Below are 144179 nucleotides of genomic sequence, written 5' to 3' on the forward strand. Positions count from 1 at the left end.
GCAGTCCCCTGCTAGCGGTGTCTACCCTTCCCGTCTCTGGGTGCCTCCTTAGCAGGCCAGATACTGAGAGGGTACCTGTGTACACGCACTCCTGAGCCAGATTGTGTGTTTCCATAGATGCACACAGCTCCAGCAAGCCATACCCCACTCCCTCCTCACATGAGTTTGACTGACAGCTGTGGGATCCTATGTGTCTCCTGTGAAACCAGGAAGTTAGAGAAGTGGGACAACACTGGAGGGAGGCAAGGATGGTGGGGTGGTTGGGGAATGAGAGGTGTTGGGGGAGAACAGGTAGTGGAGCTTTTTTTACCTTAATGCCGGAATAAATCAAGATTTAAAAAACTATTTGTCTTTAGAACCACTGTAACAGCCTTGCTATCCAGCCAAATTTGACATTTCTCATATATAGGTTAAAGAGGAAGTAAACTCTCCCACTCTGATACTTCTTTTCATTTAGTCCATTATAATAAGTAATTTTCAAACTATAGCCACTGCAATCCAGCCCAAATTGCATATTGCTTACTGTTTAAAGAAACTTTAAAACACTTGTTTCCAGGGGTTAGGCAGCGCCATCTTAAGTATTGTTTTCTGAGTCCACAGTAGAGTGTATTTCCACCCTTACATTGAGCACTTCCTGTACTGTTAACCAAGCCTCCTTCTCAATCCAACGTTTCTATGGCAACCCTGCTTCCCTGTTCATAGCTGACTTGTTTTATTTCATAGTATTTACTTGTGCTGATTATCTAGTGTTTGCCTTTGTGAGTCCTATCAGCTTCAGCTGATAAAACTGCAGTAATGCTGTCCCATGCCCTGCTTTACACTGCATGTGATGTTACATGGTCACATGGTGTGTAGGAGGAAGCTCTGAATGATTCTGCAGCCTCCTGGGAGTTCAGTGTTGTGTGCCATAGGAAGTCCTGATAACAGATAGATAAGCACATAGAGAGTGTGCCGTAAATCAGGGGAGATCTGGGCATGCTCAGTGTCGTCATTCTAAAGAACAAAAAGGATTACAACAATACTAAGCAAGTAGGGAGATATCTACAAGAAGTGTTCATTAGGGTTTTTTATGCTGATTTACATGGGACAAAGTTGTGGGGGAGAGTTTACAACCACTTTAAGAGCCAGCCACATTTTTTTTGCTAGAAAATGAACCCCCAAATATTATATATTTTCTGAAAGCAGAGGCCTGGAGAATAAAACAGTGGCTGTTACAATTTTTTATGTCACACATCTGTAGCCATTTACCAAATGCACATTTTCAGAAAAAAAACAATCACTCAAATAAATTTTAGTGCAAACACAGTATAATACCCAATTTTTTGTAAAATATAAAAAATGATGTTGCGTCAAGTAAATAGATACCAAACATGTCAAGATATAAAATTGTGCATGGCTGTGAAATGATGGCAAACTATTGTACCTACAATTGTCCATAGGCAACTCTTTAACAGCTTTTACCTTTTCAGTTTAGCATTAAATGTGAGCTCCGGCGCTAGAATTATTTTTCTCACTCTGAGGTTTGCAGTGATATTCCACATACATATGCATGCTAGGCTTATGTATGCGTTTTGTTTTATAAGCATAAGCATGAGGGGACGGGGGGTTTTAAAATTATTCTTTTACGTTTATGTTTACATTTTTTTAAACTTTTATTTTTTTCCCATTTAGCTTTATTGCTATCACAAGGGGTCAACAAGCTCTGGGCAGTGACAGGTACTCTTTATAGAGACATCAGGGATTTATTAGACTTGATATCTTCCCTGGCCTTCAAAGCATCCAATCAAATCCAAATTGTGTTTGATCAGTTACTGTCTATAATGGCCAGGGAAAGACAGCTCTGAACCCGGAAGTGCAAAATCCCTGTGACCTCATTTATCACAGAAGAAATGGGGGAATAGATGTTTTTGCATCTCTTCTGTGGGCAGCCAATTTGGCCGCTGACAGTGAACCCGGGGTCCCTGGTGGTATAGAAAAGCCGGGGAACAGTGGCGGGAGGGGTGGGAGGCTCTGTAGCTCTGTAAAAGTGAGTTGATCACTTTTATATCACTGGCACTTAGAAACGGTACCAGGACTAGCTGCAGCCATGAACCTGATATAACCAACTTACTGTCCGGGAAATGTATTTTGTAATAATTTCTGTTTATTAGTGTTCAGAACAAGACATAGAGAATGCACATACTACAAATGTGTAGCAGAATTCCCTTCACTTGCTGTCCTGACATTCTGTACTCAGGAGGTTCTAGTTCAGGGGGGTGAGGGGGGCACAGAACTTGGGGGTCAGGAGGGTGTACCACTGGCTACCAACTGGCCCTTATATAAATAAAAGCTGACCATTTCCTGCACTGCGCTAAAAACGTACTGCCTTTGCAATCTGTTGTGGGTGCCAATATATTCTGTAGGACACCCCTGAAATGCAGATTGCAAGCATTTGCCTGCACCAAATCATATGGTACTGCAATACCATATGATTTTGTGTGGCGTGTTTTTTAAAAGTAGTGCATGTATTACTCTTTGTGAGGTCTGGTGTGATTTGAATGGGGCTCCGGCTGTCCTCCTAGCTCAAGTCACTGCTAGAGGTGATAAGGCGGAAAGTGGGAGGAGCTCTGAGTCCCGACCAAACAATGTACTAGATGTCACCTTCTAAACCAGAGCGCCTATTTTTCGCCTGGTTGGTGCCTTTCTGATCTGCACCTAGTGCTCTCATTACTCCCCGGTTGGCGCCTATTTACCGCTCACCTTACGCCTGCCCTGCACCTACTTGATGCCCGCATATTCAGTGCCCATCTTACGTCTGGTATGCACCTACTTAGTGCCCACCCCAATGCCTGGTCTACGCCTATTAAAATGGTTGTAAACTCTCCCGACATGTTTCGCTGAAATGCTTCTTCAGGGGATGTGCGAACCATCAATTGTATAACAGGATAAACTGCATATACTTAAAATATGAAATAAGAGAGGGAAAAATACATATTATGAGAAACATAAATAACATTCATAAATTGACACATTAATGGGTAAATGTAGCAAACATGGGACTTCACACAAAGCCCATTAATGTCAATTTATAAATGTTATTTATGTTTCTCATAATATGTATTTTCCCTCTCTTATTTTATATTTTATGTATATTTCAGCGAAACATGTCAGGGCTAATGTGCAACAATATGTTCTCAAATGTATCAGATTTTTCAGACCACCATACTTGTGAACCACTGCAATTATTCTTAGTGTATAACTGCTTTTTAACTCTGAAACTTAATAAAAATGACTAAAACGACTTATTGTTTATCTTTGGTTAATATTATTGGTACGCACCATCAAACTCTAGATCAGACTAAACCTATGTTGCTGAAAAGAGTTTACTACCACTGTAATGGCACCCACACACGTCTAACAAGGGCAACGCATTTCCACATGGTTTGCGAAATGCAGATGGAAACCCAACTTTCCCACATCCCTTTCTGGACCCTTATAGCAGAATTCTAATAATAATCACGAGGCTTCCACACAGTCCTCCGCCCGAACTCCTCCTGTGTGAGGAGTAGATAGAGTGTTGCTATAAAATCTGATCACACAATCATTGTGCTGAGTCCAGGCTGGGCTCTCATTCTGGTGTACTGTAGGAAGCAAATTTTACCTTATGACATAGGTAAAGAAGATGGCGGATGTGGATCTGGTGTGCAGTGACCTCTGCTGCAGAGCATACTGCTTTGGGCTGCCATGGTACTCCAGTTACATACAGAATACTTTATTAATCCCAAAGGAAAACTGGGAAATTGTTACATTTCCCTATACATGACCCTATACCTATTCAATAGGTTCATTGACTTTTTCTTTATGGGGGAGGGAAGGGGGATATTTTTGCCTTGGGGGGAGGGGAGGATTGCTATATCATTGCTCTCCTCTTGGTGCCCGAGGCAGCTCTAGGAAGTAAAATTAAAAAACCTGGTCTGCATTCTCATTTAGAATCCACGGCTTGAAAAGTACTGAACATCTACATCAACATTACAGCCGGGCAAATTTGCATTTTCAGAAGAAGAGGTTAGCTATGGCAGCCTTTATATTCTCCCACTATAGGATTCTTTTAGTTTGAAGATCACATAATACATCGATGATCACAGGCCAGTGATGTTATCTTATATGCATGGTAACAACATAAGTGTCCGTTATATATTGAATAATAAACAGCAAAATCAACATTATAAAAATCACCTTTATTACAATTTATTGTCAGATCAAGCACATGATGATTCTTCTAGACAATTTCATACACTTTACAATACAATCTTTGGTTGTTTTTCAACTATTGTCTTTGATTTAAAAGATGACAATTAAACAATTATACAAAAAAATGTTAATATTGAACCAGCAAAGTCAATGTAATCAATATAGTATATAATCAATGTAAAATATGAGCAAAGTATGTCACTCACTGTTCTCTCAACTGGCCTATAACAAAGTACTTATATAGACGTCTCTGCTTTAAAAACACTCCTTAGCTTGTTCCAACTTCACACCTACATAGTCTGGTCTTTTGGTTTCATGTCCTGCATTCAATAATCCCAAAGTGAACTCTATTATGCCCCAAACCTGCTCAATAAACAAATCATTATTATTATTATTATACACGATTTATATAGCGCCAACAGTTTACGCAGCGCTTTACAATGTATAAGGGGGACAAATACTTTTTTATATCCACTGACACTATGGGAAAACCCTGCTGCCTTGGAGGTCTGAAATTGGAAGCCCCCCCTGGGAGAGGAGATTAGTATAAAGAAAAGGTTAGATGAAAACAGTTGTCCCCAAACTGTGGCGCTTTGCTAGCCTTTATTCAGCATTTGGGGCACTATTTCTCCCATTGACACCAACAGTGGGGTAAAATTAATGCCACTGACACCAATGATAGGGCACTATTCTTTCCACTGACACCAATGAGTGGGGACTCTTTCTCCTCCCAATGACCACAGGTACTATGTCATTTATTTACTCCCAATGATCACTAAGCCTGGGACATTGCTTATTCCCATTGAATCTGGGACATTTTCTACCCCCACTGGCCACAATCTGGACCCCCTAAAGTCTGAGGCTCAGTTCACTATGAACCGCATGTGAATTGCACAGGAACCGCTCCGTATTCCTGTTCAATTCACGTGCAGTTCAGTGCGGTGCGATTTGAGCCCCAAAGATGTGCATGTAGCAATTTTGGAACTGTACTGCGACTGGATCGCATGGTTGTTTTGTACCATGCAATACGGTGCCGGCAAATGCACTGTGTTTGGGGTGCAGTTGAGATTGCACTGACACCCGCTGTGGATTTCAAGGGCAGGGTGATTTGAATGCATGTTGATAATGTGCATGAATCACAATGTTTTCCAGATCGCATTAGTGTGAACCTAGCCTAAAGGTCAGTAAAGTGGCCGTTTGTTTAGAAAGCTAGAAGGCCCCAAAAATAAAGGAGATCTCCCCTGAAAAACATGGAGATATAAATGCTGACTTCTCATTCTGAAAATGCCAGTTGCCTGGCTTTGGCATTTAGAGCCATTGACCCAGAGGGAGTAAGCAGGTAAGGACTTTACACAGAATATCTTGAGCTAATTACTTTCTCTGGGTAAGTGATTCAGAACATGTTGAAGCCAGGGGATCAATATAATAATTTCACTTAGCAAAGGTTTATGTTATCCTCCATCTAAAACCTATAGTCAGTTGGATGTTCTCCTCATTCTTCCATAGTGTAAAAAGTAATTCTAATTGGCTTCTACAAGCAAATCTATTGGCACAATTTTCCTTTAGGCGCTTTTATAAAAAACGCCCTCAGCTTACTTATTGCTAAAATCAAATATTTTATTGGGTTCTCAATGACTTTACTAAATATGAGAACATTCTTTTCAATTCCATTCCCTTTAATGGGTGTAAGTGGTTTAAGTTCTGGACTATCCCAGCTTATTGGTGCCCTCCTCCCAAAACACCAACTCCATTTATTGAACATTTTACTATCTATGTGGGATGTAGGGGGGTTCTATTTCAAAGATGTATGGAGTACCAGTTTTGCCATCATAAACTATTATATTGTGCGGTATCATGATGCCAAAGCCTCAGTAAATGGAAATTCTTTTTCACTGTGTACCAGATTTGTGATGGTCTCAGTAAGGACCCAATCACACAATGCATGCTTTGTGATAACTCATACGCCACAATTCACTTTATCATGCCTTACTGTGCTGCAATACCATAGACCAGTGGTCTCCAAACTGCGGCTCTTTGCTTACCTTTATCCGGCCCTTGAGACATTATTCCTGCCATTGACACCAACAAAAGGCCATCATTCCTGCCACTGACACCAACAATAGGGCACTATTCCTTCCACTGATGCCAATGATGGGACATTATTCCTTCCACTGACACCAATAATGGAGCACTATTCCTTTCACTGACACCAACAATGGGGCACTATTCCTTCCACTCATACCGATTGGGTATAATTCCTTCCACTGAGAACAAAATTGGGCACTATTCCTCCCACTGATACCAACTATTTCTCCCCCTAATACCACAGATCGGGCATTGTTTACTCCCATTGGGCACAGTCCGGCCCCCCTAAAGTCTGAAGGACAGTAAACTGGTCCTTTCTTTAGAAAGTTTGGAGACCCCTGCCATAGAACATGTCTTTTCAATGGCCCCTAGCACAAGAGAAGTCACTCCTGCTAATTTTTTCACCTTTTTTACATTATGGTGTGCTGCAGTGTGCGGTGTAAGTGTGCTGAGGTGCCATTCAACATCTATAGCAAGGCACATACACAAAACATTGTAGTTCACTGTGGTAAAGCATACAGTACTGACCACAATACCAATCACTATATGTGATAGGGCCCCTAAGAACAACTACAAAATAATTTAGTTATTCATACAAATTTGATAAACATCATTATGATATGTAACAATATTTAATACTAAGGAACCTTTAACAGCATGAAACTTTTTTTATTTTAACATGTAACTAAAATACCCCCCCCCCACCAAAAAAATATAATATATTGCAGTTTAACAGTCCTTAGATGTGGTGGTTGCATTTATTTTATTTTTTTAGGCTTCTTGTCCCCTTTTCTTTCACCTGTGATCTGACCATTAAGTCTATAATTTTTCAGCTTTCTTTAACAGACCAAGCTGTCTGGCAAAAAGGGCAGTTAGAGGGGTGAGGCAAACCATTTAACACTTACAGGGGTACTTACAGTGGTCAGTTTTTTTTAATTTTTTTATTTTTATTAGTTTTGTGTAAAACCTTTATCACAAAAGAAAAAAAAAATGTTTATATAACTGTTAAAAACGCAGTAGGTGCAGTTAGGCTTTAATTTGTTAATCACTTAGGAAATGTCTATCTACATCTACTTTTCCATCTAACACTACCCTCGTCTCAGGTTGACAATGCCACCGTCTAGGGGGGCAATGTTTTTCCTCTGTACATACCATGGAGGACTGAACGTAGCCACCCTAAGACATGAAGCGTGTTACTGGCTGGGTCACCAGAAGAAAACAAAGGATAAAAAACACAGAACAAGAAATCTAATGCAGCCATCACATCTATGGATTGGCCAGCTGCAATATATAGTTGGGACATACCAGCCCACAAATAGTCAGCAATGCACCAGCCTGTTCTGCCAAATGCCAGACCTGTCAGACAACCAGACTGGGCTTGGGCTTAATCTATGGCAGCATATGATTAGATGCTACAATTTCATTGTTTTCTTTTTTTTTTTTTTTTCTTTTTTTTTTTTTTACTGCAGATGCATTTACCCAGTTTGCCAAATAAGAAGCCAGCAATTTATTTTCTGTATGCAGTAAGTTGCTGCTGTCTATTCAAGGCCTAGAAATCCTACCAAAAGCTATTACAGAAAGCAGTTATGACACTATCACCATGGCAACAAGATACCTGCAAAGTTATCCATATCCTTGAAACCCATCTCTCGTAAGTAGATAGTAGCATAGACAGAATAAGAATTTAGAACGATGTACCGTATACATTCCATAGAGGCATTTAAAATGTCTTTAATGTACTGTTTATGGTTTCAGAAAATATATCTGCCGCTGAGAACAAAGATCAGCATGGAAAGCACAGAAAGTCAAACATAAGACGCAGATTGGATAAAAACACCACAGAACCAGTGAGGTCCTCTTCTTAGTTACAGCTTCTGGGCCAGCCAGTAGCAAGAATTCAGTCCTATTTACAGTACTCCTTGCGTAGCTCTGTAGAAAGAAAAGCATAATGTTACCTGCCTCTGTTACTGAACAAAAATCCTTTCCATAGCTGTAAAGAATTCTTTCCAAAGAGATATAATAAAGTACAACTGCATTGTATTCCACAGGGGAATGTAGTCCATCGCAAGTCTGCCCACATCAGAACGGCAATGACTCTTGTGAATCAGTGTTTGTTGTACTTAAAGTGGTTGTATAGTCATAAAAATGTCTTTTACCTACACGAAAACCTATAATAAGGCTTACCTGTAGGTAAAAAAAAAATCCCCTCGCAATGCGCTGCTGACTGCAATCTCCCACGCGCATGTACGGGAGTGACGATATCACGGCTCTGGCCACTCACAGCGCTGGAGCCGTGATACCTGGAAGAAACGCAGAGGGAGCTGACATGTTCAGTGGATCAGGATCGGATCGGGCGAGATGGATCGGGATCCCTGGATAGGGCGAGATGTCGGGGCCTCGTTCTAAGGTAAGTATTTCATAATTAGCTAGTATGTGGTGCATACTAGCTCATTATGCCTTTTCCTTTGCAGGTCAGAAAAAAAAAAACTTCAGCGGGTATACAATCGCTTTAAAGTGGAACTGAACCCATCGATTTAACTAGGTTGTATTTCCCAATGGGTTACATTCAAGGCATGCATAGGATGATAACTGTTCTGGTTGCTTGTGCTCTCAACTGAACGGTCAAGACATCAAGTGACTGGACTAATCACATATGCACCATGGTATCTGCAAATCAAATTGATGCTAAAATGGCAGCTTCTGTGGCTGTAAAGGATAAGAGGGTTTAGTTCCACTTTAAGGCTCACTTTAAAAGATCACTTTTCAAGCTGCAGAATTCCATGCCTATCCCAATGAGGCTCATTTCACTGATCTGTAGCCACACTCCTCCCCTTTGCCAAGCCGGTCCCCAGAGACTGAGGTTTTCATAACGTCTCAGCTAACGATTACATCTCCTTGCTGCGTGTACAGTGCATACTTTGAACTGTTTTCTGCTCTGGGTCTCTCTTGATGATGTAGATGAATATTGCCTGTTATAAGAACCAGTCTCAACCAAAGCTACCAATTAGTGGTCAGAATAAGAGAGCATGAGGTTTACTTACCGAGGTCTAAGTCAATGTTCTTTGGCGTGAAGGGTCTGTCCATAGCAGCACGCTCCTTCAAAATGTTATTTTTATAATCTGGGTAGCAAAAATATTTTAGGTTTTATTTTTTAAAACTTGTTTAAAAGCATAAAAATACATTTGCAGACTATTTTGGGTACATTTTGCTGACACCAAGAATATTTTTGTTTCTTCAGTTTTCCCAATGGAAACTTCAATAGTTTGGGGCCAGTTGCATTTTACTTTTCAAGTTAATACATTTTTAACAGACTTTTTTTATACTATTTATATAAATTGTATTCCGAGTTTGCACCTATCATAGAAAATTAGGATTTTTCTTAAAGCGAATCTTTACCCATAACAATAATATTCTTTAACAATAACAAAATAATATTCGGCATTAATAATTATGCTACCAAAATTAGTGTATACTGTAATTTGCCACCAGCATTGCTCCTGTTTCTGCTTGCTGAAGGCTGCCATATTGTTTTTGTCCAGAGTAGTAATTTACTTATTGAGAACTCTCCCCCTCTCCTCAATCTCAAAAACTATATGTCACTTCCTGTAAATAAATTGTGTGCATTTCCAGCCTTGATTGTATGTCTTGGTTCAGATAGAGAGGAAGGCTGAGAGAGGCTTTGTGCTAAAGTTCACAGGGTGCCACAGGGAGAAGGGAAAGACTATTGGGGAGATAACATAAGATATTCTTGTCATTTTAACTCTTCGTGTCTCTCTTTCTCCCAGAAATCTTTGTCTGTGAACATTTCCCATGCAGTGTGCACATCTAGCGCATTCCCTCTATCTGTAAAATGCAGAAAATACAGCTGGGATGTTGTAACGTCAGCCTGCAAATGTAGCACTTACAGCATCAGTGAACCCAGTGATGGAAGACACTGGAGACAGAAGACGTGGCAGAAAAGATGATGGAAGTGTATGAAGCAGAAAGGGATTAAAATTTTATAGGGAGCCATCTTTCAGGTAGGCAGTGGAAGAGGAAAAACATCCAAGCTTGAGCTATTGGCCTCAGTAACCAGATGTCTGTGGTCAGCATTGCAGGTTAGGGTAGACTGATAAACATATTTGAAGATTCACTTTGTGTGTAAGTGCTTGTAGCGGCCCAACTTCAGCTCTATTTTTTGGGTCTTTTACAATCATAGCACATATATTTCATGCCCTATGTGGCAGCACGCAGGTAAAATCACCTGGTTGTATCCAGGATGGGAAATATGTGTGTCCTAGATTCAGGCTCTATGCAGACTTTTACAATTAGAGGGGAAGAGTTAATGAGCCCAGCTGAAGTAAGTGGGCTCATTAAGACCTCTACAAAAAACCCCAGCATGCATAGGGAGATGCTCCATCCTGGAACCAGTTTTGTGTGTATAGACTGGGGAGTCTGAGATCTGTTCTGTGCGGTGAGTTAACGCCTGTGTGGCAAACCCCTACAATAGAGACAGGGACTGGGGCAGCACAAGGCTGCACCCAGTTGTTAGACAGGGAGTCTACGTGTGTAGTTAGAGGTCAAGCTGACCAGGATTTATTTTCTTGTTTTATTTTGTTTGGCTGTTATATGTATCACTGCATGTAGCATAAATAAACCGGATCTTTTTGTTTTTTGAACCTACACTGCTGTCTGCTGTGCCTGACTTTGTGTTGTGAACCCATCCAGGGGGTCACACACACCCGCTACCGAGCAAACCCCTCACAGTTGGTGGAGAATGCGGGCATGGACACATTCTGGGAGGTCATCTGGGGACAGAGAAAACCAGAGAGAGGGTATTGCAGAGATTCTATTGGCCTGGGGTCATGAAGGAAATAGAAAAGTATTGTTCCTCCTGCCCTGTGTGTCAGAAGACGGCACCTATGCCACATTTCCGTAACCCGCTGGTACCTCTTCCTATCATTGAGGTCCCCTTTGAAAGGATCGCAGTGGATTTGGTAGGTCCGATAATGAAGTCCGCCAGGGGGCATCAGTACATTTTGGTTATATTGGACTATGCCACCCGTTATCCGGAAGCAATTCCTCTCCGAAATACCTCGGCCAAAACCATAGCCAAAGAGCTATCTCTTGTTTTTAGCCGCGTGGGTATTTGTAAGGAACTGCTTACGGACCAAGGTACACCCTTTATGTCCCGGGTTATGAAAGAATTATGCAAGTTGTACAAAGTGAAGCAATTGCGTACATCTGTGTATCACCCCCAAACAGATGGGTTGGTTGAAAGATTCAACAAAACCCTAAAACAAATGTTAAAGAAGGTGGTGGATAGAGATGGAAAGAATTGGGATTGTCTAATACCCTATCTGATGTTTGCCATTAGGGAGGTACCCCAATCCTCTACGGGTTTCTCACCCTTCGAGTTGCTCTATGGGAGACACCCAAGAGGGCTGCTGGATATCGCCAAGGAAACTTGGGAAAATGAGAGTTCTCCTCACAGGAGTGTGATTGAGCATGTCGCCCTGATGCAAGATAGAATTGCACAGGTAATGCCAATTGTAAAGGAACATTTAACCCAAGCGCAGTTAGCACAGCAGAGAGTGTACAACCGTGGGGCCAAGACCCGTACTTTTTCCCCGGGGGATAGGGTCTTGGTGCTAGTCCCTACGGTTGAAAGCAAATTTCTGGCCAAATGGCAAGGTCCATATGAAGTAATTGAAAAAATTAGTGAGGTGAACTACAGGGTTAGGCAGCCAGGAAGGCGAAAGCCGGAGCAGATCTATCACGTCAATCTGCTGAAAGCCTGGAGGGATAGGGAATCCCTAGTCGCGGAGACTTTGTCACAAGCACAGCCTGTTTGCTTAGTTCCTGAGGTTGGAATAGCAGACACCTTATCGAAACCCCAACAACAGGAGGTTAAAGAGTTTGTACTTCGTAACAAAGAGATTTTCTCTGAGCTGCCGGGACAAACATCTGGCGTAGAGCATGACATTATCACCCCGCCAGGAGAAAGGGTAAAACTAAAACCTTATAGAATACCAGAGGCCCGACGGGAGGCAATACGTGGGGAGGTTCAAAGGATGCTGGAATTGGGTGTGATAGAGGAGTCCCAGAGTGACTGGTCCAGTCCTATCGTACTAGTGCCCAAACCTGATGGGAGCTGGCGATTTTGTAACGATTTTAGACAATTAAATAAAGTTACAAAATTTGACACCTACCCCATGCCACGTATAGATGAGTTGATTGACCGGCTGGGAACAGCCCGATATATGACAACTCTTGATCTCACCAAAGGGTATTGGCAAATTCCCCTGGCCGAGTCGGCCAAGGAGAAAACTGCGTTTGTAACCCCAGATGGGGCATTCCAATATAAGAGAATGCCGTTTGGGTTACAGAATGCACCGGCAACATTCCAGCGGAAAATAGATAAGATTCTGAGGCCCCATCAGAAATATGCTGCAGCTTACCTGGATGATGTGATTATCCATAGCACAGACTGGGTCTCACATTTTCCAAAAGTACAAGCAGTCCTAGACTCTATCCGGGAAGCTGGGTTTACGGCCAATCCAAAGAAGTGTACCATTGGACAGGAGGAGGCCAAATATCTTGGGTACACTATTGGGAGGGGGGTGATAAAACCCCAAGTCAATAAAGTCGAGGCCATACAGAGTTGGCCACGTCCCAACAGCAAGAAACAGGTACGAGCCTTTCTGGGAATCGCTGGCTATTATCGACGATTCATTCCCCATTTTGCTTCTCAGGCTGTGCCCCTCACCAACCTGACAAAAGGGAAAGAGTCGGTCATGGTTAAATGGTCCCCAGAGGCTGAAGAAGCATTTCAGTCCTTAAAAACAGCCTTATGTAGCCAGCCAGTGTTGTACTCACCAGACTTCTCTAAGGACTTTGTGGTACAAACTGATGCATCAGACGTTGGGTTAGGAGCAGTGTTATCCCAGGTCTGGAACGGGGAAGAGCACCCAGTCATTTACCTCAGCAGGAAGTTGAAGTCCCATGAGGTAAATTACTCCACGATTGAGAAGGAATGTTTAGCAGTGAAGTGGGCTCTAGATTCCCTTCGGTACTATCTGCTAGGTAGGCACTTTGACCTGGTGACTGATCACGCTCCTTTAAAGTGGATGGCTCAGAACAAGGAGACCAATAGAAGGGTAAATAGGTGGTTCCTGGCCCTACAGGAATTTAACTTTACAATTAAGCATCGCCCTGGTGTTAAAATGGGGAATGTGGATGCTTTGTCTCGGATACATGCGTGTCTGGCTGCTTGTGTTACAACCCCAAGGTTGAAACAAGAGGGGGGGGTATGTGGCAGCACGCAGGTAAAATCACCTGGTTGTATCCAGGATGGGAAATATGTGTGTCCTAGATTCAGGCTCTATGCAGACTTTTACAATTAGAGGGGAAGAGTTAATGAGCCCAGCTGAAGTAAGTGGGCTCATTAAGACCTCTACAAAAAAACCCAGCATGCATAGGGAGATGCTCCATCCTGGAACCAGTTTTGTGTGTATAGACTGGGGAGTCTGAGATCTGTTCTGTGCGGGGAGTTAACGCCTGTGTGGCAAACCCCTACAATAGAGACAGGGACTGGGGCAGCACAAGGCTGCACCCAGTTGTTAGACAGGGAGTCTATGTGTGTAGTTAGAGGTCAAGCTGACCAGGATTTATTTTCTTGTTTTATTTTGTTTGGCTGTTATATGTATCACTGCATGTAGCATAAATAAACAGGATCTTTTTGTTTTTTGAACCTACACCGCTGTCTGCTGTGCCTGACTTTGTGTTGTGAACCCATCCAGGGGGTCACACACACCCGCTACCGAGCAAACCCCTCACACCTGGTAAAAGCTTGAGGAGTACTACCTTGATAGCACCTACATTTTGATGGAGCACTTTACCTCAATTGTCACCAGACCCCTAGAGATAACTAGTATACATAGAGCCCCCTCCAAAAGGAATGCTCATTCCTTATTTGGTAACTGGGGCTACATGCAGTACAAATATATACAGCAAGTTCATGTACTCTTATCTATTCTTTTGTTTTTTACCTTATGCCAAGATGTGTACTCTTGTATGACTGAAGTTTATGTATTGTAAGGGATCTTCCCGGGGTAGGGTGAGTTTGGACACAGTTCACAGCAGACTTGGAATTTATAAAGCAGACCTTGGCGTTTATTCGTGGTACAAACAGTCCAACAAACAAAAATATACGGCAACACCGTGCTTTTTAAGTACAACAGAAAAAAAATAAAAAAAAACAACCTAGCCCGGCTGGGCGCTTACTAACAGGTTCTTCTCACCTATCTGACACTTATAAACACAGCGTCTTTCGCCTGGATATCGCAGGGTGGGTTTTAGCTCCAGCAGTGGCTGCGCTCGCAGCTTCCTCCAACACACAGACTGTTCATTTCCCTGTCTGAGAGCGAACACCTGCAGGCCCCGCAGAGCCTTTACCTTCCCAGGCTAATTAGGATCAAAGCTCACCTGATCCAAAACCCAGAACTGGATCGGGGGGTGTGTGGAATGACAGGTCCCTCTACCAAACCTACCTGCCATTCCATATAAACCCAGGCCCGGCAAGATTAAATAACCACTCAGCAGCATATTGCTGCTGAGAAACTGATCCATCCTGGACTTACCATCTCACACTGTGTAGCAACCTAAGTGAGATGTACACCCCCTTGACCACTTCTCCAGTGACATGTCTACATATCCCCCCCCTCTTTTTCAGACCGGAGGGCTGAGCCTTTTGTCCCCACAGACAACTTACCCTCGACAATGCGTCAGCATTTGCCTGTAATTTCCCTGGCCTGTGTTCCACAGTGAAATTAAAGTTTTGTAAGGACAGAAACCATCTAGTCACTCTTGCATTTCTCTCCTTGTTTAACTTCATCCATGTTAGGGGGGCATGGTCTGTCACCAACTTGAATTTCCTGCCTAGCAAGTAATACTTTAAAGATTCTAGGGCCCACTTCACTGCCAAACATTCTCGCTCCACAATGGCATAATTTTTCTCGGCCGGGGTTAGTTTTCTACTCAAGTACGTCACCGGATGCTCCTCACCATTCACTACTTGTGAGAGTACTGCACCTAAGCCTGTGTTAGAGGCATCTGTCTGGACCAGAAATTCTCGCCTGAAATTGGGGGTAACTAACACAGGTGGTTGGCACAAGGCAGACTTAAGGCTTTGGAAAGCCTTCTCGGCCTCTGGGGTCCACGTGACCATTGCTGTCTTTCCGCCCTTTGTCAAGTCAGTTAGTGGAGCAGCAACTGAGGCAAAGTTCGGCACAAATCTACGGTAATAACCCGTAATACCCAGGAAAGCTCTAACCTGTTTCCTTGTCAGGGGTCTAGGCCAATTCTGTATTGCCTCAATTTTATTTAGCTGTGGCTTAATCAATCCTCTCCCAACAATGTAGCCCAGATATTTGGCCTCTGCTAGGGCTAGAGCACACTTCTCGGCATTTATGGTCAACCCTGCATCACTTATGGTATCCAACACGGCCTGTACCTTACAGAGGTGACTTTCCCAATCAGGGCTAAAAATGACCACATCATCGAGGTAGGCGGCTGAGTAATCCCGATGTGGTCGCAGAATCAAGTCCATCAACCTCTGGAAAGTTGCAGGCGCTCCATGTAACCCGAATGGCATCACTACATACTGGAATAGCCCATCAGGGGTGGAGAATGCAGTTTTCTCTTTAGCCTCACCAGAAAGTGGAATCTGCCAGTAGCCCTTTGTGAGATCGAGGGTGGTTATGTACCTGGCGTTACCTAACTTCTCAATCAACTCATCTACCCTGGGCATAGGATAAGCATCGAACTTGGAGATCTCATTCAACTTTCTGAAATCGTTACAGAACCTCCAAGTTCCATTGGGCTTTGGGATTAGCACAATCGGGCTGGACCATTCACTCTGTGACACCTCAATTACCCCCAGATCAAGCATACGTTTTACCTCGGCAGATACGGCTTTCCTACGTGCCTCCGGTATCCTATAGGGCTTTAGGTTTACTCTGCTTCTAGGCTCAGTTTCAATGTGATGATGGATGAGGTGGGTACGCCCTGGGAGGTCAGAGAACTTGTTTTTGTTTTTCTGTAAAAATTCCTGAGCCTCCTGTTTCTGTGACACTGATAGAGTATCACCTACCTTGACTGGAGGGATTGGTGGTGACAAATTATTAACAGTATTTGTCGCCACCAAGGATTCCCTGTCTTTCCAGGGCTTGATCAAGTTTATGTGATAAACTTGGAAAGGCTTCCTTCTACCTGGTTGGTGCACCTTGTAGTTCACCTCACTGATCTTTTCAACAATTTCATAAGGACCTTGCCACTTCGCCAAGAATTTACTCTCAACAGTGGGGACTAGTATAAGGACCCTATCGCCTGGGTTGAATGTCCTGATTCTTGCGGACCGGTTGTAAATTCTACTTTGGGCCTCTTGAGCTCTCTGGAGGTGTTCCCTTACCAGGGGCATTACAGTGGCTATACGGTCCTGCATTTGTGCTACATGCTCAATAACACTCTTGTATGGGGTGGACTCATTCTCCCATGTCTCTTTTGCAATGTCCAGTAGACCCCTAGGGTGACGACCATAGACCAACTCGAATGGTGAGAACCCTGTGGACGCTTGGGGCACTTCCCTAATAGCAAACATGAGGTAGGGTAATAAATGATCCCAGTCACGACCATCTTTTCCCACCACTTTCTTCAACATATGTTTCAAAGTTTTATTAAATCTCTCCACCAATCCGTCCGTCTGGGGGTGGTATACAGAGGTACGGATGTGTGAGACTTTAAATAGTTTGCATAATTCCTTCATCAGTTTTGACATAAATGGCGTACCTTGGTCAGTTAGGATTTCTTTGGGGATCCCAGTCCTAGAGAACATATAAAACAACTCACGTGCAATTGTTTTAGATGCAGTGTTTCTTAAGGGTACAGCCTCAGGATAGCGGGTCGCATAATCTATGACTACCAAAATATACTGGTGTCCTCTAGCTGACTTTACAACGGGACCCACTAAATCCATGGCAATACGCTCAAAAGGCACCTCTATAATAGGGAGCGAAACCAAAGGACTGCGAAAATGTGACACTGGGGCACTAACCTGACATGTGGGGCACGACTCGCAGTATTTTTTAATGTCATCATATATCGCCGGCCAAAAAAACCTCTGGAGAACTCTCTCTCGCGTTTTGTCAGTCCCCAAGTGTCCCCCAAGAACATGGTTATGTGCCATGTCAAGCACCTGACGCCGGTACGGCTTAGGTACCAGAAGCTGTTCCACAATCTCATCCTTAATCTTATTGACTCTATAGAAAAGATCATTAGTCACCGAAAAATGTGGAAATCTTTTTTCAGCATCTGGTTCCTGAGGTACCCCATTCATAACAGCAACCTGCTCTCTCGCATTTTTGAGAGTGGGGTCCTGTAATTGTGCAGCGCCAAAATTATCCCTAGACACCTCTAAGTCTAGTATATTTTGCTCAGTGGGAGGAGCCTCCTCCTCCCCAGCCAGGACCTGCAAAGGAGAACAATCATTTTCATCCTGCACACTTCTATCATTCACAGGGGACAAGGCAACCCCCTTAGAGGTATCCTCACTCCTTTTGGGGATTTTTCTTTTTTCCCAGAGAGCCCAGAATAATGGAAAATCGCGCCCCAATATTACATTATGCATGAGGTTTTTAACCACACCCACTTCATATTGTACGGTGCCTTGTTCAGTCCCGACTTTAGCCAGCACTATAGGGTACACTTTTGTATCACCATGTATGCACACAACACTCATATGCTTTTTAGACTCTAAGTCCCCAGCCACCAGGCTAGCATGCACCAAGGTTACGAGGCTTCCCGAGTCCATTAACGCCTTAACGGGAAGGTCATTGATTGTAATATTGCAGATTTGCGGTTCAGTCTCTAGTCCAGGAACTGCAGCACAAGATGGTTCCGCAAATAGCGACTGACGCCGGCTAGCGTCACACTCCATGGGTTCAGTGGTAAGAGGGCAATGGGCAGACACGTGTCCCGCCTCATGGCATCTCCAACACTGGATAGGGCCTGGTCTCTTTGGCAAGGAGTCCTTTTTAGAGCCCCTTAGCCACCCGGGACCATCACCAGTCTTTTGTCCCTGAGACACCACTTGAGCCCTTTTCCCTCCATCAGCACCCCTCCACACTCCCCCAATAGATGGAAGTCTCTTACCAGCTGACGGCACAGATCTGGCGCTCCGGGGAGGTGAAGATGCTGCAGGAACATCACGGAGGTAGTCCTCAGTCACCTGGAACCTCTCCACAAGGTTGACAAGTTCGTTTGCATTCTTAGGATCACCTTGTCCCACCCAGCGTTGCAGGTCAGTAGGAAGCGCTCGGAGGTAGCGATCCATCACGACCTTCTCTAGGATTTGTGCAGGAGTAGAAGTGTCTGGCTCCAACCACTTCCTTGCCAAATGGATTAGGTCATACATCTGGGACCTCGCTGATTTGTCCAGACTGTAGCTCCAGTTGCGTACCCTCCGGGCACGGACTGCAGTAGTAACTCCTAGTCGGGCAAGTACCTCCTCTTTTAGCCGAGTATAGTCCTTAACCTCTTGCTCACTGAGGTCATAGTAGGCCTTTTGAGGTTCACCTGTTAAATAGGGCGCAATTACCTCTGCCCACTCAGCAGCTGGTAACTTCTCTCGCTCAGCCACGCGCTCAAATACTGTTAGATAGGCCTCAACATCGTCCTCAGCAGTCATCTTTTGCAGCGCTTGCTGCACAGTCCTTCTCCCAAAAAAAATCTCTGGAGCGGCTCCCTCCACTGTGGGTGGATTAGCAACCACAGGCGCCTCTCGATTTACTATCAGGTGCTCGATAAGTTGTTGTTGGCTTTGGCGCAAAGCTTGCAACTCTTCCTTATGCATCTGCTGTTGTGCAGCCATGGACTGTTCATGTCGTCTATTGGCCTCTGTCTGAGCCTGCTGTTGTTGCAAACTCACTTGCATAAACTGCTTCAGCATCTCCTCCATGTTGCTGGACTGTTCTTGGAGTGTAGTTGCAGCTTTCACCCAGGACATAAGCAGCTGTAGCCAAGTCTGTCCACACCGTTGCCCCTAGCAACCGTGTTGCCCGCTTTCTCCACCAATTGTAAGGGATCTTCCCGGGGTAGGGTGAGTTTGGACACAGTTCACAGCAGACTTGGAATTTATAAAGCAGACCTTGGCGTTTATTCGTGGTACAAACAGTCCAACAAACAAAAATATACGGCAACACCGTGCTTTTTAAGTACAACAGAAAAAAAAAAAAAAAAAACAACCTAGCCCGGCTGGGCGCTTACTAACAGGTTCTTCTCACCTATCTGACACTTATAAACACAGCGTCTTTCGCCTGGATATCGCAGGGTGGGTTTTAGCTCCAGCAGTGGCTGCGCTCGCAGCTTCCTCCAACACACAGACTGTTCATTTCCCTGTCTGAGAGCGAACACCTGCAGGCCCCGCAGAGCCTTTACCTTCCCAGGCTAATTAGGATCAAAGCTCACCTGATCCAAAACCCAGAACTGGATCGGGGGGTGTGTGGAATGACAGGTCCCTCTACCAAACCTACCTGCCATTCCATATAAACCCAGGCCCGGCAAGATTAATTAACCACTCAGCAGCATATTGCTGCTGATAAACTGATCCATCCTGGACTTACCATCTCACACTGTGTAGCAACCTAAGTGAGATGTACACCCCCTCGACCACTTCTCCAGTGACATGTCTACAGTATGTATTTGTACTCAGGTTATATGAAACTTGTTCAATAAAAAAAAAAGTAAACAGAAAAAGAGAGTAGAGGAGACTGAGAATAATAACTATTCACTTGCACTTACAATTTATATTTGCTTGGCTAAAAATTATTTTTAAAAGTCCTGACCATAATCAATAAAGCAAAATCCCATGTATAAAACCAATAAAAAAATCCATTAAGGTGCTCATTTTTTGTAAGATGGGCTACAAGATTGAACAATGAACTAACAGGAGCACAAAAACCCAGGCTTTGATGCTTTAAGTATAGAGATTTAGCATTGGATGTGAAGGGCATACTCATTGCTGTACATACCCATTTATTACAGCAACATTTGTTTATGGGTAGACGCCAATAAGTGATTTTCAAAACAACTCTAAAAGTAGAACAGACCTCTGAATATATTCTATATTTACATATAAGGCCAATAAATTAAACAGCCAATAAGCTTTCCTAAGTGGAAAATTTACTCCCAGATAAGTGCAAAATACGTGGTGAACCATTAAGTGTAGCAATACATTGCCCCCCTGGGATAATCTAGGCTTTCACTGATTTATTCTGTGTTAAAATGCCTTTTTGGAGAGGCAAATCTATTATTATATTACAGAAGAAAATGCCTACAGTATCTTGGTAGTACCCATAGTTCCCTGCTATTGGAGTCTTCGGCCCCTTTCACACAGGGTGCATTCGCTCGGCGGACTCTGCTAGCTCAGCAGGGGATCGCTCCGTTGATCCCCGCTGAGCAGGCGGATGACAGGTCTGTCTCTGCTCACTGTGCTGAGATAGACCTGTCAGTGCCCTGTTCTCCTCTATGGGGAGATCGGATGAAAATGGACAGCATGATCCGATCCGCTGGATGGATGGCGAAGGTATCACCATCTGTCTGTTTTGACCAGATCTTGTCGGATTGGATGGCAGACGGGTGTCAGCTGACACATCTCCGCTGACATCTGCCTGACCATACAACTCAATAGGTGGCCCGCTCGGATCCACCTGAAAAACAGACAGGTGGATTTGAGCGGGCTGATCGTTTGAAAGGGGCTTTACAACAGTAATAGCACCAAAAACACCAACTTTTATTTGTTTATTATTTCCTAGTTAGCCTTATAAGCCTGGAAGGTGAAAATCTGCTTTAAAGTGACACTAAATTTTGGCTTAAAGAAAATCTATTAGTATGTATTCTAAACTCAGAAATGCACCTTCTATTGTTGTCAGTCCCCTCCAAATCTCCAAATTCCATTTTTGCTGCTGTGATCCGGCTTCCTGTTAGAGGGTACTACATTCTTTCTCCATGGTCCCATTGAATGTGGGAACAGCCACCCTCTCTTACTTGCTCCCAAGATGGACCAAGGACTATGGGATTTGTAGTGTACATACATCAGTGTACATGAAAGCAACAAACAGGTTTAGGAACTCACAGAGAACAAGTATGAAACAATTTCATGAAAAATAGATTACAGGGCCATTAAGTAGTGGATGTGTATTGATTAGATTTGGATAATAGGGAAATAATTTAGCATTACTTTAAATGCATCTTATTTTTATGCATGCTTCTCATACAAAACATTTAAAAAGTAAATTTTGTTGTGCACCTAGTGAAAACAAATTGATATAGCAACAGGGTGGATATTTAATTACCAATGTGGAGATCCTCCTTTTTATACTGAATCAGGTCTGGGGGTCTCAAGCAAATTTCTTTCATGTTGACCTCCTTCCTGTAGAGAAAGAACTGAAGTAGTGATAATCTCATATATTATATCAATTAATCGCTCTGCACATCATTCCATTCACTTCTACAGCCTATTGATTGGCGACATCTCTTAAAACCCTTCCCTCCCACCTACCTATTATGTGGCCTGATTCTCTTATTATCCAGGATCCTAAAAGCAAAGAATACATTATACAATTTTCTTTCCTTTAGACACAGGTTGAAGGAAAGATAATTGCTCAATTTCCCCAACAACACAGTCAGTATTGATGGGGGAATCCCTCCTGCAGCACTATTGTGTTCTGACAGCGGGGAGGTTTTTCGGCTGTCAAAATACAATGATCACTGTATGCGGCTATAGCCGCTGGCAGTATTCATAAGAAAAAACAAAAAAAACAGCCTGCCCATACATGGATCACAATTCTGCCAGCCTAAGTAACATGCTGCCTTAGGCTTAAAAGCTCACTCGTTCACACACTTTTTTTTGAAAAACACGGTACACTACAAAGCATGGTAATAAGTTACCATGTGTTGTGGAGTACTGCAATGCACATATGTTGGTAGGGTGGTGTTAAGAATGAATGGCACAGCACTGCACCTGCAACAAAAAAGCACGTTTTCGTGAGCTGTCAGAACGCACGCACCATCACATGGGTTAGTATAGGTCACAGATGTGACTGGAGCCTGAAATGAGGAGTGGGTTTTGCAAGGTTGAAGCTGTATGTAGGAAGGCCCATACACCAGGGTAGGGTAAGGGTATTCAAAAAATCTGTGGATTCCTGAAGTGTATAAAGTTATACTTAACGTGGGCCTACCCACAAAAAGATCATGTGCCTAAGCATGTACCCTAAAAAATGTACTTTTTGTTCTAAATTTCTCTTTAGGCCTCATGTACATTAGATCTTCCTGGCAGGAACTGAAATTCATGCATTTATGCGCACTTACAGGCGTATGCCATTTAGAAGAGTAAGCATGTAAACTCATGTTATTGGCTAGAATATTAATCTATTCTAGTAACGAGAATGCATTTATATGTTTACTCGCGTATGTGCGCAAATATATACCAGTTAACTCCTCTCTAAATGCAGGTTTGGGACATTATTTTATGCCCCTGAACACTGCTCTAAAATATAATATATGAACCTAGATGACAGATTGACTTAAAGCACCGTGCCTGCAGCCTGAGCACATACTGTACATACACAGATTGTCTGCCTTGGTATAACATAAATTCACCGAAGTCAGCTGTTAGCAGTTTTAATTAAGGTGATACATATGATTTACCGTATATACTCGAGTATAGGCCGACCCGAATATAAGCCGAGGCCCCCAATTTACCCCCAAAAAACTGGAAAACTTATTGACTCGTGTATAAGCCGAGGGTGAGACATGGCTGTCCATCCCTGTGTGTGTGTCCGTCCATCCCTGTGTGTCCATCCATCCCTGTGTGTGTATCCATCCATCCATCCATCCATCCCTGTGTGTGTGTGTGTGTGTGTGTGTATTCATCCATCCATCCATCCCTGTGTGTGTGTGTGTGTGTGTGTGTGTGTATCCATCCATCCATCCATCCCTGTGTGTGTGTGTGTGTGTGTGTGTGTGTGTGTGTGTGTGTGTGTGTGTGTGTGTGTATCCATCCATCCATCCATCCCTGTGTGTGTGTGTGTGTATCCATCCATCCATCCATCCCTGTGTGTGTGTGTGTGTGTGTGTGTGTGTGTGTCCGTGCAGCCGTGTGTGTGTGTGTGTGTGTGTGTGTGTGTGTGTGTGTGTGTGTGTGTGTGTGTGTGTGTGTGTGTGTCCGTGCAGCCTTGTGTGTGTGTCCAGCCTACCTGTGTCCCAAGCCTCCGTCCCGAGCCGCCGTCGTCCCGAGCCTCCTCCGACCCGTGCCGTGCCTCCTCCGTCCCGTGCCTCCTCCGTCCCGTGCCGTGCCTCCTCCTTCCCGTGCCTCCTCCGTCCCGTGCCGTGCCTCCTCCGTCCCGTGCCTCCTCCGTCCCGTGCCGTGCCGATGGATCGCCGCTCTTCTCGGCGGCCATTCTACAATTCAAAATTCCGCCTCCGCCTGTGATAGGCGGAACACTCAATTTCCCAGCAGCCTGTGTTCCGCCTATCACGGACATCCTCTCATACTCGTCCGTAGTATGAGAATGAGCGGATGTCCGTGATAGGTGGAACACTGACTGCTGGGAAATTCAGTGTTCCGCCTATCACAGGCGGAGGCGGAGAAGGAGGCGCGGCTTTTAAATTTTAATGTCCGCCGTCTGTCTGCTCGATACGCTGATCGAGCAGTCAGACAGCGGTGACTCGAGTATAAGCCGAGGGGGCACTTTCAGCCTCAAAAAAGAGGCTGAAAATCTCGGCTTATACTCGAGTATATACGGTAATACTATCTTAATTCATTACCATTTGGTGTCTTGGTGTAGTTTAATCCGCACTTTGCATTTCTGTGAATTGTCTTTTTTTTTTCCTTTCGATGCGGATTGTACTTCTGGATTTGATATAAAGTGGGGAAAATAATTATTTGATCCCCTACAGAGTTTGTAAGTTTATCCACTGTATTTTAAATGATAGAGATTGAATATCAACCAAACATCCAGAAAATTGAGTTGCAGTTCAGTGACTAAAATAAGTATTTAATCCCCAAGCAAAACACTTGGTGGAGAAACCCTTGTTGGCAAGCACAGAGGTAAGATGTTTCTTGTTGTTGGTTACCAGGTTTGTACACATCTCAGGAGGGATTTTGGTTCACTCTTTACAGATCTTTTACAAATCATTAAGGTTTCTTAGGGTTGGTTGTCACTTGGAAACTTGAAGATTCAGCTCCCTTCAGAAATTTTCTATAGGTCTGGAGACTGGCTAGGCCATGCCATGACCTTAATGTGCTTCTTCTTAAACCAATCCTTTGTTGCTTGGCAGTATGTTTTGAGTCATTGTCATGCTAAAAGACCCATCTTCAGTGTTCTAGCTGAGGGAAGAAGGTCCTCAATGCAGCAAAATCGGTCTGTACCATTACCAGAGAAACAGCCCCAAAACATGTTTCCACCTCCATGCTTGACTGTAGGGATGGTGTTCTTAGGGTCATAGTCAGCATTTTTCTTCCTCCAAACACGGTGAGTCAAGTTAATTGCCAAAGAGCTAAATTTTGGTCTCATCTGACCACAGCACTTTCTCGCATTCCTTTTCTGAATCATTTAGATGTTCATTAGCAAATTAGACAGACCTGTACACGTACTTCATATTCCCATCGTATACGTTCCTGGATGCACTCTCGGATTTGGGTGCTGCAGCAACAACCTGCTGGATACTGGTTCAAGTCACAGTGAAGATATTTGCCAGCACACCATGGAACGATGCAAATAGTGTCCAAACGGGTGATTTATTGCATGATAACAACACAAGGATAGTGCAAGGATAGTGCAAGGTTAGTGCATGGTTAGTTGCACTATCCTTGTGTTGTGATCATGCAATAAATCACCAGTGTGGACGCTATTTGTCTCGTTCCATGGTGTGCTGGCAAATATCTTCACTGAGACCTGTAAATATGCCTTCTTGAGGAGTGGGACCATGCGGGCGCTGCAAGATTTCAATCCATGGCGGCGTATTGTGTTACTAATGGTTTGTTTGGTGACTGTGGTCCCAACTGCCTTGAGATAATTTACAAGATCCTCCTGTGTAGTTCTGGGCTGATCCCTCCTTTTCTCATGATCATCCTTACCCCATGAGGTGGAATCTTGCATGAAGCTCCAGATCGAGGGCGATTAATGGTTATTTTGTATTTCTTCCATTTGTGAATAATCACTCCAACAGTTGTCTCCTTCTCACCTTCTTGCTGATGGTCTTGTAGCCCATTCCAGACTTGTGCAGGTCTACAATCTTGTGTGTTTTTCTGGATTTTTGGTTTATATTCTGTCTCTATCATTTAAAATACACCTATGATCACAATTATAGACCATTCTTTGTAAGTGGGCAAACTTAGAAAATGTTCAAGGGATCAAATCATTATTTTCCCCACTGTACAAACCTTTTATATGCTGTAATTTGACTCTGTTTCGAAGTCTGTACATCTTTTTTCAGATACACTAATAAAATATATATTTGACTATAAAGTGATACATATGGAATCAAATGTTACTTACGGTTGAGGTTTGCCCATGTGATAACCATAACCTGTGAAGTAGAAACAAGGGATTCAAACACTTGGACTAATGATGATAGAAAACTATCAATAGGACCATCTTTGTTGCCCTTGAGTCCAGACAATAATCCCCCTTTTGAATTTTTGAAGATGTCTAATTTAACCACTTACGGACCACCGCATGCCGATATACGTCCTAACTTTGAAGAGAAATATCATTGTTATGGCAGCAGCTAGCTGCCATAACCTCGGTATCCTCTTCTTCTGCCGGCAGTCTGCTTTCCGATAATAGTGGTCTGTGGCAGATTCGGCGCAAGATCACTTTTATCGGCGACGGGAGAGGGCACGGTCGTGCTCCGGTGCCCTCCGCAGCTTACCAGAGCAGTCGGCAGTGGTAGAGGCGATCGGATCTACTCCCTTGCTGGGTATGGAGACGAGTGAAGGGAAGATGGCCCCCACCTGTCTCCATACCATTGCAGGGTGGAAGAAACGTCAAAACGTCACTTCCACCCATATCTCTTAAAGGGCCATTTAAGAAAAAAACATTTTAATGACAAATTTTTTACTTTTTTTATTGCATTTTAGCTTAAATATGAGATCCGAGGTATTTTTGACCCCAGATCTCATATTTAAGAGGTTTTGTCATGCTTTTTTTCTATTACAAGGTATGTTTGCAGCGAATTTTTGTGAGCTGATAACATCCTGTGATCTCTGCCTGTGAGGCCACATTCACAACTAAGCTTTCCAGAGATGCACAAAACTGTGGCAAATTATAAATCACGCTTGTGGTGCCATTATATCTTAATGGCACCCCAAACGCAGGTAGCAGTCCCACTTTTTGTTGCGCAACAAAACATGCGAAAAAGGGCAACAAAATGTGCAACACAAATAAAAAAAAAAAAAAAAGGTACAATTGTGGCATTTGTGAATTCACACTTTGTGAATCTAATTGTACAATCTCTGTACAATTTTCATTTAGATTTACCAATCCTATGGAGTAGGAAGACCCACCTATCTATACATATACTCTGTATCCAATCAGGCAGGCCCTTGCACTACATCAGGAGTGTCCAATCCGCGGCCCATGGGCCTTATATAGCCCCAGAGTTTAGCATGCGGCCTGGGCCCATCTGGAGAGGCACTGGGGAAACATAGCAACTGTGGCAACCTACGTTGACAAACCAGGCAAATGCACGCCTGGAAGCGATGCAGTGCAAACATAGTTGGGTGCAGGGTGTGTGCTAATAAGGTCAGCTGGTGAACTACTTCCTGTCTCTTTCTGGTTTTCATGTCCCAAATCTACATACCAGGAAGTCATAAACTTCTCTATGGAACACACCAGGAGCCTAAGGTAAGGCTTTGTGCTCAAAAGAAAGCTTGTATTTTTCTGCAACAAACAAAGGGAGCTGGAATTTAGAAAAGAAAAAAAAAAGGTGAACTTGGCCTTTCAGCCAGCCATAGATGGAGCTAGTTTTTGTTTCCTGCAACCACATGTTGAGGGAAAGAAAAGCTCTCTATTCCCCCATAAACACAGCCACTATTGATGAGGGAATGCCTCCCATGGAGCTACTGTGTTCACCCAGCAAGAGGGGGATGCGGGGAGCTGTCCCTGCTGGAAGAACACAGCGATTATTGCTAGCGGCTGCAGCCGCTGGAAATAAACACATGGAAAATCTGACAGGCTAGTTGTGCCAAAGTACCTCTACTTACTCCACTACCTCTAGAACAAGGAACATTTAACCCACCCACTGCGAGGAATCATTTTTCTTTGCAATTCCGCTTTAAAAAAAAGAAAAAAAACACTCGTATTTAGCCTTCTGAATGACTTCAATGCATTGCCAATAATGGCTAAATTTCAGAAAAACGTCCTGCCAAAATGTACGGCAAACCAACAACTCCTGATTTTACTCATCCCTAACATTATGTGCTTGTCAAGATCTAAGTGGATGCCTCTGGAGTCCTACTATTATTTCACAAGAAATCATTTTTTAGGTCCTTTTTTTAATTGGTTGACAGCCAGCCAACACAGTAATCTAAATTGAATTTAACTGTTATTACATTAATACATTTTTCTTTGGGCCAATGCTTATATTTTTTACTTACTAGTCCCCTAGCCTGCTGTTATGCTTTAGGTAAACTGACATAGGCATGCGGTTGTATTCTTTGTTTTTACATGAAATTGCAGTTGACACACTTGCAGACGGTTGGCTAGCCTGGGGCTGCTCTTGTTGTGTTTGCTACGTGTCAGAGTCTGCGAGCTTCACTTACCTTTTCTGCAATGCTTGCGGGTGATGAGAATTACAGCTGTGAGTAGCAGAAGGAAGAGTAGAAGGGTTGCCAGGATGTATCCGAGCTGCTGGAAGAAATGCAGCCTGTTTTCCGGAATTATAACATTGATCACTTTGTTTTCCCGGATGATGGTGGAATCTGTGGGCATGAAAACAACCAAGTGGGGAAAATTTAACACAAAATTATGAAAAGAAAAATCCAGGCAACAAGTGAAACCAGTTAGTGAACTTCCAATACCATCCAGGAAACATCGCAACTGTGCTAAGGTCAGAAAGACCAATTAATTTACCTTAACCATGCAAATATAAAAAATACAAAACAATGCAGTTATTTAATTAAAAAAAAATCTATAATGCAGCTAGTGCAAGCACCTAAACTTAACTTGCATTCTCCCTGTACAGCAGCACTCAGACTGGTAGAGGGAGTGTCAGCACATGGGGTCAGTCACTTGTTTTGCATTCACATGTGCTGAAAAGGAAAATGCTGAAAGGAGGAAAGCGCAGAAAGATAACCCCATCAGTATGTTGATACTCCTTCATGCAATCACGGACTGGGGCAGTGAGGCAAACTTAAAGTGGAGCTCCAGCCCACCTCCTCCAAAAATTAAAAGTCAGCAGCTGCAAATAATGTAGCTGATGACTTTTACTATTAGGACACTTACCTGTCCAGGGATCCCATGATATCAGTACCCCAGATGATTTCCTGATCGGCTCTCGGGTGCTGCTGTCGCCATTCGTGGTAAGCCTTTCAGCTTCACGCCCGGTTCCCTACTGCACATGCACGAAGCGTGCTGCACTTTCTAACTGGACTGGTGGCAAAGAAAGGAGGAGGGGGGGGGGGCGCACTTTTGGGGGACTTTGCCGCAGCCTGTTGTGCTACTCCTTGTGATCGGTCCCTTAGTCTTCTGGGACCTGTGATATGTCCCTGAGGACTGCAAGTGAAGAAGGGGAGCGGGGTGAAACTTTTGGCTCAGATCGCTGCCGTGAATCTGACCGGAAGTGGGCTCGGTTACCTATCAGAACCTTACCATGGCTAGTAACATAGTTATCATATACAGTATGTAATTCAGTGGTGATAGGAGCACAGAGTGAAACTCAGTCACTATTCAGTTTTGCTTAGCAAGAAAGTTAGTCTTATACAATTTTCTTGTACAATTTTTGTTTTGTTTTACCAAAACCATATAATATGAGGTCATAGTAAATTGTTTCAATTCTTATGCAATCAGGCGGGCCTTTGCACAGGTAAATCTAAATGAAATTAAATAAGATAATTGTATAATGTAGGCCAGCAGTACTTTCTATATAGCTAACTATAGTTGTCTATCGCTGACTATGTTTACATATACTATATATCTAATAATGGCTTTATGTTGCATAGACATAGACATGGAGGGTTTGCAGCTGCCCTGAGCCAGTCTAGTCTTAACAAGTCACTGCACTTTTAAATTAAATCATGCCCAGACTATGCTAACTAAATTATTGAAATATTCCGAAAAAAATACTTTCAAGCCTTTGTTAACCCGTTGCTATAGGTATTGTGGAGAAGTTCATCTTCAAATTATATGGTAAGAAACAAAGACATCTTTGCTTATTTCTCATTACTTTCTACTGTATTAAAATTGTGGCAGGCTGCAAGCCCTCTAATGTAGGCACAGTAGGTGTTTCTATGCTGTTACAAATCAATTGAACCCTCATTTTAGAGTATTTTTGAGAATGAATTACTTCACAGTACAAGCAGCCAGAAAGGTTAGTGCAGGCTTTTTTTAAAGTTCCATTAATGCTTGTACGAAATATGTAAATGTTTTAATTTCCATAGTCTAGGCACAGGGGCACTTTAAGAAGAGATAGGGGCAACCTCCAGGTAGGGTTGATTAGCGTAGGGAACTCACTGTATAGAGGAGCTATGCTATGCTAGGCACCCATAATGATGACATCCTTTTGTACAAGCTCCCCCCCCCCTTGTGTCATGTGATTATTTTAATAAGACACAGTTCTAGAGTGGTCAATTAGAGGCACCATGTTATCTGCATTATATCCACATATACTGTATGTATAAATCACAAACAAGACAAAAGACAGATGGTTTCAAGCCCAACAGAAGTCTTGGCAGCGGGAAATGAGTTGCATTGTGGTACATAGAGGTGTGCAAAGTGTGAGGGTGGGTTCACACTAGCTGTGACCATGCCCCCCCCCCCCCCCCGAAGCTGTGTGAACCGGCTCCTTTGAGAGCTGGTATCCTGTCATGCGAATTGGATGAGGAGAAACCCGCATCCAATTCGCATAAGTGTGAACCTTGCCTAAAGATGGTTTACAAAGAAGTGCACCACTAAGCAACCAATCAGATTTCAGTTTAGTGACATCAGAGCTCAGAGCAGTTAATTTAAATTACAAACATTATCGACAAATATCTTTGAAAGCCAGGTTCAGAAACCACCAAGGCTTAGTTAAAACAACAGTAGTAAACCAACAGTGAGCTAAAAACATTAAAGAGGTGATTTTTGCTGATTATTAAATGTTAGTGAGCTGTTTACTGATACTTTACCTTTGGCTGGAGCTACTGAGGTCTCCTTGATGGTTTTCTTTGGTTCCTCTACCTTGGGAGGCTCTTTAGGAGGTTCTTTAGGAGGTTCTTTAGGTGGTTCTCTAGGTGGATCGTTAATTTTTAGATGAAAGATTCTACGTTCATGAAGTCCACAGTAATGATGGTGAAGATGGCAAGAGTAAGTTCCTTCATCTCCTTTTGTCAGATCCAATATACGAAGGGAAAAGTCTCCATTGGCAAATGCTTCACCTGTGATGTTCATCTTTCTCCTGATAAAGAGAGGACCATATGACCGCTGCTCTCCAGAAGCATACATGTCGATTAATCGATCGGCTCTGTCATGTGGGATTCCTGGGGCTTGCCGATCCCAATGTACCACTTGCTGGTCTGCTTCACGGTGGCGGTCGGTCCACATGTGATTCCAGTTCTCACAAGGCAATACCACATCAGTGCCAACCAAAGCCACAATAACGACTTTTTCTCCATCCCAGTACATCTTCACTTTACGTTCTAAAAGAGAAGAAGTATTTTCCATAATAAAAATGCTAAACTCCTAATGCTGTTTCTGATTAAGGATTCTAACAGCAAGTCCAAAGTAACTTTTTACAATGTATGTGTTTCTTAAATTAAGCTAAAATGGGATAGAAAATGAAGGCCTCATGCACACGAGACGCAGGTGAAAACTCTGCTCAAAAAAAGCTGAAACGTGTGTTTAGAAACGCGCTTTTAGCCGCGTTTGCATACCGCGTTTAGACGCGTTTAGCCGCATTGGCGTTTATAAGCGTTGATAAAGATATCATCATGTAGACCCTCCCCAAGCTCTCAAAGCATGTTTTTTTAACTATTTCTGCTATTTTGATCAGAGTGAGCAGCAGCAGCATAGAGAGCAGTTGTACACTTGCATTTGCCTCTCTTTCTGCGGTATATATTTTGAAATGGATCCCATATTGAATATATGTCAGGAAATGCTCCTGATGTTGCTCTTGATGAGACAGCAACGTCGTCGCAAATTTCGTGAGAGGTCCAGAGTCAGAGCTCATCGATATTGGACCCATCCGTTGATGGGACAGCGAACGTCCGTTGGATATTTCACAAACATGTATGTGCAGTGCGTACCTACCCCGACAAGTTTTTTAATTTTAGCCGGATGTCCATTGTCACATTTGATCTGCTCTTAGAAAAAGTACGACCTGGTCTGACATTCGTGGACACCAATATGAGAAACAGTGTGTCACCAGAGGAACGTCTGTTGGTAACGATCAGGTATGTGTATATATTTATAAAATATATTTATCTATAGATGTATTTAAAAAAAATAATGTCTATTTATAGCAAATTATCCAATTTTTTAAAATATCAAAAATTTTCTTGTGGCAATTGTTAACATGTTTTCATTACCGTATATACTCGAGTATAAGCCGAGATTTTCAGCCTCTTTTTTGAGGCTGAAAGTGCCCCCCTCGGCTTATACTCGAGTCATCGCTGTCTGCCCGCTCGATCAGCGTGTCGAGCAGACAGACAGCGGCCATTCTGATTCAAAAGCCGCGCCTCCGGCTCCGCCTTCGCCTGTGATAGGCGGAACACTGAATTTCCCAGCAGCCTGTGTTCCGCCTATCACGGACGTCGTATCATCCTCGTACTACGGACGAGGATGATACGACGTCTGTGATAGGCGGAACACAGGCTGCTGGGAAATTCAGTGTTCCGCCTATCACAGGCGAAGGAGGAGGCGCGGCTTTTGAATTTTACAATGGCCGCCGACGAAGAGGGCACGGGACGGAGGCAAGGCAAGGCACGGCACGGGACGGGACGGGACGGGACGGGACGAAGGCAAGGCACGACACGGGACGGAGGCTCGGGACAAAGGCTCGGGACACAGGTAGGCTGGACACACACACACACACACACACACACACACACACACACACACACACACACACACACACACACACGGATGGATGGATGGATACACACACACACACGGATGGATGGATGGATGGATACACACACACACAGGGATGGATGGATGGATGGAGACACACACACACAGGGATGGATGGATGGATGGATGGAGACACACACACACAGGGATGGATGGATGGATGGATGGAGACACACACACACAGGGATGGATGGATGGATGGACACACACAGGGATGGATGGACGGACACACAGGGATGGACGGACACACAGGGACGGACGGACACACAGGGATGGATGGACACACACACAGGGATGGACAGGCATGTCTCACCCTCGGCTTATACACGAGTCAATAAGTTTGCCCGTTTTTTTGGGGGTAAATTGGGGGCCTCGGCTTATATTCGGGTCGGCCTATACTCGAGTATATACGGTATTTCTAATATAAAACAATATTAAAATAGTTAATTATTTATTTTTTATTCTTAATATATGTTTTTATTCATTTTTTATAGTTTCAAGTTGTTTTATTTAAAAGCAAATCTATGTTAATTCGATTTTTTATAATTGTTTTAAATTTATTTGGCCAATTTTTTAATATATTTTTAACATGTTAAAAATTGCCACAAGAAAATTTTAGATATTTAAAAAAATTGGATAATTTGCTATAAATAGACATTATTTTTTTTTAAATAAAGGACAGAGAAAAAAATTCATCTGTACATCTATAGATAAATATATTTTATAAATATATACACATACCTGATCGTTACCAACAGCAGTTCCTCTGGTGACACACTGTTTCTCATATTGGTGTCCACGAATGTCAGACTAGGTCATACTTTTTCTAAGAGCAGATCAAATGTGACAATGGACATCCGGCTAAAATTAAAAAACTTGTTGGGGTAGGTACACAGCTGCACATACATGTTTTATATTTTTATTGTGAAATATGTATTGATTAATATATTTTAATTCTTTGCTGCTGTATATGGTAGTATAATATTTTTTAATGCCTTATTAAAATATCCAGAATCCTAACCCTAACCCCTAACACTAACCCTACCCCTAACAGCTAACCCTATCCCTTACACTAACCCTAAACAACCCTAACCCTAATCCAACCCTTAATCCTAAATAATAACCCTAACCTTAACGGATAACCACTTACCATAACACCCAACCCTAATGACCAAATTACATTGCCACAGATGGTCACAGTTGACTTTGAGGCCATGTATCTCTGATGCAGAAAAGTGCATGACATGACATTGGGGTTCCTGGCAATAATTGGCCCCTAAGATATGGGCCCCCAAAGTCGGGTCACAAAATGTCATTCTCTGATGCAGAAAAGTGCATGACATTTTGCGACCCGAATTTGGGGCCCCCTATCTCGGGGTCACTTGGTGATAGGAACTCCAAATTTGGATATGTTGTAGTGCTAGATCCACAGTGTCTGCATACCAAATTTGGGGTTCCTGGCAATAAGTGGCCCCAAGATATGGGCCCCCAAAGTCGGGTCACAAAATGTCATTCTCAGATCATATTTCTGAGTTTTCAGGTCCAAAAAATTAGGTTCCTTTAAAAGCACATATAAACGCAAACGCGGCTAAACGCGGGTGCCGCGTTTAGCCGCGCTTTGCCACGTTTTGCGTCTGAAACTTGGAAATTTTTGCGTCTGAACCCATTTTGTTGCTTCTGGAAAAACGAGGTCAAACGCAACTGCATAAAAACGGCAAAAAACTAGACTGTGTGCATGGACACATAGGATAACATTGAATGAGTTCAGGAGCAGTTGAAAAAAGTGTCCAACTGCATCTGAACATGCGTTTAACTGCGTCTCGTGTGCATGAGGCCTCAAACAGCAGGATCCAATTTGTTATTGTTAGCTGCAGCCTTGTGACTTGCTTTTTCTGCTTCCCTGTCTAAACCTACATAAACTTCCTCATCTAGCAGCAGAAGACATTCCCCAAGTTATAAATTAAATGCTGGTCTGTCACAGTTCACGCTGAAGCTGCTAAGTATTTTTTGCTACTGCTTAGCAGGTGTCCAAATCCTTACGAATTTTGAGGGAGATAAATTTGATTAAAGCCTAAAGCCTTGTACACACTATCAGAATACTGTCCGAATTTTCGTAATTTTTTTGTTGGATGCTAGTCTCAAATCGAAAGTGAACTGGGTACTCGCTATCAGAAAATTTCAGACGACAGAATTGAACGTCAGAAGATATGTCATGTGTTAAATTGTTTTGTAGGTGTTCTTTCATTTCTGAGCATGCCTAGTCTTGCTCTTGAATTTCTTTTTTTTGGCAGCAAACCGTACTAATGAAAAGAAAATCAGACGTTGTGGTCACATCAGACAAAAATTTTGGAGCCTGCACATTCAGTTTTTGTCTGACGAAAATTCGTAATTGGCTGTCAAAAGCAGCATACTAATGATCAGAAAATTGTCAGATGATTCATCGGGTGAAATTTAACTGCAGATCTTCTGACCGTGTGTACGGGCCTATAGTCTCTGGGATGTGTGTGGCTGTTGTGTGCATAGTGGGTGTGGGGGGCTAAAAGCAAATCTAAACCCAAGAACAAAAATTTTATGTAACACAGATTACCAGCCTTTGACCCCATACACACTATTAGATTTTCTGTACATTTTTGTCTTCAGATTTACATACTTGCCAATTGTCCCAAATTTCCCCGGGACATTCCCAGGACTTAGACTCCTTTCCCGATTTTATTGTGTCCCGGGAAATGCCCCAGGAAATCTGTTTTTTCCTGATGTTTTGCCACCGCCGCTAGAGGTCCACGGTCGGTTAAGGCAATATCTCTGCCAGCCTCCATTTTAAAAAAAAACAGAAGAGGAACACAGGTGGCTACAATAGAAATTAAGCTGCGGCGTCGGGTGGTGGCACCGCAGCTTCATTTCTATTGCAGCCACGTGGCCGGCTCCACTTCTATTTTGTTCCCCCTCAGGGAATGGGGAAACCGTAATGGCGGCGGAGACACCGCTATACCTGATGTAAGGGGGCTCAAATGGGGGGGGGGACTGATGTAAGGGGGCTCCAATGGGGGGAAGCCTGATGTAAGGGGGTTACAATTGGAGGACGCCTGATTGGGGGGCTCAAATGGGGGACACCTGATGTAAGGGGGCTCCAATGGGGGACACCTGATGTAAGGGGGGCTCCAATAGGGGTCGTCTGATTAAGGGGGGCTCCAATGGGGAGACACCTGATGTAAGGGGGGCTCCAATGGAGGGACATCTGTTGTAAGGAGGGACTTCTCTGGGGACGCCTGATGTAAGGAGGGACTCCGCTGGGGATGCCTGATGTAAGGAGGGACTCTGCTGGGAGCACCTAGTGTAAGGAAGGACTCTGCTGGGGTACCTGATGCAAGGATGGACTCTGCTGGGGGCACCTGATGTAAGGACGGACTCTGCTGGGAGCACCTGATGTAAGCACGGACTCTGCTGGGGGCACCTGATGTAAGGACGGACTCTGCTTGGGGCACCTGATGCAAAGACGGACTCTGCTGGGGCACCTGATGCAAGGACGGACTCTGCTGGGGGCACCTTATGCAAGGACAGACTCTGCTGGGGGCACCTGATGCAAGGATGGACTCTAATGGGGGCATCTGATGGCATCTGGTGGCAGGTGACCCGCTCAGGGGTCCCACTGATTATGCATTATAGTGACTTGAATGATTTAATTTTATATTACAATGTAATAATATAAATAATGTGCTTCAATCATCCTGACACCATAACAACCATGGTGCTGGGATGATTGAAGCACTAACACCAGGTGTTTGGAGCATCTTTATCTGCTGATTTGTTAAACTCTGGAATACACATTTCTATTGTGGTGTAGGATCTGGGCCTGCTGTCCCTCCATTCCTCTTTCCTTCCTTCTCTCGCCTTCTCTCCCTCTTTCTTTCTTTCTTTCCTTCTCTCTCCTTCCCTCCTTTCTTTCTTTCTCTCTCTCTCCCTCTTTCCCCCTTTCTTTCTCCCTCCATCCCTCATTTATCTCAGACTATAACCACACTCCCATTTGAGCCACGCCCATTTAAGCCACACACACAATTTCACGTAAACCATGCCCATTTTCCACATCGGCATGCCACATTTTTAGTTTTTCTATGCCACGCCCTCAAAGGCATGTCCCACCTCCTAATTATAATAAGACCCCGCCTACACCAAAAAAAGTGTCCCTATCATTTTTTTTACAATGTTGGCAACTATGGATTTACGAAAACCATATAATATGATGTCAAACCTTAAGAGTTTGAATTTGTATGCAATTGGACAGGCCCTTGAACTACAGTACATGGTTTTGGTAAATCTGAAGATACAAATCTGCAGAAAATGTAATAGTGTGTATGGGGTCTTTGTTGTAGCAGCTGCATTCCTTTTTTTTTTTTCAGGCAAGTTTTTCTTTATTTTTACCTGGTGATCTTGCCAGTAATACACTTCATTTCCCAGGGTGACAATGCTCACCCATTGAACTGTATCTCTTAAAAGAGCATTGTTGTCATGCTAGGCTGGTCTTCTGATTTAGATTACAAAGATCTCCCCCTCTCCTTATCTTTATAACAAGGGGGGGGCGGCATGTTCTGTAATCACAGAGAGAGCTGGTAAGGCAAATAACTGTGTTTGGGCTTTCAGTTCAGTGCAAAGGAATTTAAAAGGACACTGGATTTCTATCAGGATCTACAGGTATTGTTCTGCACTTGCAGAAAATGTTCTTAGCTTGAAAAAAGAAAATTAATGTAGTCACATCTGGGTACTTGTAAGCTGCAATATATTAAGTGCTTGTTGTAAAGCTTTGACATGTGGGCCAGGGGCAGTAAAAGCAAGCAGTTGAGCTGTGGTTTTACTGGCCCCTTAAGCCCTCCTGAACAAGCAGATGCAGCTTCTCAGGGCTGCACACAAGCCGCAGCCCCAATGCTTTGGAGCAGCAGCAAAATTTAATCAACAGTCAGCAGGAGGTACCACTACCAAAGGTGAGCCATTCAAGTGAACTCATCAGTGCCATTACAGCCCTGCAAGCGCCTGCAATGCACGCAGTTGCAGCGCAGTGGTTCAGCATTTTCAGGCTGAAAACAAACAGTGAGGAGGCGACATATTAATGTATCACATGCATGAATGAGCCTTAGGAGTCCTTGCGCACTGGCAGCTGAGCCAGTTCACATATGAATAAACCTAAAGGGTCCTTGCGCACGGGCAGCTGTGCTCAATCAACATAAATGCCAGTATAATTTTCCTGCCTGGGCAGCCCAAGTGCAGCATACAGCCTCCCAAATAAAACTGAAATGATTCCACACAGTGGCTCTTTTTGATCCCTATGGGAACTGCTGCCTAGGACAACTACCAAAGTAGAGTCTTGGATTGAAAATTAAAAATAGTGTATGGCAGGACCCAGATCCACGTTTTTCTATATTAACTCTTTCTCCTTCCACCTTTAAATTATCAGCCCAATTTTTCAGCATTCAATAGCATTGGAATCCGCAAATCCGGGACGCTATGCGCTACACCATCCTGTCAGGAAGTGGCACAATGACGATTGAAGCTCCGCCCTACGCGTTTCATCAGTACAACGTCATCAGGAGAGGAAGGAGAAAGAGCTATATATAAAAATGTGGATCTGGGTCCTGCCAGCGGTGTATGCTGTGAAAGGATAGCTCTCTGGTGAGTGCAGTAGCATTAGGGGACCATGAACTAAAGCACCAGCATGAGCATGAATTTGTGCTATGCATGGTCCTTTTAAAGAGCACCTGGACTGATTGTTTTATTTTTAACCATACATGGACTGATTATATCAATCAAGGATTGTTGCACATGTTAAAGAAAACTGGGTATATTGTTTGCGGTTTAAAGAGCACCTGTGACTTTATCATTACAAATCAAATAAATGTGAATTGGTTACATACCACACCAAATAAGCACTTTACACTTGTATGTATTTTTTGGTACACTAATTTGCGGTTTACATGTATTTTGTTTTTGTTCAATTTGAATTGCAGAGCACGAGGCACGTTTTTAGAATTCATCTGATTTTACTTATATTATTTAAAGGAAACCACACACCTATATTTATAATATATTTAGCAGAGCAGCGCCACACCCATTATGTTGGATTTTCAATATAGCCTCCTATAGACATATAGAGTATAGTGTATGGCGCATGCAATACACTTTTTTTGCATACGCCCATACGCTATACTCGTATTTACAATAGCACTTCTGTTTACCTAAGTCCAGCAGTGCACAGCCATTCATGTTTTTGGGAGGCTGTATGCTGCTCGGGTACGGGAATGGCATCACCATTTACATTGAATAGGCTCACCCACCCATGTGCAAGAACCCTTATAAAAGGTCTAATTTAAAATTAATTGAATGTATTATTATGACAGAGCTCCCCCACTCATGTGAACAGCCTGACATCCCCATTTCTAATGCCCTTGCTCTGTGAAGTTTATTCTCACCTGATTTGGTGGTGTTCAGCTGGACTTTGACGGTTTCATCCAGGTGACAGTAGTGATGATGGAGATTACAGGAATACAAACCCTGATCACTCACTGATACACCTTTCCATAGGCAATGGTTCCATAAAAAAGAAAGAGACACAAGATTATTATCATGACAATTTTATATAGACTGTTATTTATGTTAATACGTATTAAAAGGAAAAGAGAAACATTATTTGCAATGTACTATGCTATGAATTTGGCAACCGTGCTATTTGAATGCAGAGCCAGTGGTGGACCTACAATTTGTGCAGACTGTGCAGCTGCACAAGTATCTTTCAGGAATAAGGGGCCTAATTGCACTAGATGTGGGTTAGGCTAGTGCTAAGACCCCCTCCTGATGGATATTGGTTTATTCTAAGGGATCGGTCACGCTAGCGAGCTACACCAATTGCATAGCTGCAATGTGTGCTGGGTGACACGGTCCTGATGTGCCAATCTTCTTTTTTTCCGAACCGTATTGAAATGTTACTTTTTTAATACAGTTAAATTTCAGGCAGCAGCATTGCAATACGGTGGTTCACATTGCAACCCGCTGCGCTAAAAAATGCAGCATGCAGTACTTTTCTTTAGTGTGCACAGCGACGTGCCGTGGTATGAACTGACACCATAGGAAACAAGTCATTGTGCCTTGTCTATGCATTGGGGCTGTACTGGAAAAAGCTGCTAGCCTAACCCCAGTGCATCTATCTTTTCAAATATTTTATTAGGTTTTCACAATAACAGAGGTATAAGTAACAGGAATATTGCAGTACAAGTTATAAAAGTCAAAAGTCGTGGGAGACATTCTTAACACAGATGTCCCAACTGTGATCCAGTGAGGCCCGGAATTGAAAGAAAGAATGAAGAGTAAATGAAGGGCCGGGCATGACAAGTGTGGAAAAGGAGAGACAACATAGGGTTAATGGGTGAGGGAAGTAAAGCGAAGGTGGCAGGAGAAATGAACTGAAGGGGTGGAGCAGTATATAAGAAGGAGGCGGGGACTTCTGGGAGCAGTGGGGGAGAGAAAAAAAAAAGGAGAGAGGAGAGAGTTGCCCACCAACCCTCCCTGTTGTTTGTGTGTGTATTCAGGTTCAATGGATCTGGGTCGTCATAGCAGTGATGTGATGGCGGTATCTTTGGTTGCTGATGGTGGTAGAAAACAGATGTGATGGAAGTGGTGGGGGGCTCATTCGGTGTATGTGCCCCTCTGGTGTGTTTCCAGCGGAAGGGTAGGCTGGAATATGGAAATGGTTGCACTGCGGGAAGGGGGTTGTCTCCGGGCTGATAATACAAAGACCAAAAGATTGGGAGTTAAAAGTGTAGTTAAAAGGTTGTACATATTTATACATATGTGGATTAAAAAGTTATTTAATATTGGATTTAATAGTTTATTAATAAAAGTCTGCTATTGCCAGTTATACTCCAAACTCCTGTGTGGTCTATTTCTTTATAAAAGGGGGAGAAAGGGGGTTTTTAAAAAGGTAATAGCGATTTATGGGAAAGTCGGGGATATCTGGCTTATACTGGTTGTGGTTTCCAATATCTAAGTGAATTCCTTGCTTGGCCAGCACTGCACTGATGCAGAATGCTTCCCCTATTTTTGTTTTTGGACTAGTATCTATCTGGAGCTGTACATGTGTATGTATGCAGGGTCGGGACAAGGGGCGGCTGCCCTGGCTGCTGTGGTATTATGTGAGGTGGGGGGGGCACGGCATGGAGATTGGGGGAGGTGATTTGTGTTAGGAGGGGAAATTTGGAAGGCAGCAGGAGGTAATAATTGGTCTAGGAGGGGACATCTGGGTGGTGTGTGCTAGGTATGGTGATTTAGGGGAATTTGTGTTGGGCGGGGGGGGGGGGGGGGGGGTAGGGGAGAAGGATTTTTGCTAGGAGGGGGGATTTGTGCTAAAAGAGGTGATATGGTAAAGGGGGAGGGAATTTTCCTAGAAGGGGAAATTTTTTTAAGGGGAGGATGGATTTGTGCTAGTAGAGATGAATGCGGGGTGTTTGTGTGAGGAGGGGAAATTCGAGGGGGGGGGGGTTGTGCTGGGAGAGGTTATTTGAAGTGTGTGAGAGGATGGGTGAGGGGAAATTTGAGGGATTTGACAGATAGAGGATTTGTAATAGGAGGGGTGATTTGTGTGGGGGAATTGTGCTGGGGGGATTTGGGGCATGGGGGGCAAAGATTTGTGCTGTGAAGGGGGATTTCAACAGGTGGGGCGATTTGTACTGGGAGGAGGGGGAATTTATGCTTGGAAGGTAAGCATGCACATTAGAGCTCAATTTTTCTTCGGGGGGGATTTTTGCTAACACATGATGCTTATACATTGGCATGTTTGTCTTGGACTCTAGATTACCTTGTCCTGGCACTATATGTATGTACCTATGTATGTATCTATTTATGGGAAATACATGTTTGCACATTGGCATTAGTTAGTAGGGAAGGGGTGAGACATTGGCCTTGCACAGGGTGCCTTTGAGGTCTCTTGAAACACTAGCCTTAAAGAGGAACCAAGATTCACATTTCTAAACAACATTTCTGACAGGCACATGGCATCAAAATTATTTATTTTTCATCCGTTTGCAAATATAAAGTATTTTTAGTATATGAAATAAGCAAATACCAAGAGGGAATATGAGTTTTAAAGGTGTCACACACAAATTATTATAAAAGTTATTCAAGGTTATTTATACATATTTAAAATTCCAAAAATTTAATAAAAAACATCTTTACAGATGACATGCGGTTATTCTAGGTCAACTTGACATGTTTCGCCATAATATGGCTTCTTCAGGAGATAACTGTAGCTACTGCATATGTAAACACTATGAATTAAAGCATAAAATATTAATCAAACAAACCAATAACATCAGATCATACAGTAAATTACTTATTATGATCGGATGTTATTGTTTTGTTTGATTAATATGTTATTCTTTAATTCATAGTGTTTACATATGCAGTAGCTACAGTTATCTTCTGAAGAAGCCATTTTACAGCGAAATGTTGAATAAACTACAATAACTGCATGTCCTCTGTAAAGATGTTTTTTATTCGGTTTTTGGAATATTAAATATGTAGAAATAAACTTGAAATTTTTTTATACTAATTTGTGTGTGTGGCATCTTTAAAACCCCTATTCCCTCCTGGTATTTGCTTATTTCAAAAATTTCCAAGGGGTGTGGTGCCTTTATTCTCAGGCAATTCCTGAAATACTTTGTATTTCTAGTATATGTTTATGGAGATCTAGTATACAGCTGTTTTAGGGTTTTCATAAATTTTACAGAAATATAAATACCTTTTATCACCAAGGAGAAATTGCCATCTCGGAAGGCACTTGGTGACACCAGGAAATGGCCTTGTTTATATCCACCATATAAGCGTTGCTCTCCAGCAGAAAACATGTCCAGCAGCCGGTCCCCACGGTATAACCCCTGACTGCTAATCAGGTCCCAGTGTAGAACACGCTGTCTGTCTAGAAGATTGTCCTGTGTCCATACCATGCGATAGCTCTGACAAACCAGGCTCACCTGGGAACCAGTATATGCACTGATGTTATTTACAGATACCACCACACTCTCTGGGTTCTGCTGGCTGGCGGGCACTGTGGGAAGAAAGAACAAAATGACAAAGGCTGTGTTAATTATTTTTAACCATATGCAGTATTGATGTAGTGCCAACAGTGTGCATAGCACCTACAATAGAGATAAAATATGGGCAGTATCTTGCAGTAACCCACACTAACCAGAAGTGGACAGTGACACATAAGTTGCAACATGTATTGACTAATGGGACTGAACTCTGGTAAACATAGTCTAGTATTATGCACCTAGTTAATTATCTCACTTATTGTGCACCCCCTGGGCTAGTTTTGAATTAAGGGGTGTAATTTTCCTTTCTTCTAAAAAGTTATCTACATTCTATGTGTAGTTAGGTGCTTGTATAGTAGTGTAGAGTGGGGTAAACATTGGCTGCTGCCCTGTAGTGCTGAACTTCATAACAGCCGTGTCAGTGAGAGGAGGGAGCTGCTGAGCAGGAAGAGTTCAATGGACTGAATCAGGCAGCACTGCACTGTGGGAACTGTAGTCCAGAGGAGAGAGACTCTACTGTAATCAAGAGCTTTTGATCTGTATTCCCCAGAGAAAGATTGGCTGGAGTAGGAAAATAGCTGCATTTTTTCTCAGGCTATACAGGACACAGCTTCCTCTTGCCATGAGGGAGCCCAGAGAGTGCACATCGCTGTCTACTGTGCACCATCACTGACACATTTTGGTGGTCTAAGCAGGATTCATAGTGTTGAGTTCGGGGGTGCTGGCAGAGTCATCTGGGTGAGCTGTAATATTGCTGGAACTGGTGCTATGGGGTTTCATCTATATGCTGCTAGAGACACTGAACCCTTTAGCAACTGACCATACAGTCATCTAGTAGCCTTATTGCTGCTTGCAGCCTTGACTGGGACTATTCTCATGTGTGTCACTGGTACAATTGGGCCCCAATGCTAACTGGCTGAAGAGTTAGGACTATAGACTGCCCCTGGAAAGCTGCTACACAGAGCCCTTCAATTACTGCCTATGGTAAGAGGTAACTCTCAGGGGACATTGCACCATATCTTAGCTATCACCCTAAAGTGCACTCTAGACTAGTTATTGTATTACTATTCACATTGCAGTTATGCCTAATATACACTGTTTATTGCTGATTTAGTTAATCCCAATATCCAATATACAGAACTCTATTGTAAGTTACTTTGGCACAATGATTAAACAGTCTAGCAGACTGTGTTGGACCCTACCTTCTATATGTTCAAACCACCATTTACTCTAACCCATACCAATTAACTTAGTTAATTTACCACTAAATGGTCTTTTGTCTATTTCATGATACTAACTCACAGTTGAGTTTAAGCTATTCACACTTGTGTTCCTTTTTAAGCAGAGTTCCACCCATAAATGGAACTTCCACTGATTGGATTCCCCCCCCCTTCGGTGTCACATTTGGCACCTTTCAAGGGGGAGCACATACCCGTCAAATCCAGGTATCTGCTCCCTCTCACGGGGAAAGATTGGTGCACATTGTGCGGTGAACTACGTACTGTCCGCCCCCCCCCTCCGCTGAGAGGTTTGGGCTAGATCTAAACTCCAGAATAAGCAAATACTGTGTAAATATAAGAGCCTTTATAATGTCACTTGAGTCTTGATGTGCTTTGTGTTTCTTCCAGATCTGTGCAGTAATACAACATGAAAATGTGCCTGCAGAAGCCTCCTGTTCAGGTACTCTAAAGCCTCGTACACACTATCAGATTGTCTGCTGAGTTTTTCCTTCAGATTTACCAAAACCATATAATATGAGGTCAAACCTTAGGAGTTTCAATGTGTATGCAATCAGGCAGGCCCTTCTACTACATGGTTTTGGTAAATCTGAAGGAAAAACTCAGCAGACAATCTGATAGTGTGTACGGGGCTTTAGTGTCAAAGTCAATAATGAAAGACTTGCTTACTTTGACTAAATCCAGAGAATAGCCATTCACAACTGGATGTTTACTCAAGTTGGATAGTCCCTCTCTCACAAGGCCTAGCAGCCAACAAGGTGTTTATCTCAGGAACAAGTTTCTGCCACAGACGTTGTTGTAGAACATGTAGAAATAAGTCTCTGCCACAGATGTTGTTGTAGAACATGCAGGAAACTAAAACTTGTAGAACACTCGTGTAATACCTGGATCTTTCAGCCAGTTTGGCGAGACCCACCAGATTGTATTCACTTAGGTACTTCAGCCCCACCAGGCTCTTGCTAAGGAGCCAACCCATATGTGGCCTTCTTCTGAAGAGTCCTCCCCTGGAAAGCTACAAAGTTACTGGGCTTCTCCACGACCGGAGACAGCACCGAACCATCTCAGAATCCCTTCTTTAGTTTCCTTGCCTCAGGCTAGCCAGCCCCGAGACATAGAGTCGGGTAGATACGCTCCCCAGGCCATAGCCTTCCTGGGGGCTAGTCAGGAGGACCAGGACCATGGAGTCAGAACATACTTCTGGACCATAACCCCAAAACCACGTGACATCTGCATCCTAAGTATCCTCTCCCAGAAAGCACAGCAAGAGTGACACTCCCACTGGACGGCTCAGAGAGAAAGAAACCTTAAAGCACCCAACCAAACTGTGGTTTCATGCCTGCCATAAGAGACAGTGCCCCCCTATGGCCAGGCTGAACATCCTATAGTCCAGTCAGACTGATGCTGAGGTCCAAATTTGGAACAATTGTACCCAAACCAAACTGCAGTTCAGGTGTAACATTAACTTTCAAAACATATAGCGTGTGCTCTTCAGGAGCCGGCGTTACATATTTCCCCTGCCAATTGGAACATTGTTTAGAAACACAGAGTTATCATACACATAGAATACAACCCATAACCTGTCTATCTAAACCACCCACTCTCCGGCAGCTTGATAGATGCTCTTTGGTGAATCCTAAAAGAAAAAAAAAAAGGAAAATACACAAACAACAAGTTGCACACAAACTTATTAGAAGGCAGGGTTCCATCACAGTCTCAATGGAGCCCTCTCCCCTAAACTTTAAAACTCTTCTTTTTTTTTTCAACAAGCAAAAAAACAGTACTACTTGCGCCGACTCATGCCACCTAGTGGTTAAGTGTCACTGAGGTGCAGTCTTTCCCTAGAACAGGTTCTGTGACCAATTAGGTAACCTTGACACGGCGTTCTGTTTAGCTAGCCCTGTCTAACTACCCCACAGTTCCTGGATTTTTCCCTTTCTTTGTTCAGGAAAATTAGAGAAAAAGGTAAAACTCTCCTTAAATTCAAGGAAACATAGTTCCAGTAGCTTTTCCTCATACCAATAGAAATGCGGGACTGGTAAGGTTAAGTTTTTCCCTCGTGCATCCACGGTGGTAATGAAATAAACAGCACCATCTTTGTCCAGTCAGCAAATTACAACTTTGTCCCCATAAGTGTGCCGACCATAACTCCAATGCTGTAAACATCCAGCAAAACGTTCATATAGCTCCGGTGAAAAGGCCTTCTTTGCGAAGCGGCTTTAGTACTTTAAAGTAGTTCCAAACATAGTCCTCGTACCATGCCTCGTGGTTCTCCTCAATGTCATCCATAATATCCCTTGGGACATAAGGGAATTCCAGCCCGTATTCATTGGCTACTCTTTTGTTAAGGAGCTGCTGCGACCTTGCAAGCCTTGGCAGTGTGCTGGCACTTCCCTCCCCATGAGGTATGCAGGAGTTTGTGGACCTTTGCATCAGCACGGCAGAGTCCTTCTGAAGTGTGGGCAAATTCATGGGTTTGGGCAGTCACATTCACCGTGATGGGGTTTTCCGCACTCGGCATTTCACCCCCTGAAGTTAGGGATAACCAGCTCGAAACATCCGTACAAGTGGCGGCTACATCATCCCCTCCAGCCCATAACAACTCCTGGGACAGTGTCTCAAAAATGTAATCGTCCCCCGTATCTGACAAGGACTCTAACTCGGTACTCTTCTGCCGGTAAATAATTCACTATAGTTTTACTCACAGTCTGAGCTTTCCCCGAAGCATCCTTCTTCCACCGATTGGCTCCAGCCGGACTCGGTAGCAGTCTTCTGTTGCAATTCCAGGAAGATTTTGTACACCCCACTTTTTCGAAAGGAGGCATAGTGGCTTCAGTAATGGTAGTAGAAGCAGTATCCATCTGTTCCAGAGTGGTCTCTCCGGCAGTGGCAGTTGTAGAAGTAGCGGCATCTCCCTCAGACTGATGCTGAGGTCCAAATTTGGAACATTTGTACCCAAACCAAACTGCAGTTCAGGTGTAACATTAACTTTCAAAACATATAGTGAGTGCTCTTCAGGAACTGGCGCTACACTTTTATAAGGAGACATCCAAGTTTGCAAAGGCATTTGGTGAGCACAATGTCGAGTAAAATACCCTGTAGCTTTTAAGCAATATATTTAAATGACACAAGCAAATGTTTCTCAGCACACACATTTGAAGATATCCTCACTACAAATATTCCCCCCAGAATTAGTCCTTTTTAAAGTGGTATTACATCCAAACCCAAAACCTAAAATGTAATATATTGCAGCCTAGAAATCATTAGATGCGGTGGCCGCATTCATTTTTCTTTTTACTTGTTTTCCTTTGTTTTTTGCCTGATGATCTGGCCAGTAACACTCCTCCTGTATTAGAGTGTCCCCACTCTGAATGAGCAACTTTGAGCAGCAGCATTGTCAGACGGGGGGGGAGGTTAGATGTACTAGCAGATTTAGATACACTAGCAAACTCAAGCCAAAGTCCAGTTAATATAAGCAGTTAGATGTTTTTTTTCCTTTTGGGGCAAAGGTTTTACAAAAATAAAAGCTAACCATTGTAAGCACACCTGCTAGTGTTATATGGTCTGTCTCATCACTGTAACTGATACATTCTGCTTGGGAGCTGGTTCTTTTGAAAAAAACAAACTCTGGTTCGATCACCAGATGAAAATAGAAGAAAAAAAGCCAAAAAAAGAAAATGAATGCAACCATCAGATTTAAGAAATGGTTAAGCTGCAATATAAAACATGTTTGCTTTTGGGTTCAATGCCACTTTAAATATTGCATATATTTTATCCTTTAGCACACACTTCCAATCATAAATCAAAATAAGTGATACTGTATCCCAAGGTGCTCATAACCCTGATTGAGTAAAATTGAAGAAATTAATATATGGTGTAAATTCATTTTTGAAAAATAAAAAAGATAACACATAGATCCATAAGAAATGCTGTAAAATTCCATTTAGATATACACTCAGTTCAAATATCCTTTCTGCAGCTCTGGGAATAACTGGCAGTCACTCAAGGTTAGGGGATTACAGGGTTCGCTTTGTTCTGAGTACACTTAGGTCCCCAGTTATGTATTAATAAGCCCATAAAAACCAGAAAAATAAAAGATTGGAAGGGACTAGAGGGGCATGATATAGTAGAGAACCACAAAAACTGACAAAAAAGGTAATCAAATACTAAGGGGAATATAAAGCATGGACAGTAGGTATACTGTATTAAAAGAAGAAGATGTAATAAAGGTGATCTTGTGCTTTAAAAATAGGAAGACATTACAGCTAGAATTTCACATTTCAGTGTTATGGAATGTAAGACTTGCAGGTGCCAGTGGATGGATTTTCTATTATCATAACTCTGCTAAATTCCAATATAATGTCTTCATCACTGGCTGGGATGATAGAAAGCTAAATTACACTGAGAATAAAAATAAGTGCTTCTAAATATTTTAACATCTTAATAGTTATAGAACTCTGTGTCCATCAAGATCGGCACCTCAAGAAGGTCTACAAGGATCTACAAGGATACAAAAACACACACACTGGACAACTGCCACTCATTTAGCACCATAGTGGTATACAAAGAGTCTTGGAGAAAAACATACAGTAACTAGAAGAGTTTGAAAGAGTGAGAATTTCTGTCTATGACCCCATTTGAAGATATTTCCCCTCTGTCTGGGTGACAGACAGCAATTCAAAGAAATATGGAGACAAAGAACACCAATAATACTTTTTATATGAAATGTAAAGAATTAGTACATCTGTTTATTAAGTTGTGTTCCCTTTATGACTTTCAAGCTTTACTTTAAATAGCAGTTCATCTTAATAGTTTTTAATCTTCTCCAAACCTTCTTTTTCTATCATACAGACTTTGTAATAGGTATTATATGGTTTATAGCAACCTTTCTCAACTCTTTCACCCCCACAGGAACCCTTATAATAATTCTATGTCTTTGGGAACCCCAGCTGAAACCAATTTATTGAGGGTCATTGGGAAAAATGCCCCTAACATTGGTGGCTAGTGGGAAGAATACCCCCATTACAGACTACTAAGGAGTCAAACAGCTGACTATGCCAATTGGTGTTGGCCCCAAGTCTATACAGTCAGGTACCATCAGCTGAGAAGTCAGTCATCCTTAGATCGAGACCCCCATAGCAACCTCTGCAAGAACCTTGGTTAAGAATGGCTGGTTTAAGCATGCAATATATTTTATAGACGGCTCTTACCTGAGTATAAATAAACAAGCTGACCTGAAAGAAAAAAAGAAAAAAGCGTTCATTTAATATTGGGCAGAGGCAACTTTTGTTTCATGTTCTGTTTAGCTACTTTCTTTATTAGGCTGCATGCTTTTTTTATAAAGATTACAAATTCTTCCTTAACAATTCCCGTCATTGGTACCAACTTTGTTTAACACTAACCAGGGTCAGAATATGTAATAATGTAAATTCATGTGCCTGTTCAGTTTTTGGCAGTATTCATAAATCTTTGTGGCTACATTCACACATAAGTTTCACATTTTTAAGCGTTTTTTTTTTCAAGTGTTATTTCCAAGCATTTCTAAGTGTTTTTTTCTGGGCAGAATTGCTTGTTTTTGCACCTTTGATTAGGTGTTTTTTTTCAGGCATTTTTCAACTAAAAGGTGTGAAGTGCTGCTGAAAATGGGCTGGGGAGCTTCTGTTTGAGTAGAAAATGGGCAAAAAAACAAATGCAAAAACACTTGAAAAGAGCTCAGGTTGTGCTTTTCAGGCATTTTCAATAAAGTCTATGGGGACAAAAACAATCAATTCTGCCTCAAAAGTGTCTCATATATTTTTTTGAGTGACAGACATTTTCCTACAAGCAGCAGAATGCTCAGATGTGAACAAGGGCTATTGAAAACCATAGATTTTTGCTTGTTGAGCGTTTTTGACTTTCATGCTACAAGCTACAAAACCCTCAAGTGTGAATGGGAACTTAGGCAGAGCAGCCCCTGCTGCAGCCTCCCACTCTGTGACTTGCTAAAAAGTTACATTGTAGCAGACTGGTCACTATGAGAGAGGAGAATGAGGAAATGCTTCATCTTACCTGCAGCAGACTGATGACATCATCTAAGCCTAGGCAAAGGACTGTTTTTTTTAAACTACTTCCCACCTGGCCAATGTACATATATGGCCGGGTGGCCGCTCTCTCCTTCTAAGTGGACGTTCAGGAACATCCTTCAGAAGGAGGAGGATCACGTGCCCACGTGCCCATGCAGCGGCACGATCCTGATGCGATCGTGTCACCCGGACCCACGGCACATCTCCAATCGGCAGGAGAGCTGATTGGCCCTCCTGATCACATGACGGCCGTGTCCAATCACAGCCGTCATGTGATGTAAACACAGAGCCGGTTGCTTGGCAATCGGCTTTCCTCTCCTCACACGGAAATTGTCGGTGAGGAGAAGAGAGCAGATCGCTGAAGCCGGCTGATCAGTAGTATGTGCTGTTTTTTACAGCTTTTTACTCACTGATCACCAACCTAGTGTAAACACACATGTCCCCACACAATGTCCCGAAAACACAATGCCCCCAAATAATAGAAACACATGTCCCCCACATATGTCCCACTAAAATCACATGTTCCAATGATTATTTGCACACATATGTCTGTGATCACCTGCGCACATCTGTACATGATCATTTGTGTACATATGTCCGTGATCACACAAACCAACTATTATACACTTAACGGAATTTTTTTTTACCAAAAACATGTAGCAGAATACATTTTGGCTTAAATTTATGACAAAATTCAATTTGATCAGATGTCTTTTAAAATAAAAAGAAGAAAATATTGTTTTGTTTTTTTCCAAATTTCCGCTCTTTTTTCGCTTATATCGGCAAAAAATTTAAAACAAAGTTGTGAATAAATACCACCAAAATAAAGCTATATTTGTGAGAACAAAATGATAAAAATTTGATTTGGGTAGAGTGTAGCATGACCGCGCAATTGTCATTGAAAGTTGAAAAATGGTCTGCGAAGGAAGGGGGCGAAAGTGCCCAGTATTGAAGTGGTTAATAAGAGGTAGCTCTTTTTGTGAAATGATAATGTTGCTGTATAATAAAACATGGCAAGAATTTACACATATAGACTGTTACTGAAATGTCCAGTTTAATGAGTGCATTCCTAACGTATTCTTACTATCTTCTTATATACGAATCAATAAAGTTTTATTTTAAAGTATATTTCTGGGCAAAATGAAAAAACATATACTGCACATCTGTACAAGACATCCATATTTCTCCACATTCTGTATCCTTAGGCATCATGCACATGGATGGTGAGTTTCTGAAAATATGCTAGGCATGAAATTCTGGGAGTTCTCCCACGCATGTCGAGCAGCATACATCCTGCCATACAAGTTAAAGAATAATTCCAGGCTTGGTATATTTTTACATATTTACATTAGTCCAACTTTGACGAATGTAACTAAGTATATACCATACCGGGCTGATGCCCCTGGAAGTTGGAAATCACTGAAGTTGACATTTCTACATCAGTGTATTGGGAGATGTAAATCTGGAGGACATGCCTATATCAATAGGCATGTAATAATTTTACCAGCCTGGTAATAAAAGCTATTTCTTGCTACAGGAACAAATAATGCTGGGAGATGCTGTAGGGGGTGTGATGGACATTTTTTTGAGTAATTTTGGGTCATGAAGCCAGGTCCATAAACACATGGTTTAACAACTTTGGTGTGGAGGAACTTGAGTGGCCTTGACCACAACCTACTTGAACACCTTTTGGATGAAGTAGAATGCTATACAGTATAGCAGTGGTCGCCGAATGTTTTAAACAATGGCTAGTTTATTCTCCTTAAGACTTTAGGGGAGCCTGACTGTGGCCAGTGGGAGTAAACAATGTGTCAGGCTTGTTGTTCAGTGGCCATGTAGTAGGAGGAATAATGCCCCATCAATGGTGTCAGTGGGAGGAATACTGCTCCATCATTAGTCTCAGTGGAAGGAATATTGCCCCTATATTGGTGTCAGTGGGAGTAATAGTGCCCCAACATTGTTGTCACTGGGAAGAATTCTGCCCCACTGTTGGTGTCAGTGGAAAGGATGATACCTCATCTTTGGTGTCAGTGTGAGAAATAGCGCCTTGTATCAGTGGGAAGAATAGTGCCCCAACATTGTTGTCACTGGGAAGAATTCTGCCCCACTGTTAGTGGAAAGGATGATACTTCATCTTTGGTGTCAGTGTGAGAAATAGCGCCTTGTATCAGTGGGAAGAATAGTGCCCCAACATTGTTGTCACTGGGAAGAATTCTGCCCCACTGTTGGTGTCAGTGGAAAGGATGATACCTCATCTTTGGTGTCAGTGTGAGAAATAGCGCCTTGTATCAGTGGGAAGAATAGTGCCCCAACATTGTTGTCACTGGGAAGAATTCTGCCCCACTGTTAGTGGAAAGGATGATACTTCATCTTTGGTGTCAGTGTGAGAAATAGCGCCTTGTATCAGTGGGAAGAATAGTGCCCCAACATTGTTGTCACTGGGAAGAATTCTGCCCCACTGTTGGTGTCAGTGGAAAGGATGATACCTCATCTTTGGTGTCAGTGTGAGAAATAGCGCCTTGTATCAGTGGGAAGAATAGTGCCCCAAGGGCCGGATAAAACAACAGGCCATAGTTTAGAGACCATATACTGTAGAATACCTACTATAGTTAAAGTTTTGTTAACTTAGGTGTTTCATACGGGAAAGTTAACTTAATTTCCATCTCAATGATGTGGCTAGATTCCAGGGAAATACTTGGATTTGGTCACAATAGTGTGGAAAAGCAGAGGGAGGAAGGCATAACATATATTCCTACTCTATAGCAGCTGCTCTGTAATTATGATTTCATTGGCTTTATCTGCAGAATGCTTACAGTGCTGTATTACAAACCCCAAGAACACCAACGTATAATAACACAGAGGTAACTTGTTATTTAAGCTATTCAATGTGGGTAACACACAACTAAAATGATGTGTACAGCTCAGAAAAGGACATAAAAAGAAGCATTACAATCACATAAAATACTATGTACAAACAAAATCCTATTTCAACTTAACTATATATACAGTATATCACAGCTGCTGAAGTCATTTCCTTTTTTCAAGACATGCCATCCTTTTGTCAATGCAACTTGTTCAGTGTAGCCACCATATCTACTTATTCTGAAAGTACATAGCTAAAGTTTTCTTCTTTTGTTCATGTTGCCCTCACTGCTTCTTTGAGACGCAGGTAGATAACTGGCCAAGGAGGAGAAGGCTTTCTAACATCAAATGACCCAAAGACCAAGAGTTATGCTTTAAGTGGGTTGTCCTGTCAGTTTGGCATTATCTAATGCTGATTTTAAATGACCATTATATAGTAGCTTACAAGTCCTTAAGCCTCCTACACACTATTTTTTTTGTTCAACCCGCTGGGTTGAATGAAAAAAAAAACCTGACAGCTATAGCCAGAGGTACTAACAATCCATCGTTGGTACAGCAATCTCTCCTACTGTGCTGACAGGGGGACGGCCCACCCACCAGAACACTCCAGCCAGTGCTGGTCGTCAGATCTTTTTCAGTCATGACCCTTCAACAGAATGGTTGTCTTCTCTCAGACTGGCTGCCGTACACGCGGGCCGAATGTTGGCCAATTTATATTGAACCGGCCGATGTCGACCGAGGCTTTAAGATCCATGCATGCTGGCTTAAAAATCACTACTTCTACAGGAGTTTTGCATTTTTCCTGTAGAAGCAACTCAATGTTATCCTTTGTCCATGCACATTAGGACAATTAACCACTTAAGCCCCGGACCATTTTGCAGCTAAAGGACCAGGCCCCTTTTTGCAATTTGGCACTGCATCGCTTTAACTGACAATTGCGTGGTCGTGCGACGTGGCTCCCAAACAAAATGGGCGTCCTTTTTTTCCCCACAAATAGAGCTTTCTTTTGGTGGCATCCTCTGCGGTTTTTATTTTTTGTGCTATAAACAAAAATAGAGCGACAATTTTGAAAAAAATTCAATATTTCTTAATTTTTGCTATAATAAATAAATAAATATCCCCCAAAAATATATAAAACATTTTTTTTCCTCAGTTTAGGCCGATACGTATTCTTCTACATATTTTTGGTAAAAAAAAATCACAATAGGAGATAGTTTTATGGCATTTTTATTAATATTTTTTTTTTTACTATAATGGCAGCGATCAGAAATTTTTATTGTGACATTATGGAGGACACGTCGGACAATTTTGACACATTTTTGGGACCATTGGCATTAATACAGCGATCAGTGCGATTAAAAATGCATTGATTACTGTAAAAATGTCACTGGCAGTGAAGGGGATAAAACTAGGGGGCAGTGTAGGGGTTAAGTGTGACCTAATGTGTGTTTCTTACTGTGGGGGACATGGCTTGGCGTGTGACATCACTGATTGTCATTCCCTATGACAGGGAACAGAAGATCAGTGACAGGCTCACTAGGAGCCACGGTGTCAGGGCTGGCTTAGCCCTTCCTTCTCTGGGCTGGCTGCTCAGCTGTCGGCTACTTGCCAGCTCTCATCTGTCTCCACAGTCACCAGCTGTTCCTGATCATGCTTGTCTGACCTGCCTACTTAAAGCTGTCCAGCTCACTTCATCTCTGCCTTCGCCTTGGTCACATCACAAGAAACCATCTCCTGCGGTTCTATTTAAAGACTGGCTTGCTGACATCCCTTCTGGCTCCTTATCCTGCTTGCTGTTGCCCCACTTGGATCCCTGACTTTTGGCCTGGCTGATTACCCGATCTGGTTATTGTCCTCTGGACTGGCTGATTACTCAATCTGGTTACTGGACTCTGGCTATGTTTTGACTACGCTTACTCAATTTACCTTCTTATTTTTTATTAATAAACAAGTGTGATTTAATTGTACTTCTGTCTCGGTCTGGTTCATGGTTTCTGACACACGGGGAGAGGTTTGTTTACACTTACCTCTCCCCGTTCTTCAGCTCTGTGACCTGATCGCGGGACACCGACGGTGATCGGGTCCGCAGGTCCCGCAGGCACGGTCACGGAGCTCAGGAACAGGTTGCGAGTGTGCTGTCGGCCGCGCGCGCGACCCACGGCTGGGCTCTTAAAGGGCAACGTACCTGTACGTGCATGTGCCCAGCCGTGCCATTCTGCCGAAGTATATCGGCGTGAGGTAATTATAAAGTGGTTAAAGACATATTTTAGGCTCAGCGTTTAGAGGCAGGAAAAAACCCTTCTGGTTTGCGTTTTTGATTTGAACTTTCTGGCAAAAAAAACACCAAACTTGCCTAAGCTGTGTACAAAAAACGCTTTATATGAGCGTTTTCTTTTCTACCAACGGAACTAGCATTTTATTAAGCCCAGGGTGCATGTATCCTTAGTAGTGGTGGCTACAACGTTTTCATTTTTCAAGCCATGAAAATGTTTCAACAAGTACAGAAATTACATCTTGATCTTTCAAGACATGCAGTGTCCTTGTCACTTTCTGTGAGGTAAGCAGAAATCAAAATAATCCTATCTTTCTTCTGTAAACATTTAGCCCCATCAGCTCCCATGTAAAGGAGATAATTAAAGGAGTTGTAAAGGTTTGGTTTTTAAAATAAAATAAAAATAACAAAAATGTTATACTTGCCTGCTCTTTGGAAGGGTTTTGCACAGAGCAGCCCCAATCCTCCTTTTCTGGGGTGCCCTGTAGGCTATCCTGGCTTCTCCTCTTCATCGGGTGCCCCCCACAGAAAGCCGCTTTCCCTGGGGGCACCCAAGCGGGCGCGCTCCCCAGTCCTGCTGTTGTGTCCATTGACACAGACAGCGGGACTCAGCCCCGTACCCCGCTCCTGGGTCCCTGGATTTAATTGACAGCAGCAGGAGCCAATGGCTCCTGCTGCTATCAATCTGTCCAAGGAGATGAGAGCCAGCAGCTGGAGACGCTGGGCTCGTGCATGGCACTGGAACAAATGGGCTCAGGTAAGAAAAATATGTTTTTTCACCATAATGCATTAAGGTGAAAAACTTTGAGACTTTACAATCCCTTTAAAGACAGACATAATTAAAGCCCAGGCTGGGTGAAAACCATGGTTTCCTCCATAGATATAGCGGAGGAGTGAGTGTAACCATTCAGGAAACAGAAGTGTGTTATTTGCAGGATTATCAGTTAAAGACAAGGAAAAAAAATGAAAAGAAAAGTAATAGGGGCACTCATCCAAGACCTGATTACAAAGATTATGAGAAGAGCTGTTTCATCAAAGAGTTGATTCTATAATTTTGAGGTAGACTCTCCCTCTAGCCTTTTATACCTCGTGTGGGATCTACAATTGAATTTTCAGCTCCACTTACCTGCCATTATTAATAGATCTCACTGTGATGATTTGATTTCACATTATACAGAATTTCAGCAGGTAGAATAAGGGTTGGTCATAGAAGGGAGAAAAAGTAGAGACTCCATTGGAGTATCTTGCCTCCTCAAAAAATATAAGAAGCTAGTGGTTAAAAAAAAAAAAACACTACCAGTTTCCTCCCAAATTTTTAATGAGGACAATATACAGTTTATATACAGTCATATCTTCTGCCCCACAAAACCTTTGGTTGTGAGGTATGTCAAAGCAATATCTGTAGTGTTATCCTAACTGATTAGTGAACCAAAGAAACCATGTTTTCTTCAGAAAGTTTGCTTTTCTCTTTTCACTTGGAAGCTGAAATGTGGCTAGCGTGTAACCATTCTGTATACAATTTTTGTTGTTCATTGGAGCAGAACCCTATTTACCAGCTTGCTAGTCACCATTTCTGGTCAAATGTCCCCAGATTTATGTATCTACTGGCCAGTGGGGCCACCTATGATAGTGATAGGCACAGTAGAGTACAGGAGTAGTGATGGCCGAACGGTTCGCCCGGCGGTCGTTTCGCGGCGAATTTCCGACTTTCGCCGTCCGCGGGTTCGAACGCCTTTTTCCGTCGTTCGCCCCGGCGGACTTACGTGTTTAATGTATACAAGAACTTTAACCTTTCGTGACACGTTTATCATGTGTTACAGGACAACCAATTGAGACATGACAGCTCATGGACACTTGGACATTCCCCCTAACCTATAAATACACCCGATCCGGTGGCCATTTTACATTCTTTCTTCTGTCACTGTAGGGAAAGGATCCTGTGTGGAGTAGGGACAGAGAAAACGCTAGCTATTTGGTACACAAAAGTTCTTTTCAGGACTGGTATAGGTGTTAGGTCAGCAGCCTGAGTTTCTTTTGTCAGTTTAGATAAAGGGACAGAGCGCTGTATGCTGCTATTTTAGGGACAGCTCAGCCAGATTAGTCTTTCTTCATCATCATCATCATCATCATCATTAGCTGTTACTATCAGGTCCACAAAAGAGCTGTTCCAGCTAATCGTTCCAGCCTACTCTTTTTTGCCAATTTGTATAGGGACAGGCAGGAAGCAGTGTGTCAGGCAGTGAGGATAATTTTAAAGACTTGCTGTTACTATTAGTTCCACAAAGGTTCTTTTCAGGACTGGTATCAGTGGTACGGTAATAGGCTTGTACACGTATAATATTCTTTCTTCCAAATATAGAAAGAATATTATACTTGACTGCTGCCCTTCTGCTGCAGTCTGCTAATCATTCACAACTCACTTGTTCCACAAAGCTCTTTATCAGGACTGGTAACTTGGTCTGTCTAGGGTGCTACGGTACATAGGCTTGGGTGCGGTACAGTCTGCTGTTCTGTAAGGACCGCTATCGGTCCACAATACATAGGGTTGCCGTGCACTACTGCTGACCGCTGCCCTATACTGCAGCAGTCCTTCAGCGGTATAGGGACTGACGCACAGTCTGCTAAACACTAATACACAACCTGCTTGGTCCACAAAAGTTCTTATAAGGACTGGTAACTTGGTATAGGGTGCTACGGTACATAGGCCTGAGTGCAGTACAGTCTGCTGTTCTGTAAGGACCGCTATCGGTCCACAATACATAGGGTTGCCGTGCACTACTGCTGACCGCTGCCCTATACTGCAGCAGTCCTTCATTGGTATAGGGACTGACGTACAGTCTGCTAATCACTAACACACAACCTGCTTGGTCCACAAAAGTTCTTATAAGGACTGGTAACTTGGTATAGGGTGCTACGGTACATAGGCCTGAGTGCGTTACAGTCTGCTGTTCTGTAAGGACCGCTATCGGTCCACAATACATAGGGTTGCCGTGCACTACTGCTGACCGCTGCCCTATACTGCAGCAGTCCTTCATTGGTATAGGGACTGACGTACAGTCTGCTAATCACTAACACACAACCTGCTTGGTCCACAAAAGTTCTTATAAGGACTGGTAACTTGGTATAGGGTGCTACGGTACATAGGCCTGAGTGCGTTACAGTCTGCTGTTCTGTAAGGACCGCTATCGGTCCACAATACATAGGGTTGCCGTGCACTACTGCTGACCGCTGCCCTATACTGCAGCAGTCCTTCAGCGGTATAGGGACTGACGTACAGTCTGCTAAACACTAATACACAACCTGCTTGGTCCACAAAAGTTCTTATAAGGACTGGTAACTTGGTATAGGGTGCTACGGTACATAGGCTTGAGTGCGGTACAGTCTGCTGTTCTGTAAGGACCACTATCGGTCCACAATAGATAGGGTTGACGTGCACCACTGCTGACCGCTCACCTATACTGCAGCAGTCCTTCAGCGGTATAGGGACTGACGTACAGTCTGCTAATCACTAACACACAACCTGCTTGTTCCACAAAAGTTCTTATAAGGACTGGTAACTTGGTATAGGGTGCTACGGTACATAGGCCTGAGTGCGTTACAGTCTGCTGTTCTGTAAGGACCGCTATCGGTCCACAATACATAGGGTTGCCGTGCACTACTGCTGACCGCTGCCCTATACTGCAGCAGTCCTTCATTGGTATAGGGACTGACGTACAGTCTGCTAATCACTAACACACAACCTGCTTGGTCCACAAAAGTTCTTATAAGGACTGGTAACTTGGTATAGGGTGCTACGGTACATAGGCCTGAGTGCAGTACAGTCTGCTGTTCTGTAAGGACCGCTATCGGTCCACAATACATAGGGTTGCCGTGCACTACTGCTGACCGCTGCCCTATACTGCAGCAGTCCTTCATTGGTATAGGGACTGACGTACAGTCTGCTAATCACTAACACACAACCTGCTTGGTCCACAAAAGTTCTTATAAGGACTGGTAACTTGGTATAGGGTGCTACGGTACATAGGCCTGAGTGCGTTACAGTCTGCTGTTCTGTAAGGACCGCTATCGGTCCACAATACATAGGGTTGCCGTGCACTACTGCTGACCGCTGCCCTATACTGCAGCAGTCCTTCATTGGTATAGGGACTGACGTACAGTCTGCTAATCACTAACACACAACCTGCTTGGTCCACAAAAGTTCTTATAAGGACTGGTAACTTGGTATAGGGTGCTACGGTACATAGGCCTGAGTGCGTTACAGTCTGCTGTTCTGTAAGGACCGCTATCGGTCCACAATACATAGGGTTGCCGTGCACTACTGCTGACCGCTGCCCTATACTGCAGCAGTCCTTCATTGGTATAGGGACTGACGTACAGTCTGCTAATCACTAACACACAACCTGCTTGGTCCACAAAAGTTCTTATAAGGACTGGTAACTTGGTATAGGGTGCTACGGTACATAGGCCTGAGTGCAGTACAGTCTGCTGTTCTGTAAGGACCGCTATCGGTCCACAATACATAGGGTTGCCGTGCACTACTGCTGACCGCTGCCCTATACTGCAGCAGTCCTTCATTGGTATAGGGACTGACGTACAGTCTGCTAATCACTAACACACAACCTGCTTGGTCCACAAAAGTTCTTATAAGGACTGGTAACTTGGTATAGGGTGCTACGGTACATAGGCCTGAGTGCGTTACAGTCTGCTGTTCTGTAAGGACCGCTATCGGTCCACAATACATAGGGTTGCCGTGCACTACTGCTGACCGCTGCCCTATACTGCAGCAGTCCTTCATTGGTATAGGGACTGACGTACAGTCTGCTAATCACTAACACACAACCTGCTTGGTCCACAAAAGTTCTTATAAGGACTGGTAACTTGGTATAGGGTGCTACGGTACATAGGCCTGAGTGCGTTACAGTCTGCTGTTCTGTAAGGACCGCTATCGGTCCACAATACATAGGGTTGCCGTGCACTACTGCTGACCGCTGCCCTATACTGCAGCAGTCCTTCATTGGTATAGGGACTGACGTACAGTCTGCTAATCACTAACACACAACCTGCTTGGTCCACAAAAGTTCTTATAAGGACTGGTAACTTGGTATAGGGTGCTACGGTACATAGGCCTGAGTGCGTTACAGTCTGCTGTTCTGTAAGGACCGCTATCGGTCCACAATAGATAGGGTTGACGTGCACCACTGCTGACCGCTCACCTATACTGCAGCAGTCCTTCAGCGGTATAGGGACTGACGTACAGTCTGCTAATCACTAACACACAACCTGCTTGTTCCACAAAAGTTCTTATAAGGACTGGTAACTTGGTATAGGGTGCTACGGTACATAGGCCTGAGTGCAGTACAGTCTGCTGTTCTGTAAGGACCGCTATCGGTCCACAATACATAGGGTTGCCGTGCACTACTGCTGACCGCTGCCCTATACTGCAGCAGTCCTTCATTGGTATAGGGACTGACGTACAGTCTGCTAATCACTAACACACAACCTGCTTGGTCCACAAAAGTTCTTATAAGGACTGGTAACTTGGTATAGGGTGCTACGGTACATAGGCCTGAGTGCGTTACAGTCTGCTGTTCTGTAAGGACCGCTATCGGTCCACAATAGATAGGGTTGACGTGCACCACTGCTGACCGCTCACCTATACTGCAGCAGTCCTTCAGCGGTATAGGGACTGACGTACAGTCTGCTAATCACTAACACACAACCTGCTTGTTCCACAAAAGTTCTTATAAGGACTGGTAACTTGGTATAGGGTGCTACGGTACATAGGCCTGAGTGCAGTACAGTCTGCTGTTCTGTAAGGACCGCTATCGGTCCACAATACATAGGGTTGCCGTGCACTACTGCTGACCGCTGCCCTATACTGCAGCAGTCCTTCATTGGTATAGGGACTGACGTACAGTCTGCTAATCACTAACACACAACCTGCTTGGTCCACAAAAGTTCTTATAAGGACTGGTAACTTGGTATAGGGTGCTACGGTACATAGGCCTGAGTGCGTTACAGTCTGCTGTTCTGTAAGGACCGCTATCGGTCCACAATACATAGGGTTGCCGTGCACTACTGCTGACCGCTGCCCTATACTGCAGCAGTCCTTCATTGGTATAGGGACTGACGTACAGTCTGCTAATCACTAACACACAACCTGCTTGGTCCACAAAAGTTCTTATAAGGACTGGTAACTTGGTATAGGGTGCTACGGTACATAGGCCTGAGTGCAGTACAGTCTGCTGTTCTGTAAGGACCGCTATCGGTCCACAATACATAGGGTTGCCGTGCACTACTGCTGACCGCTGCCCTATACTGCAGCAGTCCTTCATTGGTATAGGGACTGACGTACAGTCTGCTAATCACTAACACACAACCTGCTTGGTCCACAAAAGTTCTTATAAGGACTGGTAACTTGGTATAGGGTGCTACGGTACATAGGCCTGAGTGCGTTACAGTCTGCTGTTCTGTAAGGACCGCTATCGGTCCACAATACATAGGGTTGCCGTGCACTACTGCTGACCGCTGCCCTATACTGCAGCAGTCCTTCATTGGTATAGGGACTGACGTACAGTCTGCTAATCACTAACACACAACCTGCTTGGTCCACAAAAGTTCTTATAAGGACTGGTAACTTGGTATAGGGTGCTACGGTACATAGGCCTGAGTGCGTTACAGTCTGCTGTTCTGTAAGGACCGCTATCGGTCCACAATACATAGGGTTGCCGTGCACTACTGCTGACCGCTGCCCTATACTGCAGCAGTCCTTCATTGGTATAGGGACTGACGTACAGTCTGCTAATCACTAACACACAACCTGCTTGGTCCACAAAAGTTCTTATAAGGACTGGTAACTTGGTATAGGGTGCTACGGTACATAGGCCTGAGTGCGTTACAGTCTGCTGTTCTGTAAGGACCGCTATCGGTCCACAATAGATAGGGTTGACGTGCACCACTGCTGACCGCTCACCTATACTGCAGCAGTCCTTCAGCGGTATAGGGACTGACGTACAGTCTGCTAATCACTAACACACAACCTGCTTGTTCCACAAAAGTTCTTATAAGGACTGGTAACTTGGTATAGGGTGCTACGGTACATAGGCCTGAGTGCAGTACAGTCTGCTGTTCTGTAAGGACCGCTATCGGTCCACAATACATAGGGTTGCCGTGCACTACTGCTGACCGCTGCCCTATACTGCAGCAGTCCTTCATTGGTATAGGGACTGACGTACAGTCTGCTAATCACTAACACACAACCTGCTTGGTCCACAAAAGTTCTTATAAGGACTGGTAACTTGGTATAGGGTGCTACGGTACATAGGCCTGAGTGCGTTACAGTCTGCTGTTCTGTAAGGACCGCTATCGGTCCACAATAGATAGGGTTGACGTGCACCACTGCTGACCGCTCACCTATACTGCAGCAGTCCTTCAGCGGTATAGGGACTGACGTACAGTCTGCTAATCACTAACACACAACCTGCTTGTTCCACAAAAGTTCTTATAAGGACTGGTAACTTGGTATAGGGTGCTACGGTACATAGGCCTGAGTGCAGTACAGTCTGCTGTTCTGTAAGGACCGCTATCGGTCCACAATACATAGGGTTGCCGTGCACTACTGCTGACCGCTGCCCTATACTGCAGCAGTCCTTCATTGGTATAGGGACTGACGTACAGTCTGCTAATCACTAACACACAACCTGCTTGGTCCACAAAAGTTCTTATAAGGACTGGTAACTTGGTATAGGGTGCTACGGTACATAGGCCTGAGTGCGTTACAGTCTGCTGTTCTGTAAGGACCGCTATCGGTCCACAATACATAGGGTTGCCGTGCACTACTGCTGACCGCTGCCCTATACTGCAGCAGTCCTTCAGCGGTATAGGGACTGACGTACAGTCTGCTAAACACTAATACACAACCTGCTTGGTCCACAAAAGTTCTTATAAGGACTGGTAACTTGGTATAGGGTGCTACGGTACATAGGCTTGAGTGCGGTACAGTCTGCTGTTCTGTAAGGACCGCTATCGGTCCACAATACATAGGGTTGCCGTGCACTACTGCTGACCGCTGCCCTATACTGCAGCAGTCCTTCATTGGTATAGGGACTGACGTACAGTCTGCTAATCACTAACACACAACCTGCTTGGTCCACAAAAGTTCTTATAAGGACTGGTAACTTGGTATAGGGTGCTACGGTACATAGGCTTGAGTGCGGTACAGTCTGCTGTTCTGTAAGGACCGCTATAGGTCCACAATAGATAGGGTTGACGTGCACCACTGCTGACCGCTCACCTATACTGCAGCAGTCCTTCAGCGGTATAGGGACTAAGAGTTTTGTCACAGGGTCATTTAAAAAATGACATGCAGAGGAAGAGGCAGGCCCTTCCGCAGGGGTGGTAGGGGTAGGGCAGGAGCAACAGGCTTGAGCCAAAGTGGGAAGTTGCAGAAGGTGCGTTCAATTACTTTAAAGGATGCACCAGACTTGGTTGAGTGGCTCGCTCAGCCTTACTCTTCTGCACCCTCCTCATCCTCTCGATCTGCACCCTCTTCTTCACTCTCTGCTATGTGCACCCCCAAAGACACTACCACCAACAACACGACCACCACCACCACCACCACATACCTTCCGCTTGAGTCACTGGAATTATTTTCCGATCCATATCAAGAGGACATTTCTGATGCGCAGCCACTCTTGGTATTGGATCAGGAAGAGGAGGTAGCAACAAGCGCTACTCAGCAGTCTGACGCCAGTACCCAGATCAGCCCAAGGAGGAGGTTGGTCCCCGGTGTTGCTGCCTACTCTACTTATAGCGGTGGGGAAGGTGACGTTGATGATGACGTGTCTAGTGATGTCACGTGGGTGCCCACAAGAGAGGAAGAGGAGGGGAGTTCAGAGGGAGATATGGACCAGCAGATAGGGAGGAGAAGCAGCAATGACTTACATTGCACAGCAGGGACAAAGCAGACTGCAAATGTATCAGGAGCGAGTCATCGACCATGTACGGTCACATCTGGCGCTCCCAGGACACCGGCACATGGCTCCGCAGTGTGGGCTTTTTTTAACGTGTCCGCTGCTGACAATAGCGTTGCCATCTGCAATCTTTGCAGTCAACGCGTTAGTCGCGGTAAGCCCAATACTCACCTAGGGACGACCGCCTTAAGAAGGCACATGAGCAGCCATCACCGAGCCCAGTGGGAGCAACGGAACACACAAAGCCACACTGCAGGCTCTCACCGTCCAGCCTCGTCTTCTACTTCTCCTTCTCCTCTCTCCTCACAATTGTCCTCCACTCCACCTTCCATCACGCCAAGCTCACATTTTTCTGCAAAAAGGCAGGCTTCCGTGGGCCTAATGTTTGAGCGTAAAAAAATGATGACGCCGGATAACCCTCTTGCCCAACGGTTGGCGGCTGGCTTGTCAGAACTCATAGCCCGCCAACTACTGCCATATAAACTGGTGGACTCGGAGGCCTTTCGCAAATTTGTGGCCATTGGAACACCACAATGGAAGGTCCCAGGAAGGAAGTATTTCTCAGAGAAGGGCATCCCAGAGCTATATGGCCATGTTCAGCGGCAAGTGAATGTATCTCTGGCACACAGTGTCGGTGCCAAGATACATCTGACCACAGACACGTGGTCTAGCAAACACGGGCAGGGAAGGTATATCAGTTTTACTGCCCACTGGGTGAACCTTCTGACGGCCGTCAAGCATGTAACCCGTGGCACCCGTGTAGATTTGGTTTTACCGCCACGGATTGCATGCAGGCCTGACTCTTCTTCTCCTCCTCCTACTCCATCCTCCTCCCTCTCCTCCTCAGCTGCCTCCTCCTTTTCCGCTGCTAGCGTCTCTTCCACTGCACCGCCCAAGCTCCCCAGAACCTATTCCACATGCCAGGTGAGACGTTGCCATGCCGTGCTGCGTCTGTTGTGCCTGGAAGCAAAGAGCCACACTGGCCCGGCACTCCTTTCAGCTTTGCGTTCACAGGCAGATGAGTGGCTAACACCGCTCAATTTGACAGTTGGTAAAGTGGTGTGTGACAACGGTGCCAATCTGCTTAGCGCATTGAAACAGGGCAAAATCACGCACGTGCCGTGCATGGCACACGTCTTAAACTTGGTCGTGCAGCGATTCCTTGTCAAATACCCTGGGGTCCAGGACATCTTGCGGCAGGCAAGGAAAATCTCGGCCCATTTCAGAAGATCTTACACGGCCATGGCTCGCCTTGCTGACATTCAGCGGCGACACCATCTGCCGGTCAGACGTCTTATTTGCGATTGCCCGACGCGATGGAACTCAACCTTCTATATGCTTGATAGGCTGCTCCAGCAGAAACGTGCAGTTAACGTCTACCTGTATGAACTCTGCGAAAGAAACGGTTCTGGGGAGCTGGGTTTTTTTTCACCGCGCCAGTGGCTGCTCATGCGCGACACATGCAGACTTCTGCGGCCATTTGAGGAGATCACCAAACTGGTCAGTCGCAGCCATGGCGCCATCAGTGACATGGTACCTTATGCCTTCTTTCTGGAGCGTGCATTGCGTCGTGTCATTGATCAGGCTGTGGAGGAGCAGGAGCGGGAAGATGAGGAAGTCGCAATGCTGGATGAATTCCCAGGGGGGGCTACTCTATCTGAGACAAGTCAACAACAGGAGTCTGATGAGGAGTCAGAGGAGGATGGTGCCGGGGCGGATGAGCAGGAGCAAGAAGAGCATGCTTTAAACCTTTCTGGGATCCCTGTTGTGCGAGGATGGGGAGAGGAGAATGAAGAGGACGACATTATCCTGGATGATGAGCAGGAGCCAGGCCACCACACCGCTTCCACTTTAGTGCAAATGGGGGCCTTCATGCTCCAGTGTTTTAATAGGGACCCCCGTATAAAAAGCATGAGGGTCAAGGACCAGTACTGGGTGGCAACGTACTTAGACCCCCGGTACAAACACAAAATGGCGGAAATGTTACCGCCGTCGCAGAGGGCTGTCAGAATGCAGCACTTCCAGGCCTTGCTTCGAGAAATGCTGCATTCTGCTTTTGCGTGCGCTGGCAGAGGAGCAATTCCCACTCCCAGAGAAGGATTTGCGGGTACCAATCCAACAGCGCCTGCAAGAAGAGGCCGGTTTGAAGATGTGTTGGTGACTTCGGATATGAGGTCATTCTTTCAGCCGACCCATCGACAGGTGTCATCCGGATCCAGCATCAGGGAACGCCTAGACCGTCAGGTGTCCGACTACATTGGGTTAACGGCCGATGTGGACGCTCTGAGGAGTGATGAACCCCTAGACTACTGGGTGGGCAGGCTTGACCTCTGGCCAGAGCTTGCCCAATTTGCAATCGAACTGTTGGCTTGCCCCTCATCCAGTGTCCTGTCCGAAAGGACGTTCAGCGCAGCAGGGGGGATTGTGACCGATAAGCGTACTCGCCTAGCTCACCACAGTGTTAACTACCTCACATTTCTAAAAATGAATGAGGCATGGATCTCGGAGGAATTCAACACATGTGATCAGTAGACCATGTATATGTCTATAAACAATTTTTGGAATCAAGCACACAGACCTTCTTAATTCATTTGGCTCACTTCCCTGACCCAAAAAAGCACACCGTACTATATGCCCCTACCCTCCTCTTTGAAGAGGTTGAGCGGTGTCATATTTCTACTGGGGCTGCTTATTATGAGGGGTTCCCACCATCCCTGTGCTGTGCTGACTTCCTCCTGGGTGTTCTTATTATGAGGGGATCACACCATCCCTGTGCTGTGCTGACTTCCTCCTGGGGGTTCTTATTATGAGGGGATCACACCATCCCTGTGCTGTGCTGACTTCCTCCTGGGGCTGCTTACGGTGCTGCTGTCAGCGCTGTATGTCACGGAGCTGCTGTCAGCGCTGTATGTCACGGAGCTGCTGTCAGCGCTGTATGTCACGGAGCTGCTGTCAGCGCTGTATGTCACGGAGCTGCTGTCAGCGCTGTATGTCACGGAGCTGCTGTCAGCGCTGTATGTCACGGAGCTGCTGTCAGCGCTGTATGTCACGGAGCTGCTGTCAGCGCTGTATGTCACGGAGCTGCTGTCAGCGCTGTATGTCACGGAGCTGCTGTCAGCGCTGTATGTCACGGAGCTGCTGTCAGCGCTGTATGTCACGGAGCTGCTGTCAGCGCTGTATGTCACGGTGCTGCTGTCAGCGCTGTATGTCACGGAGCTGCTGTCAGCGCTGTATGTCACGGAGCTGCTGTCAGTGCTGTATGTCACGGAGCTGCTGTCAGCGCTGTATGTCACGGAGCTGCTGTCAGCGCTGTATGTCACGGAGCTGCTGTCAGCGCTGTATGTCACGGTGCTGCTGTCAGCGCTGTATGTCACGGAGCTGCTGTCAGCGCTGTATGTCACGGAGCTGCTGTCAGCGCTGTATGTCACGGAGCTGCTGTCAGCGCTGTATGTCACGGAGCTGCTGTCAGCGCTGTATGTCACGGAGCTGCTGTCAGCGCTGTATGTCACGGAGCTGCTGTCAGCGCTGTATGTCACGGAGCTGCTGTCAGCGCTGTATGTCACGGAGCTGCTGTCAGCGCTGTATGTCACGGTGCTGATGTCAGTGCTCTGTATTACGGTGCTGCTGTCAGTGCTCTGTATCTCCTGCACCCTCTTGTTTGCCTACCCTGGTCCCTGACCTTCCCTCTCCTCCATTGCCTTCATTAGCTCCATAGTCCTGAATTGTCAGAACAATTTCCCAAATAAAAAAAAAATGCTTGTAGTTATCGATCCCAAATTCACCTCATACATGTATTATGCTATTGTCCAGGTGGTGGGACTACGTGCTACCCCCTAATAATTACCCCGTGGCCGCAAATTCGACCTAAAGGTTTGCGAAATTCGCCTCCCATTGAAGTCAATGGAGCCCGCGGCGAACGGTCGTTTTCGCGAACGTTTGTGCCCGTTCGCGTTTCGCGTTCGCGAAACGTCCCGTCGGAAGTTCGTCCATCACTATACAGGAGGAGGGAGGTGGAGGGCCAGAAACGGCAACTAAGAAGCTCATCAATCTTTGCATTACCCAACACTTTGGGGTTTTGAGGGAGCCCCAGGTTTTAATTTTTCGCATCTGCCAGAAACAGAAATATCAATTCTGGATTGACTAAACCATTAACCTGAATTAAATGTTGTGTAGGGCATTACTACTGGGCGTCTCAGCTTTTCAGTAGAAAGATCCTTGATAAGCAGCATCTGTCGATAAGCAGCATCTGTGGAACCCACGCTGGTTTCCTGCCTTGTTCTGCTGTAAACATTCTGCTGATTCAGCTAAGATCATGTGACCACATGGATCTTTACAGTAAAATACACAAACTTATGTTTTCCCATCAAGAAAAATCATGTGAATACATGGAAACATTTCCAGTTACAGCCACATACAGTACATTAACAATTGTTTTTACAGATGGTCATTATTTTTAACTCTAAACATTAAAAACTTTTTAGCATTTCAAATAAAGTAGTGGATGGTAAGCACCTCCGTCAAAGATTAGATTTGTTCTCTGTGTCCTGTCGGGGAGATTTCTTTTAAATTCCTGCCTGGCGGAATGTGAAAGAAGAAGGGAAATCACCTTTTACACAGTTGTCACCAGAACAGGTTCCCCCACTGGAGGATTTCCCCTCACCTTTGGTTCCGGTGGCAACTGTAAAATTTTGGATCCTTCTTCAATTTTTGTCTTGGGGATAGTGATCTCCAGGATACAGACAGCAACAAACACCTGACAAAGGTGCTAACCGTTATACAAAATATCCCAAAAAAGCTATGTATTTAGATTTGCTTTAAATTACTGATAATCTGCAGCAGACATTATGCTGATGAATAGAGCTAGAACGTGTAGACACGTGTTATTTTTACGGTCAAGGTAAACACACAGAGTAAGGCCGCGTACACACGGGCGGACTGTTCGCCCAACTTTGTCCGCTGAACAGTGTTTGGGCGGACAGTCCGCTCGTGTGTGGGCTTTCAGCGGACAGTTTCAGCGGACAGTTGGACGGACAAGGTTTTTCGGAATTTCCGAAAAACTGTCCGCTGAAACCTTGTTTCAGCGAACAGTCCGCTCGTGTGTAGGCTTGTTCGTCAAACAAAGTTGCGCGCATGCTCAGAAAGGATTTACACGCCGAAAGCTATAATGCAGTGTATAGGACGTCGTATTTTTCGTCCCGTCGTACGTGCCGTTCATGTCATCGCGCACGGTTTCAGCAAACTGTTCGTCCGTCGTGTGTGGCCATGTCCGTCCATGCTAAGTTTGAGCGGACTGTTTGCCGAAACTGTTTGACGGACAAAGTTGGGCGAACAGTCCGCGCGTGTGTACGCGGCCCAAGAACGTGTAGTCTTAATTTCACGGTCAAGGTAAACACCCAGAGCTAGAACGTGTAGTCTTAATTTTACGGTCAAGGTAAACACACAGAGCTAGAACGTGTATTCTTAATTTTACAGTCAAGGTAAACACACAGAGCTAGAACGTGTAGTCTTAATTTCACGGTCAAGGTAAATACCCAGAGCTAGAACGTGTAGTCTTAATTTTACGGTCAAGGTAAACACCCAGAGCTAGAATGTGTAGTCATAATTTTACGGTCAAGGTAAACACAATTACAGACACTTGCATAACATTGCCACTCCATATAACCTCTACAGAGCAGTTAATGACTCATACCTCCAGCTGTAATGAAGATAAACACCTACTGTTGGTAACTGGTACTCGTTCCATCAGCAGTATGAATTGTGTGATAAACAGTTTAAATTGAGAGCAGATGGCCATAAAAACTGCTTCTAATAAAGTACAGTTGCCTGCCTCTTGGTTCTACAGTAAACCTTAAGAGTTCCTTGTGCCCCCTCACCATCATGAGTCTCATTTTACTACACTACAGAAGCTTTTTCAGTTTATCCTCTTATGATGCCTATTTCTCAACAGGTCCTGGTGGATTAACATATAAAATATACAGTTCCTTTTGTGCACGCACAGACCTGCAATATTTATTCATGTTTATAGCTCCTTAACCTCTTTGTGCCCAGCTCCGATGTACCTTTAAATGGGTCTTTACGTCCAGGGACAGGACGGGATTTTTGATCACTTGACCTCTGTGATTGTCTCACTACTCTGCTGGGAGAATGCAGGGAGCACATTCGCGGCACAGAAACTGTGTCTGTTCATGGAAGCATATGTGTGTGGTGTGTGGGCTTTCACAAGGCTTAAAGAGCACAACAATATGTATATGGAAAGTGCTGCAAGCACTTCACAGAGGAATGTATTAAGTAATCCTATAGGACAGCATTCCTCAACTAGGGTTCTGTAGAAATATAGAGTTCCTCCAGAGGTTGCTAGGGGTTCCTTCAGAAATGATCAATTTCTGACCTCCGATATGTATTAATTGACACCAGTAATCTTTTTTAGGTATCTGTAAGGGTATTCTTCCAACTGACCACTAATATAAGGGTCATTCTTTCAACTATCCACCAATGTAAGGAGCATTCTTCTAATGGCTACTATTGTAAAGAGTATAATGGGACCCTTATCCCACTGACCATCAATCTGAATAGGACCATTTACACTGACTACTAAAGGAAGCATTTTACAGAGCACCAATCTTAGGGGGAACTTTTCCACCAACTAATAATTTAATGAGACATTTCTCCACTGACTATCAAAGTTTCACAATATTTCATTATTCTTATGCCCCATACTCACGGTCGGATTTTTTACGACGGCTTTTGGCCGAAACTTGTGTTGCATGCACAAGGTCGCACAAAGTTGTCGGAAAATCCGATCATTCGGAACGAGGTGACGTACAGAATGTACGATGGGACTAAGTAGATGCCAGTAGCCAATAGCTTTCCTCTCCCAATTTTTTCTGAGCATGCGTGGCACTGCCGTCGGAATTCTCTCCATGCGATCGGAAAAAGTCTGATCGGATTTTGTTGTCGGAAAAATTTAGATCCAGCTCTCAAACTTTTTCCGTCGGACGGCCAAGTCTGATAGAGCCCACACACGATCGGATTTTCCGACAACATAATCCGATCAGAATTTTTCCGTCAGAATTTCCAACCGCGTGTATGGGCCATTATTGTTATTATTAAAGCCAATTTTGTAGTACAGAGCAGCCTCATATGTTAAATATGCTACAAACACCACATATCTTTAAGTGATTCTAAAGGCTAAAGATGTTTTACCTCCATGCATTCTATGCATGAAGGTAAAAAACCTGTGTGCAGCAGCCTCACCTGAGCTCCCTCTCAATCCAGCGATGTGCACGACAGCATTGGCTCTTCTGGGACTCTCCCTTGTCATTGACTGAGATAGATTGGCTCCCGCTGTGGTCAATTACAGGTAATGGGGGCCCTCGACAGGACGGAGGGGCCAGGAGTGCCGGTGGAGGACCCAAGAAGAGGAAGTTCAGGGTTTCTCTGTGCAAAACCACTACACAAAGCAGGTCAGCGCTGAGTGCTCATTCCTTCACATATCGTGGTTTGGGTGAGAGTATATTGTGTTCTGGATAAGCTTTACAGAAAAAATCCATGAAGGACTGAAATGTCAAAAACATCCTTTCCCGGGCACATAGCAATGTGTTCTGATTTGTGCTCCCACTTACTATGTTACATTATACTGGCATTTTCCTATTGTGCATGCTCATTACACTGTCACTCTAATACTTCTCTGTTCAACCTTCCTCTTCTACTCTGTTATTTTTATGTCAGCCTTTGTCTCAGCATCTTCTTCTGAATTGCTTATAAAATACCATACTGAGATCTACATCTTTGATTCCAATATTCAGTCTTATTTCTTTTGTAGCCGAAGAAATACTTCTGTCTAGTTAAACTCTTCTGGCGTCAGATCCGATCCCATTATTGTAGGTTATGTTAGACCGTTATCTGCATTTCTGTTTTGCATATCCATTCATGTACTGAGAGATTCAATGTGCCAAATCTCTGCCCACGGGGAATGCAAGACACATACGGCCCTTATTCTTCATAAAGAACAAATTATACCATTAAGGATGACTACATGGCCCAGGAATGAATGGGTCAGCCCAGCAGTTATTAGCCAAACACCTGACATTCAAATGTCAAAGTAGTTTGAAGGCTTGGTGGGATATTTTATAATATTGAACATTATTGCGCTACTAATATAAAGAAAAAACAAGTGGCCAGCACCAGCAATAAGACTAATTGCATATAAAATATGTAGAAAAAGTACATTATTGTGCCCCAGTTATGCCCCTAGGGATAAATGCAATAACTACTTGAAAATATTTAAAAGTGTTATAAAAACATGAGTGTTTTGTGCACCAAAACTGAACCCAATGAGATCGCAAATGTCAAAGGGCAAATGACACCACGTGATCTATTAATACTTTCATATAACTTCAGAATCTATTAATACTTTGTGTGACAAATATACATAACAACCAATAACAGGTGTGGTATTATATCAAAAAAGGGACTATGCATATAAACTTTAAACTCAATAAGACAGTAGAAAGTCCATCAAAAAGTAAATAGCATAGTGGATTCCTCTAACATAACCCAAGGATGGCATGGATCCCAAAAGTTGATGAGTCTCTAAAGAATTCAAGGTAATATTCACACGGCACCCAGGACTGTGCTTCCAACACCCATGGGAGGGGTGGGTACTCTTACCCCAAGATGTGGACACAGACACGCCAGTGGCGGTGGGTCAAACAGGCATGGATGAAGTCAGGATCTCAAGCTATGGATTCCTATAGTTAGACTGGTGTGAGCGTACACCTGCAGCAAACCGTCAGGACAGCGATCCAGGAAACAGGGACCAAATCACGATATTGCTGGTACATGTAGTTCTCCTCCCATCAGAGGAAAAAAAAGGATAATAAAAGAAAAAAAGGAAGGCAACGTATGATATTAAATAATAAGAAAATGGTACAGACATCACTCAAGATGTGTACATAAAATGTGATCACAGGAACTAGCAAAGCAGGCGCAGTGTATGGTGCCTAGCAGGCTATGTACCCGGTGCGTTTCGTCCAATGGGACTTTGACTGAGGTATACCAGGAGTATATAATGTTTGGCAGTTCTAAAGAAAAAATGCGTTAAAATGTAACCAAATCCATGAGATTTTAGTTGACTAAAATGTACTGGAGATTTTAGTCGACTAAAATAGGAGTAGAACTAGAACAACTCAGATAACTAAAATACAAATAAAACTAAAATGACATTTTAGTCAAAAGACTAGAACGAATGGCGCGTACACACAATCAGACATTCTGACAACGAAATCCTGGGATTTCTTTCCAACGGATGTTGGCTCCAGCTTGTCTTGCATACACATGGTCGCACATATGTTGTCGGAAATTCCAATCGTCAAGAACGCGCTGCCCTTCAAACACGTACAACGGCACTGTAAAGAGGAAGTTCAATAGCCAGTGCGCCACCCTTTGGGCTCCTTCTGCTAATCTCGTGTTAGTAGAAGTTTGGTGAGAGAAGATTTGCGCTTTTCAGCCTTGTGCTTTTCTGTACTTGGGAATGGGGAGAAGTCTGCAGGACATCAAGTTCTCGACAGACATCTCCCTCTAGGCTCTGGGAATCATTATTCCAGAGACCTGTTCTGCCATCATTCAGATCCTGCAGAAGGACTATATTAGGGTTTCTCCTTTAACATTACACTCTATGTATTTAATGTTTGCTAATGTATTGGATTTCTTTCATCATTCCCTAATTACCATGATTGTAATATGCTGTGAATGTCCTCATGCATGCTGAAATTTTTTTAATGCTCAATTTTTGTCCTCCATGCATATTTGCCTTCACTGATCTCCGCAGCATGCTATCCTGGGCCCATACACACCTAGCCTAGTCACAATGTATTTTGTCAACTCAAATGCAGTGCTTTACCCTAAACACCCCCCATAAAATATGTACAAATGTTATTTATGTCCTTAAATTGGGGTCACAAAATCATTTAGAACCCTCCCTTCCCCCAACCTCTAAGTCAACCAATACTCTATCTGCTGACTTTGCCAAACCCATACACACTATATCTACCTCTTTTGTGGTCATATTTATGGATGAATTCACCAAAGCATGTAGTGAAAGGGCCTGCCTGAATACTTTCAAATGGTACTGTTTAAAGTTTTTTTTTTCTACTATTATCTATTAGGTAATTGTAGAATGTAAAAATGTGCTTCGATTTGGACAGTGTGTATTCATATTTTTGTATTATGACACTTCTTACCTGTCCAGTGAGTAGCCAATAGTGTAAGTAAAGAAGGCGCTGGCCAAAGTTAACACACATTATTTATGCATTCAGCTCTCAATGAAGTGGAGAGGGTTACCAGTCCAAAACATCTCCCCCCCTAAGGGAGGGGTTGGGACTTTGTATGAAGCATGTAGTCTCCAGGGGCAACCAACTATTAATAATAGAATTTTTAAAGAAAATATACATTGAGACCATGTTCCATAAAATCACATAGATAAGTGGTAGTGGTACTGTAACCTCTGGAAAGAGTCTAGGAATGCCAAGGCATATATACATGGTACATCATCCCAGGGAGGACCTACTATCAATCATAGTGATGTAATTCTAATTATTGGTATATATATATACTCATATAAGTGTTTGCACTTATATGAGTTATTTGAAGCTGTGTCTGGATCTATATACTATATATATTATCTTTTTATATTTAACCTTGATGTAAGATGGAGATACCATACCTAGAGCCCCTTTTTTTAGAATTATATGGCGGATCAGCGGGCCAATAGATTCTCCATTATTGTAAATACCGTTTGACATGTAAATGATTGATGTGTACATGTATATGTATGAATTTAGGGGCTATGCTACCACTATTAAAAATTGTTTTTTATTGTACCAATCATGTTTACTGTATACCAATAATTAGAATTACATCACTATGATTGATAGTAGGTCCTCCCTGGGATGATGTACCATGTATATATGCCTTGGCATTCCTAGACTCTTTCCAGAGGTTACAGTACCACTACCACTTATCTATGTGATTTTATGGAACATGGTCTCAATGTATATTTTCTTTAAAAATTCTATTATTAATAGTTGGTTGCCCCTGGAGACTACATGCTTCATACAAAGTCCCAACCCCTCCCTTGCCCCCTTCCCCTTATGACAGTCTCAATAGACAGGGATGGAGCTATATGACCTAAATGGTCTTTACCTCATATAAAGTCCCAAATAGATACTATATTTTTCAAAAGTCTCCCCCCCTAACATTTTTACAATGGGCCATCAGAGGGGGTGAGGAATCTGATAAGTGGACCTTAGATTTTTTTTCTTTAAATACTTCTTCAAATAAATGTTATACTTTTGTTGGCTAAGAATGTTTGTGTCTAATCTGCTTGCAATTTTATGTGCAAAAGTCACATAAAAATGGCAGACTGTGGCTTCCCAATTTGCCCAGCAGTGGGACTTTCCCAACTGCGGGGGGGGGGGGCAATAGATGGGAAACACGTCCACATAGTCCCGCCCCCCAACTTGGGGTCATACTATTACAAATACAAGGGTTTTAATAGTATTGTGATGTTGGCGGTGGCGTCAGCGACATATGATTTTCTTTATGTGGGCGTGGGGAAGAATGGCCAGATGTCGGATGGTGGAGTCATCGCCCAGACTGAGCCATCTACGGATGGCTCCAGAGTAGTGGCTTGGGAGTGCCACCTCCGGAAGACTATGTGGCTGGTCTGCTGTTTGTCTTTGTCGCTGATGAAGAGCTTGGGCTGGATGATCACCTGATGCAGCTGTTCCCGATGAGGACCCTCACCCCAAACCAGAGGGATTTTAACTACTGGCTGGCCAAAGCCAGAAGAGTGGTGGAGAATGCTTTCGGGATAATGGGCAGCTGGTTATGCCTATTGCTTACGCCAATCAACCTGGCGGGATATAAACGTAACCATATAATCCTTGCATGCTGCATTCTCCACAACTTTTTAAGGAGAAATTCTATGAACTATGTGGCCTCAGGCTGGATTTCAAGACCAAACCATGGCGATTGAAGCTGGCCGTCCTGGCTTGCCCCCCCAAAGAGCCCGGGAGGTCCGTCAAAAATATATGGAGTACTTTGCGGGTAGGGGGGCCATTGATATGCCATAAAATGTTTAAGAAACCTTTTTTAAATCAATTTGTATTTTAAAATTAAATAATATTGCCTTTGATTTACTGTTTGTGTTTCTTTTAGCTGTATCCTAGGTTATCCATTGTGCTTTTTTTTTTGCCCATTTTCTTCAATAGTGCAAAGGTAACTTCTTTGATACATGACGTGACAATCTCATCCTCAGCTAACTATTATGTCGTGGGTCTGCTACACACACACCTTCTTTTTGTTGTTAAGGTATGTAATGCACGAATGCTTAAAATATTCATCATTTTCCGAACCATGAATTTATTTTTTGGAGCTACGAAAATGGCCTGCTTGATGCAAATTCTCAAGCACTGTGGGCGTTATTTACTAAAGGAAAATCCACTTTGCACTACAAGTGCACTGCAAAAGTGCACTTTTAAGTGCACTAAAAGTGCACTTATAGTACAAAGTGGATTTCACTTTAGTAAATAACACCCATTTCTACTGTAAACAACAACTTAAGCAAAAAACTGCATTTGAGCATTGAAAGAAGAAGCGGCACATTGTTGAGTATAATAATTTACTTTTAACATGTGCGTTTAGAAAAGGGATTTTGAACAAACCAACATATTTTTGAAATCCAATATTTTTTTGGACAGTAGAAATATCCTTTTTTTGTGGTAAACAGGTATGTTTTTTAAACCATACAACAATTCACAACTCAGGAACTTACAAATTTCAACTTTGAGAAATGAAAGGCAATATCAGACATTAGTATGTCCAAACTGTGTTGATAGTGCCTTTATCAGATGAGGTGATGTCACCCCTGTGAAAGCCAAATTTTGAAAAATGTACACAAATTGACAGTCAAAATGGGGATTTCCCTCCTGATCCCATGGCTAATGTCAACATGCCCTAGCTCCCATCATGGGGGATTAATGGATGTGTTTCAGGGGTGCAACCCCTTCCTCTCATCTACTTGAGTTGTGACGAAGGGGTTGCACCCACGCGTACGTTGATATCCCATGATGACAGATAGCATATGTTGACACACTGTGTGCATCTTCAAAATTTGGCTTTCAAAATTTTGGAGAAAATTTTGAAAAAATAAACAATTTGATAAATGTTGGTGTATTTTCGATTCTGCCTAAAACATCAATGATGTTTTTGAGTATTTTTTCAACATCATTGATGTCTTCCTTGATCTTCTGTAAATCCCGATTGCAGAACCATGATCTCCCCGATGAGGACGTGTGCACTTGCACTTGTGAAATGTGTTTCTTCTTCCACAACATCCACATCACCTAAAAAAAACAACACACCATGTATTATAAATATACAGGCATACATCTATTACCAGAAGCTGTGGTCTCAGACACTCACCTGTTGTGGTCACTATTTCGCTCACTTCATAAACCTCTCCTTCCTCCACATTCTCTGGTTGTTGTTTTGGGATTTCCCCTTCTTTAGGAGTTTGGGGGTCCCTGGTGACCTCAGACAATCCGGGTCTTTTCTCCCCTATGTGAAGGTATAGGTGAGGTATACTTAGCACACAGATATTTGAGGCAAGAAAAAGGAATATGAAACATTGCTTGTAAGTGTCGTACAATTGTCTGTTTTGGCAGAGTTCAAAGATGAAGACATGATTTTTTCCCTTTCCAAAGCAGGAATAATTCCCTTTTTTGTTAAAGTATCACACATGGCGACACCCCTATTATCCACTGGAGCACCTGTGTGGGACACCCTAAAAAGTTTGTTCTGGTGTCCCACACTAGTGCTTCTGAGTCCAGATGTGTAAACAGCTGCTGAGTGTCCTCTCCTTACACTAAATCAAGTTTGCATTTCATTCTAGTTACAAACACATCTAGACAACAATGTACTAAACGTCTTCTAAAACAAATAGGCATGACCAAATGTAGTTAACCTGCATCTGCAAAAAACATCGTATTAGTGGGCGAACAACGATGTTTACTACGACCGATTACTCTGCCCACGAACCTGAAACTTGCCATTTTAAACTGTACAACAGTAAAGAAAAGCAAATGGAGCAGCACAAACGTGATAATAATAATAGGAACACACGACAAATACTTACTTTTTCTCTCTTGATTCTTCTGTTTTGATCCTGCTCCCTCAATTTGAGGTCTGACCATCGTTTCCTTGGAACGCCATACCCCAAAATTCTTCGGCAGACTTTTCACAACTTTAGTCATGATCTTGGCCCTTCTCACATTTGGGTTTGGATAAGGTCCATGCTTCTCATCATAGTCTACCTTCTTGAAGATGTCCACCGTCTCTACAAAGGCCATATTTGAGGCCTTAATTATCCTTTCGGGAGTGGGACGTTCATGGCTCCGGGCTTTCGTTGTTGCTGCTGCTGTCTTCATGCACTTGTTCTTTCTTCGCCATGTGCTCTCCCACTGCGCCGAAAGAGAAGGGGCGAGGAATATACTAGATAGAAGGTCAGGGGCGGGTGGAGTTTCATGCATGCGCAGTGTATATAAAGCGTAACACGCGTGTGTCATACGTACGATCTGTGAGGAGGAAGGAGTAGCGGAAGCGCAGATAGTGATAACAAAGGTACAATTTTAACTTGGGCCTATACTGCTTATAGATTGAGGCCTATATTGGGACAAGATTATGAGAGTTTAGCCTGACATTAGGGTTTGTCTTGTGTTGTGTCTTGCAGAGAAAATGGATCTATTGAATTATCAGAACTTTATCCCCATATTCATTGATATGTATAGGTAGCTGCCCTGTCTATGGCAGGTAAACCACCCCTCTTATAACAATAAAAGAAAGAGGGAGGCAGCGCTGAATCAATTGTTGGAATTCGTGAAGATGCCGATCCCCACGCAAACATCAACTATTTGAAGGCCACAATTGGTGGTATGAGGAGCACTTATAATAGGGAGCACAAGAAGGTCCAGGAATCCCAGAAATAAGGAGCTGCCGCAGATGATGTTTATGTCCCCAGGCTGTGATACTATGACAGACTGCATTTTCTGGCAGACCAGAGGGAACCCAGGCCAGCACTCTCCAGTCTTCCTTCAATGCTTCCTTCCACCCCAGCTGAGGCTTCCGATGTCCAACCTGGGCCTTTCAGCCAGGAAGATGTGGAGGAGCCCAGCTTGAACCAGGTATAGCATTGCTCAATATATATCTTGGCAAAAAATGTATAATGTTAACTAGATGTTATTATTGATTTCTGATTTAACAAAGTGTTTTACATATCAATAGGCAGTAGTGACCACAAATGATTGAGAAGAATGAAAAATGCTGGGGTCAGAATGATAGTATTTTCTATTTGTTAACATTCAATTTGCAACAGTCACGAGCTGAAAACTGTGTGTGATTTATGAACCAAAAACTAAAACTATATCCCTTTTTCATACACAGGAAAGTCTCAGCCAGGAGGAGGCCCTGGAAAGTGGCAGCCAGGAGTTGGTCAGTAGCCTGCCCGATTTCCCAGGTTCCTCCCCTCCGCCTTCAAAAAAAAGGCCCAGGAAGAGGAGTAACCTGGAGGAGGCAGCACTTGGGCTATTTTGGAAGGCAACTGCGGCCCTCAGAACCCCCCCCCCCCCCCAATATTCAAGAGGACTATGCCTGCATGGCAGCCTGCAAAATGCAGGAAATGGAGGAGAGCCAACCTCTTCTGTGAGGAAGTTATCTTACAAGCCCTAAATAAGGGGTTGAGGGGCGAACTCACAAGCCAAAGCCAGGTTTGTGAGTTTGACCATCGTCCTCCTCCACCTCCTACCACAACTCCAACACCAGAGCCACAGCCTGGAAGCAAGTGTGTAAGGAAAGCAAGAGAGTAATGGCCTGGGTTCAGGCTGGTCTGACAAAAGACGCAGGCTGTTGTAAGACCAGAGCCTGGGGACATATATGTCATCTGCTGCTGTTCCTGATCTCTGGGAGTCCTGGATCTGATTGTGCCCACTATTATATGGACTCCTCATGCTACCAATTTTGGCTGTAAAATAGTTGATGTGTGCCCTGGGGTACAAAGGCTTCGCCAATTTCACCAGTTTATCCAGCATTGCCTTCCTCTTTATTTGGTTATGACCCATAATAAATGGCTATTTTTTATTCACAAATACTTACTTATGTATATAAAAAAAGGAGATCTTCATAAAAAAAAGATCACTATAAAAAGAAATTCAAAACATTATTATCGAGATCTGACGAAAAAAAATAAAAAATATTATTCATGAGATCGCAAGAAATAATAAAGAAATCAGATGGTGAGAACTCTGTATGAATATCAGCAGCAAAGCAATTTCATTAGTCTAGCATTATTAAAAAGAAGAGAATGCGCTGCATTAAAAGATTGTAAAAAATTCTATCTCCATTATGAACGCTAGTTTTACCAGACCGAGCACTTCCGTCTCGTACTTGATTCAGAGCATGCGTGGAATTTTGTGCGTCAGAATTGTGTACACACGCTTGGAATTTCCGACAACAGATTTTGTTGTCGGAAAATTTGAGAATCAGCGCTCAAATTTTTGTTGTCGGAAATTCCGACAAAAAATGTCCGATGGAGCCTACACGCGGTTGGAATTTCTGACAACAAGCTCCCATCGAACATTTGTTATCAGAAAATCCGATCATGTGTACGCGGCATAAGACTTAATTGAAATTTGATGTTAAAATTAACACTGGTCTCAACCCCCTCCAAATTTCTCAGTTCTCACTCAGAGAAAATGTAAAGATGTAAAGAGCAAGCTAAAAGGGCAAGCCAAGAGTGGGAACCCAAAAGTCAGGACAGCCACGGTCTCAAATCAGAACCATTGGACGGGAGTCAAAGTTGAGGTTTTAGGCTTGGCTCACACTGTCGCAGGTGGCTGCAGGAATCACACCTGTTCCTACGTCCATAACCACTCATAGCCAAAATGCGTCACTGTTTAAAAATGCATGGGGCTACTCTTTGTGTGGTGTTAGATGTTCTAGCCCCATGGCACCATCTTACCCATGAATGCCACAAGTTGAGACCATTGTGAGGTCTCAAGCTCACTGCTATATTACAAGTAATTGTTTGCCTCATCTCATGTCTCTGTAGGTACCAAAGCCCACTATTGTCATGACCAATGTGTACTGTTTTTTCTTTTTAGTTTTGGTTTTGTCTTTGTTTTTTGTTGTTAAATCTTTCAAAACTCAATAAACAGATTTTTTTTTTAAATGCACGGGGCTGCCATTTATTCTTAATGGCACCCCCACGTATCCAAAAACGCAGCTTGTTTGCGGGTGCAGGAACTGCAGAGAAATTGTATGGTGCAAAAGCACCTTGAAATTTCCTGGCCGCTGCATTTTTAAAATGGAGAAGGAACCTTTTTCCTGCATGAAATGCAAGCACAACAGCCTGTTCAAATGAATGGGCCACTGTGTCCATGCAAACACGGCCCACAGACCCGCGACTGTGTGAACCAGGTCTAAGACTAAGGCCAGGTGAGTAGGTAAAATTTTAGTCCAAAAACAGGCTAGTTTAGTTTTGGGAGGCTGGAGAAGAAAGCCAACCCACAAAAACAGCAAGCTCTATCATTGACAAATGGTAGGCTGCAAGAATTGCCTCTTAAAGACAGTTAAAAAAAAGGCAGTTAAAGGCAGTTAAAAAAAATTGCAACCTGCAAGGCAAAGGCATAATGAGCTAGTATGCATAGCATACTAGCTCATTATGAATAACTTACCTGAGAACGAAGCCCCCGAAGCGGTCCTCCGTCTTCATGTTCACCGCTGCCATGTATCCCGGAGTGACTTCCGAGTCTCGCTTCTCCGGCGCGATGACGTCACTCCCGCGCATGCGCACGGGAGCCGACACAAGCTGTATATCGCCGCAATCTTCGGCCTGCCCAGTGTGCCTGCGCGCCGCTGTCTGCAGCGCATGCGCCGTAGACTGCAGTGGCTGTCTTTTTGTAAATATCTCCTAAACCGTATAGGTTTAGGAGATATTTCTTGGATATTTCTGGGTAAGGCTTACCTGTAGGTCAAAGTGGTTTGTAAGGGTTTACAACCACTTTAAAGGCTCATTCACATGGGCTTCTAAAACAACACATTTAGATGCATACAGCATATACTGTAGTTTTATACACATCTAAATGCAGGACAAAAGGGAACCAACGGGACCATACACACGGCTGTGTTTACAAAGGAAATGTGCCGCAACAAAAAAAGTAGGTCAAAGATGTGGCCGGAGCCAAACACTCTCTGCTTGTTCACACGCTCCCCCCCCTCTGCTGCCACATTTGGCTTTTGATAGGTACCCGCTCCTACTTACGGGTAAGATCGCCGATCGGTGATCTATGACATTTTTGGCCCCTCCTCTTCCCCCCTCTTTCCACACACAGGTCCCAGGAGACAGCAGGACCATTCAGAAACCACAGTGTGACTTGCACATGTGCAGTAGGAAACCAGTTGTGAAGCCTGAAGGCTTCAGTGCCAGTTTCCCTTACTTATGATGCTGTTGCCGGCGCCTGCACCCGAAGCTGATGGACGTTTTGGCTTTGGGTGCCAACATCGCGGGATCCCTGGACAGGTAAGTGTCTTTATATTACAAGGCAGCAGCTACAGTATTTGTAGCTGCTGAGCTGACTATTAATTTTTTTTACAGACTGGAGCTCCTCTTTTAAAGAAATGTACACATCCAAAGGTGTATATTTTAAGCAGGTTTTTCTGTTAGCTTGGCCAGCAAGAACCTGTTTTTATGCAGAAATATGACTCTACCCATGTAAATAAAGCCTTAAAGAGAAATCAGTTAATCACAAGGTAGAAGAAGGTGTGGGTTGTAAAACCAATGCAGATTTCCTCTGCTAAAGAGCTTATATAGCCTACATGAACCCAGAGGAGGACACAAGTATGTGACAAGCCTTCCTTTCAAAGATAGGTTCACTACAGGTAACAATTGCATGTGCAGCTCAGGTACATTCTGGTACACTGCCTGTGCATGTATGGAAATCATGTCATCCTGCACTGGCCAATCAAAACTGCCAAAGAGAAAAGATGTCAGAACTAAGGTAAGTACTAATGTCTTGAATTTCGCTTTTAACTCTGAATGAACACAAATGGCATGACAGAAAGGTAGCCAAAAATGTATTCCTGTGTGCATGAGGCAGAAAGAAATATGAAATATCCAATCACTAATTCCTGGGTGTATTATGTCACATTGCTTTAAAGTGTATCTAAACCCAAAAACAAAAATGTAATATATTGCCGCTTACTAATCCTTAGATGTGGTGACTGCATTTATTTTCTGGGTTCTCTCTTTTTATTACCTGGTGATCTGGCCAGTAACACACTTCCTGTCTTAAACAGCTTGTAAACCTTTGAGGTTTTTCACCCTAATGCATTCTATGCATTAGCGTGAAAAACCTTCTGTAGTGCAGCAACCCCCCAGAGCCCCCCTTTTACTTACCTGACCCCAATTGTTCCAGCGATGAGAACAAGCCCAGCAGCTCCAGCCACTGTCTCAGGTCCTTATTGGATAGAATGATAGCAGCAATTGGCTCCCGATGCTGTCAATGAAATCCAGTGACAACTGATTCGGGGGACAGGGCCGAGACGTGCTGTCTGTCAATGGACACAGCAGCAGGATTTGGGAGCACGCCTGCACGAGTGTCCACTTAGAATGCGGGTCTCGGAGGGGGCTCTCGATGCGGGGAGGAACTAGGATCGCCGCTGGGGGACCCCAGAAGAGGAGAATCGGGGCCACTCTGCGCAAAACCCTTGCACAGAGGAGGTAAGTATGACATGTTTGTTATTTAAAAAAAGAAAAAACCTTTACAACCCCTTTAAGGTCTGTAAACATGTTAGTGCACAAACCTCGAGAGCCACTCACGACAGTTTATGTGAAATTATCCAATGGGACAAGCACAAAATGTTTTCTTGTGCAACACCAGAAGTTTAAAAATAACAGCAGGATCAATCGGTTAAAAAACTGTTAATGACCAATTGCATCATATATGTTCTTTTTGATTTTGCCTTTAGTATCGCTTTAAGAAATATGAAGGGGAAATTCCCCCCACATCTATGTGCTGACCTAATATATTCTTGCTAATAAGCGGCATCATCAACATGTTGCATCTACCCTAGAAAAAGTCTATAATGAGCGACAGTAGCAATTGTGCTGATTTGGCTAAAATACAAGGATTACATATGCTATCACTGTGGCTGCAGGCATTAGAACATCACAAGTCTAACATATATGTAAGCACAGGGACACCAAGCTAACAAATAAAAGTGTTATATCAGCATAAACAGGCCTGTGCTAGCACTGATGCAATGCTGAACTCGATTTTTTTTCACTAGCTTCTACAAAATAAATCCTTCTTTTTAGTTTTTAATACTTAAAGCTTTGTTGAAAAATGTATATTCTGCCCTAACTTAAAATATGAATTTAAGGCAAATGCAAGCCAATTCAATAAAAAAACAAGTTTATTTATATCTCCTGCCTCTGACACTGCCTGTTACAAAAAGATTTAATTCTCCCTATTGTACTTTATATTTCTCACTGGTGGTGACGCACAATCTGCCTACCCCACTTTTGCGCAGACGCCACTATTTAAAATACTGCTGAATATACGGTACATGCCATACCATTTTTAGTTGTATACTGACCCCATTAATACTGATATCTAAATCATTTTTTTAAGTTTTTTCTTCATAAATATAAAAACAGCCTAAGACCCCTAAGACCCCTTAACATTGGGGCACTTTGCAGGCGCTACAGTGCTAAAAATAGCGCCTGCAAAGCGCCCTGAAAGAGCCACTCCTCACACTCCAGTGTGAGAGCCGAAGGCCTCCACACTGGAGCGGTGCGCTGGCAGTACGGTAAAAAAAGTCCTGATAGTAGCATCTTTGGAGCGCCACTCCTTCACCACTCCTGCCCATTGAAATGAATGGGGCAGCGCGGCTATACCTCTGGCAAAGCGCCGCTGCAGCAGTGCTTTGCGGTGGTTTTAACCCTTTCTCGGCTGCTAGCAGGGGGTAAAACCGCCCCGCTAGAGGCTGAATACCGCTGCTAAAGCAGCTCTAAAAATAGCGCCGTTTTACCACTGACACCGCCCCCACCCCAGTGTGAAAGGGGTCTAAAAAAATTTAAGTTACATAGAACAAAATAAAGGTTGCTCAATACCAAATGCTAAGGACAGACTTAGGGAAAAAAACATTTCCAGAGACAAGTTATCAAAGGCTGAGCATGCCTTTGCAAATCAAGAACAGTTGGCAAGTGTGTATTTCTATTATGTGCACATTTCCAGATGCAGCAAAACCTACTCTCCAAATGTCTTTTGATGACTATGTGTAAAATACACCCCCTCTAAACCGTGTTATAGTTCGTACAGCATGTTGATCACATCTCCTCCCCCAGACCTTCGGTGGTGCACAGGACTGAATGCTTGCATGGAACAGAACATTCCACTTCACTTCAACAATGGTAGCAAGCAACCATTGCTGCTACTCTACACATCTATTTAACTGTCAGAACAGAAGTACTGCTATGGTGTCCACATTGAAGACCTCTAGGAAATACCATTAAGAAAGTCTACAAAGGCCTTCCCTGGCCCATTTGGCTTATAAGGTGCCATCCGGCTAGGACTACTGCACGCACCCGCTCTCCCGCAACAGCCTACCCTGGCCCATCTGGCATAAGAAAATCTACAAAGAACCTGCAGACTACAATTTTAAAGTTTTAATAATGTTTATTATATTTACAATGCCATTATGGTACTCCTGCAATCAGAGGAGAAAATAGGGTTGGGCAAGGAAAATTACGTATTGCTATAATTGTAAGACCGCCAAACTTGGTGGCAAATGTCAAAATTGCCAGATGGCCACTCTGAGCCTTTTACTACCTACAGAGACATACTGCACTCAGTATACAAGAAAACCTTTGCAAACAGGAGGTAAAGTGAAAATAGAAAACATGATAAGTATCCTAAAGCTCCACCTGCTGCCTGAAAAAAATGGAATACAAAAGATTACTATACACAATTACAATTTCATATCTAAAACAATAGCAAAAAACAAGAGTGGACAGATTTCACGCAATAAAATAAGGTAACATTTATAAAGAATAACAACACAGTGTCAATTCAGAATTTCCCACCTTATACCAGTGCACATCAGGCCAGAGAGAGAGGCCAGATGCAACTTGCAAGTTGTGGCCAGTAGTGGGGCTGAGGTTGGCCATATGGAGCTGTCAATTCCTCAGGCAGGACCGGCTCCAGAAGATATAGCAGTACCTCCGGAGGGGCACAAGGTGCAGGTAGGAACCAGTAGGGGGGCAAGCCTGTTACCATGAAATCTATATATCTTTTTGTTATTTATTGTATTGTAGTTCTTTGGATATCCTAATTTTTTTAGGAGCAGTAGGATCTTGCACCCTGGACTTGACTACCTTTCCTTTTATATAGTGGGTATAAAAAAAGAATCACCCCCCTTTTTAAATAATCACATTTTGTTGCTTTGCAGCCTGAAATGAAGACAATCACAGTTTTTGTTTTATACAGCTGTATTTACTAGTGCAAATTATAACATCCAAGTGAAAGATATAACACCAGCATGTCAGAAACAAGAATGTTAAGATTCATAAACAGAATCACTGCATTGGAAAAAGGATCACCCCCTTATGTCAGTATTTTGTTGAACCACCTTTGCTTTATTTACAGCCTTTAGCCTGTTGGGCTATGTCTCTACTAACTTTGCACATCTAGACTTTACAATACTTGCCCACTCTTATTTGCAGAACTACTCAAGTTCAGTTCAATTTGATGGCGACCATTTATAGACTTCAGTCTTCGAGTCATTCTACAGATTTTCAATGAGGTTTAAGTCTGGGCTCTGACTAGGCCACGCAAGGACAGTCACCTTTTCTCCTTTATCCACTGTGTGGTCATTTATGCTGTGTGCCTTGGGTCACTGTCATGTCAGAAGGTAAACCTTCTTCCCATCGACAACTTTCTGGCAGAGGGCATCAGATTTTCCTCAAGAATTTGAGGGTATTTTGCCGCATCCATTTTTCTTCTATCTTGACAAGTGCTCCAGTCCCTGCTGCAGAAAAACACCCCCACAACAGGATATTACCATGTCCATGCTTTACTGTAGGAATAGTATTATTTACTAGTGCAATTTATAACATCCAAGTGAAAGATATAACACTAACATGTCAGAAAAGTAAAAAAAAAACAAAAACAGAATCACTGAGTTGGAAAAAGGATCACCCCCTTTAGTATTGTGTTGGACTACATTTTGCTTTAATTACAGCCTTTAGTCTGTTGAGATTATGCACATCCAGACTTTGCAACATTTGCCCAATTTCTTTGCAGAACTGCTCAAGTTTGGTTACATTTGATGGTGACCATTTATGGACTGCAGTCTTCAAGGCATTTCACAGATTTTCAATGAGGTTTAAGTCTGGACTCTGACTAGGCCATGCAAGGACATTCACCTTTTTGTCCTTCAACCACTATGTGGTCATTTTTTGCTGTATGCTTTGGTTCATTGTAAGCCTTCTTTCCATTGACAACTTTCTGGCAGAGGGCAGCAGATTTTCCTCAAGAATTTGATGGTATTTTGCCCCATCCATTTTTCTTCTATCCTCGCAATTAGTCTAGTCCTTGCTGCAGAGAAACACCCCCATGACAGTATATTACCACCTCCATGCTTTACTGTAGGAATGGTGTTATTTGTATGGTGAGCTATATTGGATTTCCGCCAGACATATCATTTGGTGTTGAGGCCAAATAATTCAATTTTAGTCTCACTTGACCACATTAAACGGACCTTGAAGATTCAGAGGCCACCTAGAAAAAGGTGTTATGGTCAGACGAAACTAAAATTGAATTATTTGGCCTCAACACCAAATGATATGTCTGGCGGAAATTCAATACAGCTCACCATCCAAATAACACCATTCCTACAGTAAAACATGGAGGTGGGAATATCCTGTTATGGGGGAGTTTCTCTGCAGCGGGGACTGGAGCACTTCTCAGGATAGAAAAAAATGGATGGGGCAAAATCCCATCAAATTCTTGAGGAAAAATCTTCTGCCCTCTGCCAGAAAGTTGGCAATGGAAAGAAGGCTTACAATGAACCAAAGCACACAACAAAAATGAGTGGTTGAAAGAGAAAAAAGTGAATGTCCTTGCATGGCTTAGTCAGAGCCCAGACTTAAAGTGTAACTCCACTTTCGTTGAGAAAAAAAACATTACCCTCTGGGTGATCTATGTACATTGCAAGGATTTTAACAAACTTTGTTGCAGATTCCCATCTTTTGTTATTCTGAAGAAACCACTGTTTGTTCCTCTGTGCCGCCTGTGCTGAGTGAGTCTAATGGGTGTGGTTTCATAATTATCAATCAGCTGTAGCAGCTGAAGGGCTATAATGAGGAAAGCTGCTGGGCCTGGATCCCTTTAGATGTGATTTCCTATTAGGAGTATTTCACCAAAAATTACGTTTTTGTTGCATGGGATGCCTAAAATCTGAATTGCATCTTAGTGCAGACTTCGGGGAAAATCAGTGAGTCAATCACACAAGAAAGACATTATGTTTCTGGGGTGTGGTCAGTAAACATTCTGTGTACAGAACACCTCCAGGTAGCCATATTGCATTATATTTTCAGAAAATTACAAAGCTGCAGATTGAAAAGGAAAGGTAATTTTTAATAACATTCAATTACAATATGACTTGTATCGCAATTGTAGGGCTATATTATTTTTTCTTTATTTGTTCCTCAATCACTATTTTTTTTTTCCCAACGAACGTGTAGTTACCCTTTAAGTCCCATTGAAAATCTCCACAAATGGTCACCATCAAATCTAACCAAACTTGAGCAGTTTCACAAAGAAGAGTGGGAAAAAATTGCCTAAAGTGTCTAGATGTGCAAAGTTATTAAAGACATATGCCAACAGACTAAAGGCTGTAATTAAAGCAAAATGTGGTCCAACAAAATACTGAAATCTGTTTTTGATTTTTTTTTTCTGACATGTTGGTGTTATATATTTCACTTGGATGTTATAAGTTGAACTAATAAATACAACTGGATAAAACAAAAGCAGTGTCTGTCTTCATTTCAGGCTGAAAAGCAAAAAAAAATATTATATTAAAGGGGTGATTCTTTTCTATACCCACTGTAAATGCTGTAGAATATGAAGCTTGCCTGTGTAGGACACTAATTTGACAGTACTGTGAGCTTTTTCACTGCCATTTATTCTGTTATACAACTCTTAGTTAACTGACTAAAAAAAGCAAAAAAACTTTTTTATTGGTCAATTTTATTTTTAAGTCCTAAACACAATATAAAAAAATAAAAAAAAATAAAAGAAAATAAGTTTAAAACTACCACTCATTTCCTTTTAACATAGTTGTGTAAACCAAGGGTGGGCTTAATATACTGGTATACACTCCTTTAACAGTATATGGATAGTTTAGAGCACTCCAGGCTCAGAGGGATAGAGATTTTGGTTTGTGTTCAGAACTTTATAAAACATACGTAATTACGTGCATTCTCCTTACTTCTAGTATCCAAGTATTTTGTGCAGTGTGCACTTTCCCATATGTCAGCACTTAGCACTTAGTATGGAGATAGGTTGCTAAAATCATGGCATTAATCCTAAATCTTGAATTCCGTGTTTCTCCTAAATGTTCCCATGTAGACTTGTGAATAAGGAAATGGCTGGGGAAAGCAGCCCTGTGTAATGTCACCTCCGGAGTAGCAGATGGAAATTTACATTCTGAAAGTTTGGGAGGAAGAGCTGGCTCATGCATAGGACTGCTGACACAGAGCTTATTAGTCGTACTTTGTGAAGATAACAGACATTTAGGAACTTATGTAATTCGACAAACAAAATGTGTTAGGTTTGCAGAGACTCTTTCCACTTTTTTTGCTTAGGGTAGATCTACCTATACTCCCCCCTCCCCATCTCCGTCAACTCCTCACTGGCGTGAAGAATCCAACACTTGGTGGAGCAGTTGTAGATCTGCAGACCTGGGAATTTAAGTTCTCAATTATAAAGTCCCAGGAGATAATAAACTGACGAGTGAGTCAAACTACCTGATCTATGCAAAGCTGAAATATACAAAAAGGCTAAATGCATGTGGACACTCCTCCAAATTATGGAGTCCAGGTGCACAAAGCCAGGTCAATAAAGATATGGTTTCATAAGTTTAATTTGAGGAACTTTAGGGGCCTGCACAGAGCCCTGACCTCAGTCATAATAAACACCTTTGGAATGAACACAGAGTGCAAGTCAAGTCTTCTCATCCAACACTCAGTACCTGACCCACAAATGCTCTTAAGACTGAATGTGAACAAATTCCTACTAGTACACAAAAATATTATGAAAGCTTTCCCAGAACAGTGGATGTTCTTATGGACTCAAAGTGGGGGAGATAATATCTTTATATTAATAAAAATGGTTTTGGAATGGGACTTTTAACAAGCTTGTATAGGTGTGATAATCGTGTCAAACTTTTGTCAAACCTTTGCTCATATAGTCTATCTTTTAGTGGACAGGTCCTTGTTTTTTTGGACTTTTTTTCCTCTGTGATCTGAGTATGGAGAAGGTTGGGAAGTTCATAAAGTGCATTATCTGGGAATTTAAGACGGCTGTCAACCTATTGTGGCCTTCTTCAGTAGGTTATTGGGCTGCCCATTCGATAAACTTGAGGAAGCGAAGATAGAAAGTTGACAGAATAAATACAATTAGTCCTGATTAGGAGGTCATACTCAAGCCCCTGAAACACATTGAAACATTGCGGAATTTTAGGTTAAAATCATTGTATTGGCTGCCAAAGTTATGTTTAATTACAAGGCATGGTAAGCACGCAATAGAAAGTGATTTTTGTTGGCAAGTTCTCCAGGCAAGAAATATTACAAGGAATTCACAAAAAAATGATTGGCTTAATAAAACTGTATAAAGTGAGACATGATGCCAAACACAATGAAAAAAATTGGGGTTTACTTGCACTTTAACCATGTGCATGTCTACCCATTGATGTTATTTGAAACCTACCGTATATAAATGGCTTTTAATGTATCTTTAGTGGCCCTTTACCAAACAACTATCACTTTTGCATTTTGTTGAAAATATGATTTTTACATAAAATAATAGCTGACATTTTAATCTGGCATTCATATGGAATATTCTAATGTACCAACATTTAGAAAGACGACTTTAACTGCCAAAAGCTGATGCCTATACAAGCACATTATAGAAACAGGAGAAAAATGATATGCGCTGGATCAGAAATTACATGGCTTTCAACAGCAACCACAGCAACAAATATCGCACAGCCAATGATGATAGTTATAAAAATAGCTTAAGTTCCCTCCTGTGAAACCAAGCATTTCAGCTTGCAGAATTTATAAGTTGCAATTCTAGATTCAAATCAGAATTGACTGCAAATCTGAGGTTGTCCAGCGTAATCAACATCTGGTTTTAAAATGCACAACTTCTATACATACAGTATTTAAATAATCAAAATACAGCAGCATCATATAACTATGAAACTATAGGAGGACAGAGTAGACACAGCAGTATCTAAAGAATATAATTGTTTTTTTTATGCAAGATGGGGGTCTTTAGGAGAGCATTCTATTGACACATGGTTATGGTTATATCATAGCAGCAATGCAAGTTTAAGATTCCATAGTGGGCATATATGGTGACATGAGATGCCTCAAGAATCTGTACAAAGTAAGGGATTAAAAAAAAAAAATCTTAAAAAAAAAACCTTACCAAGATGATTTCCATACTCTTGACTCAACAGCTATCATTACTAGAAACTAGGCACTAGTAGTTGCCAGCATAGAGCCCCCAGCACAAGAGCAATGCCTTATGCTATAGCACACCTTCACACTAGACTTCCCTGTAACCTCAACATTAATCCTCCATGTAACCCTAACCTTGCCTGTAATCCTAGCCTTCACATTCACATTTCCTGTATCCCCAACTTAAATTTTACTCCTATCTGTAACCTCAACCCCCATATTAACTCTCCCTGTAACCCAAAGAGTAGCCCTCTTTGTAACACTAACCCGCAAACTAACTTTACCAGTAACCTAATCTTGCTGTATCCCTAACCCTTTCATTTACCTTCTCGGTATCCCCAACCCCAACTCTAACACTACCCATAACTGCAATACTAACCCTTACTTTAACTTATAAGCTAACACTTATCCACATACTAACCTTTAACTCTAAGTGTAGTCCTCTCTTTAAACCTAACCTTGGCTATAACCTCAACACTTATCCTCCCTGTAATACTAACAGTAAGCATCATTATAACCCTAACAGTAACTATTTGTGTAACCCTAACACTAAATTTGCCTGTGCCCTAATACTAACCCCTCTGTAATCCTAACACTAACCCTTCCTGTCCCTTTACCTCTACCTATAACCCTCACACTAACCCTCCCTAATGTAAACCTATTGCTTGCGCACTGACCCCTCCTGTACCTGGATCTTCTACTAACTTTCCTCCACTGCTTTGCTTAGCCTGCGTTACAATACAACGCATGGCAGAAAATGGACTTTAGCTGTCCATAGAACTGAGAGTTTGGCCATTTGTGCAGGCACAGTCTGATTGCTCTCGGGGTTAGAGTGTCCCTACAGTACTCCATAACCAAGCAAATTCGACTATGCCAACTATACATGTTTATATGAATACTAGGAGCTGGAGGGAACAGAGAGCCAGCACCTGTGTATCAGAGGGCATAAAAATACAAGTTTCTTTAACCTGTTTGATCCACCGCTCCCCCTCCCTCAACAATGTACCAAAATTAGACCAGTTTAACTGAAAAGGTGCCAACAGTCAGTGCCGGTCCTAGAAGAATTGTAGCTTAATAAGGTGCTCTGGTGCTTTGCACTACAAAAAAGTCATTGGGAAACATTGCTCCATTAATTTTTTTTAATGGTTTCGGTATTTACCTTGGTACCAGATCCACATGTTTTTTCGAACCCAGCTTAGTAAATAGCCATGACTGAACTTTATTGCCCTAAAGTAGGTAGTTGGGTTACACAGCTTCAAAGGAAAGTATTTTTAGAATCTGAGTATTTACCTGGGTACCAGACCCAATGCAGATATATAATTATTAGCATTGCACTTTGTATTTTCAAACCCAGCTTAGTACTCCAACTAACTCTAATGTCCTGAGCAACAAGTAAGCAGTGGAAATTATCTTTATGGTTTTTGGATATTTACCTGGGTACCAGAACCTATGCAGATCAATAACTAATACTATTATTCTTTGTATTTTAAAACCCAGCTTAGTAAATAGCCAAGAGGAAATTTCAATGCACTGAGCTATAAGTATTTTGAATACACAGCTTCGGTGGAAATTATCTTTATGGTTTAGGTATTTACCTGGGTAGCAGACGCCATGATTTAACATGAATACTTTAACATTTTACTTCTGGTGTATTAAATAGCCATGATAGAACTCTAATGCCCTGAGCTTCAGGTAAATAGTTCTAAAATTATTTAGCTATCTGGGCATTTATGTCTAGGGCTACCTGAAAACTATCCATGGTTTGGGTATTTTCCAGGGTACCAGAACCCATGTAGATCTATCATGAGAACTATTGTTCTTTGCATTGCTTTGTTCAAGATCATTAGAATCAAGGTAATGGAAGAACTTCTTACTGTGTAAAATAATCAATTGGCAGAGGAGAACTTTCTGCATCATCCCCATTTCTTCAGCTTCGCTTGATTTCAGGATCTCGGATCACCTGTGCTTCAGTCTGTCTGTCCTGCACTCTTGTTATTGTGGCGTTCAGCGTCCAGGTGACATCACTCCTCAGTGGATACAAATGCACGACTCAACATTTGTCTATAAACAGTCTTTAGTCTTTCGCTCTCACCAATAACTTTCAGCTCCCCACTTTTTTTCTCCCTTTGCTCTGACCTATCCTATTCCAGCTGTGCAGCCTGTTCCAGCCTCTCTCTTCGTGAATTGCACTCACAGACCCAAGAACAACTGTGCACTCAGAAACCTCCTCATTTCCCCCCACCCCTCTCTGTCTTGCTTCTAGCATGGAATTCATTTTCTTGAAGTCTGTACAAGACCCAGCTGTAGGAGGCCGTTCCTGACAAAGGCCCAACCCCAACAACTTGTTTTTGATCTTTCCTTTTTATTAGTTTGTTAGCATTTAACTTTTTCCTTCCAAGTGCTGAGCAATGATGAAGACACCAAAAGCTTAAAGAAAATTTGCAGCCTCTCTGGATTAAATAAGAGTCAGCAGAGAATAAACACTCTATTTTAGTAGGAGTTAAAGATCAGATATATACAAATATTACAATTTTTAAAGTCTAAGTTTAGGTACAATATATAAAAAATTAGCACAAGGGACAGTACTTGCATGATACATGTTCTCTATGCTGACTGTCCATGTTTAAATCCAAGTAGGACTTCTGTTCCCCCATACCTCGGAAGTGGTAATCTTCCAGTGGTGCAGGAGTTACCATCACAGGTATTCATCAAGAGTGACAACTATGCCCATCCTCAATTCATAGAAGCTGTACTATAGTTTCCATCAAAGGAAAGTGCTCTATGAATGGAGGAGGTGGACCTTTCATTCATCCATGCTCCATTTCATTGATGGAGGCTATAGTACAGCTTCATGAATAGAGGAGGGGTGCATAAAAAGCAGGTGATGGGTTCAGCATTCACATTATTTTATTTTATTTATTTGTTTTTAAGGTTGAACTGGATGGACTTGTGTCTTTTTTCAACCTGACTAACTATGTAACTATGTAACTATGTAACATTAGTCCCTGCAGCACCAGTAAGGATGTGTTTGCAGGGATATGGGGGTGCACAGGCAGGAGTTCAGATTTTAAGTAGGACAGCCAGGGCCGTCTTTAGTGCAGGGCAAATAGGGCAGCTGCCCAGGGCCCAATCACTGTAGGGGGGCCCGAAGCAGCTGCCAATTGAGCCCACGCTGCTGCCCGCTGGAGTTCTGCCACTTGTTAGCTGCCCACTAGTCACTACTGTAAGTTGTAGATACAGAGAAGCGCTGCTTCTGTATTTACAAGTGACAGCGTTCCTCTGTCTGTCGGCAGCCGCTCCGATCCCTCTCCGCTCTACATATCTCTATATGAAAGCAGAGGAGTGAGAGTGAGGAGGGAGGGAAGAGGAGGGAGGGTAGGGAAGAGGAGGGAGGGGAGGGAGGGAAGAGGAGGGAGGGGAGAGAGGGGAGGGGAATGTACACAGGCAGATACTCCTCATGAAAATTGAGTTGATCTTCTGTAGCTGTACTCTGACTGTGATGTTTTCTAGATGCTAGGAGAGAATTTGAGGAGGGAGAAAATCTCTACACTGGGGGGGGGGGGGGGGGAGAGCTCTGAACTGGAATCTGGGGGAGAGCTTTTTACTTAGGGCAGGCATGTCCAAAGTCCGGCCCGCGGGCCAATCGCGGCCCGCGTTCTGGTTTCGGACAGCCCGTCTGGTCATGTTCACATATATATCTTTTGTGGACCCCAACGAATCCCCGATCGCCGGGGGCCACAAAAGATAGATGTGCTGGCTGCCATGGAGGGGGCGGGACGAGTGCCTTGGATACAGGACAGCGTCCTGTGTAAAAGGAAGTCCCGTCCTGCGCTGCCATTGGACAACCGTTTTGTCCATCACAGGAGGCGGGACTTTCAATTAAAGAGGCCGTCGATAGAAACAGGAGTTTCTCCTGTATGTCTGTCGGCGCTCATCCCGCCCCCCTCCCTGTCTCCTCCAAGGCTGCAGAGGACGTGAATCAGGCTGCACTGATGGTAATGGTGAGTCTGCATTCATAGCAATATGGGGGCTGCATTCATGGCAATGTGGGGGCTGCATTCATGGCAATGTGGGGGCTGCATTTATGGCAATGTGGGGGCTGCATTCCTGGCAATGTGGGGGCTGCATTCATGGCAATGTGGGGGCTGCATTCCTGGCAATGTGGGGGCTGCATTCATGGCAATGTGGGGGCTGCATTCCTGGCAATGTGGGGGCTGCATTCCTGGCAATGTGGGGGCTGCATTCATGGCAATGTGGGGGCTGCATTCCTGGCAATGTGGGGGCTGCATTCCTGGCAATGTGGGGGCTGCATTCCTGGCAATGTGGGGGCTGCATTCATTGGGGGCTGCATTCATGGCAATACGCTGGAGGCTGCATTCATGGCAATACGCTGGGGGCTGCATTCATGGCAATACGCTGGGGGCTGCATTCATGGCAATACGCTGGGGGCTGCATTCATGGCAATACGCTGGGGGCTGAATTCATGGCAATACGCTGGGGGCTGCATTCATGGCAATACGCTGGGGGCTGCATTCATGGCAATACGCTGGGGGCTGCATTCATGGCAATACGCTGGGGGCTGCATTCATGGCAATACGCTGGGGGCTGCATTCATGGCAATACGCTGGGGGCTGCATTCATGGCAATACGCTGGGGGCTGCATTCATGGCAATACGCTGGGGGCTGCATTCATGGCAATACGGTGGAGGCTGCATTCATGGCAATACGCTGGGGGCTGCATTCATGGCAATACGCTGGGGGCTGCATTCATGGCAATACGGTGGAGGCTGAATTCATGGCAATACGCTGGGGGCTGCAGATGGGCACTGACCCTTATTTTGCTTCACATGTCTTTATTTAAAATGTAAGATTTTTATTTTTATTTTTTTCCTGAGACTTCCGTTTTAAAGTGAAGGTGTGTGGTATAAGCCAATTAAATACAGTATATCCAAATAACACACCCGAGCTCATCTGTTCACCACACACAGCACAAAGGCAAGATAATTCTTGTTGGGCCATGTATTAGTGCTCGGATGAACACACTTAGACCGAATTTTAATGGTTTAAAGAATGTCAGACAAAATGGTCGGCCCTCGAGCATGTTCACTTCATCAAATCTGGCCCTTTTTGAAAAAAGTTTGGACACCCCTGACTTAGGGGGATGGAGAACTTGGATGTACACAGCCCTGCATTCCATATGTAGTGCACCCCTTAATCCCCCGTTCCATATGTAGCGCACCCCTCAAACCCGCATTCCATATGTAGCACACCCCTCAACTCCGCATTCCATACATAGCGCACCCCTCAAACTCACATTCCATATGTAGCGCACCCCTTTACCCTGCATTACATACGTAGCGCACTTCTCAAGCCCACATTCCATATGTAGTGCACCCCTTAATCCCACCTTCAATATGTAGCGCACCCCTCAAACCCGCATTCCATACATAGAGCTCCCCTCAAACCCACATTCCATATGTAGCGCACCCCTTTACCCCGCATTACATAGGTAGCGCACCTCTCAAACCCACATTCCATATGTAGCGCACCCCTTAATCCCACATTCCATATGTAGCGCACCCCTCAACCCCGCAATCCATACGTAGCGCACCTATCAACCCTGCACTCTATACAAAGTTTACCCCTCAATCGTGCACTCTGTACATAGCTCAACCCAGCAATCTGTATGTAGCTCGCTTCTCAACCATGCACTCTGTACATAGCGCACTCTTCAACCCTGTATGCTATGTAGTCCACTCCAGGACCCTTCAGTATGTATATGGTGCACTCCTGAAATCCTGGTTTATAACAATGCCTCACTGTTAGTGCAGTTTAGCCACACTGATGCAGAGGTAATGATGTGCAGTAACCTCTAGCAACCAATCAGTAAACAGTAATAATCTGCTATAATCTCTAGCAACTAGTCAGTGAGCAATAATGATGTGCAGTAACCTCAAGCAAGCAATCAGTGAGCGGAAAGGATTTCCAGTAACCTCTAGCAACCAATCAGCAAGCAGAAATAATGTGTTTTTTCTATATTTCAATGTTTTTATTGAAATTTTTTTAGAAATAACAAAGTTAGCAGATACATTTAGATCAGTCTCCAAGTTTTCATTATGACAAAATTAGAAATATCCAAGGTATAATTAACCAAATTATTGCATATTCTATTAGTATAGTAGTACAAACAATAATCATAGGATATTTTCAGTTAAGTCTGCTATTCAAAAAAAAAGAATTCCAGTATGTAACATCAACCAGTTTTAAGTGTGCAATTAATTAACTAATCCCCCCTATAATTTTAGCTAATGTTCAGCATTACAACCATATAAAGTGGTGTCCCTGTCAGGTCACCTGAGACCAGGTGACAGATGCACTCCGTAGGAGTCAATTAGGTGATGTGGATGGATGCATTTTAGCTATTTGAGTGTGTTTAAGCTTCTAGCAACCATTCACTGAGTGGCAATGATATGCTGCAAGCTTGTGCAACCAATCGCAATTGCTGCCTAATCTGCTGCAGTAAACTGATTTTGAGTCTATCTGCTATTTAATGTATATCTCAGAATCGGGGGGGGGGGGGCAGTGATCCACTTTATGGATACAAATGGAGAGTCCTGGAGTCTCTTGTTTCTTGACACCAAAGTGTGTAAAATAATTAAATAAAATAAATAATAAGTACCTAACCATATTTGGTGATAAGGGCCCCGATCTGTTACAGAACTACAATTTGATCTAACATTGTTGGGAAGTTATAATTATTCCATTTAGGTCCAAAAGGGCAGTAGAATAACCCCACTGTAAATACTGTTATAATTGTTTATACATTAGGGTACAGTTTGTACCCTAAGAAATTAGTTAAACCTTTGACTAAAAACCTATTGCAAAGAATCGGGGGACCCCTAAGAAAATGTTTGCCCAGGGGCGAATCAATATTAAACACGACCGAGGCGTTGGTGGAGACCCATTTACAGGGATATCTGCAACAGGCGCTGCAGCGTCCCTGGATTGGGTGGACCTACCATGTCACCCACACCACGTACTCCAGGGGTGTCTCAGTGCTAGTAGCCAAGTCAGTGTCCTTTGAGCTTCAATCTATAATACTGGATCCACAAGGCAGGTATGTATTTATACACGCTATGATAGCAGGTAGCCTCATCTTGATACTTGCCTGGTATATTCCCCCCCCCCTTTAATTCCACCATACTTAGTGAAGGATTCTCACTTAATGCCAAATACCCAGCCACACCAGCAATATGGCTAGGAGATTTTAATATGGTAACCAATTCCTCTCTCGATCGTATGGGACAGAGTTCACAAACACCCATGCCAGATCGAGACACCAGGTTTGGCCGCCTAATGACGAGCTTTGATTTGGTGGACACTTGGCGACACATTTATCCAAAGGGTCAAGCCTACTTGTGCTTCTCTAGCTCCCATTCTACCATGTCCCAAATAGACCATGTATGGCTATCCAGTACCCTAATCCCCAAACTACAAAATGCTGGATTCGGCCCTTGAATCCTATCAGACAACTCCCCCTAATGGATTGAGCTGACTTCATATGACAACCCCCCCCCCCCCCCCAAAACTGGCATCTAAACCCCTTTTGGTTGACCATACTCCCAGACACAGACAGACTGGTCATGGAATGGGGTTTTTTTTTTTTCAAAATAACACTGACATGACCTCCCAAATGACTGTATGGGAAGCATTTAAAAAACACGTTAAATGCTCTTCACCGAATGCATTTTCCAGGTTTAGGAGAAATTCCAAGTTAACCTACGTTCAAGCTACTGCACAGTTAACTATAATGGAGGATACCTATGTGGCATCTCCTTCACCCACCACACTGGCACAGCTGAAGCTTCAAAATAGGGCAGTTGATCAACTGTGCCAGGAGCAGGCTTGGTACAAGATGTTCTTTAGTAAGCAAAAGATTTTTGAGCAGGGTGAACACCCAGGTAAACTAAACTACTCGCCTACTTGGCTCATTTAGACACCACACCCCTAGTGGTTATTACCCTGAGGTCTGAAGTGAAGGGGGACATCACAGATCCTGCCCTGATTGTCAGGGAATTCACTAACTTCTTTAAAGTGCACACATCTAAGGTTAGCTATCCTCCACAAGACCTGGAAAAGGAACAGGTAGAGATGCTTGAGGCCACCCTCACATTGGATGACATCAAACTAGCCATCTCACATTTTGCGAAAGCAAAAGCCCCCGATTCTGATGGACTACCAATTGAATTTTACGTCCACTTTTTCGGAAACCCTTATCCCTAGACTACTTATCTGATACCAAGCGATATTTAAGGACAATGCCCTCCCAGAGTCCATGCGTGAAGCCATCATAGTTCTGATCCTTAAACCAGGCAAGGACCCTCACCTACCCGAGTCATATAGGCCTATCTCACTCTTACAAATGGATATCAAAATACTAGCCAAAATCCTGGTCAAAATCCAGGCCTTGCGTCTGAATTAGGTTGTTCTTTCTCTTGTGCATCCCGATTAAACAGGCTTCATGCCAGCAAAAAACACAGCCTTTAATATTAGACGTCTCTTCTTGAATATTCAGGCTTCCCAACATCACATAGGTTTTAGAGTAATTGTCTCCCTTGAAGCAGCAAAAACCTTTGACTCAGTTGAGTGGCAATACCTTTGGCAATTTTTACGCTGTCCTGGGTTTGGCCCCAACTTTGTCAAGTGGCTCACTATTTTATATAATGCTCCATAGGCTGGTGTGGTGGCCAATGGCTGGACCTCTGCTGCCTTCCCACTCTCCCACTATTGTACGCACTGCCAGATGAACCCCTGGCGATAGCACTCAGAGAACACACAAACATTTACAGGTTAATATCTGGCCCAGGAGAGGAAAAGGTTGGGCTATACGCAGACGACATGCTACTCTATCTTTCAGACTCAGGCCCCTCCCTCCAGATGGCCCTACAAATCATTGAAAACTTTAGTAAGTTTTCAGGACTTAAAATGAATTGGGACAAGTCCCAGATCCTTCCCATTGATGCATTTCCTTTGTCAAGAGACCAAGCCGATCTACCCCAGTAAGAGTGAATACCCTAAAACATTTTGGAATACTGGTTTCCAGAAACACTGGGTGACTTCATTCCACTAAATGTAGAGCCAATAATCCCGCTCATTAAGTCCAAAACTTAAACATGGGCAAGGCTACTGGTGGGGGTGAGGGGGCATATAGGATTAATTAAGATGCTACTCCTACTCAAAATCCTATATGTGTTATGGCATTCTCCAATATACATACCTCTTAAATACTTTAAAATCATGGATACACTTTTGCAATCCTTCATATGGGGTCCAGGTAGGAACAAACTTTTTACGGAAGACCTAACAGTGTTCAATGACACTGGTGGGCCTTGCAGTACCAAATTTTGGGACTTATTACCTAGCAGCACAGCTCTCCTACCTATATCACATAGACAAGTCAGATAAACATAGATATCTGGCCCAGGTACTGGTATGCAACTCGGAGGATTCACAACTCCCACACCCATTTTGTGATGTACTGGGAGGGCTGAAGGGCTCTATGGTCTATCTAAATTGCTCTGGACTCTCATTTCAGCACAAAAGGATTTGGGATCTGGTGAACCCTATGATGGAATTCCCTGTACTCCACGACAATTTCCCATTGTGGTATAATGAACTCCTCCCGGAGGTCCTCCAGATGCCTGACCTCACAATATGGATATATTACATGCTTTTTCGCTTCTTTCAGATGCATCATGCACGTCACATTCAGTTTATGGATACATACCCTACTTTATCCTCCATAGATATGTTGGAGGTAATAGAAGGGAAGGACCACGCCAGCTCATATCTCACTTTTACAATATGCTCACCACGCCACCTGCAACATAACTAGCATATTCTATCAAGCAGAAGCGGGTAGATAATGTGGGAGAACTGGAAGATGAGGATTGGGGTGAAGTGTTGGAGACCCCTAAGTTGGTATCCCCCAAACTGTCTGACAGACTCACACAAACTTATATCATGCATAGGGCGTACCTGACTCCACAACGTCTAGCTACGTTTTGCCCCTCCTGCAGTGCTATGTGCCCCAGGTGCCTGATCTTGGCTGGCACCTTTAATCACATCATCAAAATCAGGGCATTGGTGTATATGACCAGCTTTACTCAACTTGTAAAAGAACTGATTGTCACCAGTGGAGGAACATACCATGAGCATGAGCAGTTTATTAGATGATCATCTGTCAGTTTTTGTTTTGGAAAGTCAAAGCAGAATTGTAGTTTTTTTTATCTCCCCCTCCCAATTCTTCTACAGAAAAAACAGCATTTTTAAAACAGCTTACCTGTAAAATCCTTTTCTTTGATGTACATCAGGGGACACAGAGCCATATAGTTACTATGTGGGTTAATAGGCCATCAATAGGTGATGGGCACTGGCACGCGCTAAGACCAGAAGTGCACTCCCTATATAACCCCTCCCACTACTGTGAGTCCTCAGTTTTGTAGCCAAGCAATACAAGTGTATACCAAGAAGGGAGGGACCTCTGTGTCCCCTGATATACATCAAAGAAAAGGATTTTACAGGTAAGCTGTTTTACAAAGCCTGTTTTCTTTTCATACATCAGGGGACACAAAGCCATAGTAGTTATTATGTGGGATGTCCCATAGCCAGTGGCGTAACTAGAACCTTCAGGGCCCCGATGCAAGAAACCATGAAGGGCCCCCCTGAACCCCAGCCAGGGCCCTTCCCTCCGAGTCCGGCGGGGGAACTCCAGGGCGTGGTCACAGGTATGACCTTTGTGAGCCCTGTAGTTCCACCACTGGTATCAGTCGTTTTTTTTATAATAATTTTTTTAATTTTTAGGTGCCCCATTGGGGCACTGTCCCTAGGCAGGATGGGGTCCCCATCCCCAGAAGTTGATGAGGTCTTTTTCTCCAGGGCAGATGAAGTTACTGCCCCCAGGGGAGAAGGGGTCCCTGTCCCCAGGGGAGGTGGGGGTCCCTGTCCCCACGTGAGAAGGGGTCCCTGTCCCCAGGGGGAGATGGAGGGGGTATGTAATGGTGTGTGGGGGATGGGATCCTCTCACTCACTCACCATGACCAAGCTCTAGGCCGCACACTCATCCATGTTGGCCTGGGATCCATCCAGTGTGCTGGACGGGTGATCAGCATATCTCCCAGAAAGACCTTTCATCATCTGTGTATGACGGGGGAGGAGGGGGGCTGGCAGACAAGCCTGCAGTGTCCTCCGGGGAGCCGACTCTCATAGGGCTGAACTGCATCTGTGTGCTTAAAGTTTGTTTACCCGGGAGAAGTATGCAGTGCAGTGTGGTCCGGACTCGGGGGGGGGGGGGACTCTGGCTGGGGAGAACAGACATCGGACTGAGCTGCAATGCATGGAGCAGGAGAGGGGTACTCTGAGGAGCCGGCTGAGGACACAGGTCATGCGGGGAATGCACAACTAAAGAGCAGCCAGTGCGATAGTCGAGCATGGAGCTCTGCTAGTCACCCTCCATCTCCAGCCACCCGTGTGCATGGTTCACTGGTACCCCTAGCTGCCTATGCTGCTGCCGGCCATATGTAGAGGGGGCTGCATGGGCCCCCTGCATCACAGGGCCCGGTTGCGGTCGCGACTGCTGCACCCCCTATGGTTATGCCCCTGCCCATAGCAATGGCAACTGAAGGGAGGGAGACAAAAAATAGGGCAAAAAAGAGACTAGATGACTCCTACTGCAGCCTGCAGCACACTACGCCTAAAGGCAATCTACTCCCTCTATATTAGGCTCCTCAGAAGAGGATATATTAGTATGTTCCAAATCTCTTGGAAGATCTTCCTGATCCCCTGCCCCTTGCACCTCAATAAGAGGGTCCTGAGCACTAGATGGGGATCTGCTATGTTTAGACCCACTATGGAGGGATATCATAGCATCAATCTTCTTTTCCACATTACAAATGGTAGAAGAGAAAACCTCCTGTGTGATATATACAGGGACTGATGTGTCCAGCGCAGCTGCAACAACAGTCTCCCCTGATGGCTAAATCTGACCAGCCGCATCACTCTCAGAGGAGGATGACATTCTTTTGGAAATGGATTTAGTTTGTTGTGAAACCACTGACCCTTTAGAACCGTTAGAGGAGTTCCTGGTCCCTCTTCCACTCATAGCCTGAAGCACAAAAGCAGAGGCACTACCAAAAAGAATGTACACTGCTAGATTATAGTCCAGCGCTATAAGCTGCTATTAATACCTAGCCTGGTAAAGTAATTATGTGTCAAAGGAAAATGCCTGTTTCTCTAAACCTGAAGTAAGCCACCCCCTGCTCATGTGGCCCTCCACAGCCAGTAGCAGCTACACACACAGTGCTTTAAAAACTTCCTCCACGTGAGGCCGGCGTCTGACGCCATTAGCCCCGCCCCCCACACTGATTACGGCCCCTCCAGCTTTCAAAAGAAAGTGTTTTCCCGTGTGAGCGGCGAACTTCAGTCGCCCTGCAAACAGCTGATATGAGCGGCGGGGGGGGCTAAAAACCACCACTGAGGGGCCGCGCGGTTTGTTGTTGTTGTTTTTTTAAAGAATACTTTCGGCATACAGTTCCCCCGAAGGGGTTAACTTCAACATTGGGGCGCAGGAGGAGAAACCAGTCCCCTCTTTCTTACCGGAGGATCTGCCTGCTTTGGCCGGAGGAGAAGGAGGAAATGAAGGCTTCTGACACAGCGCTGTTTCCAGCATCAGGCGGTGAGTGCTCAATACAGCCCCCAGTGGTGACACATAGGCATGACAACATTCTAAACTTAAAAGGAGAAATTCATAACAAAAACTCAACTTACCTTCCCGCTGCAGGGTTATCTGAGATAAACCCAATCTTCCCCCTTCACGGTGGGCTCTGAAACATTCAGGAAACCTTCAGGAACAGGGGACCCACAATCCTGGACCTGCAACAGCACCCTGCCAGTAAAACCTTTTTGGCCTTACTACCAGTACTGGATCCCAGGGACCAGCTCTCTAAAAAGAGAAGCATTCGCAAGCAAAATCTTGTTTCTTCGGACACGAGGCCCGGGTACCATTCCTTAGGCCCATTAAAGGACACTCTGAATGGATTCGGTCAGCATGGCTAGCCCCAGCAAGGATTGCTTCCAGTGGAGCTCAGCACAGCACATCTTTACTCGTGACCAATACACTGGCGAAAAAACGGAAGACTCCCAGTAGTGGGAGGGGTTATATAGGGAGCACACTTCTGGTCTTAGGGTGTGCCAGTGTCCATCACCTATTGGTGGCCTATTAACCCACATAGTAACTACTATGGCTCTGTGTCCCTTGATGTATGAAAAGAAAAAAAAACGTTTTCTAAACAGTACTCATCCTCTGCACACTTCAGCACTGCTCATGGTATGTTACTCCACTGGTGACAATCAGTCCTTTTACAAGTTGAGTAAAGCTGGCCATACACCAATGCCCTGATTTTGAAACATGATTTGAAAGTCCTTAAAATTGTATCCAGGTATGCTACTTTAATAGAATGCCAAGGATATGGTTTCTATTGTGCCTAGGGCATGTGTATTACCATATGTGCAAATTTCCTGAACAAAAATTACATTCACAGTTAAAACTGTTGAGAAAAATTGCAATTCTGCAAAACTTATCACCACTTCGGTCAAAATGGATCACTGATTTGACCTCACTAACCTTAGAAAATCGAAAAACTAAAGCAAATTCTATTAGCGTACAGACAGCTTACCACCCAGCATCATTCAACCACTTTGTGTGAGGCCCATCTGCAACTATATCTCCCGGAGATTCTGTCGGTAACATGAAGTTGTTCCTGACTCTGCACACCTCCTGTAGCTGTTAGAAAGGGTCTCCACTTTCCTTGCTGGATTTTATATTTACTTTATTATGTGGGACATGGAACAGAAGGAGCTGAAACACACAAAGTTTTCTGGTGGACACGAACAGAGTAAAGGAATTAGGGTAGGAAGAAAATACTGTTGGAGTATCCAAGACACATAAGTAACCAAGGGTGATGAGAACAGGACAGGAAAACTAGGAAAAGACGAACAGAGGTTCTAACCATTCCATACTCTATTCTAAATATTTTTGATGTCTGTGTTGTAATTGTATTGATTTGCAATCATTTTATGTCCCGTGAGAAGAGATGAGAAAACTCTACATCGTGGACACACACACACACAGCATTTGAAACCTGACAGGTTCTGCCCGGTTTCCTCTCTAAAACTTAAAGAAAAAGAGAAAAACTCTTTGGAAATATCCTTTGAAAGAGAAGTATGGCCAAAGATTTTTTGGCCATACTTCTATTCTGGGTCACAGGAATGCACTTGTTTCTGCACTCCTGTGACCCAGAATCAGTTGACAGCAGGTAAAGCTGACATCACAGATGCTGTTTATGCTCAGGATCCACTGACAGCTGGCTCAGCTCCTCAGCTGTTTGAGAGCCTGAGCCAGCCGCTTCTGCCCTCTCCACAACTTGGCACTCCAGGGAGCACTGGAGAGGCAGAGCAGAGAGCTGGTGACTGTTAGTCACCTCTCTCCGCTCTGCCCCTCCAGCATTCACTGGAGCACTGGGCTGTATAGGCAGCGAGAGTGGCTGGATCAGGCTATCAGTGACTGAGAGGCTGAGCCAGCTGACAGTCAGCGATCTCTGCTCGGTGAAGATCGAGTACTGAGCGATCAGGGTTCATTTGATTGCTCAGTTCTTGGTCTTAGATCTGGCGGGAGAGTATACAAGGTGAGTATGTAAGTTTGTTTTTTGCTTTCCTACACTTCTCCTTTAAGTCATCAATGCTTGGTGGACTACTAATGATTGCCATAAAATATTTAGTGAAGTGACAATGTTTCCACAATTTATCATTAATAATATATTGATTTTTTAGTTTTTGGCTACAGGGAATCTTTAAAACATCTTTTGGGTTATTGTGTGCTGCCTGTGTCCTGCTGAAAAGATCTCCCTTCTCATCCTATCCTAAAGATGCAACAGGAAATGAGACAAAATCTCTGTAAACATAAATCACATGTTTTTCATGGAATTTTCAAGGAACTTGTGTCCCACATGGAGGGTTTCCCATCACTTTTTGTCTTCCCCATTCCATCCAAAACAAAAAAATGCATTTTACATTTTACTTTGACACAGGTTTTAGATAACATTTATTTTATTCCTTGCAAGCTTTCATAGTCTATAGGGGGTGACTGCAGCCTCTTGCCATTTTTCATGAGCTCTGTAATTCCCTTCACTGGGCACTGGGCAGATAAAGATATTTGGCCATATGACTTATGCCACGTACACACGATCGGACTTTTTGACAGCAAAGGTCAGACGGAACGAGTCCGTCTGACAATTCGATCTTGTGTGGGCTCCATCGGACCTTTGCTTGCCAAAAATCCGGCGGACTTTAGAAATAGAACATGTTTTAAATTTTTCCACCGGAACTCCGCCGGACCGAGAAATCCGTTCGTGTGTATGCTAGTCCGACGGACAAAAACCGACGCTAGGGCAGCTATTGGCTACTGGCTATGAACTTCCTTATTCTAGTCCTGTCGTACATCATCACATTCAAATCCGTCGGACTTTGGTGTGATTGTGTGTGGCCAAGTCCGTTCGTTCGGAAAGTCCGTCGGAACTCCGCCGAAAGTCCGTCGGACCTAGTCCCTCGAAAAGTCCGGTCGTGTGTACGTGGCATTACACTGTTAGGCTCGATTGACACTAATGTGTTTTTTTATGCTTTTTGCACAAACACATCTAATTTGTTTTAACATGGGTTACGGGGACTTTTTTTCCAGCAAAATGCAGCATTTTACATGTAATAGAATTCAATGGACCCGCATTCAAAATACAAGTACTGCATTTTTACAGCGATTTTACATGGGTTTTTTTGGGGCTTTACATTCATTGTATATAGCTGGTTGCTAAGGTGCAGGCTGGGAAGCCAGGCGCCACATCCTTAACAACCGATGAGTCATCAGGAGATGTCATACTGGCCCAATCACCAGGTGAAAACAGGGGAACAGTAGATAAAAGCCTAAAAAAACAGAAAGCTAATGAAGCCACCACATCTAATGGTTGTAAGCTGCAATATATTACAATTTTGTTTTGGGTTTAATACCACTTTAACCCAATTTGCTCTTTGCACTTAACAACTGATGAGTAATCAGCTGTCAGCAGGCTTCCCCGCTGACAGCTGAATGTAAAAAATAATAATTGCCGGCTAAAAAAAAAATCCCCCAAAAAATCCATACCTGACCCTTATCTGAGCATGTTGCCTGGCAGGTCAGGAAAGGGAGGGGACGAGCGGTGCTTTGAGGCAAGGGGGGCTGTCATGAACATAAACAAAAAAGAAAAAACATCACAGTCACAGAGACCCCACATTTGGAGGGTAGGTAGCTGAAGTCCTACCCCACCACTGCTCAAAGTAGGGCTGCTGCCACTTATCTTTCCTGAGATAAGGGGCATCTTGTGCAGCCTATCAGAAGCTACATACAGAGCAGCCAGTTTAAATAGAATCTGGCACACTCTGTTTGCAGCAGACTGAGAGAAGGAGCTCACAGTGCCTCTCACTTATTGTCAGAAGCACTGAGATTAATGGATAGCTTGGAGCCTTGACCAATGGTAAAGCACCATTGGAACAAGCTGTCCAATAAAAATGCCTGCCTCTCACTGCAGTGTCATAGAAGGGAGCATGTGTAAAAAACAAATGCTCCCTTCCAGCCAAGCCCTCCTAACTAGAATGAAAAGCATGCAAGGGAGAGAGCCACCAGGTGACTTTGCCAATGTTCCCCGCCCCATAGCTATTTAAGAAATGTCAAACGACGTGGCAGGCAGACAGCGGGGGTGTTCGTGGCGAGCAGACCATTTTTTTGTGGCTTTTTTTGAGTCCGGCAGTGGCGGTGGCAGCGCCATCATGATTGATGATGGATCTACATCGGGGGGCATTGTTATTTTATTTTTTAATAAAGGAATTGTCAAAAACTCTTATACTGTCTTATACTATTCACTTTTACACTTTTTTAGTGAATTGGAAGGGGTACTATGTACCCCATACTCATTCACATGGGGAGGAGCTGGGATCTAGGGGCCCCTTTGTTAAAGGGGGCTTCCAGATTCCAATAAGCACCTTGCCCAACGACCCCCACAACTAGAGCCCAGGGTTGTGGGGAAGAGGCCCTTGTCCCCATCAACATGCGGACAAGCTGCTTTGGGACAGTGGCGTCACTAGGGGAGTGCGGTGGAGCAGTGGGTGTGGACCACACCTGGGTGATGCCCGCCAGATGGGTGACACCAGGAGCAAACTGAGCTGGGCCACTCTGATGCCCCTGAAGGTCCATCCACCTGCTCCTCTCTTTTTCCTCCTCCAAATACCACTCTGTCCTCTGCGGGTGCAGGTGACAGCCAACTCGGGAGCTGCAGCTGTCCTTGAAGAAGGGATCCCCACACTGCTCTGTCTACCTCCAGCATGCCTGAGCATGACACACATCCCTTCCCCTGTACATCTCTCCTTGCCTGGGTGCTCCGTCTGGAAGCAGACATCAACATTATGAAGCTGCTGACTGAGCCAGTGAGCCCCAGTACCATCTAAGTGAGTGGGCACTGCCAAGACCCTGCTCCCTCTCTCTCCCAGCCCCCCACTCTCTCTCTTTCTGCCCCCTCTCTCTCCCTGACACCCTCTCTCTCCCTGACCCCCTCTTTCTCTCCCGCAGGTTGAAAAAATTGTTGGGGGGTAACACCAGGTTTTACTGCACCGAGTGACACCAACCCTAGTGATGCAACTGCTTTGGGCTGGGTAAGGCAGAGCCCTCCCCCGCATTAAAGCATCCCACCCATGTTGAGGGCATGTGGTCTGGTATGGTTCAGGGGGGGGGCGAGCTAGCTCGACCCCTCCATTTCCTAACCTGCATGCTTGGATAAGGGTCTGGTATTGATTTTGGGGGGGACCCCACGATCTTTAAAAAAAAATTTGGTGTGGGGTTCCCCTCCAAATCCATACCAGACCCAAAGGGCCTGGTATGGATTTGGGGGTGGACCCCACAACGTTTGTTTCAGAAATCTTTTAGCCTGAAATTCTCTTTTTTACATTCAGCTGTCAGTGGGAAACCCCCCTGACAGCTGATGACTCATAGGCTTTCTGTCCTGCTTCTTAGCAACCAGCTATATATAGTGTTTTTAAATGAAAAAAAAAATCATTAAAAACGCATCAAAAATGCAAAACTTGCATTACTGGAGCGACTCCAATGAAGTCTATTACACACAAAATGCCATCTGCTGTGGGAAAAATTTCCAGACCCTTTCCAAAAATTCACCGGCTGAAATACGCATAGATGTGAACATGTACCATAGGAAACCACGTTAAATGGACTGTAGTGCATTTCTGAAAAACGTAAAACGCACAAAAAAAGCGCATAGGTGTGAACATCTCTGTCATCCAAAATGGAAAAACAGGATTTTTATAACAGCTTACCTGTAAAATCCTTTTCTTTGATGTACATCAGAGGACACAGAGCCATAGTAGCTATGTGGGTTATATCGGACCGACAGGTGAAGGACACTGGCACGTCCCTAAGGCGTGTAATCCCCTATATAGCCCATCCCATTACTGGGAGTCCTCAGTTTTGTAGCCAAGCAATACAAGTGTATAACAAAAGGGAGGGACCTCTGTGTCCCCTGATGTACATCAAAGAAAAGGATTTTACAGGTAAGCTGTTATGAAAATCCTGTTTTATTTTCTTACATCAGGGGACACAGAGCCATAGTAGTTACTATGTGGGATGTCCAATAGCAATGGCAACTGAAGTGGGGGGAGACACAAAAAAAAAACAGGAGGCCAGAGGACTCATACTGCAGCCTGCAGTATACTGCGCCCAAAGACAATATCCTCATGACCTTTAATATCGATTTGATAAAAGAAGACCAAGTCGCGGCCATACAGATCTGAGCCATAGAAGCCTCCCAGTGGTGACACATAGGCATGACAACATTATACATAGAAGGAGAAATGCCTGAGAAAATCTCCCTTACCTTATCCTCGCAGCAGGGTTTTATCAGAAATAAAGACCAAATCTTCACCCTTCACGATGGGCTCCGAAACCTTTTAGGAAACCTTCAGGAACCGGGGAACCTCGGGTTACCCACAATCCTGTACTTGCGACAGCACCCTGCCAGTAAAAACTTTATGGCCTCACTACTAAAAAGTACTGGATCACAGGGCCCAGCTCTCAAAGAGAAGCGTTCGCAAGACAAAACCTTGTTTCTTCAGACACGAGGCCCGGGTACCCTTCATTTAGCCCATGAAAAGACATCAGAACGGATCCGGTCAGCATGGCTAGCCCCAGCAAGGATTACTAGCTCTGCACAGCACATCTTTACTCGTGACCAACACCTTAGACACTGGCGAAAAAACGGAGGACTTCCAGTAATGGGAGGGGTTATATAGGTGAGTACACGCCTTAGGGGCGTGCCAGTGTCCATCACCTGTCGGTCCGATATAACCCACATAGTAACTACTATGACTCTGTGTCCCCTGATGTAAGAAAATAAATAAAAGTTGTGGGTCTTAGGTAGCCTTTAATTTTAAGTTTATTAAACCCAAAATCAAATGTAGCCAGGTGTTGGGCTACAAAAACAGGGAGAAGGAGATATTGATCTTTATTTGCCTCTCTCCCTCTACTGTGATATTAATGTTATGCTGTACCATCCTCCTCCAGCCAGCAGAGGAAGAGCTAAAACCAAGCAAGCCCATAGACCTCTATGCAGAGTGCTGAGAATGCTGGGAGTTGTAGTTTGAGACATGCACTGTGCAGTAGGAGGAGTCGAGAGAGGACTTTTAATAAACTGCCTGGGAAAGTTCTTCCTCTTACTGAGGGAGAGCACCTCTGTCTGGATATGTGCTTGCCAGCTGGAGACCATACCAGCAGAGATCCAAGCCTAAGACTGGGAGTGAGGACACCTGGGAAAGTGCAGCACAACCCACATCACAGCAGCCGCATCCATGGGCATCTGTCTGCCCATGGCAAGGTGTCTGCACACAGACACTGCTGTCTGTGAGCAGTCCTTGCAGGGTCCGCTGCGGCCACTGTGGACTTTTTTCTGAGTCTGCTGCTCTCTGACTCGCTGAGAGCGTCCCTCCCTCACCCTCCAATGTGATGGCTTGGGCCTCAGCTCGGCCACTCAGCTCCAGTCCCTCCTGTGTACTGTGTAGAGAGAATTGTAGATCTGGCCGGTGGAGTCCTGCTTGCACACGGAGTGATCTATGGGACTGTCTGGGTGAGGGACTGTCTGTGCTGTGGAGCGGCCGACCAGCATGGGAGAGGGAACTGGGGAACAGCCAGGAAGCCTGAGCCGAGGAAGAGGAGGGAGCAAGGAGGACTCGTGGAGTGGAATATATATATATATATATATATATATATATATATTCTTTGCAAGGGGCGAAGCAGGAGAGCCTGGAGTGTGGTGCTGTAGGAAAAGTTGGGGATTCTATTCTATACACAGGTGAAAAAGGGTTATGCCCTGTACACACAACCAGTTTTCCCATCTGAATAAACTCTGAAGGTTTTTCCGACGGAGTTCCTGCGGAATAACACTGAAACTGTCTTGCGTACACACGATCACACCAGTCCAACCGTCAAGAAAGCGGTGATGTACAACATGTACGACGGGACTAGAAAAAGGAAGTTCAATAGCCAGTAACCAATAGATTCTGTCTTGTACTTGCTTCAGAGCATGCGTCATTTTTTGGTCCGTCGGAACAGCATACAGACGAGCAGTTTTCCCGATAGGAATTGGTTCCGTCTGAAATATTTAGAACATGTTCTATTTCTAGGTCTGTCAGCATTTTCAACGTAAATAGTCCGATGGGGCATACACATGATCAGAATATACGATGAAAAGCTCTCGTCTGACTTTTTCTGTCAGACATGCTCGTGTGTACGCGGCCTAAGTGTAAGAAAAAGCCTCGGCCTAATGCAACCGGGGGCTGTTCGTCTAATTGGGGGTCCATGTACCAGTTAAAGTCTCCCAAGACATACATAGGTACATCTGGATGGCCCAACTGAAATTCCAGCACCGCTTGCAGGCCCTGATGACTATACGGAGGTGGGATATATACATACCTCCCAACATTTTGAGATGGGAATGAGGGACACCTACCAGCAAATGTATGAAGGCATAGGACACGCCCTCGCCTTACCCCCTTTAAAGGAGAATTAACCAAAAAAAGGTTAAATAAATCCACAAGGGCTTATTTTTACAACAAATGCGGCAATTTAGAAATTGGATGAAAGGTTTAGCACTGGGAAACACTTTTTGAAAGATAAAAAGTACATTTTATATACTATATAGATCAGACCAAAATGAGGGACAAATGATGGGGAAAGAGGGACATTGCTTCAAATCAGGGATAGTCCCTCAAAATCAGGGACAGTTGGGAACTATGTATATACAAAAGCAAGTATACATTTCAAAGAGAACAGGCGACAATGTAAAATGTCCACCACACTATCCAGTTCCTGGTATTCTAGTGAGCCATGTATCAATACACTCACCCCTCTGGAAAAGGAGGTGTGAGTGGAGTGATAGGCCTTGACCACCCACCTGAATTAGAGGTAAGACAGGGAGTCAGGGGTAAGGCGAGTCTCCTGCAATGCACAAATAGCAGGGAGATACTTCCTCATAATTGTGTAAAATATTGTGCCCTTGAGGGGGTCGCCAAGTCCCCTAACATTCCAGGACATCACAGTTAGCACATTAATCCCCCCTGTCATGGTAGATACATATCAGAGCATTTAAATATGGCACATTCCTCATTAATCCAGACGGGTTCCCCCTCTCCAAACCCAGTGAAGGGTAGCTCGCACAGGGCAAAACAAACAATGTCTAAGCGATGAAGTGTTGTGATCTCTGTACTGTACTGCATGAATAGTTCCAACCAAACTGAACCTTTGAGTGCAACGGCACTCAAAGTTATGTGTGTACAATACATAGAATTGCGGCCTTAGATATGACCACTAGCAGATTCTGTAATGCCCTGGTCTCAGCCACGAACCCAAAGGCACTCAGGAGAAGACTTGCAATGAAGGATTGAACAGCAGGTAAGTTAGTAGGACAACAGGTCCTGTGTCCCGCTGGCATAACAACCACCAGCCGGGGATCCACATTTGGCAATTCATGACACATTAATCACATTGTAGGAATTTGCTTAGCACACGCTCTCCGTAGGGAGATAGAGAGCAAAAAAAAAACAACAGCTGTTATTCCCAGCACATCAGATTACTGTTGCACATTAATGAAGAAAAAAGCAATTAAAAAGGGGACTGCCCTGGCACTTGTGAGCCAGTACCACCTGGAGGCCCGGAGCAGGTCAATCCTTTTCTGCCGCTGGCCTTCTGGCCTGACGAAAAGCATTCTCATTTGTATCCAACCAAGTTGATGCGTCAGCTTCTTTTTCAAAGAAATGAGCCTGGCCTCTCACAGTGATGCAAAGCCTTCCCGGTTAGAGCATAGCTTAAGGCACCTGTAATTTCTGTAGCCTTTTTTTAACCTCAGTGAAACGGGCCCTTCTTTTCTGCACATCCGAGGAAAAGTCAAGATAGAAGGAGATACGTGCCCCGTTAATCTGTACATTTTGCCTTTCCAAGGCCAGATGCAGGATAATCTCTCTATCTCTGTAATGTAGCATTAGTGCCAGGATGGGATGGGGAGCATGCCCTGGGGGAAGGGGCCGCAGGGGGACTCTGTGAGCTGTCTCCACTGCATATAGGGATGTAAACGCCTCCTTCCCAAACATCTCCAGCAGCCATCTTTCCACAAAATCAGTGGGGTCTTTACCTTCCATTTTCTAAGGGAGACCAACAATTCGTACATTATTATGTCTCATTCTGTTCTCAAGGTCATCAGCACATTGATCTACAGCTGCAACCATTCTGGTGTTATGTTGTGAGTCTCTTATCAGAGGGGGAAGCTTGTCCTCTGTTGCTGATCCTGCATTCAGCAGAAGTGGTTCCTTCTGTGATCTTTTGTATATCCTGCCTTATCAAAGACACTTTCTCCTTCAGACCACCAAAGCGTTCTTGCAAAGTATAACTGAGGCAGTGCATTTATTAACAGCTCTCAGGATCTCAACTAGTGTAGGCTGCGCAGACTCCTCATCATCACTGCCCTCTTCCAGCTCTTCTGACTGTGCAGCCATGAGGTTTGCATCTGTGCACTCAGGAACTCCTTTGTCCATATTCCCTCGTGCAATGAGTTCCCCCTCAGGCTCCCCCCCTCCTCGGCTGGGTCAGTAATATTCAGGGATCCTGCTAGCTTCTGGGCATAATAACGGATGTCTTCGGGGGGGGTTTCACCGCTGGTATTCTTAGGGGTTTTGGGAGCTTTACTCAACGTTTCTTTTGTTTTATCTGCACCACGCTGTGTGAGCTGCTGGAGCCCTACAGCGGTGCCATTTTGAATCTCCGGATGCAGCACCTCTTCCTTGCTCTTTCCCTTCAATACCATCATGGATTCGTTCAGTTCAGTAGCTTAGTGGGGTCTCACTAGGTGCAGGATTAGTCCTATTGCTGTTAAACAGCACTGTGAAGCTGGGAACAGTATCAATTTAGGGTAACCTGCGGGAGCTCTGTGAGAAAGCTGCTACTCACATGCCAGTCCAGGCCACGCCCCTACGCACATTAACTTTAATGGCATTTCAGTCTTAGTCCGTAGGGTTCAATATTGAGTTCGTCCAACCTTTACAGGTATAACAGCTTCAACTCTTCTGGGAAGGCTATCCACAAGGTTTAGGAGTGTGTCTATGGGAATGTTTGACCATTCTTCCAGAAGCGCATTTGTGAAGAATGGTCATCCATGTCTTTATGGACCTTGTGCACTGGTGCACAGTTATGTTGGAACAGGAAGGGGCCATCCCCAAAACTGTTCCCACAAAGTTGGGAGCATGAAGTTGGCCAAAATGCCTTGGTATTCTGACACCTTAAGAGTTCCCTTCACTAGAACTAAGGGGCTAAGCCCAACCCCTGAGAAACAACCCCACATCATAATCCCCCCTCCACCAAAATGATTTGGACCAGTGCACAAAGCAAGGTCCATAAAGACATGGATGAACAAGTTTGGAGTGGAAGAACTTGACTCCTGACCTCAACCCGATAGAACACCTTTGGGTTGAATTAGAGTGGAGACTACGAGCCTTCTTGTCCACATCAGTGTCTGACCTCACAAATGTGCTTCTGGAGGAATGGTCAAACATTCCCATTAGACACACTCCTAAACCTTGTGGACAGACTTCCCAGAAGAGTTGAAGCTGTTATAGATGCAAAGGCTGGGCCAACTGATTATTGAACCATATGGACTAAGGTCTCGTTTTTTTATATATAAAAACAACAAACATGTTATACTTACCTGCTCTGTTGCAGTGGATTTGCACAGAGCAGTCCTGATCCTCCTCTTCTCGGGTCCCTCTTCTGTGCTCCTGGCCCTTCCCTCCGGTTGAGTCCCTCCACAGCAAGCAGCTTGCTATGGGGGCACTCAAGCCAAGCTGCAGCTCCATCTGTCCATTCAGACATGGAGCTCTGGTTAGGCCCGCCCCCTTTCTCTCCCGATTGCCTTACTGACTTTGATTGACAGCAGCGGGAATCAATGGTGCCGCTGCTGTGTCTAAGCTAATCAGGAAGGAAGGTCTCAGGTGGCTGAGACACTCGTGGACATCACTGGATAGAGATGGGGCTCAGGTAAGTATTAGGGGGCTGCTGCACACCAAAGGCTTTTTGTCTTCATGCATAAAATGCATGAAGATAAAAAACCTTCTGACTTCATGATCCCTTAAAAGTTCATGTGTGTGTGTAAATGGAGACCGCCCAATACTTTTGGTAATATAGTGTCTCTGTTGCTCCTTTATCCAGAGTGAGGGCAATGCAATACATGAGATGTGTTACTGGCCAGATCATCAGGTGAAAACAGGGGAACAGTGGAAAAAAAGCCTAAAAAAACTGAAAGCTAATGAAGCTACCACATCTAATGGTTGTAAGCTGCAATATATTACAATTTTGGTTTTGGGTTTAATACCACTTTAACCTAATTTGTCCTGAGAATCCTTTGGCAATCCTTATAGTTTCTGCAGCAAAATATTACAGCACCACTTGCACATATGGGCTGATGTGTTGCACAATAACTGTACGCTCTTTTTTAGAAAAGGTACAGATTAAAGTACTCAAGAAAACTATCTCTTTTAAAATTACAACCAGATATTCTTGCAGACAACTGGTCAGCATGGATCTATCACTAAAATAATTCAGTCTGCTAGCTATTTTGCAACAACTGGGGCTAGCCTTTTATCCTTAGGTTGTTTTTAAAGGTAAATAATAGTAAAAAAAAAAAAAAAAATACACATACAAGGCCTGCATTAAAAGCTGTCTGTACTACATATGGACATACACCTGTGTTAGCTGCAATACATACATTCTGTGCCATAGCTGCTGATTATACACCAATCAGGGACGGATCCGGGGGGGGGGGGGGGGGGGCGGCAGGTGAGTGGGCTGGCAGGCTAGTCAGCGGCCCGATGGGTAAGGGGAGTGGGTAGTCATGCCAGATAAAGGGCCGATGGGTGAGTGGAAAGGCAGGACAGTGAGCAGGCAGACATGCGAGCAGAGAGGCGACATCATCTCTCACCACCTGCCCCGCTTCACTGCAGTTCCACCCTCACTATGCAGCCACGGGCAGCATAGATTACATCCTCTCTCTGCTACTTGACTTCACTCTGGGACACAGCAAGTGACAATCCGCATCTAGTGGCAGGAAAGTGACATGGCAATTGACAATCCACATCTTGTGGTAGGCAAGTGACATGGCAAGTGACAATCCGCGTCTTGTGGCAGGCAAGTGACAATCTGCACCTTGTGGCAAGCAAGTGACGGAGCAAGTGACATTCCGCAACTTGTGGCAAGTGACAATCCGCATATTGTGGTAGACAAGTGGCAGACAAGTGACGTGGCAAGTGACAATACGCATCTTGTAGCAGGCAAGTGATGTGGCAAGTGAAAATCCACATCTTGTAGCAGGCAAGTGACGTGGTAAGTGACAATCTGCACCTTGTGGCGGGCAAGTGACATGGCAAGTGACAAGTCGAATCTGGTGACAAGCAGTGTCGCAAGTGACAATCCGCATCTGGTGGCAGGTGACGTGGTAAGTGACACACTGCATCTGGTGGCAGGTGATGTGGCAAGTGACACACTCAGGGCTCCCACTGATTTTGCATTATGGTAACTTGAACTATTTCATTTTATATTACAATCATGTAAGGATAGAAATAATGTGCTTCAATCATCCTGACACCATATCAACCATGGTGCCATGATAATTGAAGCACCAACACCAGCCATTGCCCTGATAAATTTCCCAGGAAAAAAACGTATTTCCTGGTAGTGCCCCTCCCGAGACTTGGACCTGCCCCTGACGACAATAATTTTTATATCTCCCCTGCGAGTATTTAATGTCGCCAGAATGATCCCGACCTTCCATCATTCAAAATGACTGAAGGCTGAGGTCCTGCTCTGCCTGCGTCGCTGCAGCATGAATGAGTTATTGTAAACATCAACAGCATGTATTTCGGTGGAGATGCTGGCTTGAGAGCAGACTGACCTTGGCCTCCAGTCATGACAATGACTGAAAGTAGAAGTCATTCTGCATCTAAGCAGCTGCTACCTACACATTTTTAATGTTTACATGTTAACCCTGAATTTACTAGGTAGCGGGGCATAGGGTCCCTTTACGCTTGTAAGTAGGTATAGTGTAGCGAATCAGTCTGAGTCTAATGCAAAGAACTTGACTTGAAGTAAATTAAAAATATTTCACAACAAGCCCAGTGGGAAAAGGCCCAAATGGGAGCACTCCTGAATTCCAACAGTGTGTAGTGAAGCAGATATTCTGACTCCGATTCTTGTGAAGCGATCTATCCCTTGTGAGACCTCTATGCCTGGCCTGTATAAGCAGATATAATCACTGAGTACAATCCTCATCAGATAGCTTGAACTCACCAATACCAATTTCCATCCACAGGATGCTTTTATTCTGATCATCAGATTACGGCAGATGACAGGATACAAACAGATGAAAAGGTTGTGGTATTGTGTGGTCAAAAGATGATAATTGTCTGTAGCTTACAATGTAGAATACATGTGCCCTGCTACATGAGGCTAGTTACTCCATTGATGACACAGGAAGTACAAAACACAGGAAGTACAAAACATAGGAAGAAGGGTGGAGCATTACATGCAAAGGAAGTATCTCATAACGTAAAGGGAAAAAACTTGAGAACACAAGTGTATTACCACAAAAGGTCACTAGATGGCAGCATGTGAACTTACTCATTCTCCAAAGGGCAAGAGCAAAATAAGTTCCGTGATAGTCTTTACAGTCCCTTGTGTTGAAACCTTCACCTCCACTTTACGTACTTTACCATCATCACTAGGAACACTCTTTACAAAAAGTCCCATGGGCCATTCGATTCTTTCAGTTTGCTGATCCTTAAGCAGAACAAGATCTCCAACTTGTATGTTAGGGTTCAGCTGTTGACATTTCCAGCGTCCTTGCAGAGTAGAAAGACACTCCATCTTCCAATGATTCCAGAAGCGGTTGGCGAGGTGTTGTACTCGTTTCCACTGGTCATAGCACAGATTTTGTGTTTTAAAGTTTCCAGGTGGAACAGGAACAGACCCAAGATTCTGGGTAAGAAGAGTAGCAGTTTCTTCTGGATGATTTTGCAGGAATTCAGGCCTGGTGGCATGATCTGCAGGGTTAATTTCAGAGGGAACATAATGCCATTGTTCAGGTTTAGAGGATTTCCTGATTCTCTCTACATGGTTGCTGGCATAGAAACGTTTAGTCTGGTTGTATATGTAGCCCAGAACAACCTTGCTGTGTGTGTAGAATCTGACGTCATCTGAATGTCTACCTCACGCAGTATGAAATCTGCTATTTCTACAGCTAGCACAGTCCCACAAATTTCAAGCCTGGGAATTGTGTGTTCAGGGTTAGGTGCTAACTTAGCTTTCCCAAACAGAAGAATCTCTTACCTTGGGGTAAGTGACAGTTGCTACGGCCTCAGTAGATGCATCTGAGAAGATGTAAAGCTCTTTCCTCTCACTTTTGGCAAGGGAGGCAGAAGTAGAGCAGTGTGCTATATGGATTCCATCTATGGCCGCGTACACACGGGCGGACTGTCTGTCCAACTTAGTCCGCTGAAACGTGTTTCAGCGGACAGTCCGCTCGTGTGTGGGCTTCAGCGGACTTTTTCAGCGGACAGTCTGGCGGACTAAGTCTTTCGGAATTTCCGTAATATTGTCCGTCCAACTTTGGTTTCAGCGGACAGTCCGCTCGTGAGTAGGCAAGTTGGACGGACTAAGTATGGCGCATGCTCAGAAAGGATTTACACGGCCGAAGGTTGCATTGCAGTGTATTGGACGTCATATTTCTAGTCCCGTCGTACGTGCTGTACACGTCATCACGCAAGCTTTCAATGGACTGTCTGTTCATCGTGTGTGGTCAAGTCCGTTCATTCAAAAGTAGGACGGACTGTCTGTCGGATTGTCTGACGGACTTAGTTGGCCAGACAGTCCTCCCGTGTGTACGCGGCCTAAGGCATGTAGAGATTGTTTCCAGGACTCCCACTTTGAAAGCTGGTTTATTGGCAGTGGAGCATCCCAATCTTTCATAGTCTCTGAGAACTGTCTAAGTAAGGATTTACCTTGTATAGTGATGGGAGCTAAAAATCCCAATGGATCGTATAGGCTGTTCACTACTGACAGAACACCACGTTTGGTAAATGGCTTGTCTGCAGAGCTGACTTGAAAGCCGAAGGTGTCTTTTAATAAGTCCCACCGTAGGCCCAGACTCCTCTGTACAGGTGGTATGCCCATTCCCAGATTCAAGTCTTTAAACCCTGTGGCATGATCGCCAGGTTGAAAGGCTTTCATATCAGCAACACTGTTTGAAGCAATCTTGTGTAGTCTGAGGTTAGCCTCAGAAAGCATACCTTGTGTCCTTTGGAGCAGGTCTATGGCTTCTTCGTCTGTAGGTAAAGATTTAAGTCCATCGTCCACATAGAAGTCTCTCTCAACAAGTGTTGAGCATCCATGCCATACTCCATTTCTCTGTCAAGAGCAGTCCTTTGTAAACCATATGTTGCAACAGCGGGTGAGAGACTATTTCCGAAAACATGTACCTTCATGCGGTATTCAATCATCTCATTGTCCGTGTTGTTGTCACGGTGCCACAGAAACCTTAGGAAGTTCCGATGGTCTTCACGTGCAATGAAGCAATGAAACATTTGTTCAATGTCAGTAGTTATGGTAACTGGCTCTCTTCCGAACCTCATAAGTACACCTACAAGGGTGTTGGTTAGGTTTGGACCAGTGAGAAGAACATTGTTCAGGGATACGCCTTGATGCTTGGCACTGGAGTCAAATGCTACCCTGATTTGCTTTGGCTTACGTGGATGATGCACTCCGAAGAAAGGCAGGTACCAGCACTCATCGTGTCTTTGAAGTGGTGGAGCTGGTTCGGCGTGATCATTGTCAAAGATACTTTTCATAAAAGCAATGAAATGGTCCTTCATTTCAGGCCTGTTCTTTAGTGTTTGTTGAAGTGAGTTGACTCTGGATAGAGCCTGTTCGCGATTGTTTGGGAGTTTAACCCTTACAGCGCGAAGAGGTAATGGTGCAATCCAGCTGTTAGACTCATCCTGGAAAAATTCTTTGTCCATTATCTGACAAGGATATTTTGTTGTCATCGCTTGCAGTACAAAACACAGTGTTACCTAGGTTGACATCACAAAGGTTAGGAGTGACATCAGGTACTTAGGTGTTGTCGAGAGGCTCCTCTTTTACTTCGTAATGGCAAAGGCACTGTTTGAAGTGGCATGCATGTCCGTTTCCTAACATATACGTTTTGAAGGAGTGGATCTCGGATGATGTGCGCATTCCATCCAAGTATACGTTGCCCACGATTACCCAGCCTAGATCAAGTTTTTGTGCGTAAGGGGCATCATCAGGTTCATTGCATTGCTTGCGTACCTTGTGTACTTTGAGAATGTCTCTTCCTAGCAAGATCAAGATTTCAGCATTCATTTCCATTGCAGGAATTTCATTAACAAGGTGCCTCAAGTGAGGATAGTGATATGCAGCCTCTGGAGAAGGAATTTCTTCCCTTTCGTCTAGTATCTGTTCACAATCGACTAATGTTGGTAGGGGTATACCTTCTCCATTATTTATATGAGAGACCATGAACCTATTGGCCCTCCTACCGAAGGTCTCTTCACGACCAGAACAGGTTCTGAGAGTATACTGTGATGCGTGTCCCTCTATACCAAAGATCTCAAAGAATTTAGGCTTAACCAGGGATCTGTTGCTCTGTTCATCTATTATGACATACATCCTGATAGCTTCCTCAGGTCGACCCTTTGGGTATATCTTGACTAGGCATATCTTAGCGCAGCATTTGTTATCTAAGCCTTCCCCACAGACTTCTGTGCATGAAGAAGAAATGTTAGCTGTGGCTGGAGCATGACCTTGTTGCTCCCCGCCATGACTTGAGACGGGGCTAGAGGTAGGAGGCTGATGTGAATTGTCTGAAGGTGGGCCCGGATGCATAGCTGTAACATGTCTGTCGCCATGGCATTCTGTGCACTTGATGACAACTTTACAGTCTTTAGCAAAATGTCCATAACAGGCACAGCAGATGTAGCATGTTCCAAGTTTCTGAAGAATTTCCCTGCGCTCTTGTAATGTCTTTGCCCTAAGCCCATGACATTTCTTTAGGGGGTGAGGCTTCTTGTGAATAGGGCACTGACGATTAGGGTCTTTATCTCTGTCACCTGAATGGCTCTGGTGAGCGGGAAAGGATACGGGTGGTGTCCTTTTAACAGATATTGCTTTATTAAAGTCTCTACGTTTAGCTGCTATGTTATCATACCTTGATGAAGAAGAAGCAGGCAAGTTGGTTTCAATGAAGCTGAAGCTGGGATTGTTTCTCATCCAGGCTTGATCACTGATGAACCTGCAAAAATATGAGAATGGAGGAAAAGATACGTTATAGTCTCTTTTGTATCTTGAGCCCTGTTTTGGCCATTTCTCTTGCAGGCCTTATGGCAGTTTAGACACCATTGGATTGACACCATGAGCAGTGTCCAGGAAGCTTAGTCCAGGTAGACGTGGGTCTGTCTTTGCCAACTCCAGCTCCATGAGAAGGTCACTCAGATCTTGGAGCTTGCGATAGTCTTTGTTCCCTATTTTTGGGAAGTTTTGCAGTCTCTTGAATAGAGTGCTCTCTATTGCTTCAGAGCTACCATAGGCTTGCTCAAGTCTGGCCCATGCAGCAACAAGACCTGCATCTGGGTGGTCAACATGCACTGTTCTCAGTCTTTTAACATGATCTGCAGATTCTGGCCCTAGCCACTTTATGAGCAAATCAAGTTCCTCCTTGGTATTAAGGTTGGGATCAGCAACAGCAGCTTTGAAGGTTGATCTCCAGGCCCTGTAGCTCTCCGGGCAGTCATCAAACCTTGATAGGGTAGTGTTAATGAGCTCACGGCATACCATATATCTGGCAAAGTCATTCAAGTCTGGTCTCTCACTCTTCGTTGCCAAAGTAACTTGTGGAACCCTTCAGGTGTGAAAGTTCTTTGGTGAAGTAGGGTGAGGTTTGACAGGGTGAAATGATGTTGTAAGAGCGTTTAACTGTGGAGTCCCTAAGGCTTGTGCTGGCTGTGGCTTGAGCTGCGGCTTGTCACTGGAAGTCACCTTGTTGTCAGCAAGGGGTGATGCGGTTTGCTGCATAGATGCAATTGTGTTGTAGACTTGAAGAGGCTCAGGCATTTGGAGCTGAGAGTTCTCTGTGTTGAGAGTCAGAACAGTGTTGTTAGTAAGACATACAGGCGTTTACTCTGCATCATTGCAAACATTATGCTTTAGTACATATTCACTGGTGCGTTCAACTGGATCTTGCAGTTCTGCTGGGATGGATCAGTCTGAGTTAGCACTTTCTCCCTTTGCTTGTTCGAGGACTCTGAGCCTTGCTAGGGCAGCTGCTTCTTCATTTTCCATTTGCAGAATGTTTAATTGGGTATCTGCCTCTGCTTGTTGAGCTTTCATCTTGTCTTTTTGTGTTTCTGTTTCCTTTCTGGTAAATGAGCTTTGCACTTTATTTGCTTCCAGACTTGCATGGGCCTCTATTAGCTTGTCGCTTAACGTTGAACTTCTGAAGCGAGAGAATCTAGAACAGGGATATGTAATTAGCGGACCTCCAGCTGTTGAAAAACTATAAGTCCCATCATGCCTCTGCCTCTGGGTGTCATGCTTCTGGCTCTCGGAATCTTGCTATGCCTAATAAGACTTGTAGCTCTGCAACAGCTGGAGGTCTGCTAATTGCATATCCTTGATCTAGAAGAACGTCCCGTGTGCTTGGTTGATGTGGATCTGTAAGATCTGGTGTCCTGCAGTTGAGCAATGCGGAGTTCTGCCTTACACTGGGCATTTTGTACTAAGAAATCCCTTTGTTGGTTTAGTGCATCAGCCCTGGTCAGTTCTGCTAAAGAGTTCTCTATATTACAGTCCTGCAAGAAAGCTGTGTATTTTGCAAACAGCTGCTGGTAGCGTTTGTACGCAGCAGATAAGTGATCTATAGAGTCTCTTAGTTCAGCTGGTTGATCATTCAAGTGTGACAAAACTGCCATGCAGTGTGAATTGCTGTCCCATAGGTCTGACAGATTGCTGCACAATTCATCTCTAGTGGTTTCATAGTTTTATCTGAGTTTTTGTATAGGTTTTATTGTACGTTTGGGTCTTACACTGTGTTCGGCAATATCTGCAGAGTCTGCTCCCTGTAAATCTGCGGGTTCAGAGGCATGGTGAATCTGCATTGGTTCAGCCACAAAAGGGGGCTCAGAGTCTTGTCTAAACATTTTGCAAGAAATAGTACTGTCTCTTTAAGAAGATGAACAGCAGCTAGACAGGATGGGGTAACACAGTTCAATGTAGAGAAACAGTTTTTAACATTCACATGAGGTGCAGTAAACTCGTGCGACCATGTGCTTCACAAGATAGTGGATGGCACTGAGCCTGATTGCAGATCAGGCGCACACACATATACACAGCAGACTATGGGAATTCTATACATCTTTTGACTATTCTGACTCCGATTGTTGTGAAGCAATCTATCCCTTGTGAGACCTCTATGCCTGGCCTGTATAAGCAGATATAATCACTGAGGACAATCCTCATCAAATAGCTTGAACTCACCAATACCGATTTCCATCCAAAAGATGCTTTTATTCTGATCATCAGATAACAGCAGATGACAGGATACAAACAGATGAACAGATAGTGGTATTGTGCGGTCAAAAGATGATAATTGTCTGTAGCTTACAATGTAGAATACATGTGCCCTGCTACATGAGGCTAGTTACTCCATTGATGACACAGGAAGTAGAAAACACAGGAAGTACAAATCACAGGAAGAAGGGTGGAGCATTACATGCAAAGGAAGTATGTAATAACATAAAGGGAAAAAACTTGAGAACACAAGTGCATTACCACAAAAGGTCACTAGATGGCAGCATGTGACCTAAACTTAACCACTTGCTTACTGGGCACTTAAACCCCCCATTCAAAGCGCTGATGCACTTTGAATGACAATTGCGTGGCCATACAACACTGTACCCAAATGAAATTTTTATCATTTTTTTCCCACAAATAGAGCTTTCTTTTGGTATTTAATTACAGCTGTGAGTTTTATTTTTTGCTAAACAAACAAAAAAAGATGCAAAAAAAAAAAAAATCATGTTTAATAGTTTGTTATAAAATTTTGCAAACAGGTAATTTTTCTTCTTCATTCAAATGCGCTGATGAGGTGGCACTGGGGGGCACTGATAGGCTGCACTGGTGGGCACTGATAGGCTGTACTAGTGGGCACTGATAGGCACAGTTAAGGCGGCACTAATAGGCACAGATAAGTTGGCACCGATAGGCACAGATAAGGCAGTACTGATGGGCACAGATAAGGGGGGACTGATGGGCAAAGATGGGCACAGATAAGATGGCACTTATGGGCACTGATAGGTACCACTGATAGATGGGACTGATGGGCACTGATAGGTGGCTCTGATAGGTGGCTCTGATGTGCGTCACTGATGGGCACTGATAGATGACACTGATGGGCAAGGATATGTGGCACTGAGGTGCAGCACTGTTGTAGAGGCAGATTGTGGGCACTGATAGGTGGCACTGTGGGCACTGATGGGTGGCACTTTTTCCCATATTTAGGTGGCACTGGCAGGGGGCAGGTGGGCACTGATGAGCTGGCCCCAGCTGGCCGTGATCGGGACTGAAGTCCCTCTCACGGTCGCTGGTGATCGGCTTTTTTTTTCTCCTCACGCTGTCAGCGAGAGGAGGAAAAATAGCGTTTACCGGCTCTGTTGTGATCACATGATCAGCTGTCATTGGCTGACAGCTGATCATGTGGTAAGGGGTCGGGATCAACCCCTTGCTCCGATCTGTGATCAGGCCAGTCTCATAGACTCGCTGATCACAGAGCGCAGCAGGCCGCTCGTGCACGGGACAACGTCAATAGACGTCGTCCCGGCAAAGCAGGTCCGCGCTGTAGCCGTCACTCGGCTATAGCGCGGATCTCTAGTGGTTAAACGTCCATAGCAAATGGTTAGAAAAACAATATATATATATATATATATATATATATATATATATATATATATATATATATATATATATATATATATATAAATTCTATGCCTCGTAGGGGCAGCACAGCAGATTTCAGACAAACGGACAGCGCCTGTTAGGAGGGGCCTGACCTTCTCATGTCCAAACAGAAAGAAGAGAAGTTGAAAACCCTACATTTTCCCTCCTCAACTGGAACCTTTCCCTGCCGCTAGTACTGTCCATGACAGACAGGTAACACTACACACAATAGCAAATGCCAAAACCTGGGGTCAAGGATTTAAAAATACTCTGCTGACCCAAGATGGCCACCAAGGGTCAATTGATCACAGTGCCACCAACCGCAACACTGCAACCTCCAGGAACCAGGAAACCACAGAGAATCCAAGTTTCCCCTGATTTTGCCTCCAGGCTGTACTGCGGCTCCAGCTGAATGCCACCTACAGTAGAGAAAGTAGACTGCACCTGCCTACATGCTGTACACATGTAATCATTAGCACAAATATAGCACACTCCCTTAAGGGCCACAGATGAACTGGGATCCCCCACCCTGTATAGCCAGGCACACTAAATTTTCACAGGCACTCTAAAGACAGAAAACCGTCTATGACTTTGTTTGTTTTTGTGGTTTATTGAGGGTTAATAACTTGGATGGGAAATTATAGGATGCCCACTTGACTTCAGAAACAACACTGTAACAACATCTCCAGGGACATCTTTCTATGCACAGTCTATATGTATATATATATATATATATATATATATATATATATATATAGTATCCTTGGTACTCCTCCTGCACTTTACTTGCTTGCAAGACTCCAGCTGGATCACTGTAAAGAAATTTGACATGCACAGTCAGATTTAGCAATGGCCTTTTGTAGGCGGGAACTCAAAGCCCCTTGTTGTGTAGCAGTACTTACAGCTTGCAATCTCTACTGTGGCTACTGGTCCCAGGATCACCTCTTCAGGCACTGCCAACCCATCTGGCTGCAGCTGCTCCTTTTACTAGCCCTCCAGGCTAACTTCTCCCAGCAGTCCTCCCGTGCCCCAGCCCAAGGTCACCTCCCCAGACTAGGGGATACCCCAGAGGGCCACAACAGCCTCCAAATGACTAAATCTCAATCTTCCACTGACTGCCCCTGCTGGCATGGCTCATGCCTATTTATAAGGGGAACCTGCCCCCTGCTAGGCTTTTACACTTGGGATTGGCTGAGGCCCTCATAAATATTCCAAACAGCCCCTCCTAACCTCCACACACTAGCTCTAGAAGTTTCTACAACTTTCTAGACCAGGGGGAGGCGCCAGAGGAGCTTTTAGGACGAGTCATCCAGCTCTGACTCACGAAACCCTGACCCAGATTCACAGTTCAGTTTTAGCCTTGAGCCAAAACTAAATTTTCCAACACTAACAGACCTACACTACAAACCTACACTAACAACTAGCACACACTAGAGGGTGCTACACAAATATTTCTTACCATGTAAAATGGTTTTAAACTTGCACCATGAATGCAAATTTTCAAGCAGTTAAAAACTATGAACCAAAATGGAGCAGTGTGAATGGGCCCATAGCATACAATATTGCTGTATTCAGACCTGTAAAACTTCTTACGCTTTTCCTAGATGCCTACAAAGGGGGTTTTCACCATCATTCTCGACAAAAGACCAATATTCAGCCCCGTGGCTCTCTTCGCAGCTCTACTGCTCAGGTTTCATGCCTTGGTCCTCCAGGTCATCTAACACACTTCCCAGTACTTGTGCACCAACCACTGTACCTCTGTGTCTTTCCTTGCAGCTCCCTGCTGCTCTGTCTCTCATAGACTCTCTCTCAGGCTGGGGCCTTGGTCTATCCTGTTCTAGACAGCATGATGCAGACATGCACCTTTCTGCTCCATTACAACACACACTGTCTCTCCGGATGGGGGAGCCCGGAGCTTTACTCCTGTCTCTCCTAAATGACCAGCACATGTCTGTGCCATTAGTATCCCTTTTTTTCTGGCCTAGACTGCCTTTTCCAATGATTGATGCGTTTAGTGAGGCATGCCAGTCCGAAATTCTATATGTCTATAAGAGGAGAAAGGGAAGGAAGATTCAAAGGTAGATACACCACTCATACTTACAGACCAACTATGAGTCTGGGCACAAGCTTTGAAAGCTAGAGGCCGGCTGGAAGGATCATCAGCCCTGGAAGCGGAGGCAGTCATCCCCATGGCATAGATGGAAAAGACCAACAGAAGAAGGCAGTCCCCAGGGATGAATCCCCCATGGATAATCAAGGGTGATGTGAACCACATCAAAATAGTCCATTTATGAAAAAATTTATATAATATGATAAAACGCAGGGGTATATAACATAGTGGATCATTTTTAGTGAAGGGTGTATGGGTGCTGTGACCAAAGGGTATTAGAATGGTAATGTGAAAAGGTCTAGATAAAAGGAAATTAAGGGTGATACAAATGACAGTGTACCCCAACAAGGGAGACTACTAGCAAACAGGGTAAGAAACCAGCCATCAAGTCAAAGGTGTGAAGAAGACAATAAAGAAAATGAAAAATGAAGGACTGCCACAATAGTACCTAGGACTCCTATGTGAACGAATAAGCTCCAAAAGGTGCTCATTGTCCACAGGAACATCAACCACAAGGAGAGTCTCTTTTGGCTAGGTGGAGTATAAATACTACAATGTGACTGGGGGGAGCCACCAGCTGAGCAGTGTGAACCGCTTGTCAGTTGGCACTAAATGACCTTGTGTAAACTGCTGATGACAAATCACAATGACGGTGCACCAATGCCACTGGTGATGACGTAGTGCGGACAGTGTTGGGGGCGTGATGTCGATGCACAACAGGAAGACCGCCTGAACCCTTGCATCACCAAGGGGGAAGAGGGAAGGGGAGGACTCCCAGAGCGTATCGCAGCTCCTGGTCTGAAAAAAAACACAGCCGGACCAGACCAGCCCAACACATACGGAAAGACAAAAAAGGAAAAACAACGTCATTTACAAAGTTGCCCATAGAGGGGTTCTTCCCCAATAAACATCAGCAACAGAAAAATGCTAGCACACCTGGCTATGCTTTATCAGTACCACTGCTGTTAGAACTGGTCCTTCAGACCACCGGCTCTTCAATGCACACAGCTTAAGGCTCTTCAATGCACACAGCTCATTTTCAATGCACATCGCTAGCCTGGCTCACACCTGTCTCCTAGGGTGATGCCACCCTGCCTCCTGAACAGGTCCCTCCTGACGCTTGGGTGGAGCCCTGTCTCCAAAATTGGAGCCTTTCTCCTTCTGACTGGAGCCCTGAGCTATTCTCACACCTGGCTTATACTGACCTTGCTTGCCTATGCACTTATACAGACTGCAGGTGTCTAAAAAAATCTGGACACAGGATTGAAGGTTTTCTTTCCACCCAAGACACTTTGGGACCTTCAAACTCCAGGCCCTGATGTGGGATTACAAAACCCAGAGAAAGCTCAGAACACAGCTTTCACCACTCAAAATATATACACTGGAGCAACTTTGAAAATACTGTGTCCTTTTTCCAACCATTTGCAAGGCCTCACACTGTCATCTATATACAGAGGTTGGACAAAATTATGGAAACACCAGGTAAAAGAACGTAATCTTTGACTAATATGGTGTTGGACCACCTTTGGCATCCAAGATGGCATGAATTCTTCTGGAAATTTACAAACATTAGTCTTGGATGAAGAATAATAGAATCTGATACCACTCTTTGTGAAAAAATCATTCCAGTTCTTGCAGAAATGCCAGAGGTGGAAAACAAGCCCAAACCATGTTCTCCAAAATTGACCATAGTGGCTCTTTGATATTAAGGTTCGGCAATTGCGGCGCACAAGGAAGTTGCAAGAATTCGTCTGCATGCTTCTCAAATCATGATTTTGACAACACCAGCTGTGTGAATTGAACCATTATTGTCTTGGTAAATGGCGCTGTCTTCGGGAAACAATGGGATTGATTTACTAAGACTGGAGAGTGCAAAATGTGGTGCAGCTGTACATGATAGCCAATCAGCTTCTAACTTTGGCTTGTTCAATCAAGCTTTGACAAAATAACCTGGAAGCTGATTGGTCTCTATGCAGACCTAAACCACATTTTGCACTCGCCAGTTGTAGTAAATAAACCCCAATGTCTACACCATGGGGTGCACATGGTCGGCCAAAATCCTAATTGTCGCTGTGTTTGTTGAGCTGTGATGTGATTTTCAAATAAAAGAAAATGTTTTTTTGAAGAGTGCGGCAGTCCAGAGCTTGTTTTTCATCTGTTGCTAGTGGTAATAGCCAGCACTTGTGGCTTCTCAGCCGAAGAGACAGTTTACAGCCTGCATGTGTGCTCCTGGAGCAGTGAGATCCCTTCCCGTTCTCCTTCATATTACAATTTCGGGAAGATCTGAAATGATGGAGAAGCTCTGCTGATTTTATCATCCAATCATGTGCAAGCTAAAATGCTGTTTTTTATTTATCTTGCATGTCCCCCTCAGATCTACAGCGACTGCACTTCCAAATGCACTTTCAGTGAACTTTCAAGTGCATTTGCTGTGCACTTGTAGTGCAAAGTGGATTTGCCTTTAGTAAATAAACCCCATAGTGTATATTCTGTGTATTTAGCTCTTTAGCTGGAGTTCAGTTTTAGGAAACAAGTTGGTTGCAATGGGTATGTGTATTAGTCACTTTCACTGATTCGCCTGAACCTTTGGCATAGGATGGCATAAAATCTATTTATGACTCAAATATTTTAGAAGAGAAAATATTTAATTTCATGGTGACAAAGAAGCTTGCACACAATCCAGACAATGAGTGCTCTCATTGCGATTAGTACTGTACAGTCAGTATGTGTCACAGGTGTTCTATAACCAGTGTGAGTGAGTCAAATCCATCTGCTAATCTTCTGAGCCCTGAGATGCAGGTGATAGGCATGTGGAACTGATATACCACAAATTGATTTCTCCGTGAATGAGTCATGTAAATACAGTATTGTTATTGCTATCCTTACTGCAGGAGAGCTATAGATCCATTATGTGTTATGTGGCTTGAAAAAAAACAAGGCAACATCACTTTCAGCTGTCACATAAAACCAGACACAGCTTGTGCATTGCTTCAGGTTCTAAAGAACCAAAGCGCAGAGGATTCTGGCTAGAATTGTGCAAATAGCTCATCCGAGACACAGTTTAGTGCTGTCTGCATCTGTGGAAAAAACACACACACATTCGAGTGGCTGGTTTTAATTAAGAAATAAAAATGGTGTTTTAATAAGATGCTATTAAGCTGCGAACCCCTTGGGAAGTAGTCACAATGAGCTCGTCTGAGTAGGGAGAACAATTTTAAAGAAATATGTTCGTTATTTATTAATATTATTGTTTTTATCTCACACACAGAGAGTAGAGCATATGAACAGAATTTATAGAGACATTTTAATGCATATTTTACATTAAATAAAAATAGTGCCAGGATTTACATTGTATTAAGAACACAAAGAAAATTCACGCAGAACAAAAAATTAAAGGTTACATAAAGTGGTTGTAAACCTCATAGACATTAAATATGAGTCACTTTTGAGTGTTTTTCGAGTTTTCCTGACACCAAGAAAAAAAGGTGACAGGGAAGGGATCTCCAGCTGAGTGACAACCTCGGCTCTGTTCCTGTGTGAAGTTGGTGTGTCCCTCCCCTCCAATCAGCTCTCAGAGCTCTCCCCACTGAGGTAACTTCAGCTCTCCTCTCCCTGCTTCAGAGCTGAGAGATCTTGTGCAAATTCTGCACTTTGAGTAGATGTAGGGAAAAGATAGCTGTAGATAAACAGGTACAACTTCTCCACTTGCACTCGGAAAGATTTACCCCTCCTTCATGACCAGGCCATTTTTTGCATTTTTATGTGGCACTGCGTTATTTTAACTGGCAATTGTGTAGTCATGCAATGTTGTACCCAAATTAAATTTATGTCATTTTTTTCCCACAAATAGAGGTCTTTTTTGGGTGACATTTAATCACCACTGGGTTTTTTTTTTTTGCTACAAACAAAAAAATACTGACAATTTTGAAAAAAAAAACATTATTTTTTACTTTCTGCTATAAAATATATCCAATAAAAAAATAAAAAATTAATGAATTTTTAAATAAATTTAGCCCAATATGTATCCTGCACACTCACCACACAAGACTCCATTGCTGAAGAAAAAAGCATATTGAAGCTCATTTAACCACTTCAGCCCGGAAGAATTCGCCCCCTTTATAACCCGGCCATTTTTTTGCGATACGGCACCACGTTGCTTTAACTGACAATTGCATGGTCATGCAACGCTGTACCCAAACAAAATGTATGTCCTTTCTTTCACACAAATAGAGATTTCTTATGGTGGTATTTGATCACCTATTTTTTGCACTATAAACAACAGAGTGCCAATTTTGAAAAAAACATAGGATTTTTATAGCAGCTTACCTTTAAAATCCTTTTCTTGGAGTACATCACGGGACACGGAGCCACAGTAATAACTGTATGGGTTATATAGGCACCTTTAGGTGATTGACACTGGCACACCCTAGACAGGAAGTTTAGCTCCCTATATAACCCCTCCCCTTACTGGGAGTACCTCAGTTTTGTAGAAAAGCAACATACGTGTATTAGAAGAGGGGAGGGACCTCTGTGTCCCGTGATGTACTCCAACAAAAGGATTTTACAGGTAAGCTGTTATAAAAATCCTATTTTCTTTATCCTACATCACGGGATACAGAGCCACAGTAATGTAAACCTTGCAGATTTGAACCATGGAGGCTTAGTGATGCACTGCCCATGAAGCACTAACAGCCCTGGTGGAGTGTGCTTTGATTTGAAAAGGTGCAACTTTCTTCTTAAAACCATAAGCATGAATAAATTACTGGCTGAATCCACTTAGCAATAGTAGATTTCAACGCTGCCTGTCCCTTTCTGGGACCTTCAGGCAACACAAACAAAACATGCGTTTTCCGACTCTGCACAGTCACCTGAAAATAGATGTTGATCGCTCTCACTACATCCAGGGAATAATAATGTAGTGACTTTTCTTCCGTAGAACAGGGTTCTTGAAAAAATGAAGGCAGAACAATATCCTGGCTTAGATGAAAACCTGAAACCCAGGGCGTGGCCGGGACATGGCTGAATAGGGACGTGTTGTTTCTGAGCTCCCGGCCATCTCCTACTACCCGACCTTACCGGCAGTACTGCTGGACATTATGCACTCCTCTAGAAAGAGGACAGCCAGGAGAAATGGTAGGCTATCCAAATCGGCGACTCAGGCACCCTCCGGTGAAATTAGGAGGCTATTCCAACTCTCCCAGCATAGCTCGCCGGAGCTAAACATGGTGGTTACACGCGGAGGTGAAGAAGGGAGCCGGTCTCCAAGCCACTCCCCTACACCAGATGCGAGATCGTCGCTGGCAGACTCTTACAGGGACTACCCGCCGGACCTCCGCCCGGGTGTCGGAGACCTGCCGCAGACCTCCACCCCCGTCTCAGCACTCGCCATCCGGCTGGAGACGGGGGTGTCATCGGTAGCAGCCCTGGAGCAATGGATGTCGGCGGTGGAGAGGCTTCAGGAGTCACAAGCGGAGGCCCTGATCGAGCAACAGCTCCATCTTGAGGACATGGAGGACCAGAGCCGTAGGAACAACCTGCGGCTCCGCGGCCTCCCAGAAGCGACGGGTACCGAGGATCTTACGGACACGGCGATCGCGATCTTCTGTGGCATAGCGGGGATCGAGCTGCTGGACAGGGTGGAAATTGACACCGGGTACATACAAGAATAGATTACTTTTTGATCCCCTACACCCAACCGCATGCGGTAGAACATACTTACATAGGGAAAAGGACATGCTCAGACCATGCACCCATATTCCTGGTCTATAGGCTATCCGATTCCTCTTCGCCCAGACACCGATTTTGGCATCTTAAGGAGAGTCTGCTGCAGACCCAGAAGTACTAGCGGAATTGACCAGAGAACTGGACTTGTATTTTCAGGAGAATGATCAACTAGACTCAGGGATCTTGTGGGAGGCCCACAAAACAGGTATCAGGGGTATCCTGATGAGATATGGGGCGCGTATTAAAAGGGAACGCAACCAACAGCTCACCCAACTACTACAGACGCTTGCTGGTGCTGAGTCCAGTGTCATGGTCGGTTCCGAGTTCCAGCAGCCCATGGAAGACTTACCCACAGTGTTGGTCCGTTGAGCGCTAATAGGTCTTCCCGGGCGCGCGTTAGCGCGAACGGACGCACGCGGGTGCGAGCAGGAACGATCGGGCGCACGCGGGTGCGCAAGGTTGCGAACGTGCGCACGCGGGTGCGCGGGGTCACGGACGGTTGCACGGTTTTACGTGGGCGCGAACGGGCACGCCGTGCGACCGTTCTTGGCACCCAGAGGGCTTCTTAAGTGATTCATTCTAGTGGCCCGTTGCTGTCCTGTCTACAGCGTTCCTGAGAGTTGCCTCTGATTACCTGATTGTTCCTGTCTCTGATCTACTCGGCTTGTTCCTGATTATCCTGCTTGCTGCCAGCCCTGACCCCCGGACTTCCTGACTATTCTTCTGCCTCCTCCTTCGGTACTTCTGCTGCCAGCCCGTTGACGACCCGGCTTGTGTTTGACCCCGCTTCTGCCTGCTGTTCCAGTCCGTGTTCTGTGACCGCTGCTGCCTGCTGCCTGCCTGCCAGCCGTTCCCGTGTGCCCACCTACTTGCTGCCAGCTGCTGACTTCCAGCCACTCCAGAACCACCTGCCTTATCCACTGCTGTCTGACGCCAGTTCCTGGACCAGGCCCACCTACACGGACTTGGCACTTGTGCCCTCTGCCCTCCAGAGCCCCTGTTCCCACTCTCAGGGGATCTCGAGCCAGAGGCTTACGAGAGGCCGCTCCCTGCACTCCGGGCTCCTTCCACCAGGTACGTGACAGTACAGGACAGCCATGTCCGAGCCCACGCAGGGAGCCTCTCCAATGGACGAACTTTGCCGCCATCTCGCAGGCCTCACTCAAGCAGTGAAGAGTTTACAGGAGGGTTACAGTCAACTGGAGGAACGGGTCCAGGCCCTGTCCACCTCCTCTCCTGCTACTTCCGGAACTTCTGCTACTCCTGCTGTAGTGATGCTGCCACCCGAACCCAGGGTGCCTACACCCGAGAGATTTTCCGGAGATCGAGGGAAATTCCGGGCTTTTCGGAACTCATGTGAACTGTTCTTTGCTCTACAGCCGAGGACCTTCTCCCTCGAGGCTACCAAGGTGGGCTATGTGATCTCTCTGCTAACCGGTGAACCTCAGTCTTGGGCCCACCGTCTACTAGAAAAGAAGGATCTCTCCCTTGAAACCTTGGACATCTTCTTCCAGGCCATGTCGCGGTTGTATGAAAATCCACAACTAACCGCCACCGCTGAAGCAGCCCTGCATTCGCTGCAGCAAGGTCGCCGACCTGTAGAGGACTACGTGTCGGAGTTCCGACGCTGGAGCTCCGACACAGACTGGAATAACGCGGCATTACGCTATCAGTTCCGTATGGGCCTATCGGAACCGTTGAAGGACGAGCTCGCCCGAGTGGGCATTCCAGAGACTCTAGAAGCCTTGGTGGAACTGGCGATCCAGATAGACAGGCGGCTGAGAGAACGCCGCCTGGAGCGGTCTTCAACCACTTCTCGTCCAGTATGGATGCTTCCTCGGGTCCCCAGCTCTCCTCATCTCACCCCTCCTGCTGTCACCACGACAAGTCAAGACCTCCCTGAGCCCATGCAGCTGGGCTTACTTCGGCCTTCCTTAACGCCTGAAGAACGCCAACGCCGCCGGGAAGGAAATCTCTGCCTCTACTGTGGAGGGTCTGGACACTTCGTGCGCAATTGCCCTGCTAAGCTCCGTAAGTCCCTCTCCGTATCTCCTGCCCTTACGTTAGACCGTCCTAGTGCTGCCTCCCATTTGACTGTGTCCATTTCCTTGCAGCTACCAGGAGGGAACGTCCAGACCAACGCTATTATTGACTCGGGAGCTTGCAGTGGCTTTATGGACCTAACCTTCGCCTCTAAACATAACATCCCTCTTCGGCCCAGGGCAAGGGGACTTTCTATACATCTGGCCGATGGTTCCACCCTCAAGTCCGGACCTGTAACCCAGCAGACTCAGCCCCTGTTAACCACTATTGCCGGGACCCATCAAGAATTACTCTGTCTGGACATTATTACTTCTCCCCTCTTCCCTATCATTCTCGGCATGCCCTGGCTGAGGGCACATAACCCCCTTGTTGACTGGACCACCGGGGAGTTAAGATTCCCCTCACCTTACTGCCTCCAGCACTGTTTGTCGGGAACCGACCAGGCCTCTTCTTCTTTGCTCTGCCTGGAAGTTGACGCAGAAACCCGCCAAATTGTACCATCTGCCTACCATGATTACCTGGACGTATTTAGCAAAAAGGGTGCGGAGACCTTACCCCCTCACAGGCCATACGACTGTCCCATTGAATTACTTCCCGGGGCAGAAATTCCTTTTGGGAGGATCTTTCCGCTATCAGAGACTGAGTTGGTGACCTTGAAGTCCTACCTGGACGATAATCTCAGGAAGGGATTTATACGTCCCTCTACTTCACCGGCGGGAGCAGGGATCTTTTTCGTGGAAAAGAAAGACCAGACCCTGCGCCCCTGCGTTGACTACCGGGCCCTTAATAAAATAACTATTAAAAATCGTTATCCCCTACCACTTGTGCCGGAGCTTTTCCAGAGACTGGGGTCAGCGGCAGTATTTTCGAAACTAGATCTCCGGGGGGCCTACAATCTGGTCCGCATCCGTGATGGCGACGAGTGGAAAACTGCCTTTCGTACTCGCTTCGGGCACTTCGAGTACCTGGTCATGCCCTTCGGTTTATGCAACGCTCCCGCCACATTCCAGCACTTTATCAATGATATTTTCAGGGATTACCTAGACCTGTTCGTCATTACCTATTTGGACGACATCCTGATCTTCTCCTCCTCTCTGGCAGAACACCGGGAGCATGTCAGGAAAGTACTATCCCGACTTCGCCTGCACGGGCTATATGCCAAGCCGGAGAAATGTACCTTTGAGCAGTCAAGTATTCAATTCCTGGGGCTGGTAATTTCTGTAGATGGCATCGAGATGGACCCTCAGAAAGTCTCCGCTATACGTGATTGGCCCGCTCCCACTGACAGAAAAGGGGTCCAGCGTTTCGTGGGATTCGCAAATTTCTATAGGAAATTTATTAAGGGGTTTTCCACTATTATAGCCCCCATCACCAGACTGACCAGGCAGGGTCTGAAGTTTCAATGGTCCCCAGAGGCTCAGGAAGCCTTCTCTACCCTGAAGGACTTATTTGTGTCGGCTTCAATCCTCAAACATCCTGATCCGACCCGGCCCTATATCTTAGAGGTTGATGCCTCTGAGATTGCGGTTGGGGCGATTCTCTCCCAGAGACATGGGCCTAGGGCCCGCTTGCACCCAGTAGCGTTCTTCTCCCGCAAGCTAACCGAAGCAGAGGCAAATTATGATGTCGGAGATCGAGAGCTATTGGCCATTAAAGTGGCCCTTGAGGAATGGCGCTATCTGCTGGAGGGGGCTACGCATCCAATCCTCATTTACACGGATCACAGAAACCTGGAATACTTGAAGTCCGCCAAGAGGTTGAAGCCACGCCAGGCCAGATGGGCTCTTTTCTTTTCCCGGTTTTTGTTCCACATAACTTATCGCCCGGGTTCCAAGAATACCAAACCGGACGCCCTGTCCCGAATGTTCAACGAGCCAGAGACCTCTCCACATCCGGATACCATCCTGACCTCAGGGAACTTTCTTCTTCTTCAAGCTGATCTGTTGTCCCTGATTAAGCAAGTCTCCGTTGGTGCTACTCCTCCACCTAACGTCACACTTCTGGCCCAAGATGAACTTCTCTGGCATGAAGGCAAAATTTTTGTCCCCCAGGAGGCTCGGGTGCCAGTCCTCAGTGCATGCCATGACCACCCGTTGGCCGGCCATTTCGGCGCCCTCAAGACCACCGAGTTGGTCCAGCGCACCTTTTGGTGGCCCCAGTTGAGATCCGACTGTAAAAGATACGTGGAGGCTTGTGCCACTTGCATCCGTAATAAAAGCAGCAAGTCCAGGGCCTGGGGCCTGATAAAACCATTACCTGTTCCAGAGAGGCCTTGGCGGATGATTTCGATGGATTTCATCGTAGAGCTCCCTCCATCAGAAGGCTACTCCACAATCTTCGTGGTAGTAGATAGGCTAACCAAGATGGCCCACTTCTTGCCGATGAAGGGCACCCCTTCCGCTGCAGAGACCGCTGAGGTTTTTATTAAAGAGATCGTGAGGCTGCATGGTGTCCCCGCAAACATTGTCTCGGATCGGGGTGTGCAGTTCACGTCCAAGTTCTGGAGAGCACTCTGCAGGGCCTTGAAAATTGATCTCTGTCTCTCGTCTGCCTACCACCCACAGACCAATGGGCAAACAGAACGGACGAACCAGACGCTGGAGCAGTACCTGCGCTGCTTCTCGTCCTTTTCTCAGGACAACTGGGCTTCCTTGCTCCCGTTAGCGGAGTTCGCTTATAACAACTCCATCCACTCTGCCACAAGTCAGTCTCCGTTCTTCGCCAATTACGGCTTCCATCCCTCATTCTTGTCCCAAGACCTGCCTGAAAGCCCGGTACCAGCAGTCCAGGAGAATATCGACTTCTTTAGTGCCAATAACAAACTTCTGCAGGAGACCATGGCAAAGACCCAAAGACATAATAAAGAAGTCTTTGACAGGAGGAGAAGGGGGGAGCTTGAACTCAAGGTTGGGGACCAGGTGTGGCTCTCCACGTTGAATCTAAAGATGGCCTGCCCTACTAAGAAGTTGGGACCAAGGTTTGTGGGTCCCTTCCCAATTGTAAAGAAAATAAACGATGTAGCATTTGAGCTGAAACTGCCAGAGTCATTCCGGATTCACCCCGTATTCCATGTGGCGTTACTCAAGCCAGCCGTCCCGGATCCCTTTGTCAGTCGGAGGATTGTCCCACCTGAACCTGTGATCGTCGACGGTGAAGTCGAGTACGAGGTGGAGTCTATCTTGGACTGCAGGCGTAGACGGAATCAAGTTCAATTCCTGGTAAAGTGGAAAGGGTACGGACCTGAAGAGAATTCTTGGGAACCTGAATCCAACATTCATGCCAGGAGACTGATTCTCGCCTTCAGAAGGGCCCATCCTAGTAAAATGGCCCAATTGGGCATCCGGAGGCTGCCCCTTGGGGGGGGGGCAATGTCATGGTCGGTTTCCGAGTTCCAGCAGCCCATGGAAGACTTACCCACAGTGTTGGTCCGTTGAGCGCTAATAGGTCTTCCCGGGCGCGCGTTAGCGCGAACGGACGCACGCGGGTGCGAGCAGGAACGATCGGGCGCACGCGGGTGCGCAAGGTTGCGAACGTGCGCACGCGGGTGTGCGGGGTCACGGACGGTTGCACGGTTTTACGTGGGCGCGAACGGGCACGCCGTGCGACCGTTCTTGGCGCCCAGAGGGCTTCTTAAGTGATTCATTCTAGTGGCCCGTTGCTGTCCTGTCTACAGCGTTCCTGAGAGTTGCCTCTGATTACCTGATTGTTCCTGTCTCTGATCTACTCAGCTTGTTCCTGATTATCCTGCTTGCTGCCAGCCCTGACCCCCGGACTTCCTGACTATTCTTCTGCCTCCTCCTTCGGTACTTCTGCTGCCAGCCCGTTGACGACCCGGCTTGTGTTTGACCCCGCTTCTGCCTGCTGTTCCAGTCCGTGTTCTGTGACCGCTGCTGCCTGCTGCCTGCCTGCCAGCCGTTCCCGTGTGCCCACCTACTTGCTGCCAGCTGCTGACTTCCAGCCACTCCAGAACCACCTGCCTTATCCACTGCTGTCTGACGCCAGTTCCTGGACCAGGCCCACCTACACGGACTTGGCACTTGTGCCCTCTGCCCTCCAGAGCCCCTGTTCCCACTCTCAGGGGATCTTGAGCCAGAGGCTTACGAGAGGCCGCTCCCTGCACTCCGGGCTCCTTCCACCAGGTACGTGACACCAGGCACAAACATGCCCCCACAGAGTCCTCAGAGTCAGACCTGGCGATCCTTCTGAAACAGATTAATGATCTTCTCCAATACAGGGCGAAAGCGGCCTTAGAAGTGTTCCGAAGGGTGGTGTATGAATCTGGGGACAAATGTGGGAAACAGTTAGCCAAGACGGTTAGAGAACATGGACTTTCCACATAAATCCCACACATCAATGTCGCAGGAGGTAATAGGGCGGTTTTACCTACGCATATTACCCAGGAGTTTAGAACCTTCTACTCAAATCTGTACAATCTACCACAGGTGACAACGTCCCAATCAGATGTGGAGGAGTATATCGCATCCTCTAGACTACCATCCCTCCCAACGGAAATTCAAATGGACTTAGACTCCCCCATAACCATGACAGAACTTCTGCAGGCTATTAAAAATATGAAGCCAGGGAAGGTGCCGAGTCCTGATGGGTATACCCTACATTATTATAAAACGCTACTCCAGACTCTAGGACCATGTCTTCTAAAGGTATTTAATGCAATTGGGGCGGGAGAGACATTTACCAGGGACTCCCTGAGTGCCCATATTTCGGTGATCCACAAAGAAGGGAAAGACTCAGCATCTTGTGGTAGCTATAGACCCATTTCGCTGCTGAATGTAGACCTTAAATTGTTCACCAAGATATTGGCTGACCGGCTAGCACTACACCTCCAGCAGCTTATACATTTAGACCACGTAGGTTTTAATCCCTCTAGGGAAGCTAGGGATAGCACCACGAAAGTACTGAATCTTATACATATCGTGAATTCCAAGAAAACCCTGTGTATATTCCTGAACACCGATGCCGAAAAAGCGTTTGACCGGGCAAACTGGTCCTTTATGTTCACAGTTCTTAGACGCATTGGCCTGGGGGAGGTGATGCTCAACCGGATAATGGGAATATACTCTACCCCAACCGCCCGCGTAAAAGCAAATGGGGTCTTGTCTGACCCTTTCCGGATAACAAACGGAACAAGACAGGGATGCCCATTGTCCCCTTTCTTGTTTGCCCTTACTTTAGAGCTCTTTTTATCCACGATTAGATCGAATCCGGACATACAAGGAGTAGTAGTTGGCCGTGATCAGCACAAGGTATCAGCTTACGTGGAGGATGACATGCTCTTTTCACTAACCAATCCAGAAGTGTCCTTGCCAAATTTACTCAATGAATTTGAGGTTTATGGGAAGTTATCCAACCTTAAAATAAACTTTACAAAATACCTCGTAATCAACTCTCCATGCAGAAGCATTGCAGAGGATTAGCGCTCCCTGATGTTAGACGTTATTATCAAGCGGTACATATGGGACGAGTGATTGACTGGGGTAGACACCAGGAGTTTAAACTATGGGCACAAATAGAACAATGACAGGCAAACACACCCCTGAGAAATGCACTGTGGTGCAGTGACTCTCTACCTCCAGAGATAAAATCACACCCCCTGATAGGGAACACTATAAAACAAAGTTTCCAAGCGACGCTTCAGACTTCCCTAATGACCAAAACGTCACCCTTAACCCCGATCCTAGGCAATCCCAGATTTCCCCTGGGAAACTCCTCCGGGCAATTTCAGGCATTAAGGGACTCTAACTATGTGACGGCTGCACAATTTGTGCGTCCAGGGGAATGGCCAACTATGACAGAACTATCTGACCCTGCGGGCACGTTTCGACTTCCATTCTGGAACGCATTGCAGGTACATCATTTTCTCCAGAGTATCCCGAACCCTCAAAATTACTCTAGACCCCTGACCTCGTCCGAAGAACTCTCGGCAGGAAAGGAACCACTAACGCAGGTCCTATCCCAGGTGTATGCCATCCTGGACACTCCCTCCCAGCCACCGAATTTGGTGTGCATAGCTAGGTGGGAAGTGGAACTCCAACGCACCTTCACTACAGCCCAGAAACAAAACATGATTGGTTTCTCCCTCAAGTCCTCGCTGTGTACGAAAATACAAGAGACCAATTACAAGATCCTGACGAGGTGGTACTTGACGCCTAGTCGTTTACACACTATTTTCCCTGACGCGTCGGAATATTGCTAGCAGTGTCACGAGGAAAGAGGAACGATGCTGCACATGTTTTGAGCTTGTCCCCAGCTGACAGCGTTCTGGACTGTGGTGCGCGATATATCCCAGAAATTCACAGACTTTCAGATACCAAATGACCCGGCCTTCTTCCTACTCCATATATCCACTCTGCCCTCGAAACGCTATAAAAAGTCCATACTGCGCCATCTGACTAATGCAGCCAAATCCTGTATCCCAATTTTATGGAAGCAGCTATGCCCTCTGACAGCAGCGATGTGGTTGAAGAAGGTGGAGGAGATAAATAAAATGGAGGATTTGATACTAACAGCTCAAAATAGACAAGATGTATATAACAAAACCTGGTCCCTATGTAACATATTTGTACATTCAGAAGAAGGAAAATCCCTTCTTAAGGCTTGAGCGATCATAACCTGCCATATTTTAGATAATACAGTCTGATTCTAATACCATGGGAACGGAAATGGGCAGAGCATTTGTTATTCCCTTCATCCACCTACCCCCCCCCCCCCCCACACACACACACCCCCCACACACACACACACACACACACACCTCCTCTTCTTTTCTTGCTACTAACCTTTCTTTCTTTCTTTCTTCCTTCTCTCTTCCGGTGGCAACATCCTCATCTATCCGGGGACGATTTTACTTATACATGCAGACTGACTCTTGGAGACTCAGGGCAGTCGGTAATTTTACTGTCTCTGTGTTAAAGTCGCCGGGTGATAGTTGGACACATCTCCTGTGGATCCTTCCTGATTCATACTGAACGTATTTAAATATATTTGCAGTTACTAGAATATGCCGTTTCGGAGGCTGCGACCTCTACTGTTTAACTACTGTTGTAAGTTTGCCAGGCTTTTGCCCAAATTTTGAAAAATTAATAAAAATATATTTGGGAAAAAAAAAAACCTGAAACCACCTTTGTTAGAAAGCTAGGATGAGGACGCAATACTACTCTATCCTTGTGAATGATTAAATATGGCTCTGCACAAGAAAGAGCCATATTTAGAAAAGAATGCGAAGCAATCGAATGTTTTAACAATACCGATAAGGCCGAGACCTGGCCCTTGATAGTACTCAAGGCCAGCTTCATCTCTAACCCTATTCGCAGAAAGGCAAGGATTCTACCTATGACATACTTTCTGGGATGCCAATCCCTGGATTCACACCAGGAAACATATGTCTTCCAGACTCTATAATGAATGACTCTGGAAGCTGGCTTCCTTGCATTAATCAAGGTAGATATCACTGAGCCTGAAAGCCCACAATTCTTCAGAATGTGGGTTTCAATAGCCAAACCATTAAATTCAGCGTTTGTAAGGTAGGAT

At 44.4% G+C, this 144179-nt stretch overlaps 1 protein-coding gene across 1 annotated transcript; it reads right to left on the reverse strand.

Annotated features, from left to right (window-relative positions):
* Window positions 1–4196: 4196 nt before the first annotated feature.
* Window positions 4197–94286, reverse strand: MXRA8 (matrix remodeling associated 8). Its single transcript, XM_077457619.1, has 10 exons — window positions 93891–94286; window positions 49194–49217; window positions 42457–42762; window positions 39137–39238; window positions 30740–31249; window positions 28178–28336; window positions 25911–25941; window positions 21705–21781; window positions 9357–9434; window positions 4197–8244 (listed from the first exon to the last, which is right to left on the reverse strand). The coding sequence occupies exons 1-10, from the start codon at window positions 93937–93939 to the stop codon at window positions 8219–8221; spliced, it is 1362 nt and encodes a 453-aa protein (XP_077313745.1). The 5' UTR covers window positions 93940–94286; the 3' UTR covers window positions 4197–8218.
* Window positions 94287–144179: the final 49893 nt, after the last annotated feature.

The sequence above is a fragment of the Lithobates pipiens genome, unplaced genomic scaffold (genome assembly GCF_037356315.1).
Source record: "Lithobates pipiens isolate NorthernLeopardFrog02 unplaced genomic scaffold, aLitPip1_a1.2 Scaffold_27, whole genome shotgun sequence".
Taxonomy (NCBI): domain Eukaryota; kingdom Metazoa; phylum Chordata; class Amphibia; order Anura; family Ranidae; genus Lithobates; species Lithobates pipiens.

Bases quoted from the DNA above. Each gene is read 5' to 3' on its own strand.
- MXRA8 (XM_077457619.1), bottom strand. From the start codon at position 93,939: ATGGGGATGATGCAGAAAGTTCTCCTCTGCCAATTGATTATTTTACAC. The intron at 49,218-93,890 runs GTAAGAAGTTCT...TTTTTCTTTCAG, and splicing joins CCAATTGATTATTTTACACA to GTCAGCTTGTTTATTTATAC. The intron at 42,763-49,193 runs GTAAGAGCCGTC...TTCTTCCCACAG, and splicing joins GCTTGTTTATTTATACTCAG to TGCCCGCCAGCCAGCAGAAC.